Source organism: Magnolia sinica, chromosome 2 (assembly GCF_029962835.1).
Source record: "Magnolia sinica isolate HGM2019 chromosome 2, MsV1, whole genome shotgun sequence".
Classification (NCBI taxonomy): Eukaryota; Viridiplantae; Streptophyta; class Magnoliopsida; order Magnoliales; family Magnoliaceae; genus Magnolia; species Magnolia sinica.
In genome coordinates, this window is record NC_080574.1 from 7,814,159 (window position 1) to 7,958,337 (window position 144,179).

A 144,179-nucleotide genomic window follows, 5' to 3' on the forward strand; every position below is an offset into this window, starting at 1 on the left:
TGCATATTAGTTCTTATGGTTTGGGCCATCTTATCATCGGATTGTCAAAGTTGTGGTCCTTCTAGTAATCATGGCATGATGCATTTGTTGGACGGTTGGATATCAATACCCAGGCCTCATAATTCTCAATTCACCACTTTTTAAAGAAAAAACTAAAATGAGGTTGTTTAGGTGATTTAATCTCCTCAGCAAGCATTGTTAGGTTTTTTCGGATTATGGAGGAATTATTTAGTAAAATCCAACTTTTAAAGGAAATTTTCTGCAAAAGTTCCCCTGATCATTCAAAGGTTATAGTCTATCATTATGGGGGAAGTAAAATTGTTAAAGATTTAAACAGTTCAACCTAAGAGATGTCTCCAATCATCTCATCAATGGTTTGCAAAACGAATTATTCATGTTTATTATACCATTAAAATAAAGCTAGATGCCTATACCGTTGAAATGTAGTGTGTGTACGTATCACATTTGGGGCACTTGAAGGTGGACAATGGCATGTGGGGGTGCTCGAAGACGGATTATTGCACATGTGGGGGCAAGCAAAGGTGGATAATGTACATGCGTCATGTGTGAGGTGCCTGAAAATGGACAGTAGCACATTAGTACATGTGGAGCATGTAGAGAGCTAAAAGATAGACAATGACACAAGGCCACATATACGACACTTGAAGATGTATTGAGACATATCCTAACTTTTTTCAATTCCATAGCTCAAATGAGATTTAGATCTCCATTTTTTTGGCCGACATTCTAAGTATAAGCAAGCGCAACAGATGTACATAATGAATATTATACATTATCATTTATCACAGCAGTCCTATAAAGCCTTTGTTAGACGGGCTCGTATACATTGCATGCAAAGATGAGGAGATGTGAGTACAAGCTACCCCCTAAAAAAAAGTGAAAGGACAAATATGCCATAAGTTCAGTTGTCACGTGTTTCCGGGGACAAATAACGGTTAATTAATCTTTTTTTCCTTTTAAAATATCAATGCTACTAGTAGTTGCATGGACGTAGATGTTCAGAAAGTCCATAAAATGTTAGCCTGGTATATAGCATATGGATGATAAAATGGAAAGAACCAAAATGTACTTCTTTTCTCTTCTTTTTGTCTTAGCATCCCATAATTCCTTCTTGTCACGTGTTGCTCGCTATCTTGTTTGACACCTATATTGTGCATGTATTAATGCTAGTTAAACCATCTAAATTGTGGAATCCAATGATTCTAAGTTACTGTCTATAAATTAGATTGATTGAACAATCCTAACCACTGTTTCTGGGACGCTTGTATTTGGAAACAAAGTCATTGGATATTTGTCATCTTTAAAGGTCCAATAAATGTCCACCAATCTAATATCAGGCAACCAAATATTGTAAATTTTGGTTAATGATACATCTAAATCATTAACCGTAATTTGGACATTTTTATTCTAAACTAGTTGTATGACATGTATGCAAATTCTCAATAATTTCCAACTGCATGCGTATCATCAATCACATATTACTAGAGTATCAAACTATTTGTCTATCTTAAATTCCCACAACCTACTTCTCCTTCCCTAAACCAAGCCAACCCCATAGTTATCTTTGGTTGATACATTCAATCATGGCATGTCATGATCACAACCATCAACATCAACTCTCCCTGTACATACCGCTGCTGCTTCTCTGTACTCTACTTCGAGTTCTTGGAATTGGTCAAAACTAGATCGATGGCCAGCAAAGGGTTCACACTCGTCAGAGTTGTATCCAATTCTCATGTGGGCTCGGTTTCAATCGTGAACAGGTTGGGTCTGCACCATGAGTCACCTTCAACTAAGATGAGTGGCAACTGAACTGTAGCTGATCAAGGAGCTGGGACGAGTCATGGAATAATAATAATAATAAAACACATGTTCACCTCTCTATCACCTTAAAATGGGTGGGCTCTAAGCAGTTGTACACAAGTTGAACCGAGTCGAGCTTGGCATAGCTCGACTCAGCTCGGCCACTAGCTGACCCCATTTCGAATTCGGCTTAGCTCGGTCCTCGAGCTTGACTGGCTAGCTCGGCTCATTCAATCAGCAGCTCGGGCCAGTTCAAGCCTATGCGACATTTTCTCAAACACGTGGAGTGCACCTTCAATTTCTCACAGTATGCAAGACAGTAGCAACAGTTTACAGGTATTTCATCAAACACTCAGTAAACAGCATCAAAATCAAGATACAATAATAGTTTTATCATGTAATATTTTTTTTGTAGTGATTTGTTTCATATCCATACCTTCCTTGCCACCAGCCAATCCTGCGGAGAATGTATGCATCTTAAACAACGCTCCCGTTGAGTCATTTCATCAAACGCTTGGTGAGCAACATCGATATTAAAATAATCAAGTTATCAAACTAGTTCAATCCGTGTTTGATTCGAGTTGAGGTTTGATCCGAGTTGATTCAAGCTTGGATAAACTTGAACTTGGCTCAAAAAAAATTCGAGCTTTAAAAATTGGTTCAACTTGGCTTGAACTCAATTTCGAATCGAGTCAAATTGAGCTTTTCAAGTCGAGTTAACCGAGCTAACTCCATTCTTGTACAGCTCTCTCACTCATGGTCCAAACAAACCTGCTACTCAAAACAAGGGCTGGGTTCAGAAAACATGGACTGCTCACAACTAGGTGAGGATTTGCTTTGATTGGTAATGGTGCCTGAGAATAAAAAGAATTAATCGCTTGCATCCATTGTATGATGTGACCATTTTTTTTAGATTTTTTCACCTATAAAAGCTTGTTTGGAGTTGTTAAAATATAGATTGAGAAAATATCATTCCCAAAAAAATAATGGTCATGGTTGTTTTCTAAATTTATAAGAAGCATAGTTTCCGTTTCTCTCATATTTCTTGAAAAAAGAAAAAAGAAAAGCTCATCTTGTTTTCTTATTTGGACTTGAGAAATGGCATTTCCAATAAATTAAAAGGAAGAAAAAATAACTCACGAGGTAATTACATATGCCACATCTACCTTATGACTGCACCACATGTCAATCTGTCAATGTTGTAATGCCTCACCTATGCTAATGTGCCACGTGTAGTGTAAATCACCGTCCATCTTAAATGCGCCACGTGTACCATTATATCACATGTACAACATGTGATATTCCCACCCTTAGTGATTCACATTTCAACGTGCCATGTGCTAAATATCATCTTATACAGAACTTTTGTAGCCTTAGAAAGTTTTTAATGGTAGGCAATCAATCACCACCGTTGCTTATGGTGTGGTCCACTTGAAATTTGGATCTGCTTCAATTTTAAGTTTATGCTTAAAATGAAAAGGCAAAATGGGTTGACGGCACAGATGAAATATATACATTTTGGTGGCAACTACAGAGATTTTCTGGTAGCGATGCTTGGCCTCCCCTCAGCGGTTTGTGCTCCACAGCCTAATCCGAAACCCATCTTCAATGCCTTGATAGAAAATCTGAGATATTTTAGTGATTTCACACCTCCATAAATGTAGAGAGGAAATTGGCCGAAAAACTCCCTATACAATTTAAGCGGTTTTAACGGCGAGCATCTAATCACAGCCGATTCTTATTAATCAAGTAACCGTGAAAATTCAACACTTTTCGTAATGCTGTATCCCATCAATACCGTTGACGGGGCAATTCCAACCAAGGAGAGGCTGTACTAGAAAAATCTCTTGGATCAAACAGCTTCAACAATCTAACTGATGACTTGAACGAATGGACGACCCGGAGTGATTTAATCACGTAAATATACGTTGAAAAAGACATCCCCATTTAAGGAATGCTGCTAAATTCAGACGGTTGCTTGACAGTTGACACCGGTCTATTTATTGGCCACCTATTCTAACCAGTCCAGCATTAAAAATTCAAACGAACTTTCCGCCGCCCCCAACTGATCAACAAACGGAGACCAGGCAACGGCAAACATCACGGAGGAAAGAAAGTGCGGTATCCCTTATCCATGCATCAGAGGGAAAAAGGCACCACGTATGCTAATTCGCACACGTGTAACAGACAAAAGGGCACCTTTCAGGAGGGTCGCACCGTTAGCCAAAAAATCAGGCTGGGCCACTCATCTGGTGGACCAGTCGTAGACACGAAAATGGGACGGTCGGGAAAATGATAAGCAGTGGTCTACATTTGATATACACGTGTGGCCCGCAATATTAGTGGGCCGGTCTAGTTTTCGAAACAGGACACGCCGGAGGAGGACCGCACAGTACATGTCTCCAACCGTTCACACGTGTGCCAAGTCAGTTTGTGTGGGGGCAGCGCGTGCTGATTCACTGGTGCAAACCCGCAATACTGGCATGCACGCGAAAGTAGATTGCGCCCGGCCCCAACCCCCCTCTAGCAAGTAACGAGCAGATTTGTGCGGAGGCCCACTGTATCTGTTTATCCATGCGGTCCATCCCTTCTTTTAGATGGGGCCTGTTTGTTTGGATTTATTTAGGGCCTGTATAGTTGGATGTATTTCAGGAGATTTGGATTGTATTTTACAGTTTTTAGGTATTAATTAGCTGGTAGAGGAATTTGTGATACATTGACAGTAGCAAATGAAATGGATTTTGTGAGTCCCACCATGATGTATATGTTTTATCTACAAAAATGATTAGCATTCAATCTCCAATATTTCATGTAGTGTGGTCCACTGGATCTTTGAATCTACTTCATTTTTGGGACATGCCCTAAAATGATTTGTACGTGGATATAACACAAATATCATGGTGAGGCCCACCAAGCTTTGGCTTGGAATTATCATGAAATATGATAGTGGCAACTCCTAGTTTTCAAACCAACGTAGTGTTGTTTGATGTATGCATTTAATGTTAATTTGAGAGAAATTAGGTGAAAATATATGTAATTGTGTAAAATCAAACTGCCCTTAAATGCATTTTCATGTAATTTCTTTCCATTCAACATTTAATAAATACACTTGAGCAATGCAAAAGATGTTTGAAAGAGAGGAGTTGCACCTTGAAATTTGCACAGTAAACAAGCGAATCTAGGCCAAGACTAAATGCCCCCCTCCAAATATATATATATATATATATATATATATATATATATATATATATATATATATATGTTACATCCACACTATCCATTCAATAGTTCAGATCATTTTAGTGCATGGCCACAAAAATGAGGCATACTCAACGCTCAAGGTGGACCACATGGTAGAAAATAGGAGGAATTGAACGATAACCATCTAAATGTTCTTGTGGTGGGGCCCACTTAAACTTTGGATATGCCTTGGGATCATGCCTTGGAATGATCTAGAAAAATGAATGGCCCACATAGTCTGTCTCAATTTTCATACTCAAAAGGCGTTGATGCCAACATCATATAATCACCTTTTGAGCTAAAAATTCTTTTGAAAGTAATTAATGCTTAAAAAATGTATAAATATACTCGTAGACACCCCACTCAGGGTAGCATCTTGAAAGAATTAGAACAATCCGAAAACCCTGATCATATCCTGAACCAAACCCTAATTCCAACCTAAAACCCTAATCGCATCCTAAATCAAACCCTAATCCTAGTCTAAACCATAACCTCAGCCTAAACCCTAAACCCAGCCTAACCCTAGCTTAAATGCTAAACTAAGCCCTAAACCATCACCCAAGCCAAAGTGTATGTGCAAATCAATACAGACCTCGAAAGTACACTCGACCATTTAAGCTCAAAAGCTCAAAAGAAGACTTTAGGCCAAGTAAGAGTGTCAAAGAAAGCCCGTCGGCCAAAGCCCAGGGAAACCCAGCCCGGGCGGTAGCCGGACTACCTCGGCGGTAATCCGACTGCCGCTCCTTATCCAACAAGTGTACCCTCTGGGCACACAGTTGTCCTACATCTCAAAGTCAACTTTCATATGGAATTACCCTTGTAGCTAACCCTATTTACTCTTTTACCTACCCCCAAGAGCTTATAAGAGCATGCCACATGGCGTTTCTCTCTCCTCAACCAATCTCAAGCTGCCATATCAGCTTGTAACCTTCACAAACCTAGCAATTACCACAATGCTACCACAAAAGACTATAAATAGCCTTCTCCTCTTCACATTACACAATAACAACATCCCATTTCAAAATTTCCAAGTGATAGTAAGGGAGACAGAGGAAGAGAGTGAGGGTGAGAATGAGCTTTAAGCCTCCAATATCTAATTTTTTTAGCTATCCCATTAGCCTCTTCCCAGCCATCTCAACCCCACAGTCTAGCCCAGATTGATCATGTTATAGTCCATGTTCTAGCCAACTCGAGAGCAAGTCAATGATCATTTCATTTTCTATTCAAGCATTCATCATAACATTTCCTCTCTTCTCAACCCCTCCTGTTTCTCTAAATTGTTAATGAATGTAAGTTTTGTGACTTGTCGTACATCGGATCCTGTCATATCAGAAACTCCTAGTGTTCTAGTCCACTTTTCCTTACTTTTAAATCAGTATCATCACATCCGCCTCTCTAGACAGATCTCTAGATATATGCTTTGTAGCTTGCCGGAATCCTGGATCTTACTACATCAGAAACCCACGTGTGCCTAATCCAACTCCAACCATAACATACGTCCCTTGAGATTTCTTACCATGCCAAGTAGAGACCATACATTTGTACGGGCAAAGAGGGTGCCTAACACCTTCCATCTTTGTAACCATGTTCCCTTACTTGTAATCCCAGATTGCAGACCAGGAGTCATTCTAAGGCAAGAGAATCTTCGGATTTATCTAACCTTACATATTCTGCAGGTTCTAATCAATTGCGAGATTTTGAGATTAAGTGGCTAGTAGAGACTCCAAACTTACAATCAGAGTCACACCCCCACGCAAGAAAAAATAGATCGCCTAAAGCGTAGGCGTCGATCTCCCAATGTTCACAATACTCTAATTTATTGTGGGACCATAAAAACACACAAAGATGAATCAAACAAGATATTCCAATCGTACAACCAAGCCCAATCACAAAGACTCCAATTTTAATGCGGAAAAATCTTTACAAGAAAAAACACGGCATAAAGCGACATATATAAACTATGAAAGCAAAAAATTACAAGAGATAGAGATTATCCAATTCGAACAAGCCTCGGATAACCAAAGCTATATCCTTAAAACCTTAGGAACAAACTAAAAAGCTCTGAAATACCCCATATTCTCGATTACACTCATATACATAGCCTTTGGGCGAATCATAATCGAAATAGAAAACAAATTCCGCACTTACGCAATTCTACGTAATTTCTACACGATTGTTCGATGACACATTTGATAGGACTTCAATGGCATCAAACAAAATACCAAAACGTTTCAACGACTAAACATGAAATTTCTAAATTTTCTTGATGTCACTTCGATGGGACTTCGATGTTATAGATGGCTCGTTGATGGCATCAGACCTCCCTCGATGGCATCAAGCAAGACGCCAAAAGTGTCCAGCAACCAATTGTAAAATTTTTGAATTTTTCTGATGGCGTCGAGTAGCTATTGATGGAATCGAACATCTCTTGATGGCATCGAACAGACTGTCAATGACATCAACAAACCTTATTATCAAAAAGATTTGAGAAATTAATAACAATCTCTATCATGTCTTCAATCTTCATTCTTCGTAGCTGATTGTTTGCCTCCAAGTGCAGAGGTTCATAAGTAATATCTTGTGAATACAGAGTCAATCCCACAGGGAGATGATTTATGAGAATGAGAAAATCAAATGGAAAATTAACTAAGTAATGAAAACTAAACAAATGAAATGATTTAGAAGGTTTTGAATGTATGAAATTCAATTAATTTGAAAACAACACCAAAGCTTCAAAGTTCCACACATAGGTTAATGTTTCATAAGTCATGATGACTTCGATAACACAACTAGGATCTAAGCCTATGGTCAGTCTAATTAAAAAATAAAACAGTTTAAATATTTTAATAAATGATATAAAGAATTAGAGAATCATGAATTAACATCATTGATATATATTCTCAAGCACTAGCGATTGTAAGAATTCAATATCCACGAGATAATGAATCAAATAAATATAACAGGTTGAGAACATCTTCCATCTAGAAAATCTAACTAATCCAGGTTAAGCATATCCATCAATATGGATATCATATGATGAAAACATATGGATCTCACATAATAATCGAAAACTTAAACCTATATAATTGATAACATGCATACGCCATTCATCTCACCATTGAAAACAATCAATCATTATAATTTATAAAATCATTAAACTAATGTGCTTCCCTTCTAGCTTGGCCTAAAGAGAATTAGAAAAACATAACTAAATTGAAAAATAGAAAAGCAACAAGAAAAAAATAAATGCAAATAGAAAAAATCTAAAATAATTTTTTTTATAAAACTTTAATAAAATTATAAGCTCTTTAAAAACTCTAAATTTTGTTATTGAATGCTTTAAATGATGCCTATGAATGCCCTGAGAAGCCCTATTTATGAGTGGGAAACTCCTTCCTTTAAATTGATTTGAAAAATTCAGAAACCGTCCCAAATTTACGCGGTTTGTTAAAATAGACTTCACTCTGCGTAGTTTTCGAAACAAATTTGGACTCGAGACCATTAACACCTAATTAGTTTTTCTTTATAAATAGTGTTTGTGACGCCATTAAATTATTATTATTTTTATTCCATAACATGGGGCATAAAATAACCTATCCATGGGTAGCTGAAAATTTTTAGTGGGCCCCACATTTATGCATGAAATTAGTTGGCCCAAGTGTACGCCTAAGTCCCTTCTTAAGTAAAGATTAAATGAATCTAGTTGAGACCTTAATTGAACATTTGTGGGCCAATTTGGGAAGTGGTTAAGAAGGGGTTCTAAGCTAGATTTTTGTAATGGTGCAATCTATTTTATTAAGCATTATCGTGTTTATAAAACCAAGATATAAATGGGGGATAATATACAATATTTGACCCTCAACACACCCCCTAACCAACATTTTCCTTATCCTGAGCAAGATAAGCAAAGAAAAATAAAAATAAGAATAAAAAGTAATTCTAAAAAAATTAAAACAAAAATAAAAATTCTAACTACACAACTTTTGCATTTGCATTTAGCATTTAGCATATGCAACAAGCATTTAAACCCCTAGGTTTTCCCTAGTGGATGAGTTATAGTCTCGTGAGGGTTTTCAGAAATGTTACCCACAAACATTGAAAATATGAAAAATAGTTCAAAACTCAAAACTTTATACAATTATGCCTCCATCCATAATATGAATTCCAAAACAAAACAACACTTGTCCTAAATCTGAAGTTAGTTAGGGCCTGTTTGATTTTCCGGCTCAAATGTAATTACCATGTAAATAGGTAATAAATATTTACCTAGGTAATTACCACATCTTTCCCAATGCAAATGTGACAACTTACCTTTTCAAAACTTAAATTGAGAAATTTACAACATCAATATGGGCCCCATCGTGATGTATGTTACTTATCCACACCGCTCATTTGTTATGCCAGTCAAATTTATAGCATGAACAAAAAACATGACGTAGATCCAAAGGTCAAGTGGACCACACCATAAGAAATAACATGAATCGAACTCCTACCATTAAAAACTTTTTGGGGCCCTTAAAAGTTTTGGATTAAACTGATATTTGTGTTTTCCCTTTATCCATGCTTGTGTGACCCTATGAACGGCTTAGATGATGAAAAAACGTCAATGTAGGCCTAGTGAAGAAAATAACTTTCGATGGTGGACAAATTAAGGTTACTGTTTCCTTTCGTGTGGGCTATTTGAGTGTTGGACCTGCCTCATTTTTTGGTTAATGCTCCAAAATGTTATAATAAAATAGATAGACAATGTAGATATATTATATACATTACGGTGGGGTCCATATATTTAAGTCAACACTTTTGTTTTGATTTTCGAGATGGAATTACTCTCATATTTTCAAACAACGTGAAAAAGTAATAATTACTTATTTACCGTGATTTACATGTATCATGGAAAATCAAATAGGCCCTTAGAATCTCAATTTCTTAATCTATTACATCCTTGAGTTTAGAGATATAATCAAAATTTAAAATAGTTATGATCCAATATACCTATGTACTTAATAATACTAGTCTAATTTTGAGAAATATACATATTCCCTATCCTAAATCCTTTCAATCATCCCAAAAATATAAAATCTCTAGCTATCTCATTTCCTTCATGCTATTTATTCTTTTATCATTGTATTATCATTATTATAAACTACTATTAGATGAAGATTCTTACTGAATTTACTTCATAACCTAAGGTATCATAAAAAAAAAGTTTCTTAAAAAAAAAAAAAAAATCTCACATGAATGACTATCTATACCCCCAACCTAAAATCTACATTGTCTCCAATATAATGATATATATAATGCATAAAACACAAAAAAAAGAAAAAAAATGGGTTAGATACTACCTGCCATGAAGAAACGCACATGTTGTTCCCATGCAATGCCGCTACATCAGAAACGCACGTTTTATTCCCATGCAATGCCGCTACATCAGAACCTCTGTGCAGTTAGTGCCCTTCTCAAGTTGTAGGCTGCAAACATGGGGAGATCCGAACTATTCTTCCGTCGGGACGTTATGTGGGTAGGCTATATACCAAAATCAAGGAAATTGGACCATCTCGGCGACTAAATGGGTGACCGTCATCACGTGGAGCAATGGTCTAACAATTAAAACTCGTAATAAATGGATGGTCAGTATTCATGAAAAAATGATTTATGGCAACTATCAACCAGGTTAACAGTCTCGATGACAACGTGCCTGCCACCTGCACTTGAGGGAGTGGAAACGGATTGGCTACTCCACCTGCCACCAGCCCCGTGGCTGGTGGTTGGTGCTCTGTAGGCCCCACAATGATGTCTTTGCTTCATCCATGCTGTTCATCCATTTTTACATATAATTGTATGGCTTGATCCTAAAAATTAGAGGGATATAAATCTCAGGTGGATCACACCACAGGAAAACAATAGTGATTGGATATCTACCATTAAAATCCTCCTAAGGCCCACTGTACTGTTTATTTGACATCCAATATGTTGATTAGGCCATACAGACCTAGATGAAGGGAAAAAACAAAGATCAACTTGATCCAAAACTTTTATGGCCTCCAAAAAGTTTTTAATGGCAATGCTCATTCAACACTGTTTCCTGCAATGTGGTCCACTTGAGATTTGGATATACCTCATTTTTGGTCTCATAACCTAAAATGATCTAGAAAAATAAATGTACGGCGTGGATGAAACACATACATCATGGTGGGGCCCACATAGCACCGACCACCAGCCAGTGGCTGATGGCGGGGGAGTAGCCAATCCGTTTCCTGAGGGAGTGGACGGCGATTAGCCACCGACAGGTTGAGTAGCGAGACTCGCACTGGAAGTAACCTCACCGTATTCTGTGGTCCTCACTATAGTGTATGTATTGTATCCACACCGTCCATACATTTGGAGAGATCATTTTAGGGGATCATTCAAAGAATGAGGCAGATCTAAGGCTGGAGTGGACCACACTACAAAAAACAGTGGGGAGAGTAACGCCCACCATTGAAAACTTACAAAGGTCCACCATGAAGTTTATTTGACATCCAACCAATTCATGTGTTAAAGCATACATAAAAGAAGGGAAAACATAAATATCAGCTTGATCGAAAACTTTTGTAGCCCTTGGAACTTTTTAACGGTGGGAATCACTCTCCCCACTGTTTTCTGTGGTGGGATCCACTTGAGCTTTGGATCTTACTCATTATTTCGATCATTCCCTAATATGATCTCTCCAAATGGACGGTGTGGATACAAAGCATACATCATGGGGGGCTCACAGAACTTGGTGACGTCACTTCAATAGCAAGTCTCGCTACTCAACCCGTCTTTATCTAATCCGCGTCCTGAGGGAGGAGAGTTCATACAAATTTTATGCACGCGCAACAACATGCTAGCATTTTTTCAAACAGCAGATGGGGCCGCAACGTCGGTACAGTTGGTACGCAATCCACGTCCTCATGTAATGCGCAGCGATGCTATTATATTGTGTAATTTTTGCAGCGAGGATTGGGTACAGGCTCACGTGTGACTGGTAAGGTTGGGCTATCACATGGTAGTATTTTATTGGCCCGCATGCCAGTATCAGATGTAACCTCCAACTCAAATATTTCAAACATACTTCGCCTGCCCATGTCTTATACATGCTTACTGGCCAATCAAATTCTCCAAAGTCACCACGGAGAGGGAGCGCTTAACTCTCGAAGGCAAGAGAGGGAAATGGATTAAGTAGAGACCTATCTAATATAGCTATTCAAGAACCGAGTCAGTTAACTCACTTGACTTGACTTGAAAAAGCTCAACTTGTTCCGGCTTGGAGCTGGATTTGAGCAGAATTTAACTAAATACATTTTTTGAGCTTGAAAAATTTTTGAACCTGAGTCCAAGCTAAACCAAACTCAACTTGATTTGGCTGGATTTTGACTCAAACTTGAATTGGTTCGAATTGATTTGATTCAGATCAGGTTCACTTAATATAAATATTTTGTATATATTTATTTATTTAAATAAATTATATGTTATATATTATATACATTATAAGAGTAGTGGTCTCATGTGCACCGTACTACAAGGATGTTATATGTGAACCTTCGTATACGCCGGGATTCAGCTACATTAAGAGTGAGAGTCTTAAAAAAAAAATAACTCTCTCCTACACTCATGCAGAGGGAGGCAGATTAGTTGGTGTGAAGTTGAGTAGCGAGACTTGAAGTGACATCACCAAGTTATGTGGGCCCACCTTGATGTATTTGTTATATCCACACCGTCCATCCATTTTCAGAGATCATTTTAGGGCATGAGAAAAAGAATGAGCAGATCGAAAGTTGGAGTGGACCCCACCACAGAAAATAATAAGGAGAGAGACGCCAACCATTGAAACCTTCCTAAGGTCCACTGTGATGTTTACTTAAGATCCAACCTGTTCATAAGTTAACATACACATTAAAGAAGGGAAAACAGTAAAACACTAATATTAGCTTGATCAAAAACTTTTGTGGTCCTTGAAAGTATTTAATGGTGAGCGTCACTCTCTCTATTGTTTTCTGTGTTGGGGCCCACTCAAGCTTTGGATCTGATTCACTCCTTGGCTCATACCATAAAATGATCTCTACAAATGGATGGATGGCGTGGATATAATACATACATCATGGTCTCTCCATTCTTCTTTAGATCTAGGAATGTGCAGCAGCTTGCTATCATCCCCCTCTATCCTTAGTTGTGAGGATAGCAAGCTGTTGCCCATTCCAGTCCGTCATAAAAATATTGGTTAGTAATGGGTGTTCAACAACCACTCCGTGGTGTGGTCCACCTGAAATTTGCATCTTCTTCATTTTTAGGACCATGCTGTGAAATAAGCTGGTAAAATAGATGGGTGGCGTGGATATACAACACATACATCTAGATGGTCCCTACGGTCACAGTCCCACCCATATTTCTGGTTTTGGGATGGCAGCCAAGTAGCACCGTAGATTTCACACAAACATCACCTTGTGCAATCTGCAAACGGAGCGGCTACTCCCCTGCCACCAGCCCTGTGGCTGGTGGTCAGTGCTCTGTGGGCCCCACCATAATGTATGTGTTTCATCCATTCCATTCATCCATTTTCACATATCATTTTAGGCTTGCTCCCAAAAATTAGAGGATATAAATCTCAGGTGGACCACACAACAGGAAAACAACAGTGATTGGATATCCACCATTAAGATCCTCATAATGCCCACTGTACTGTTTATTTGACATCCAATCTGTTGATTAGGTCATACAGGCCCAGATGAAGGGAAAAAAACAAAAATCATCTTGATCCAAAACTTTTTTGGCCCCCAAAAGATTTTTAATGGTCGACGCTCATTCAACACTATTTCCTGTAATGTGGTCCATTTGAGATTGGGATATATGTCATTTTTGGTCTTATACATAAAACAATCTAAAAAAATAGATAGACGGCATGGATGAAACACATAAATCATGGTGGGGCCCACAGAGCACCGACCACCAGCCAATGGCTGGTGGCAGGGAAATCGGATTGCGTACTGAGTTACTCAGTATGATCTTATCATACTGAGTAAACTCAGTTGGGCCCACCTTGAATGCACATGTGCTATCCGTGCCATCCATCCATTTTTTCATCTAATTTAAGGGGTAGATCCCAAAATTGAAGCATATCCAAAGATCAAGTGGACCATGCCACAGGAAACAGTGGGTATAATGATTTCCACAATTGAAACCTTGCTAGGCCCTACACTAATGTTTATTTGGCATCCAACCTGTTCCTGAGATCATTAAGACATGGATGAACGAAAAACATAAATATAAGCTTGATCCAAGACTTCTTATGGCTCCTAAGAAATTTTTAACGGTAGACATTCAAATCAACTGTTTCCTATGGTGTGGTCCATTTGAACATTTTATGTGTTTGGTTTTTGAACTCAAGTGCTAAAATTATTTGGGAAAATGGATGGACAGAGCGGATAAAACAAATAAATCAAAGTGGACCTCAAAGAACTTACCCAGTACCCTAAGCCTAGAGGGCAGTGAGTTACGAACTACGCATTCCGGTGGAAGGGGAGGGGAAGCCGATTGCGTACTGAGTAAATTCTGTGGGGTCCACCATAATTTGTATATTTTATCTACTTTGTCCATCCATTTTAACAGATAACTGTATGACTTGATCCCAAAAATGAGATATATCCAAATCTCAAGTGGACCTCACCACATGAAATAGTTTGAATTGAAATTATACGGTTGAAATTTTCTTGGGGCCTACAGAAGTTTTGGATTAAGCTGATATTTGTTTTTTACCTTCATCCATCTCTGTCTAATCTTGTGAACAGGTTGGATGACAAATAAAAATCGCTATGGGCCCTAGCAAGGTTTCAACAGTAAAGCCATTATTCGCGTTGTTTCTTATAGCGTGATTCACTTGAGCTTTGGAAATACTTTTATTTTAGAATCAAGCAGTCAAATTATCTTGAAAAATGGATGGACAGCCTGGATAACTCGCATACATTCGTAGTAGGCCCAACTGAGTTTACTCAGTACGATCAAAGCATACTGAGTCAGTACGCAATCATATTTCCAAGGGAGTAGCCAATCCGTTTCCGGCGACTGACAATGCGGGTAAATATATGAAATCAATTGCGTACTGACTAACTCAGTACGCTCTTATTGTATTGAGTAAACTCAGCTGGGCCCACTGTGAATACATGTGGCTTATCCGGCCGTCAATTCATTTTTCCAGATCATTGTAGGGGTTCAAACCAAAATTGATGGGTATAAAAAACTCGAGTGTACCACACCAGAGGAAAAGTGGAAGTATTGATGTCCACCTTTGAAATCTTTCTGAGCCCCGGTGATGTTTATTTGTCATCCAACCTGTTCATAAGGTCAGATAGGCATGGGTAAAGGGAAAACACAAATATCAGCTTGATCTAAAACTTAGGTTGCCCCCAAGAATTTTTCAACGGTAGATGTTCAATTTACACTGTTTCTGGTGGTGTGGTCCACTTGAGGGTTGGATATGCTCCATTTTTGGGATAAAGCCCTAACATTATGTGGTAAAATACATGGATGGAGTGGATACAATGCACGAATGACAGTGGGCCTCACAGAGTTTACTCAATATGTAATCGGCTTCCGAAATATATGATGTGTAGGCGAGTTTTTCACATGCACAGGCGTTCGCGATCTGACAAGTGGGGTCTACGATTCAATCACCCCGACCATTGATCTGTTCTAGTCTATCTTTGATGGGGTGTGCATCGAAGATTTTCATTATTAAACAATCCTAACCCTCGTATTTCTGGCCTATGCATAGACGGTTGAGGAAAAAAATAGTGTTTTTCCTTCTTTAATGTCTACATTTACAGTAGACCTTAGGAAGGTTTCAACTGTGGGCGTCTCTCTATTATTTTCTGTGGTGGGGTCTACTCTGGCTTTCGAACTGCTCATTCTTTTTTTCGTGTCTTAAAATGATCTCTAAAAATGGATGGATGGTGTGGATACAACAAATACATTAAGGTGGGCTCATAGAACTTGGTAACATCACTTCAAGTCTCCTTGCTAGCTTCGCATAGGTAATGCGCCTCCCTCGGAGTGAGTGCAGGAGAAAGTCATTTTTAAAAAAAGACTCTCTCTCTTAACGTGGCTAAATCCCAACAATTCTCATCTCACGGCCTACATAAAGGCTGGCATAAAACTTCATTGTAATACAGTACACAGGACATCATATGTATAGTATATGTATTAAAAATCTTAAAACCTAAATTCGAACCCAGCTTGTAGGTTTGAACTCAAACTTGACTTGAAAAATTGAGCTTAAGCTCAGCTCAAATTGGCCTATGTTATTGATTGGGTTGAACCGAGCTAGAAAGCCAGGATGGAGGATGAAGCTGAGCCAGGTTTGAGATGAGGCGGCTGCTCTCGACTTATTTTAACTTGTGTACAGTGCTACTCGCGGCGTCAAAATCTTGGTACTGAATGATGCTGTAGGCCCACCATGATGTATATGTTTTATACCTCCCATCCATCCAAATCTCAAATAAACTACACTATGGGAAAGAGTGGCGGGTGGGCCACTATTAAAAATTTCTTAGTACCACTGTAATGTTTATTAGCCATTTAGCTTGTTAATTATATCACATAGACCCAAATTTAGGTAAAACACAGATATGATCTTGAGCCAAAACTTTTACCGCCCCAAGAAGTTTGACGTTTCGTACTGTGTGTTCCACTTGAGATGTGGATTTGCCTCATGTTTGGGTTAGTGCCGTGTAATTAGCTGCGAAAGTGGATGGACCGCATGGGTAACGGGGCGTTCGTCGGAGAGGCGTTACCTGATACGCAACCGCGTCCTCGCGAACGTGGAAGCGGATTGCGTACTGAGTAAAACCTGTGGGGCCCACCTGTGATTTATGTATTTTATCCACTCCGTCAATCTATTTTAAAAGATAAATTTATTGTATGATCTAAAAATGAAGCATATATGGAAGCTGAAGTGGACCACACAATAGGAAACACTACCGTTGAAAAATTCTTAGAGGCCACTGAAATTTTGGATCAAGCTGATATTTTTGTTTTCCCTTTGTCCATGTATTTTTGGTCTTATGAACAGGCTGGATGACAAATAACATCACAGTGGGCCATCAGAACGTTTCAACGGTGGAAATCATTATTCCTACTATTTCCTGTGGCGAAATCATTATTCCTACTATTTCCTGTGGCATGGTACACTTTAGCTCTGGATATGGTTCAATTTTGGGGTCAACCACTAAAATAATTTGACAAAACGGATGAACGGCGTTGATAAATCAAATACATTCATGGTCGGCCCTACTGAGTTTACTCAATACGATAAGGGCATACTAGGTAACTCAGAAATCAATCCGAATCCTACGAATGTGGCGTGCCGAAAAAGCATCCTTATCGGAAGATCTCAACTATCGATCCTAGATCTTCTTCAGTTGAATGTAGACCGTCATTTTACTTTCTTATTAACCCTTGGCTGTACGGCACATATTAGAAGTTTACAACGATTGTATTTTTTTGGTCTTAATTATGCAATCATGGGCCACTCATCAGAACTACTATAAGCTGCGTATACTGTGGAAAGATGACACCCTATGAAATCGCACCGGGGAGTTATTGATAATCTCGCAGAGTATGATGCTTGACATGCATGCACTCAGATTTGTACCCTGCTCATAAGTCACGGTCACAAAATAAATTAGTCTAGCAACTCTGAAAATCTGATTCGAGACACTTTCTTATTTAAGAGATCTTCATTTTCAACCGTCCAATAAATGTCTACCCATCCAATAATCAATTACTAAAAAAAAATAAAATCTTATTTTTGTTAGCTAATGATACAAATAAAGTGTAAACCATAAATTCATTATATTCCATGCAGTCAATTTTTAAGTAATTTCCAAGTTCCTGCGTATCATCCGTCATAGTCGGCCAGAGCATCCAAGTTTCTATCTATCCTATTACCGCTCCGGGGGCCAACGCCGACCACAGTCAAGCGCTTCCAAAACCATGTCATCATTCTAATAACAAACGCTTTTTCGACGTGTAATTTCTTCATTAGCCATCGTTTAATATAACAGTCTTTCTCTTTCCTTTTTAAACTTCCCACCATTTCTCATTGGAATACGCTTTAATTCCCACCATATCCCCTCTCCCGGCCATGTCGCCACCCTCCGAAGGATCCGAAGTGTCTGTCAGCCTCTGCCGGTGCTCCCCCGGCGACGATCCGCCTGATTCTGACTGTGGTTCATGTCCGTACTGCCGGAAACTGAATCTTTCCTCGTCTTCATCCTCTCCTTCTTCTGGATTCGATCCGAGATCGGAGAGGGATTGGGAGAAGCTCCGGAGATGCTTGGCTGCAGCTGGGAAGGGTTTCGTGATCGGAGCGGGTTTGAAAGGTGGCCTTGCCGTTTTCTCCATTTTGGCTCGGTTGAGAAGCCGCAGATTCCCGGCCTCTGCAAGGTGAGATGAATCCAAGACACGTGGCACAACGTTCCATGATCCGGGCAATACATCGAGTGGGCTAACGATGGATCGGCCACCGAAGAAGAATTTCGCTAATAGGCCGTTCTTATTAGCCGTCCGACCAATGGCCTTTCAATAGGGACGGTAGAAATGAGTGCTGGAAATCGCCTGTGTTGAACGGGAAATGTCGGCCGATTGGACGAGTAGGATCATCCAATCCCAGCTATTTGCGGAAGATTTCTCATCCACACCAGCACTCACCTGATGATTGGTCTGGATCATGGATCCTTATGTCATGTGCTGAACTTTGGGAGCAGGGAATTCGATTACCTCTTCAGTTTTTGGTTTTGTGGTGTTTTTAGTTTTTCAATTTTCTTTTCCTTTTAGGAAGGTAGGGATGCTAACGAATGGGGAGGCGGTGGTGTCAGCCGTGAAGGAGACGCTTCGATATGGTCTTTTTCTCGGCACTTTTGCGGGTACATTTGTTTCTGTAGATGAGTGTATTGCGGCCTTGGGAGGACATAACAGGCAAGTTGCTATTCTTCCTCTTCTTCTTGTTTTTCCATTTTCTGTGTTTGTTGTTAACTTTTTAAGAAATTGGGTAGTTGGTGAATTTTAATTATTTGCTGGTGCATTTTAACATGTTTATAAGGTTAGAAGAAATATATGATCTTTGGACCATAGATACGCGCAGTAGTCTTAGTTTGTGAGATTTTGCATTGGAGGCCCATGGTCTGGTGATCCAGATGCTCATTTTGACTTACGGGTGTTCATATTGGCCCACTGCTGATGGACCATTCTCCAAAATTCTCCCATATTGAATTATTGTAGCCATCCAAACTTGGCGTTTTCTCCAATGAATCTGTTCCATTACTTTATTATTTTCTTAACTGCCTATTTGCAGACCACGAATTGAAGTGTGTGCATCTTCCCATTGAAGAGATTTTCAGGCAACAATACATCAATGGTAGGACTCATTAGATTAAGAGTGCGAATCACAAAATGATGGGCCCCACTTATACAAACTATGGGCCTTATGATGCTATACATACCCTTGGGCCAAGGATCTTGTTGTTCCTTACTGATGCTGCTTGGATACTCCACTAAGTGGTTAGGTTTATAAAAAAAAAACCAGTGATTTTTTTAATCAAGTTTTGAAGTTTGGTTAAGCAATGAAAATTGGAAAAGCTTTTTTCCTTGGTTAAAATTTTAACCAAAAAAAAAAAAAAAGAAACCCTAAAAAATTGGCTAATTTTTTTTTGAAGTCCCCAAATAGTCCCTCTAAATACGCAATTAGGGGTGGCAATGGGTTAGGCCATGCATGTCAGGCCCAATCTAATAGGTCCAAGCCTAGTCCAAAGTCAGGCTTGTTGGGCCATCCTTACCCATAGACCACAACCACACATGAGAAATATGTAACTCGAAATTAAAGAATCCAAATTGTGGGGCCCACTTTAGATGGATCATGGATCATAAACCAAACACATGAGAAATATGTAACTTAAATTAAACCATCCAATTAGTGGACCCCACTTTTGATGGATTATAAACCGACATAAAATAGTGGAACTGTGGAATGGTATCTTAGATGTTAGATTAGTGGATGCATTATGGACAATACTTTGTATATTTAATTTCAATTTCAGTAGAGCACATTAGTTTTGAAACAAAGTTCAATGTTGATCTAGACTCGTTGTTTATATTGGACAGTTGGTCCATTCTTATTTGTTCCAGGTAGTTGTTTGGATTTATGATTATGTTGGGCAGTTGGTTCAGTCTTGGTTGAGCTGGATAGTTGATCCAAACTTGCTTTTGCTGGATGATTGTTCCAATGGCTCACATCATTGAAGTTGCAGAAGTGCTTGTCTGCCTGAAGGTATTGGTGGTCTCATCGCCTCCACTTTTCGCCCACTTGTTCGCCTCTCGTCACAACCAACGCTACTCATCTCCACAACCAACGCTACTCATCTCCACAACCAAACTACTTTTTTATTTTTTGCTTTTACGAATTTTTTATGTACCGTTCCAAACACAATTTCGTCTTTTCAAAGCACCTTGACTATAAGGGGGTGTGTTATTCTTTCGTTCTTAGGTTTGATTATGTTAGAAAAGAACTTTCTTTAGTATATTTGTCATAAAACATCTTCTTCTATGTATTTTTTTTAGTTGGTAACTACTATTTGTTTTGTACTGTCCATGTCCATGTTGGTGAATGTACAAGTCTAAGACTACTTAGAAAGCTTGTTTGCCATACAAGTGTTAGTTGAACTTGCCGTGCCTAGATATTAGCTTTTAGGTTTTGATACCCTATAAAATTTCCCCCATTCAATTTGATTGGCATGCGACTATCACATAAGACTCCAAAAGCACATCTCCACTTCTTCCACCAAGTTTGAATTTTGTGAGTGACATCCTTCTCAAACTCTTTGCTCTCATGAATTCTCGACCCAAGATATCAAAAATGGTCATGTTGGGTTACTTCTTGATGGCAATCTTAACTAATTGCTCATTTCTAGTCATATTATTGATAAAGTTGCATGTCATATACTCTATTTTAGTCAGTCTAATTTTAAAACCATTAGAATCTAAGGCATCCCTCCATAGTTCTAGCTTTGGGTTTACGCCTGCACTTGTGCTGTCAATCAAAACTATATCATCTGCACACAACATATACCACGAGAGCTCTTCTTGTAAAATCCTTTTTTAACTCATAATCAATGCAAAAGGATATGAGCTAAATGCCAATCCCTAGTGTATGCCGACAACAATTAGAAACTCAATCGTCTCTCCACCAGTGTTCCTCGTATTTGTTACTGCTCCCTTATACATATCCTTAGTCATGTCAACATATCCTCTTAGGACTCTTTTCTTTTCCAATACCAACTAGAGTAACTCTTTGGGACCTATTGTATGCTTTCCCTAGTGTATGCCGACAACAATTAGAAACTCAATCGTCTCTCCACTAGTGTTCCTCATATTTGTTACTGCTCCCTTATACATATCCTTAGTCATGTCAACATATCCTCTTAGGACTCTTTTCTTTTCCAATACCAACTAGAGTAACTCTTTGGGACCTATTGTATGCTTTCTCTAAGTCAATATAGATCATGTGTCTATCCTCCTCTCCCTATATATATACCCTGTCAACTGTCTAATTAGGAATATAGCTACAATACTTTACCTTTCTGGCATAAATGCAAACTGATTTTCTGATGCATTTATCTCATGCCTTCACTTTTCGTTGATCACTCTCTCCCAAAGTTTCATAGTATGACTCATAAGTTTAGTAACACGATCGTTTGTGCAACTTAATGTCTCCTTTATTTTAGCAAATAGGTTCCACGAGATTTTCTTCCATTCGTCTAGCATAGAGCTGTACACGAGCAGAGTAAGCTCGGTAGCTCGCTCGACTTGACTCGAAAAAGCTTGACTCAACTCGGAGTGAAGCTAAGTTCAAACTGAGTCGAGCTGTTTTTCGAGCTTGCCTTTGCTCGACTCGACTCGAACTCGACTAGACTTGGTTTGACTCCACTCGACTCGGTGTAGTGTGTGTGTGTGTGTTCCCTTAAAAAAAAAAACCTAATTTATTTTACCCCCTATAAAAAAAATACCCTACCCGCACGCCGCACGCCCCATTTCCCTTCCCCTTCAAAAAATACCCTAACCCTTCCCTATTTCCTTCCCTCTCTCTCTTAGTCCGGCGGTCCCTGCCCTGCCCGGTTGCCCTTTCCGTCTTCTTACCTCTCTCTCTCTCAGTCCGGCGGACACCTCGACCTGTCCGGCATGCTACATCAACTGTCTGGTCGCCCCTGCCCCTGTCGCAACTCGCCAGTCCGATTCCAACTGACGGTAAGCCGCAAGCCCGCAACTCGCCAATTCGAGTCCGACTCGAATACTTTGCTCAAACTCGGCTCAAAATCTGCTTGAACTCGGACGAGCCGAGCACGAGCTGCTATTCTGAGCTTGAAGGCCGAGCCGAGCCGAGCACGAGTTGGGACGCGAGTAGTCCGAGTCGAGCACGAGCTGGGCAAAGCTCGACTCCGCTCGACTCGTGTTCACCTCTAGACTAGCATTCTCTTCGATCTTATAATCTTGTCGAACAACTTCGTCAACCAAAATAAATCAATATCTCCAATGCACTTCCAAAACCTCTACCGGTGTACCATTTGATCCTAGGGCCTTTCCTTTCTTCATCGTTCTCAAAGCTTCTTTCACTTGATTTTTTAGGGTAGTCTCCCTTTGCAACAGAATGCTTCTTCCTAAACTGAAAAGTTTTATTTATTTATTTCAATTTTATTGCCACGTGGCATCTATATAAAAACTCAATTGTTCTAAATTAAGAAAAGAATCTTAAAATATCAGCCTATGTGCTTATCTCTTTCTTATTCCATCAAAGATCCCGAAGATATTAACACAGCTTATTAATTATTCCCTTGACGTATCTTATTAAAGATTTGTAACACATAGATCTCTTAAAATAGAAAACTATTAATATGTAAATATCCCTTTAAAATCACTCAAGAGACTCAAGACACAAACCTCAGAAAATGGGAAACTACATGTGACCTAATGACACATACGAACTATTACTAGAGACAGCCGAAGAAACCTCATTTAGACTCCTAATAAAATACCTCAAAATCGTTTATGAATAAAAAAATCCAAAACAAGCTAAAATCGACAAAGGATCCTCATCTCTTAAAAATCCCTAAGCACAACTCGACATGTGTGGCCCACCAGGTGGCTGTAGGACCCCGCAAATTGGGCTTTGGGCCCTCTAATCTTCATTACACGCTTCTTGCAACTGTTCTCGGTTGCATTATGACTTTCTATCAGTAGTCATCTATTAACAATCAGTTGTTCGTTGTGTTCCCCAGTGTACTTGTATGTTCATGAAAGTTGAAGGGCTCACCAGGTGGCTGTAGGACCCCGCAAATTGGGCTTTGGGCCTCTAATCTTCATTGCACACTTCTTGCAACTGTTCTCGGTTGCATTATGACTTTCTATCAGTAGTCATCTATTACAATCAGTTGTTGGTTCTGTTCCCCAATGTACTTGTTTGTTTATGAAAGTTGAGGAAGGAAACCCCTCAAACGAATGAAATTATTTCTCTCATGGTGCTTATTGATTTCATTCTATACATGCAAATAAGTTGGATGCTAGTCAATATTATTCGTTGTTCATGTTTTCTGTGGCCCTTTTCTATGGCATTTTAGGTTGAACCCTGCATAACGCAGGTAAATCCAATTTCTGTACAATACACATTTTAGATTAGTTGCTTTCCATTCCAAAGTGTATGTGCTAAAGATTTATATCTCATTTTGGTGTAGTACTGCAAGCTGGAGGGCGCTGTTAGCAGGGGCGATTGCTGGGCCTTCGATGCTTTTGACTGGACCAAACACACAACATACAAGCTGGGCTATATACATCCTTATGCGTGCTTCTGTCCTAGCATCTCGTTGTGGAATAAAAAGCAAAAGATTTGGCTATGTCTGCAAACCATTGACTTGGTCCCATGGTGATATTTTCCTAATGTGTCTCTCCTCTTCACAAATCCTGTATGCACTCTCTGCCACAACTTCATCTTATTTAAATGGGTTATAGCTAATGCTAGCTGAAAATTTTATTCCTTTTAAATGTGTCTTTGCAAACTAGTCATTATCATATATGTGTAATCCTAATTTATAAAATCAAATCATTGATCATATGTTGGGCAAAGCCAATGGAGTAGTTTTGGGATGAAGTGAAGGAGGCACCGAGTGAGAGGCATTCTCCGCTTCCTTCAAAAATTAAAATTTATAGATATTGGATTGTCCACCCATGGTAGTGGAGTTTTGAGAGAGTGGGGTCATAATGCTGGCCTATTCCGTTGAAATAGGTTTTAAAGAGTCCAAGGGAAGCTAAAGAAAAAGCTCTTCATCAAGGCTTTTCAATTCTTTTCTAGACCATCTCATGGTGAAGGGAGACTCAACATCAACTCTTGGGCTTGAAGGTGGAATTTGGGTCCATGGGGATTAGCAAGTATTAGTGATTAATATTCAAGATGTATGTGGTTCTTTGGACATGGGATTTTACTCATTTATTTCACAAGTCCAATGAAGTGGCTGATACCCCTGCTAGAGAAGGGTGCTAGGGGCGCTTTATGCAATTGGGTGATCTCTACCCCTTGTACTAGAAATGATTACTTATGAAGGTAACTTCCTCAAGTATTTATACCGCATACATGATCCTAAGTTTTGATAGTGAATCTTCCTCCTAATTTGAATGATATTATTATTTTAAATTTATAACCTGCCTAAGTTAGAATTATATGCATTCTATATTCTTAAACTAGGTTTACCTTATTCTCATTCTCACAATTGGTATCCCCTGCTCCCCCTAAAAATGTGCCCACATGTTTATGGCGGTCTTTTTATGATTTTCCCAACACTTAGGGCCTGTTTGGATACTACCAAATAAGTTACCTTTTTTATTTACAGCAGTAGATAAGTAACTTATTTGAGATAAGCTTGATTTAAGATCAATTATAAGTAACTTTTTTACTTAAAGTTACTTAGTCACTTCAGCTTAATAAGTAGAAACCAAGATAAGCTACTTGAGGCATAAGTAGCTTATCTTAAGTAACTTATAATCCAAATGCCCCCTTAACGATTTCATTTTTCCATGCTCCCTTTTCTTTGTCTGGTTGCACTTGTTTGCTTCAGGATCTAATACATTTGCCTCCAACTTATCACACTTGTATTATGTATTCCAAAAACTGTAAGTTATAGGCAAGGTTAAATGGATTCCTGATACATTGTTTTTATTAATATGTTTTAGTACTTTAAGAGCATCACTTTTACCTGTTTTATATTTTTTCTACTATAAATAACGCCAACTGTGGACATACATGCTAGCCATTAGTCCCTACAATGTCAGTATTCACTCAATCCCTATCTATTTTAAACATTTTAATATTTGGTTAAAAAGTATCTACATGAGATGTTTGACTACTGTCAGCTTGGGGAAAATTCCCGTCTCGGCTTCATATTTGGATTCACGAGCAGATGGTGTTCATTCTTTATGCAAAAACCTATTACATTGTTGAAATATTTTTGTGGGATCTTCATCATGTATTATTAATGCAGGGTATTTTAGATACTCTCTGAGAAAAGGCAAGTTGTTTTAGATTCAGAGTTTTCTTCTTTGGTTTATGGATTTTTGTTTACATGCATGCCCATTCTATCATGTCCCATCATTTGCTTGATCTTAAAGGAAGACTTAAGCCCTGTAATATTGCTCAATCGAAATTCTTTTTCAGGTCTGCCTACATTTTAAAGCAAGACAGTTTGCCTCCATCATACCGGTCCTTTCTCAACAAACATGGTGGGAAGGATTCTGTTATTCTGCAGGGCATCAAAGATCTTGCATGTGGTGTTCCTTTCACTAATTTGGAGGGGATAGAGAAAAATTATAATTCCATGGGAGTTGGCGTCAAACTAGATCCAAAAATGAAAGTGCCTTGCTCAGTATGTATTTGTCAAAATTTCTTTCATTTATTTCCTCTTGAGTGCTGATTTTTCTTTTTTCCATGTAGGCATGTAATTTTTGTTTCTTCTAGTTGTTTGCCCAGTTTTGTCAATTTTCTTTCAATTATTTTCTCTTGGGTGCTGACTTTTTCCCCCCATGTGCGCATGTAACTTTTATTTCTTCCAGTTGCTTGCCCATTTCTTCTCGTTCCTTCAATAAATGTGATGCTGACTCATCTTTAGAAAGAAATGTGATGCTGTTGTTTGAGACAACCAAATGTTGTTCTAACAAGAGAACTTCTATGGTTGTTTCTACCGTCTTGCATTTCTAATGAAGAAAGAGGGAGAGAGAAGATGCCAAAAGAAGTGTGGGAAGAAGTAAGCTTTACTTCATTGAAAACCACCCATTACAAGGGAGCAAAGCTCTACCAAAAGATGAAAATTTGCTTGTTCAAATGAGAATTGGATTGTTTCAAGTTTGTTTTCCCTTTCAGTAGTATATACACTAGCCCATAGATTCTCATTTACATCACTTCCCAATAATGCATGACCATTCATTAGTTACCTTGGGACCCACACGAAATTACTTCAAGACCACACAATTCAAGCAAAATGACTCATAACTACCCACAAAGTCAACATCTAACTTCTTTGATAAACACTCACTAATAGAGTTCCTAAACAACCACCCTTTACTCATGAAACATCATGAAAGTCCCCGAGCTACCAATCATTTCCCAAGTTACCATTATTTTCTAACGCATCCTTTTCCTACGTATCCTTTCCCCTATATGCTTGGGCAATGATATTTATTCTTAACAGTTTTTCAGCCACATGTTGTTGCCGAGTCACACTTATTGGGCACCAAATCCTACTTGTTGTAAAGGTGTAGGTGTACGGCATCATTACATCAATTTCCATTTGTTGGTGGTTTGTTTATTTTTTGTTTATTTTATTATTTGGGGGCGGGGGGCAGAGAGGATCGGGGCTTATCATAGATTATCGATGCAACAAGGAACTGGAATAGCAATAAATCTGGATGTGTATGTTCCATTTTCGCTCAAAACTCGTAGTTCTAACCGCACAGTTGAGTAATGAATTCTAATAGGGATGTGGGTTAATACCCAACTAACTACTAGATGGTTCTCGGGTGAGGTTCAAGTAAGATACATGGCTTGATGAGACATCACTTCAAATGGATTTTGTAGGCTCTTTCCTGTCTCCTCCAACCCAGGAGAATTTGTATCTCAGTGCTTTAGTTCGATGGTGATGTGGTGAATGCCCTACATCCCATAGAAACCTACCCGGTAAAGAGACAGAGACTTTGGCAGGCTTCAAGATCGGTGTGGAATTTTATCATCTCTCCTGGCGCCAACAATAGGTGAAAGATGGAAGGTGGAAAAATCATGCCTTCTTACCGTGAAATATTTCCACAAAAGCCCCAAATGTGGAGGGAGAACTAATCAAACTGCCTCTTTGGCTCATATATATTCTGTTTCCCTGGTCTCTGAAGTGTGGTTGCATTTGGATGGTTAGTTACCAAGGATAGAGCGTTGACCATTAATCACCTCCGGAGAAGGCAAATGATCATAAAGAATGTTTGTTCCCTTTTCCTGAAAGACGCGGAGTCAATGAACCACCTTTTCAATGGAGGCAATTTATAGGCCTTTTTTATATGCAGTGGATGATGCCTAGACCATTTGAAACTGTCGCATTAGCATGGAGGCTGTCATAATGGGTTGTTACAAGTATGGAAGCCTTCATATAGGCCTTTAACAACTAAAAGAAACCCTAATATACTAGGAAATGACCAAAATGACCTTGAATCCTGTCGCAACCATATACATATAGGCGTTTTGTAAATTGACCACAACTCACTCAGAAGGCATTTGAATTGCATGATCTCGAGCTCGTTTTGAGACCTAACTAAATAGGCTTTCAAAGGGGACCAATTTCTTGTTGTTCTAACATCGTTTGATGCCCAAGAAGTGGCCCACCAGAAAAGTGACCAAAATCCAGAGGGAAACTTATTGACTAGATTTATCATCACTCTGTATTCAGTCCAGATTATCAATCAAGGGGATATGGACAGTTTTATCGGTCAGCTTGTGTGACCTTTCGGTTGCATCAGAATGTAAGCCTCTCTAGAACCCATGTATATACTCTCATCTAACTAGAGCTTATATTCAATTCAAATTATCTCATTGCAGGAGAAATGTATTGGTCTAGATGCTCCTTAGAAGTTGTTGGATTTCTAGCATGGGAATTTTGGCCTTTTTAAAAAAAAAAAAAAAAAAAAAACTGATTGGCCTGTTATTTTTAATTACTCATTTGACATGTTTATGGTAATACCTTCCTGTATGATCCCCTTGTGTGCTAAAACATTTCTGATGGTACAAGTTGATGATCTCTTCCATCTATACCACCTCCCACCACTCAATGTTGTTATCATGAAACCATGAAGTATCAATGATACCTGTCTTCAAATCTTCTGTACAGATTGTGCATGGGAATCAATCTTGTGCAGGACATATTATTTCTTTTCTTCTAGGAGCTTATGGAAGAGCATTGCCAGTCTATCTTCCAGTGTATTTGATTCCTGCACTAATAGTTCACCGACAAGACCTCTTAAAACGGTAACGGGTTGTTTTTAACTATTGTCTCATTCTCCTTCATTCTTTTTCCTAAACAACCACTATGTTATGTTTTCTAATGTGATCATGATTGAGGTGGATATGCTATTTCAATGCATATATTGAAATTTCCAAACATACTTTATTACATGCAAGATTAATCATGCATCTAGGTTTTTTTATATGATGTTCCTAAAATTGTTTTAATATTCCTTGGTTTATATATATTTATAACTACCCAAGGACGGTGCGCCCATGTGTTTATGAAAGGTGGATCAGATGCATGGTTTTTGTATAGTGATTTGGATGAGATTCTAGATTTTGTACACATCAAGATTGAAGGGAGATAGAAAGTATTTGGCCTTCACACGGAGGATTCCATTTTCTATACAGGCATGCTTTATGCTGGTGGAAGAAAGACTGTTCACCATCCTTTTGTCCACTGCTCTGCTCTAGATTGGTGTGAAATTCCATCTAACACCATGCAACTATGTCCCCAACACTTTTCTGACACTTCAGCTTCAGCCTTTGCCATGTTGGTGATTGCCCCAAGTGCATAACATTGAGGTTCAGGGGTTCAAATTTCATTCTTATCTATCAAAAAAAAAAAAAAAGTCAAAAATTTCCTTACAGGCACCGGTGTATTAGATTTGTCAAATACACTTGGACTTTGGCTTTTGATTAGATCTCAGGATATTTTGAGCTTCCCTCTATTGGCTTCATGAAGGCATGGTTGCGATAGTGGGGTTGTAGGGCCGATTGGTTATGGCTATTTTATCTATCTGATGATGCTTCTATTTTGTAGCTATGTGGGCTCACTATGGCTGACTTACTCTTCTTGTTTAAAGACAGAGGTGTTAAGTGGAGCCTACACATTTATTTTCACTCGTCTCCATGTCCTCTAGCCATAACAGATGAATGCCCAGCATGATTACATTGGTGACTTGAGAGTCATCGTGCTCCTTGAATTATTATGAATTTGCAGACTGTTAATATCCTTCTTGCATGGACTCTTTCAGCAAGATATTCAGAGGGAAGCTAGTTGCATAGCTAATGATGGTTGCTATGCAAGTTCAATTATGAGATCGCATGGGGTTTGCTTGTTTGACAAATTCTCATTTTATTTCTCAAAAAAATAAATTGATATGTTATGTTGGAGGACATGCAATTTGTGTTTTGACTGTTTACTATGGAATATTTTTCTGCGATCTTTTTAATTTTTATTTTTTCCCTTGCTTTCTTTTCTTTTCTTTTCTTTTCTTTCTATCAGCTGTCATATTTATGTGCTGCTTTTTGTCATACCCAAGTGACTTGACTTTGTTCTGGCTCATGTGGGTCTGCCAAATTCTATGCAGGCCGAACACAATTTTGGGGAAGGGCTTTCTTGGTACTGCTAGATCAAGCTTGTTTCTCTCTGCATACTGTTCATCAGCCTGGTTAGCCTTACTGTTCTCTGATAATTCCCCTGTTTTGATTTTGTGCATCCATGTACTCTTCTAGCATTGGTGTCTCATTTATAATTAGTTCTATATTCTTTTCTCAATTGGTAATATTAATGTGGAAATTGCATGTCATTTATTGGTTTATAAGCAGTGGTTGGAGAACTCGGTAAGTCGATAGGGAATTGCATGAGTTTACTCGGATAGCTTCAAAATCTCGCTGACTTCTTTTTGCACTGGTCCATGCTAGAATAGCCAAGTTCATAGAAACAAGGCTGAGTTTTGTATTTACTCGTTCGTTGATCGAATCACCAAATTCAGCTGTTGTTTTAGCTAATAGTTTGATAGAAAAGAGTTCAACCACTACACCATCAATGATTGTGTTGACAAGTTACCTTGTGATGCATAAAAAGGCAATCCATCATCCACCTAGTTAATTTCTACTACAAGACAAACATACTGTCTTATTAGCTTGATCCCCATCCCTTGCATGTGCCTGATTTGGACTATTATCCCCAGTTCAAAAATCACAACTATCAAATGATCCTGACCATCCCACAGGTATGATTTTTTCCACTAAACATGAGTTGTTTCTCATGGCTGCACAATATTTTAACCATCCATTTGTGGTTCAATAATAAGACAACTAAGATTATCCTATCACCATGATTTTGGGCTATGGTTATCTATGTAGTTGGTGACTGAACGAGAATTTGATCATTGTACCCGCCTACCCGGGTTCAACATGTACAGTGGCAATGAGACAATGTCTAGCCAAACTCCGTTCAGAATACAATTTTAATTTGCATTGTGGAATGTTGTTAGCTTTAATGAGAGTACTTAAATCATTTCTCGTGTCAAGAATCAAGATGGTTGTTTGAATCACGTGCATTGTTCGGAGTATCCCCAATATTATTGAAATATCCCCTATATTATCCCTATCTTCAGCTCGGCGATACCGATGACACTGGTAGCGATACTGTTAACACCTATAGTCTCAGAAATTCCAGGTATCAGCAATGTATTGCTAAGTATCTCCAATGTATTGCCAATATTTTCGACTGTGTAAATTACAGGTGTTGCTTGTATCGCCAGTGTATTGGCGATATTTTGATAATATCGCGAATGTATTGATATCACCAAAAATCTATTTATTTTTCCCATTTCAAAATTTTTATGGGCACATGGTTATATACGGTGTTCAAATTGTCAACGATGATATCAATCATGTTGCAATATTATCGTTATCTCAATGTGGTCGATATTGAGACCACACTCTTCCGTTTCCTTTCTAGCTATTGACGATTTCTCAGCAAAATTGTCGATATTCTGAAATATCAATAGATATCTGGATGGAAGGTTGGATGGATAGATGGGATGGTTGGACTGGTTTCTTACGCTAGCACATGCTTTTAGGTCCCCATTAAATGGAAACTTATTACGTATGCATTCTTTTTGCAATTTTTTTAATTCATAAATATGCAAATGTGTATTTTAGCACCTCTTGAAGTTTCACTGAAAAAAATCCATTGTTTTCCCCATGTTTCCCTGCATTTCCAGTTATCGATAATATTATCGGCGATATCGATATTGTTTCCATATCCCCGGCCAGCGAAACTTGTAGCGATACTGATACTTCGAACATTGATCACATGTACAATAAGACATCTTTTTTTAATAACATTTTATTTTGCTTAATTACTATTTTTAAATGAGGTGCGCTCACATGGAACTTGTACCACCACAAGTTGTTGTCATATCGGCCTATTTTGGGGCCCATGTGATGTGTGCATCTGATCTGCTCTATCCATCATGTTAGCCCCCTCTTGTTCTTTGTAGAAAACAAATATGGCAGATCCAATACTTATGTGGGCCACACCATAGGGAAGAATGTCAAATCATCTCTAAAACCTCTAAATTCATGTGGTGTGGGTTTGGAATGGGTTGGTTTTTCTTGTCCCTTGTCTTGGTGGGGCATACTTGATGAATGGCTTGGATGACACATACACAATATGGTGGGCCCTACAAACCTCTGGTTTGGGGAGATTTTATTGGTTGGGCATGCCCCAACTGTTCCCCTGGTGTGGCCCACCTGAGTTGATCTTGCTGGTTTTTTGTCCCACAGCCTAACAACAAAGTGCATCCCAATGGACAGGTTGAATCCGATGAACACACCCAAGTGGACACTGCAAAAGCCTGGTACCGCCAGTAGAGAACCTCTTTTGAAATATGTAATGGTTTTTGCCTAGGATTTTCTAATTTTTATGATAGATACTCCTGCAAATCTATTATATGATGGTATATCGTATTTTCTTTATTTTCTAATTTGGCATTTTTTACATGGGACCAAAAATCTACAGAACTTACCTGACATACCAAGTCAGCCTGCCTGAGCTAAAATTTTTGTCCAACTGATCCATCTCTGACTGTGAAATTTTCCAATGTAATGAACCATGACTAGAGAGATATTGTTTCAATGTTCCCACCTTTCAAAATAATAAAAAATTGTTTCAGCGCATAAGTACTTACTATGTCTATCTCAATCTTGTGCATCATCATTTACCACACATGAATTCTTTAATCTGTAAATCCGACTGCTAATATTGACAGAGACAAATATAAGTTGAAGTTGAGACTTGCATTTCAGTATAATAATTACAGGGGGCAATTGTTGTGCCTTGGAATGGTCTCAGGCCCAAACTTTGGACTGCTCAGGCCAGGCCTACCTGAAATTTAGCTTTTGGTCAGCTCAGTCCCAATCAGTTGCTGGCCCTAACACTAATCCAACCAATCATTTTTTATGTAGAACTGAATACTAACATCTAGCCACTCAGCTAATATTCCGAACTCACCTGTTCAAACTTTTCACAAATAACTTCGATGCTCCGAGTATCTTTTCACTGATTAGACTTGTGTTTTGTTCTAGGATGTGGACATGCCTGGTTTTTAGGCTTTTCAACAGATGTAGCATTCCATTGGTTGCGCTGGGGACGGTAAAAAACTTGACTTAATTCCCTCTCTTGAATCATATCTTGGACACTGTTTTGTTCTGAAATTAGTTTCACCATGGCAGTTCCCTACCGGCCTCGCCTTATCCATTGAAAAGAAGAGCAGAAGGATGGAAATTTCTCTCTATTGCTTTTCACGTGCCATTGAGAGCTTCTTCATGTCCATGACTGATGCCGGTTATTTCCCTCGATCTAAGAAGTTAAAGAGAGCCGACGTAGCTATATTCAGTGTATCGACAGCCATCATCATGCATTGTTACGCCCAGGAAAGAGAGGTGTTCCGCTCAAAATACCTGAATGTGCTTGACTGGGTGTTTGGCGTGCCTCCCACGTGCAAGAAACATGATTAATGCTACGGGTGTGTGCTGCTTATTTCCTTAGTCGAAACCAAAGGGACCCAATCGAGTTGTTTTCAGTGCATCGAAGGCCACTCGATGGAGACTGTAAAACATGCCAGATTAGGTTGTTTGGTGTGGCCCCCATTCAGGAGAAACATAATGTTATTCATTTGGGTGTAAGAGATTATTTTTCTCTTTAACAAGAGATCATTTTTCTCTTTTCTTAGAAAGAGATGTATAGGATCTTTAGAAGGAAAGTGCATGTTAGAGAAATGAACCTCATAAGATATTGGCTATTATTACATGTCATGTATATTCTATTTATCAGAAAAATAAAAGATGACGGAAGTGCTGCTTTGTCTCTCTTTCCAGATTTACCATCTGATAACTAGGTTCAGTCCTTAAATTGAGCATGACTTCATTCAGCACAGCAATTACTGACGTCGGTGCAAGCATGAGGTATTGAACAATTCTTGGACTGAAGGTACGGTATGTTGTGATCTTTCAGTTTGTTCGAGTGGGGCCCATTTTCCCTGATCCAAACCAATGGTGTGAGGGGTGCATGCCCCATTCGCCAAAAGTCAGCCTGATTAGCACATCTTCCCCAGGGAATGTTTAGCTTTATCTTAAATGAATGTGGACTGCTGCTTTGTGTTATTGTTTACTTGTCTATTTCTTGCCCACTTACAGAAGGGTTAGGACTTCTTCCAATCTGGGGGAATGTTGGTGCCTGGGATATCCTTGATGATGGCCATCATATCAGTGATCTTAATGACTGTGGGAACCACCTGTGCAAACTGAAACCTGAAAAGCTACGGTACAAACATTCAGCTTAAGCGTTATGTAACATCTCAGGCATATATTATCTACCCCAATTAAAAGAAAGTTCGAGGGATCTAGCATCATTTCAAATGAATCCAAATGCTCTCGGTGCACACGTGCACACAATCTTCTCCCCTAGTCAAATGGCATTGACATTCTGTACCCAAGTGTTAAGAGAGGCCAATGTCTTAAAGGTTACCGTCATCACATAAATGAGTTTTTCAATGTGGCCCATGAAAAGTTGATGGGCATCTAATGCACAGCCCCAGATCAGTGATTTGGCTGTCCGCTTTTCTAAAGCACAAGGACACACTAAAGTGTCCGTGCACCCACAGCACAAGGTATCACTTTCATACCATTTTTTTTCCATTTCAAAAGGGAAACATTTTCTACATGTGCATTCATTTGCAAAATGACACTAATCGAACTACATGCCATTTTCCCATTCCAGATTGGTTTTCAAGTCACCAAGCAACCAAGCATTGAAAAGGTGTCGTATTTGGAAAAGCGTGGTAAAATGATTTCTGCATCGAGCTGTCCATCCTCTTCACATCAATCGAAATAATGGTTCCAGTGGGCAATCTACCGCTTGCTTCTTCTTAATTTTTTCTTTTTTGGTAGAAACTGTTCCATTCACTGCCACTTCAAAACATCCAAACACCCCAAAATTCCAAAGATATAAATAGAAATTTCAAAAGATCCAACTCTTCGGGTAAAATATCACGTGCCCAAGTCCTCAACTTGTTGCAATCACTGATCTATTATAAATGCCTCTATTTATTTGAGATTAGGATGAATCAATCACCTGTAAAGTGAGAGATAGATGTGGGCTGTGGGTAGCACAGCAAATATGAAGGAGATCTGGAATGTTTAGCTATGGCCCCATAGCCGATTGCCCATCCCAAAAATCATACAGATTGGTGTCTTTAAACCACCTGACCACACCCCTGGGGATTGATTACCAATGGATTGTTAAAAATAAGATCAGTAATTCTATAACGATGATGAGCAAATGTCCTATCACTGGGTGATGAGGATCATCTAGTAGATCTATGGTTTTGGCAGCACTCGAAATATCGGTATCACATTATGATTAGCATTCTTAGAATACAGATATGTATCAGTTATCGCACGAAATTGTATTGTTTGTAACGGGTAATTTATCGCACGTTAGGAAATTTGTTGAATTTTTCAATGAAACTTCAAGAATTGTTTTAAAATAATAATAATCTTAATACACACTTTTAAATCACGACATCTTGAAAAAAAAAAAGTGCATATAATAGGTTTCCTTTATATAGGATCTTAAGTTATGTGTGGGGGTGTACACGAGCCAAGCTAGCTCAATTAGCTCGCATGACTCGACTTGAAAAAGCTCAATTCGAAGCTAAGTTCGAGCCGAGTCAAGCTGATTTTTTAAGCTCGAAAATGAGTTCGAGCCGAGTTCGAGCAGGTCCCAGCTCGACTCGACTTGGATCGAATCTGGCTTGAATCAAACTTGAATTGAACCAGTTCAGTGACTTGGTTACTTTGGCATTGATGTTGCTCACCAAGTGTTTGATGAAACGACTCAACGAAGTGTGGCTAGTGGCAAGGAAGGTATGTACATGAAACAAATACCTTTTTTTCTTGGTTTTTATGTTGCTTAGGTGTTTGATAAAATACCTGTAAAACTCATTACTTCTGTTTCACATACAGAGAGATTTTGAAGGTGCAGTCTAGATGTTTGTGGAAATGCTGTAATGGTGAACTTGGCTCAAACTCGACTCGAACTGGCTCGAGCTGCTGATCGAACCGAGTTGAGCTGGCCAGAAAGGCTCAAGGACCGAGCCGAGCCAAGTTCAAGCTGAGGTCAGCTAGTGGCTGAGCCGAGTCGAGCTAAGGCTAGCTCAACTCGGTTTGACTCGATGTACACCCTTAATTATGAGTTGTCTGACTGAATGACTACATGACATTTAAAGCATATGTAATGATAATTTCATCAAATATTATTTCTCTTAGATGTTTTAGATCAAATCTAAGTGAGCCCACCACAAGATCATGTCTATTATACTAAATCATTTGCGTTTTCCATATCTTATATTGTGTTATAATCATGCAAGTGAAAAATACATTATAGACATTAGTGTGAAAGTGGGCCCCACATGAAATTAACTATATATTTTAAAATCTTATTCATCATATTCTTAAATACTTCGAAATTAGTCTCAATTGACAGCTAATTGAAAGGAAATTTCAAAAAAAATAAATTAATTAATATTTTGTTAAATTTTAATTAAAAACAATTTTTATTTTTCAAAATTTGACAAGGACTTGACAAATTAGTAGATCGGTCCTCAAACATGCTTAATTTCATGTTGGGAGTGCAACAGTGCAAGTAATTTAGAAGAAATTGAAATTTTTTTCAAAATTTCTCAAAATCAGACCACCTACACTCAAATTTCAAAATTAAAGTGCATGCTATAATCATTTCATGAAATACTCCTCAATACTTCAAAATTAGTCTCAATTGACGGCTAGTTGAAGGAAGATTTCCAAAAAATAAGAGAGAACATGAAAAAATAATGGATACCAAAATCAAAGCTTCAACTCCATGATTTTTCATGCAAAACATTAAGAACCAATAGATTTGTAACCATTTGACACCGATTTAACATAATTAATATATATATTGAAAATTGAAAATGCCAAATCGAAAATGTGGGATATATCGGCACTATCTGTGCGTTTCGGATTGCGCGGGTGGGATACAAGATATATATTATGGGATATATCGGCTGATATCATCAATATTTAAAACATTGGGTTTTAGGCAATACATTGATCCAAATGAAATGTTCAGATGTCGTATCTACCCCAAGATTGATGAAGTGTTTAGCATGGGAACCCCTCTCTACCAATAAATGCTTGAAGATATCACAAGAAACCAGGTAGAGGAGGGCAGTTGTTGGGTGCAATTGCATTTCTATTAGATATTTTCAGAGTGAAGAATACGAAGCTTTCTTACCACCATTTACACTTTCTTTTTTAATTGTGGAGCAACGCAAGGGCTATTCTTTTTCTCCACTATCCACTGTATGTACATGGCAGCCACCTCATGATCTTTCGCATCTCAATCTCAGACACTAATTACTGAGACCTCTTCCCACACCACATTTTTTTTAAAGATTTGGGGGGGGGGAGTGATACCCACCAACCTGAAAACCAACCCCCCTCAGCTCCTGCTCACAAGGCTCTCATAGAACAAGATGTACCCATGGTCTGTGTTGCTCGAGTATTCCTGTGTGGACCCAAAAAATGTCTGCACAGCGGACTCATCGATCATCTCCACATTCTCGTCATCAAAGAACAACCAATGGTTGTGGCTCTTCACAAGGCTGACGTAGTGGCCATGGTTGGGTCCGCTGCCCACATGGACGACCACTGCAAACAGGGAGTATTCGTTGTCCTCGTCATCCATGGTGTTGCTCAGCTTCAGCTCCAGGGGGAATACCACCCGGTAGGAGAGCTTCTTGTACCGGCTGAGCTGCTCTATGTATTTGAAGCGCTTGAGATGGATGACTAGGATATGGGGTGGCTTCTTTATCTTCATCCTTTTCTGGGCTTCCTGCAAACTGCATTGGAGAAATTAGACCCCAAATTGTAAATATTCCTTGTCATTATTAGTAAAAGAAAAGAAAAAAGAAAAAAGAAAAAAAGATGCTGCTAGTCAAATACATTGGAAAATCAAGGACATGCAAAATGCAGGTGTTGCACAATGGATTGAAATTTTGAACAAATTCAAGCTCCACAATTGCAACTCAGGGCAGAGTTTAACGCGGCCACAACTCATCCATAGTACACATAGCAATCATGCAAGCCAATCCAGGCCGTCTAAGTTGTAGGTCCCTCTGCAGATTGATCATACCCAGAGATTCATAATGATTGCGGGTCCTAAATTAAATTATTGTTGGGCATCAAATGGGCAGGTAGAAAATGGTAAGGGTCCAAACTCAATGCCTGAAATCGGATAGTTAAGATCATTTAATCAGTGTCATTTCAGTATATGTTCCATCCACAAGAGGGCCCCAAGTTTTGGATGGACTTAATTAAATCATGTATTCCAAGTATCCTACATTTACTATTAGTTTTTTTTTTTTTTTCCTGGAAGATGATAAATTTTATTAGGAGCAAAAGCCAAAGAGAAACTCTTAAAGCAAAATACAACTATGAGGGCTAAACAAAAGACGAGAAAGAGAACTCATGAAGGGACTTTACCCAATGCATCACATCAAACTTAGCCCTTCTAAAGATTTCCACCACAGTCCCAGTCCTATTTTGGAAACAATGACCATTCCTCTCTCCCTACAAAACGCAATTTCATGCCAAAAGGGTAAGCCTCCAAAGCATCCCTCCCTTTTTCCTGGCCCCACTCCCATGCCATGCTAGGAGACTCTGGCATCACCATGAAGTTTGGAAACCTTCAAAGAAGTTCACCCACATCCCTCTAGCAAAAGAGCGGTGGATAAAAAGATGGTCAATCGATTCCGCATTTTGCATACACACTGCACAAATGTTGGAGAGCACCCTCTCCCTCTTTTGAAGATTATCCACAGTGAGCACCTTTCCCACCCACCAACCAAGCGAAGGCCACCTTAGAGGAGGGCAACATAATGCCATAACTAAGCCAGATAAAAATATGGCTCAAGATACACTTGCATTCAGGGGGGTAAAAAGAACTGAACTTTTACAGCTATGTAGAAAATTCAATAGCAACAAGGTCAAAAGTCGAAACTAAGAAAGACAAAGAAGAAGAAAAACAATGAGGTGAAAGAGACCTGCAGCACTTGTCACAGAAGAATTTATCCTCAGCGTTCAAAGTCTCAGTGGAACTGAAGTTTTTGAGACAGCTTGTGATCGAACTGTTCTGTTCAATGTCAAGACTCAAGTCCAAAAATGTTTCATCCCTTGCTGTTACTGTTTCACACCGTAGGCATCTTGTTTCATTGGTTAGTATGCCCTGCATTTAAATAGATAGAGACAGTCAGATTCTAGAAATGGTTATAGAAAATGAATGTTTGGGAAGGAAATGGCTCACAGTTCACTGACATTATTCATTTACTACTGTGAGAAATGAATTCTGCTAAATGTGGCCAAATGTGCCCACCAGGCATGTGTGCGGAACATACAAGCAGTATATCAAGTGCGCCCACCATGTAGGTGACTTTGGCATAGAAATGTGCCAGTCAAGTCATCAAGTGGGCATGTGCATGTTGAATGTAGACTTTGGGCTGAACTATGTCTGTAGTTTTTGGGCCACATCACCTGATGCATGCCCAGATGTCCAACACATTCACGTTGTCATCCATTGGTCCTGTGTAGAGTTGTGCATGGCTGAGTAGAGCAATGCAAAAATTACAGAAAAAACCACCACCCCATGCATGTTGACTACTAATGAGAGCAGCTAGGAATGGGTCAAGTTGATTAACCTGAAAATTTTTGTGGACCCATGTAACCAGTGGTTCCTTTTGTCCACCATTCGCTTGAGCAGTGTGCAGCCCATTTGGAACCTTTTCAGGCGGTGATGAAGTCTCAGGAGAACTTTTAGCAGCATTGTGCTCTTTCTCCAGGATGTCAACGAGCTCGTTAAGCAGGAAAATCAGAAATTCATGAGCATCCTACATAAGAAAACCATGGAAACGGTTCATCTCTGGGATACAATGAGAATATTGCATTGAAGGATCATAGAAGAGTTAGCAAAAACATCGCACATATCAGGTCACACTTGTTGGCATGGAAATAAGGGAAGTAAGAACTTGTATTGCCTTTTATTCCAGTAATCTCACATATAAATTTGAAAATGCAAGTACTTCTTTATATTTCTGGAGCCTTATATCTCTCGGTAGATACATACACACACATCAATGCATATGAATATTTATATATAAAAAAATCTTTTGTGGTTTTGTAATAACAATACTGAGATTCAACTAAGCTCATCGGGGTTTCCCATTGCCAATCTGCCACCATTTCTCTGCATCTGACATCAAATATATATTTGTGTCCCTGCTGTCCACATACCTGGTGCATGTAACTACGGAAAATCTCATTTTGTTTCTTCACTCTCTGCACGAAACGCTTTGGAGCGATAACACCTGTTTTCTTCTTCTGAGAACTTATCTGCAAATAGCAACACCAAATAAGTGATTCAGCAAAAACACACTACTGATAACGTTAATCAGTATCCGCCTTTAGATATATAAGAAATGATATAAGTAGACACCTCTCGCAGAATGAAGAAAACATGGAATCAGACAATCATATTTACATCAGATGCAAAGTAGCATGAAAGATTTGGTCTGGTTTTGTTTCCTTGGAATCAAATGGGTTCTAATAGAATCTGCAGTTAGATTATGGAAGGGTGGAGCAATGGCCCTTTACGTCTGGAGGTAAAGCTCTCTCGAAGATGTTACACGATTCAAAAATGTGGGGAATCTGGAAAGAAAGAATAGAAGTTCTGTTTTTCTTTTTCCTTTTGGGTTCCTCATTGGAGGGGTATTCTGCACAGTTTATTGGTCTGATCTTCAATGAGAATGGAAAGGGACTGTGATGATTGCCGGAGGCACTCAGCTAGGGATTCGGGTATTGGTCCTGGTCAATGGAAACTCGATGTCGACGGTAGTTTGTTGGGCAATCCAGGGGAATTGGCTATGGTGGCGTCATTAGAAAAGAAGACAGCTCCATTGTTCTATCCAGTCGAAATATCAGTATCGTGTTAGGTATCACATTCTTGGGATATGAATACATATCGGTTATCGCATGGGATATATTGGTTGTATCGTGTAATGTATCACTGTTGTTGGAAACATGGGGAAACAATGAGAAACTGGTTGAATTTTTCTATGAAACTTCTGTGATTATTAAAAAAGACATCAATACACAGTTATAAATCAAAACATTACAAAAAACAAGTACACATAATAGGTTTTCTTTGTATGGGATCCTAATCTATGCGTTGTCTAACTAAATTGATGCAAGTATATTCAACGTCTGTTCATATAACTTATAAATGTAAGAAGACGTGTGGAAACACAAGCAACACATTCAAAAGCAAAAGAAGAATCACTAGAATAGGTTACAGACATGTTTGATGTGATGTTTGAATACAAAGATTGCAAATGATTTGCAAGAAATTCAGAAATTTTGATTTATTTTTTTTTATTTTTTCAATTTTTCGCAACTCGGCCCATCTCCAAATCTCGAAATCGAAACTCCCAATCCATGATTTTTCATACAAAACATGAAAAATCATGAATTTGAAACAAATTGACACTAATTTAACATGATTTACAGAAAATAAGAGCATTGAAATTCGAAAATGCTGACTAGATCGAACATGTGGGATATATCGCACTACTTGTGCATTTCATATCGCACTGGTGGGATACAAGATATATCGTGGGATATATCGGCCAATATCGTCGATATTTAAAACAGTGGTTCTATCTTTCTCGGGACCATAGGAGTTGGTAACTCCAATAGAACTGAATTCATGGACCATTAAAGTTGGAATAGAATTATTTTTTGATTGACCCAAAGGCCCACTCATTGTGGAAGGTGACTTTGCATCAGCTATAGGGTGGGCCTCGAGGAAGGCATCACCTCCTTCAGTTTTATTTTTCATTTTTAACAACATTATGGCGTGTCTGTTATTTATGTTTTAGCTTTAGTCATGTTCCAAGAGAAGCAAGTTGCATTGCCAACTCCCTAGTTAAGGAGTGCATAGAACCAAATCTTTGTGTAGGTTACCTGTTCGATTTGTTTTCCTATTTTTCTATGCACTAATCATCATCATCTAAGACTTATCCCAATTAATTAGGGTCAGCCACATGAATCCTATTCTGCCGTTCCACTCTATGAAGGACTATACCTTCAATTAGACCATAGGTCATCAAGTCTTTTCTTACTACCTCCATCCACATCCTTTTGGGCCTTCCCCTTGCCGTTTTAGAGTCTTCAATTTGTACCAACTCATTCCTAACTGGTGTGGTTCATAGTCTCAGTTGCGTATGAACAAACCATCTATCATGGGTGTGGGATTGTCAAGGGAAGAGCTCCATTTTATGCAAGCACATTTGGGTGTCAAGAAGGTTCATTTCTGCCAACATAGCTGGGCCACCGTCATGTATAGGAAAGGCACCGAAGTACCTATGGGATAAAGTCATTTAAAGATTTGTTAGTATGCTATCTAGGTGGAAGAATAGACATTTGTCGTTGGGTGGAAGGTTAATACTAATTAAACCGGTAATGTCCAATTTATTAGATTATTATCTAATGCCCCATTCAATTCCACCTCAGTTAAGTTATAAGAAAAGCTCCAACTTTGGTCAGCATCCAACCAATTAACTAATATATTTACACTGGACACTCCGCAGCCATCATGCTTAAAGAACCAATCCACCAAGTGGTGGAGTGGACACTCCCCGGCCATAGTATTCATTTTTTACAACAACAACAACAAAAAGAAGAAGAAGAAGAAGAAGAAGAAGAAGAAGAGGAAAAGAAAAAAAGAGCCTGAGCATAGACCACGCCATTGACTTCTGAAATATAAACCAACAAACAATTGTCAAGTGCCGTCAATTTAAGAGTAACTTGGAAAAAGTACAGGAACACAAATCCCAGCAATAATGCAGCTAACATTTCCCAATAGAACTCTTACCTGGGTGAATAGATCTGCCAAGCATGTCAAAAGATTCTCTTCTGCATCTCCCGGATTCTTGTTATTTGCATAATATTCCAGTAATTGTTCATGGAAAGGAACACAGAAGTAAAGGGCCTACGGACAAATAACAATGTGCAGAGTTATGCTTAAGCCAAATAAAATTTGGAATGCTACATGCAGAATTATCTCATACCACCAACAATTCCGTGATATGTGAGAGCCAGCACATGAAGGTTCACCATTAGGTACCGTACTATTACATGACAAAATGCGGTTCAAATTCCCCAATCTTTAATTAAAACAAACTATATGACATAAGACTTATCAATTTGCACATTCAAAACCCCATTCTTTAATTTAAACAAATCATATGACATAATTGGTGATTTAAAATTTTTCTATGTAAACTGCATTAATTTGCACATTCAAAACCCCAATATTTATTTTAAACAACGTATACGACATAATTGGTGACTTGATGTTTTTTAATGTAAATTGCATCAAGCAGCACATTCAAGACAACCACACACCTCATAATATTTCCTCTGCAGGTGCTACGTGCTATATCTTGTAATGAGAAACTCGGATCAGGGCAAGTGCTCCCTACCTTCCTCCAAATTTGAGTTATGGTCTGCTCTTGATTTTGATTTTTATTTTTTAAGAGGTAATGGTAAATTTTATTAGATTAAGGGCGAAGATGAGAAATCTACACTTGTATATCTACAAAGGAATCAAAATTATCAAAAGAAACATCTACAAATGACTTGAGTGTCAAAGCCCATAAAGCCACATCCGACTTGGCCTTCTTGAAGGCCTCAATGGGAATGTGTTACTTTTTTTTTTAATGATGACAGGATGTCCCTGCCCCTTTAAGGCGAGACTATTCCATGCGGATGCGTGCAATCACCCACCAACCACATACATCAGGTAATCCATGGGGAGGGGACTCGAACAGTTGTGTTACTGATTGACAAGAATCTATTTTTATGCCCAAACAGAGGCACGCCAAGAGCGGGGAATTCTCCTTTTGGGCCCTTCTCCTCCCCCAGGCCACACCAAAAGAAAAGACCAAATTGACTCTCAATCACAATGAACAAGACAGAGGCTCCCCCAAACTGCCATAGGAAAAGGAGCAATGCATGAATAAATAAAGACTTGGCATCCCAAAGGCATAAAGGCAAACCGTATGTGACCAACATTTGCCTGTTCCAAAGGTTGTTGATTGTAAGCACTCCCCCCTTGTCCACGAGGCTTAATTTGAGGACCAAGGTACAACCAAATAAATTTTGCCGGCTCGCAAGATTCCAACAAACAGGGAGAAAAATTGCCAAATAGGATTATCTGACCGAGAATATGCCTGATCTTTCCAATCTCCAAACCCAACCATCCCTCCTAAACACGGATGGGGAGCAATGTTACAGATGGTTCAATGACCCACCATCTCCTCCAACTCCACATCACCAAGGTTACCGTAGAATTGAGGGGGGACCACTTGCCCACCAAGCGAATCAAAGCCATGGTGTTCCGCAACGGCTGTTATGGAGTCGTAAAGGTTGTTATGTAAAGGCAAAAGGTGGCAACCATTACACGTTACAAGGCCGTAGCGGCTGTAGTGGTTGTTACGGAAAAAGTGACCTGTAACATCTGTTACAACCATCGTAACGGCCCATTACGTCCCCCATAAAGGCCGTAACGGCTCCATAACAGTCCATTATGAGGTCGATATAGGTTTTTCGGGCCTTTTTCAATAAAAGAAAAAATGGACCATAACAGCCATTACGGTCGTATCATAAAGATAATGGCGGTAGCCGTTACAGCCACCATTACTGTTACGGAATACCTTGATCAAAGCAACAAGATTCTCCTTGTCAAATGCAACTGAGGCAAGCATGAGGAAGATCAAGCGAAGAGGCCTATCAACGCATGAAACATTCTACCATAAGTTAATGTGGGTTCCACCACCCACCACATGAGACTTCCTTCTTGAACAAATTCACAGTTCTCAATATGGCCTTCTAGATGCTCGACAGTCTATAGATAGAAGAGATTTTAGTGAACCAAGCTCCCTCATCTACCCCATACTTGCATGTGATAACCTGCTTGCATAAGCTGTTTTCTTCCACTCCAAACCTCCACAACAACTTCCAGACAAGGCTACATGCATAGATTTCAAATTCCTAATATAAGTTGCACCTTCACATATTGGCCTGCATACATCACATCAATTCATCATATGGAACATATGCTTCTCTTCTCTTCTATTCCTTTCAAAAGTATGTCTCTTCAAAGTCTTTACAATCAGCTAAGAACAAAAGTCAGACATTGGAATAACGACATGAAATATAGCGGCATATTGGACATGACTGGCTTGGTGAGAGTGATTCTTTCTTTCTTTTTTTTCTTTTTTTTCTTTTTTTTTTTCTTTTTTTTTTAAGAGGACATGAGCCCACATTGAACTCAACACTAAAGCTTTCTTTTGATTAACTCTACAAAACATGCCTTCCAACACCAAAGCATTCTTTTGATTATCCCCATAACTTTATCCCACAAGTGCTTTGCTAGTTTGCTAACACTAATAGAAAACCCAAAGAAGAAGGAAGGTTAGCTACCTTACAACCAACTACCCAGCAAATCTCTCCACCTTTAAGGCCTAAAACCACATCAAAACAACAAACAACTTTCCTTAAATCATCCACCTGAGTATCCGCATCACAAAATAGCTTGGGCATGGTTGCCTTGATGAGAGTGATTCTTTTTTTTTTTCTTTTTCTTTTTCTTTTCTTCTTTTCTTTTATTTAATTTATTTTTATTACATGGCCACCTTGATGAGAGTGATTCTACAACACAATGAACGCTACTTGCCCTTCCAACTCAAGAGCTTTTTTAATTATTAACTCTATAATGCCTTCCAACACCAAAGTTTTCTTTTTATTATCTCTATAACCTTATCCCACAAGTGCTTTGCTAGTTTGCCGATGCATAACAGAAAACCCAAAGAAGAAAAAGGAAGGCTAGCTGCCTTACAACCAAATTCCCAACAAATCTTTCCACCTCCCCAAGGTTTGGCCTAACCCTCCAGATCTATCTCTTGGTTATTACTTTTAAGGCCTAAAACCACATCAAAACAACAAACAACTTTCTTTAAGTCATCCACCGAAGTCTCCTTGGCATCACAAAATAGCAATGCATCCTATGCAAAGTGAAGTGGGAAATGTGGAAGCTAGCATTTTCCACCTTAAAACCATGAATCAAAAAAATAAATAAATAAATAAATAATAATAATAATAATAATTCTTTAAAAAAAAAGAAAAAAAGAAAAAAGAACTCATTGTTCCCACTTTCTCCAACATCTTGCTAAGAGCCTCAGCAATGACAATGAAGAGGAAAAAAGACAACGGGTCACCCTAATGCAAGCCTCTCGAGCCCCTAAGAAGCCTTTACTTGAACTGTTCACCAAAATTGAGTACCAACTTGAGCTAACACATTCACAAATCCATTTTCTCCAAATAACACCACATCCCAATCTTCCCAACATTTTTTTTAAAGATCCAATCTTCCCAACATATAGTCAAGAAACTTCCAGTAACATGATTGAGGGCCTTCTCCATATCGAGCTTGCAAATTACACCCTTTTTTCCAACCCTATACCTTGAGTCAACACATTTTTGTGCTATTGAAGCACCCCATCCAGAATTTGTTTGTCATGGACAAAAACCCCTTGCACTTTAGATGTAACATTTCCAAGAACCTTACAGAACCTATAAGTACGAACTTTTGCCCAAAATTTGCATGGTCTCCCGATCAAGCTAATATAGGTTTCAAATCCTCTAAACACTCCACCTCTTCTTTTTAGGAATGAGGACAATAAAAGAAAAAGAAGCATCAACCTCTTTCTAAAGAAAGCCCCTACTGAAGAACTCTGAAATAAATGCCAAAAGATCATCTTTCACTAGCAAAAAATTTAAATGAAAGCTACAGGGAAGCTATCTGGCCCAGGGATCCTTACTCAATTATGACAGAATTGCCTTCACTTCATCTAGCTCAACTGGCTTCTCCGAATTAGTTGCATCCACAACCGACAGCCTATTTAACTCCAAATTATCAAGGCTAGGCCGAATCCAAACCCCCTCCTTGAGAAGACCCCCATAGAAATTGATAGTCACTGTAGAACACGTCAACACGTCATCATGGACTCTCTCCCCATTCACCATTCCACCTCTTCTTTTTAGGGAGGAGGACAATAAAAGAAAAAGAAGCCTCGACCTCTTTCTAAAGAAAGCCCCTATTGAAGAACTCAGAAATAAATGCTAAAAGATCATCTTTCACTTCCACAAAATTTAAATGAAAGCAACGGGGAAACTATTCGGTACAAGGGTCCTTACCCAATTATGAGAGAATTGCCTTCACTTCATGTAGCTCAACTGGCTTCTCCGGATTATTTGCATCTGCAACCAATAGCCTATCTAACTCCAAATTATCAAGGCTAGGCCGAATCCAAAACAACACCACAACACCACCCCCACCCCCCCCCCCCTAAAAAAAATAAAAAATTTGACAATCGCTGCAGAACACGCCAACACCTCATCATGGACTCTCCCCCCATTCACCATAAGGATATGAATGAGATTGCACTTTTCTCTTCTGCCAGCAATCCAATGAAAGAACTTTGTACTCTTATCCCTCTCTCTAGCCATGTAGCTCTAGAATGTTGTCAAGACTTAATCTCTTCTTAGTTGAACTTGTTTCATGTTCTAATTTTAATCTTGACAGCAAATTCTTCTCTCTTCATATAGAGGCTCAGATTCCTCCCTTAACAAAAGCGCCTGAATTTCTTTTAAGGATTCTATCTTTCACCTCCTCACCTCAACGAAGTGATCTTTCTTCCATGGCTTTTATCTTCCCTTGCAGGAGTTTTTGTTTCGCTAGGAGCTTGCAGTCCGCCAATTTTCTACCTCAAAAGACCACAACCATTGGTTAACTTTCAAGGGGAATCCCTCTTCCTCATGCCACATAAGTTCAAACTGAAATGGAATCGAGCCCCAATCCTCATTGGATTCCAAGATGATGGGACAATTATCCAACACTGGTCTAGGAAGACCATGCTGCCCTGTCAATGGCAATGACTCCAACCAATCCATCAAGACCGACAGTCTATTGAGCTTCGACATGGCTAAACAATCTTGACTGTTAGACCAGGCGAACTTCACACCACTCATACGGAGATCAACCAATTAAATTCTGTCTATCATGCTCAAGAAGTCTCTCATGCTCCTAGAAATGCAACCGCCATATATTTTTCATAAGAAAATCTGATCACGTTAAAACTGCCTCCCACACACCATGGCTCTTGCCACCTATTTCTCACCGAGTCCGACTTCAACCAAAATGCTTCATGCTGATTAGTGCCTGCAAATCAAGCTCTTTTCTAGCTTTGATTGAAATGCTTCATCACCTACACCTTATGATGCCTGCAAATCTATTGATTTACGCTCTTTTATAGGGGGGCTAAACCCTCTAGCATTCGAAGATAGGATCTTCATGAGGAACAAACAACACTGCCTTTGCCGTTTTTATCCCATCTAAATAGTCCTCCTCTCTTATCATAGTTAACTGACAATGCTAGCCTGGAAAGTTGTTGTTTTCCTTCAGAGATTTTGGTGTGCCTATGCTAGTTTCTGCACTTTCCTTTTCTTTACCAGCTGGAAAGGAGCCACAAAATCTTCTTCATGGTCTCTGAAGAACAGCCCTGAACTATTAAAGGAGAAGGAATTGACGAGGAAGGAGAAACATAGTTGCTCCTACATGGTCAAGTTAAGAAAATGAGAAGGCCTATAGTTTGGTTCCATGTGGAAGAGCAGAGACAAATAACACTGGTGCTGAGCCTATCACACCGGCGCTCCCCAGAATAAATTTGTAAGTCTTTTCAAACACTGCCACATTCTGCTATTTATTAATTAATTTATTTTTTCTTTTGAAACTGACGGATAATTTATTGAAAAGTGGAAAGACTTTAAAAATGAAAGCACAAAGGCAACAACCCAGGGAGTGGATGGTGAGAGTTCATCTGTCTCAAGAAGGCATGGATTCTGCTCCCCAATTCCCTTTGAAAAGATCTGAAGGACAACTAGCAAAGGCTCAAAGGGATGACGCCCAAGCTGCCACCTTAATCTTGGCCTTTAGAAAAACCTCTCCTTGTGAACCTGCTTTATTGTGAAACGCTACGGCATTGCATTTGGACCAAATCATCCAAAGATCAGCAAGCAACGTTACTTTCTATAGAATCTTCGTTTTTGGACCTGTACAGCCTTCGTGACATGCATCAAACAGATAAGGGTCACCATCTCCTTTTTTTTCTTTCTTTCTTCTTTATTTTAATTTTAATTTTAATTTTAATTTTTCTTTGTTTTTTGTTTTTTTTGGAAAACCATGGCAACTGATTTCGTTGCCCAGCATGTATGGTTGACTTCAAATGGCAGGCAACAAGAACAAAAGATCGTATCTGAAATAAGCCATAAGCTGGCAAAGGAGACTGTCAATATTTGAACTGTAAAAGGAATTGAACTTCATTCAACAAGGGATGTGCGTGCCAACCATCTCCAATGTTCTAATTGTTGTTGATCTCAATTCAAAGTTGAAAATATCATCCACTAATATTGCCATAAATGATATAACCAACAGAGTGTAAAATTCAACCGCACACCTGACACAAACCTCCCCTCTATATAATGCCATCTTCAAATATCTCATGCAGCAGCTATTGAACTCCAAACACATAAAACATAAGACCGCCGAGCAAGACATTCATGTCTGAACATATCATATGCTTTGGACCTAATTCAAGGGCATAAGACCAAAGTCTACAAAAATCAATCTCACCCGTCTACAAAACTTTCCAACAATTTATATAATTTGATACAAATCTCACATCAAATTCTCCCGATTAAGCACCGATCCTTCCCGAAATTGAAATCTTAGCCTATGAGCCAGCAACGGAAGCAAAATCAAATTTGATTATTTAGAAATACGAACCAAAAATCAGATTCCTAATATTACACGAACATTCGGACATCCATCGCTCCAAACTATTATAGAATAAATTGCTTGATGCTCGAAAAATCGGTCAATTAAGATGAACTGACGATAGGAAATGAATCGAATGCTTTGAAACAATCAGATTAAAGAAAATGGCAGAGACAGAGAGAGAAAATAAAAGCGAGAGAGAAGACGGAGGGATTGGAATCGGAAGGAGACCTGCAAGACGCTGTTGCAATAACAGGTGTTGCCGAAGTTCTCGAGGCCGAAATATCTCTCGCCTTCGGGGAATTGCTCGCCAAGAGCCTTCTCCAGTTTCGAACCAGCGGCTCCCATGGCTATTCACCGTCTCTCTCTCTCTCTCTCTCTCTCAAGCAGCCGAGGCAGGAAAATCCACATACACGAAGAGGTTTTTCTTTTTCTTTTTCTTTTTTAATTCGTTGCCCGTTTCTCATCTCTGGTGGCCCTGTACGTCACCGCTTGCATACCTCGCGCATGGTGAAACGACTTTTCGTGGATGAAATCCACGCCGTCCATCAAGTGCATCACCCCTTTCTACCCTATCTAATTTGGGACCCGCTTTGGCTAGTGACCCAGCAGTCCAGCACTAACCAGCCAGCTGATGTCCAAGCTCTCTGGATCTCACCGTGATGTACGTGTTTTATCCAACGTCCATCCATTTTGGCAGCTTATTTTAGAGGGCGAGCCCAAAATGGAGGCAGATCCAAACCTTAGGTGAGCCTTTCCATTGGACCGCATGTTACCGCTTTCTTAAGATTTCTCATTTCCAGTGGCAACGTGCATTTATGTAACCGGAGTCGCTTGGCTGCCTCACTTAGATACCTACCCGGGTCACATTCTCTAAAGTGGGGAAACAACTTTTTCTGCATGAAATCCATGCCGTCCATCAGGTGCATAATCCCTTTCTACCCTTTATCCCAAAGTTCAGGAGTGGTGTACAATTCATGTGGCCCACCCCAACAATATTGTAACTAAGAGTCTTTGAATTCATAATTTTGTCACTGGTACCATATTTTTTAGCATTCCTAGAATAACCAAGACGTGTCATTACACGAGAACTATATAGCACATAAGATTTGTGGAGATATTTTGAGCGCAAGGATATTTTGAGTACTGTTGCAGAAATAATAGCCAGCGTTGGTTGAATAACACAAGTTAACATATTTGAAAGAGATATGGTGCTGAAAGGGTTATTAAGCCAGGTATTAAAGAAAAGTCTGGAAGGATAAAGTAATGCTGAAGCAATTGTTATACTCACCTAATGGGGAGAAAAGCATCTAAATGATTATCTTAATGAAACTTATAAATAGCAAATGAATTTAACAAAACAAAGGGTCTCATACTAACCTAGTCAAATCTATTAATTATCCTTTTTGTTCCTTAGCATAATTGATTTTTTTATATTACTTAGTTTAATTAGTAGCTTAATCCTACATTAAGAGTAGACATAATCTTTAACAGTAATCCAAATCTACACTTATAGATTAGATGATTTTCATTGAAATATAAGCAATTCTTCTTTCAAAAATGTGTTATCCAATTACTCCCTGCAATCAATTGTAAGTATTCCCTTTTTTGTCAGTTTTTTTTTTAATCTGAAAGTCATTTCGTATGTAAGGCAGGGTATAACCCATTTTCAAAGGACAAACCCTATCATTTGATAATCGCTTTATCATTTTAAACAATATATCGGAAGCGGCTAAATAGACAACCCATTTTCTCATATCTCAGTCATATATGATCAATTTCGACGTATTTGCTTATCTCAACGCTTGGGGTCAAAGTTATTTGGTTGGAATCGAGTTGCACAATCAATTCAAGCACGCCCACGCACATCACACATGACCGAATTTTAAAATTGAGAGGTAGCATTATCATTTTTGGATAATTCTTCTATCTTGATGAGGAATATGAGGAGTAGCCAATGAACACGGATTGGATGGCACAAAAACACTACAGTTGTGGGCCGTGCATAAAATTAATGATGGGCATTCCATCTTAATTTTTCCAAGAGTGTAGTCTACCTAAGTTCTAGATGGTCATGAAATTTGGGTTTGGTTGTGAAAACGAGCAACCTACCTAATGAACATGAGTTGAATTTCATGAAAGTTACACTCACGTGGCTCTTTGTGTGCTGAGATACCTGCTACCAGGTAAGCTGGTGCGTGGTGAATGATATATTTCGATTTTAAGCTCATGCCCTAAAATTGCAAAATAAAGGTACCGCATGGATAAAACACATACACCACAATGGACCCCTAGAGAGTCCCATCACCAGGGATATCATGACTTGACTCCATGGGGCCCACCATGATGTATGTGCTTTATTCACACAATCCATCTGGTTTATCAACTCATTTTAAGGAATGAACCTAAAATTGACGCATATTCAAAGCTCCAGTAGACCCACCCTAAAGAGAATTGTTGGAACAATGATGTCCGCCTAGTGAAACTTTTTAAGGGCCAACGTGACTGTGTTGTTTATTTGCCATCCAACATGTTCATAAGGCCACAAAAGACCTAAATTAAAGCAAAATACACATCTCGACCTGATATAAACTTTTGTGGCTAATCATTTGGTTTCCTCAAATTCCTATTGTAGGCTACTTAAACTTTGGATGTACTTCATTTTTGGGGTCATGCTTTAAAATTAGGTAGAAAAACAGGGTGTATAAAAAACACACATGTGAGAATGCATTTCTAGCAGAATTGAATATGTGGCTCAATTCAAATCGAACAACTATGACTCATAGCGTCAAGATAGGCAAGTACATAGTATATGATCAAAATCGAATGAGATCGGTAGCTTATTCAATCACTCCAACCACTCGCACGGTGTGTTAAAAGGATTAGGTGATATTCAAATAATAGGGTTTATCTTTTAATTATGAGTTAAACTTTTGTCTTCTATATGAAAAGGACTTTTCAATACATATAAAAAAAAAACATGAAATGAGACATTAGAGTTGGTCGCAATGAATAATGGCAAACACACTTTCTTACATGCTCATACTGAATCTATTGTATGAGTGTAAATCTAAGTTACGGCTAAAGTTAATAGTTATTTGATTACTGCTAATGATTATACTAAGGGATGTAAACAATAAGCAAAAAGAAAAAGATTACACTAAGAAATGTAATTGACTAGCAGAAAAATATAGTGATTACACTAAATAATGTAAATGATAAGTAATTGGAAGTTAGTTGAAAGAAAAATTAAGTTTGATTGAGTTAGTATGAGATATTTTCTCTTACTGAATTCATTTGCTATTTATAGCATTAACCCAGCCATCTAGATGATTCCTACATCATGACGGTTATTATAATAATTCAACACAACTTTTGCCTTTTAGATGCTTCATACATTTTGACAGTTATTTTAACTATTTAAGCACTACATGGCCTTCTGAAAAATTTCTTTTAAGCTTGCCATATGCCTTAATAATTGTTTGAAGCCTTCTTGTTGACTTGACTGCATTTCACTTAGTCGAACTCATAGATAATTATCAACCGTTTTATTGACTTCCTAAATTACTATCAGTTGCTTGGTTTGCCTCCACTTGATTTGTATTTGGATTCATTTCAACTGCTTTCTACCTAGTTATATTGTCGGTTGTGATTTCGTAAAAGTTACTCTAAATATCTTTGATGATTTTTAAATGTTATATATATTTCCCATACCATAACGCATGTTATTTCCATTTAGATTTTCCAAGAATGATCATTAGTATGGTAGGACAAAAGCTTGATGTAATGTACAAATGTGGCCCAATTGATGGTGTTTGGATTAAGGATTGACGAGGTAACAAGTTAGTGGGTGTTATCCTTACCATAGGGCCGCATTGATGATATTTTGCATGTAGACTACGTCCATTTATTTTAGTAGCCTATTTTAGGATGCCGTCCCAAACATTAGGTGTATTCAAATCTCAGGTGGACTACACCGTAAGCAATCACCGTAAGCAAGGATGATGATTAAATGCTTATCATTGGAAACTTCCTCAGGCTCGCCATAAGCATATCGTTAATGTTTATTTTCCATCCAACCCATTGATAACGTCAAGCAAAACTGGATGAAGGTAAAATACAAAGATTATCATTTATCACTTTTTCCAATGGTGTGGTCCACCGGAGATTTGATCTGCTTGAGTTTTAATATAACATCCTCAAATGAGCTGGAAAAGCAGATGCGCGGAGTGGATATGAAACAAATTCATCAAGGTGGGCCCCACACGGTAAGAGTAACAACCACTGAGCTGTCACTCCATAACAACTAATCCGCTCCCCAATTGACGAGTGGATCGGCCTGATTTCTGTGGCAGGCGGTCTGAAAACCTCTTGAATGGACCAAATGCCTTTCATTCGTAATACGTTTGTGCATTGGGTGGATGGTAACAGTGGGGGTGACGTGATCAGTACTGTTCCATCCGAGCACAGGGGAATGATGACGTGTAACCAGTTGTCAATGTGAAAGCAGGCGGTCAAAGACATGGTAATTACCATACATTCAAGCTGGTGGAGCACTCTGATGCGTTGGTGCCATCCAAACCGGCCATTACATGATGCCTTTCCAGATACAAAATTCAGTACGATCCACAAAATCAAGCCAGCCACACCAAATAGGGGACATCGGGGTGGGTGATACACGCCATAGAAACTTTCAGATCAAATGTGGGGCCCACCATGTTTTTTTTTTTTTTTTTTTAATTATATGCGGTCCAATCCATTCATCAGGTGCACCTACCCGGGTGAAGGTATGCATTAAAACGGAGATCGAGTTGAAAATATGTATAATTCTTATCTTTGAGTTTACCTGCACGAGTGTGAACATTTCATGATAATGGATGCACATGAATATTTAGACTAGCTTCTGTGGTGAGGTGTGGCTAACATTTGTAAGTTAAATGATTTGTTTACTTTTGACACTTTGGAAATCATTTTACAAGCATCCATGATATGAAGGATGATTATTGAGATGTGCCTCTACGCTAATTTTTTATGTAATTATAATTGGATCTTATATAAATTAATATAGTTGATTCCTTATTTATTTAGGTTGTGTTAGGTTATATATTGTAGTAATGATGGATGACTGGATGGATCCCACTATAATTTGAATAAAAGAATAAATGAATTGTTTATAAATTACTAATAGAGATTATAATTATAATCTTAAATGCACGTGTACTTTGGCGGGAAGACATTTCTGATGTCGTGAAGTCCTTGATAATGAATTTTGATCTTCTGTAACTTATACCTATATAAAACTTCTCAATAGAATTAATATTTCTCTATCCATGTTGGTGAGATGACTAAGATATGTATTTATAAAAAAAATGATAATAAAATATTACCCATCACACCTTTTCCCTTTGAAGTCTTCGCAGCATCGGTTTTTATATCTATGTTAATAATCATATATAGGTACTAGGGTTCAAGCATCCCACTCCCACCTGTTTTTATATCGATCACAATGATAGTAGGGCTGAGGATTATTCAATTTGAATAATCCATTGGTTAAATAAACAACAATGACCATGTTTGGCCCACTTAACACAAGTCTTATAGCTGCATGGTGAATGTGTAGATATTGGTTGACCAGTTTGATTCGAGTCACATTAGGCTATAATACACATGGCATATACATGCTGGCACAAATGTGGGATCCTATCTTGACCAACCAGCAAGCATGCCTACTATAACTAAGAGTGGAAATTATAACTTAAACATCTAAATTTACACAGTGCCGTCTGCTTAACTTTTCAACATCATGATTAGAGTTGTACATGAACCGAGTTAGCTTGATCTTGCTCGACTCAACTCATAAAAGCTCAATTTAACTCTATCCGAAACTAAGTTCAAGCCGAGTCAAGCTGATTTTTTGAGCTCGAAAAAAATTTTGAGCCGAGTTTGAGCTTGTTCTAGTTCGAATCAACTCATATCGAACCTCAACTTGAATCGAGCTCGGACCAAATCAGTTCGATGACACAGTTATTTTGATATTGACATTGCTCACCAAGTGTGTAATGAAATGACTCAACGAAATATTGTTTCAGGTGCATACATTCTCCGCAAGATCAGCTGGTGGCGAGGAAGGTATGGATACGAAACTCGACTCTATCTGGCCTGAGCTGCTGCAAACTGAGTTGAGTTGGTCAGCCAGTCTCGAGGTCTGAGCCGATTTAAGCTGGGGTTCTAATCATGATTTACCGGGCTTTCTGCCTACTGTTAAAGTTAGTCAGATGAATGAGGCCCGGCTCTGGTTTAGTGGTAGATAAGACTCCTTTTCGATACATATGAGGATCCGTCCAGTGCCCGTACGGTGTGAGTGAGTGTGTAGGGTCCAACGACAGTGCGGTGGATGATAAGCAGCACTTGAAAACTACTTACAAGTTGCATGTTTGGAGTACAACTAATTCAAATTAAACTGTACATATCATGCATCCCAGTTTATTTATACCATGATCCAAAACTCACATTTAATTTATTATCTTACTGTTGGATTGGTGGGCATCTACTGGACGGTTAAAAATGAAAAATATCGAATGGTCTTATTTCCACAAAAAAAGTGTCCACGAATCTGAGGTTTGGATGGTTCAAACAATACCATCTTGGTAATGTAGCTTACCCGACGGTGGGTTCTACATCGTAGTCGGTTTAACCCTGTTAATACACGCCGCATGTACAATTTCTGAGTGCCCGCGTATCAAGCGTCACACGCAGCCGAGTATGACAGAATTCAGATCCATCCAATGCAGGGCAGTTCCGTAATTTTTGCCAGAAACCAAACGAAAGGATGATAGCGTTATCCATATCAGTTCGACCGCGCGCGGGAGCTAGAGAGAGAGAGGGACGACGACGACGATGTTGTCGACCGCGATTGTACCATCACCGCCTTCGCGCATTCCTCTCTCATTTTCAAATCCTAAGTCGTCTTTCCATGGAATCCGAATCGCGAATCTTCGACCCGTCCAAACGCCGCCTCCTCTCCGCAGAAACCCCTCTTCTGTGGTAATGATGGCGAAGAGAGAGGAAGAACTCAAGGAAATCCGATCCAAGACGACCGAAGAGATCAACGAAGAGATCGTTGATCTCAAAGGAGAGCTCTTCATGCTCCGCCTCCAGAAATCAGCCCGCAGCGAGTTCAAGTCCAGTGAGTTCGGTCGCATGCGAAAGAGGGTATGGATTCAAGTATCTCATTTCAAGCGCGTTTGGTATTCGAATCCTTTTCACTGTTTTTTTTTTTTTTTGGCGTGCATGTTTACTTTTATGCAGTTTTACAATAATATAAAACCAATAGGATCTCGACTTGATGCATTCAACGAAAAATAATGCAGGGGCATTTTCACACTGGGCTCGAGTGGGGTTGCTTGTGGGATGCAGCGGCACACTCGGGGTGGGTGCGGCCCACGGAGGAGGTCTCTTGTTCGAGACTCCTTACCAGGGGTGATTAATGCGCGTTTTACACCAGGCTCGAGTGGAGTAGCCCGTGGGATGCGAGGACACACTTGGGGTGGGCGGCCCATGTGATTTGGGGCCCACGAAGGGGGTTCGGCCGAGGTCCTAACCCATGCGATGTGGGGCCCGGGCTATGAGATAAAGGGATTAATTCGCCATAATCTAACAGTTTAAGCTTTTAGAGCAAGTGGTTAATTGTCATGCATCAAATTGGTATCAGAGCAGGAGGTCTAGTGTTCGAGACTCCTCACTGGGGGTGATTAATGCAGGGGCATTTTCACACTGGGCTTGAGTGGGGTCGCTTGTGGGATGTAGGGGCACACTCGGGGTGGGTGTGGCCCACGGAGGAGGTCTCGTGTTCGAGACTCCTTACCTGCGGTGATTAATGCGCATTTCACACCAGGCTCGAGTGGGGTAGCCCGTGGGATGCGGGGACACACTTGGGGTGGGCGGCCCATGTGATTTGGGGCCCACGAAGGGAGTTCGGCTGAGGTCCTAACTCATGCGATGTGGGGCCTGGGCTATGAGATAAAGGGATTAATTCGCCATACTCTAACAGTTCGAGCTTTTAGAGCAAGTGGTTAATTGTCCAGCATCAAAAAACCAAAGAGTTGTACAAATTAGAGGGCACACCTTGCACCAATAAATAAGACAATGAAGAGGCTTGATGTTGATGAGCCATTGCTTTCAACAATCCTAATCTTCTCTACACGGCACCTCTAGCCTTGCACAACAACTAAGATCAACTAGCTTTGATCTTCTCCCTCCTCAACTCTCTATGATGCGTGAATGAAGATGGGATATCAACTACAATGTTTAGTTGGAGAGAGGGACCAGGAGCCTTGAATTTATAGATGATTTGGTTCCAACCCATCGAAGGAACCAATTGATTACGTGACTCTTCATCTCCTCCAATTAATTACAATATTTAATGGTACTACGAAACTCCATTGTAGAATGTGAAATGGGAAAAGTCACCTCTATAGAATGTGAAAACACATTCTCGGAATGTGAAGAGACATCCATCGGAATACGAAAAGACATGGAATATGAGATGTACCTTTGGAATATGAAGGGTGTGGTCATTGATGGGCCACTCTCTATATATTCCAACATTCTCCCACTTGGCCTATATGACCACATCATGAGGACTTTTCCCTAGATTCAAATTTAAAGTTTCGAAAACATTGATTTTGTAAAACAATCGTCTCTTGGATTCAAACATTAAAAAATGATACTTACTATGGTGCCACACTAGAAAACAATTTATCTATTGAACTTTTCTAATCGGACATTTTACCCTGATTAAATGGAATTTCTAATGTGGATTATGGTGGTCATACATCATTTGGTGACATACTCCCTTCCATGCGTTACCACATTAGCAATTCCATCTAATCCGGTGCTTAATGAGGAGACTAACAGGCTAGGCATGAGGCCTGTTAAGCATAATGGTCTAACGATTATATCTTACTTACATCTATTGTAAATGTATATACACAAGGATAAGTGAGAATGCATAATGAAAATGTGATTTCATATAGATAGTGTCTATCACATCAAGTTAATGACCAAAGTACATCATATTCTAACTAGGCCCATTTCAGCCATAACCTTTATAGGTATTTGGCGGTAAGCCTTTTGTCATTGGATCTGCAATCATCTGGTTTTTCCTTAAATGTTCAATAGACACTAGATGATTCTGATCATTTTCTTTGACAAAATTGTATTTAACTCCAATATGCTTTGCTCGACTAGAATGCTTGTCATTTTTGGAGTAACATACTGCTGTGGCATTATCGCAATAAATTCTCAACGGCTTCAAAATTGTGTCGACAAGCCGAAGCGCTTAGATGAAGTTCCGCAACCATATTGCCTGAGTAGTCGCCTCAAAGCACGCCATAACTTCCAACTAATCAAATTCGCATATATGTGAGTATGTAATCTATGGTTCCCTGTAGGTAGCTCATGACTTTCTTTGCAACTTTCTAGAGATCCAATCTAGGATCACTATGATATTTGCTCAACATTCAAACAACAAAGCTGATATCGGGCCGAGTGCAAGTTTGCACATACATAAGACTCCCCACCACCAAAGTATAGGGTTTATCTTTCATCTGTGCTCTCTCTACATCATTCTTTGGGCATTAGTCTTGGATGAATTTGTCTCCTTTAACAATAGGTGCATCATTAACCCTATAGTTCTTCATATTGTATCTTTTGAGAATTCTATCAATGTAGACTCTCTGAGATGGTCCAAGCAGTCGGTGCGATTTATCTTGATATATCTCAACGCCGATCACGAAAGTGGCTGCACCCATATATTTCATTTTGAAATTCTTAGGGAGAAAATCTTTAGTTTCATGCAACATGCCTAGATAATTAGTAGCAAGCAAAATATCATCCACATATAGGACTAGAAAGATAAACTTACTCCCACTTACCTTTAGATATATATGCTGATCTGCAGTGTTTTCTTGAAAATCAAAGGCAACTATTATGTGGTTAAACTTGAGATACCATTGTCTGGAAACTTGTTTGAGTCCATATATGGATTTTTTAAACTTGCATACTAGTTGTTCATTACCTTGTTCAATAAAGCCTTCTGGCTGGTTTATTTAGACTTCTCATCTAAGTTCCTATTTAAGAATGCCATTTTCACATCCATTTGATGTAGCTCGAGATCATAATGAGTTACAAGTGCCAAAATGATTCTGAGTGAATTCTTTTTAGATACATGAGAGAAGGTTTCGTGATAATCGATACCTTCTCTCTGAGTGAATCCCTTGGCAACTAATCTGGCTTTATATCATTCGACCTTACCCTTTGAGTCGCGCTTGGTTTTATATACCCATTTACAACCAATTTCCTTAATACCTGTGGGTAATTGAACGAGATCCCAGACTTTATTGTCGTTCATGGATTTCAACTTATCTTTCATTGCATCAAGCCACTTATCATAATTCTCATTATTCATGGCTTGTGAAAATGTTAGTAGATCTTCTGTGACTCCTATATCAAACTTTGATTCCTGGAAGTAAACAATATAATCATTCGGAATTACAGATCTCCTCACTTAATGAGATCTTCTTCATACTTTCGGCTGAGGCATTTCATCTACCAGTTCTATGGCGATATTTTCTTCATGGAGTGGTTCATTTTCGAGTTGTTGTTCCACATTGTTATGGACAATGTCCTGCGGAATAACAATATTGTCATAAAGTATGAGTAACGGGATTGATACCTGTTTTTCTTCTAATACCACATTGTGTGATTTTTCACTCCTACTATCGTCACCATCTTTTAAGAATCTAGCTGCTCGAGTCTCAATGATCCTTGTGCTGTGGTTGGGACAATAAAGCCTATAACCCTTTGATCTCTCACAATATCTGATGAAAAAACAACTCACAGTTTTGAGATCAAGTTTCTTTTCTCGTGGATTGTACAATTTAGCCTCTGCAGGACATTCTCAGATGTGTAAGTGTCTCAAATTAGGTTTCCTTCCTGTCCATAACTCGAAAGGAGTTTTAGGGACAACCTTACTAAGAACTCAGTTTAAGATATACATTGTTGTCTTCAGGGCTCCACTCTACATGGATTCAGGCAATGAAAAATTACTAATCATACTACGCACCATATCCATAAGTGTCCAGTTACGCCTCTCAGCAACACCATTTTGTTAAGGTGTACGGTGTTCCCGGTCTCGTATATTGGGGAACTATTCCTTTAAATTTGAGGAAATTGGCAAATGGAACTTCACTTTGGCCCAAGTCAGTGTGTCTACTATACTATTCACCACCTTTATTTAACCTCACAACCTTAATGTTTCTATCTAGTTGATTTGTCACTTTGGCCCAGAACTCTGCGAAAGCATTCACGGCCTTTGACTTTTCCTTTAGTAAATAGACATAACTGTATCATGAGTAGTCGTCGATAAAGGTGATGAAGTACTTTTCGCCAGTAATACAAGGTGGAAATTGTCCACAAATATCAGTATGTATCGATTTCAGGAGTTCTTTACTACGTGTGGCACCTTTTTTGTTAATTTTAGGTTGCTTTCCTTTTATATAATCTACATAGATACCAAAGTCCGTGAAGTCAAGAGTGGCCAACACGCATTCCCTCTCTAACCTCATAATTCTATCTTTAAATATGTGGCCTAAACGTCGGTGCCACAACTTCGGGGAATTATCATTAGGTGGGCCACGTTTCAATCCAACATTCACATGCAGAGTAATGAGAGATTGCTCAAATATGGAATCCAAGTTTAAGCGATAAAGACCATCATTTAAAAATCCAGTACCAACTAAAACATTATCCTTATATAAACTAAGATGATCATTTGCAAAATGAAAGCTAAAGCCTTTTTTATCCAATCTAGACAAGGAGATAAGATTTTTTAGTATAGATGGTACAAATAAAGTATTTTTCAGGTCCAATTGAAAGCCAGTTTTCAAAATGAGTTTGCGGGTGCTGATTGCTCGTACTTCAAACTCTAACCGGTCTCCCATATAAACTTTCTTCTCTCCATCACTCGGATTCCAGCTTGAAGGGAATCCTTGCATTGAGTTTGAAACATGGACAGATGCACCTGAGTCAATCCACCAACTATTTAAAGGAACTTCAACAAGATTGGTTTGAAAGCATTCGGAGGTTAGATTATTACCTATTGATTCAAACCAATTCTTTCGTTTTGACACTATTTCTAGAGGCGTCCCTTCTTTTTATAAAAGAGACATCTCATTGTGTCAGGGTCATTGTTGTCTTTGCCTCCATCAGGTGTGGGTTATTCTTCTTTTTTGGTGGACCCCTCTTGCTTTTTCAAAATTTTCCCTTTTTTACTTTATTTTTTTGTGATACTAAGTGGACGATATGTCCTCCCTCTTATCTAAGTCGCAATTCCTCTTACACACACATGCTTTGCAATTCATTAAGATTCCATTTATCTTTATTGGTATTATAATGGATTTTAAACGGTCCAAATTGTTGAGGAAGCAAGCTTAGAATAAACTGTACGGGGAAAGGCTTGTTAACTTTCATATATAGGGTTTTAAGTTGTGTTGCTATGTGCGCTGTTATGGGAAGATCCGAGTCTACTCGACTCTGAGGTCCGACACCATTCAGATCTGACCGGAAACGCAAGAGTAAGTCTAGAATTGCGAAAACAACCAAAGGGAAAGACTCCCGGCTCGGCCCTAGTTACGCCTTTACTCCAAGGCTATCGGTTCGGAGTAATCCAAGGCCGAGGCAGTCGGTGTGAAGCTCAGACCGCTTAGACCGGGATCTACTTGTGGGATCTCAAGTTGCCCCACTACTGCACAACTAGAGACGGTTATTCAACCACCCACGTCCGCATGACCACACGACGGTTGGGCAGCCGGGTCTCCTGTGGGAGGCGGTAAGTGCCTCGAAGTGCGCCGAGTTATACGGACATGCCCTTTCCTGGTGAGAGGGTATAAATAGTATCTCATAATGAGGAAACAGGTAGGCAATATCTCGCACTCTCCCTCTACAAATGAACTTAGACCCAGATTCTCTTGACCTGACTTGGGCATCGGAGGGTCCCCTGTCTAGACCAGGGTCTCCTTTGCTCACGGTAATTGTGCAGGTTCAAGACGTCGAAGCGGCTCGGAGTTCAGTGGTCCAAGCGGAGAGTCATCCAGATTTGGTCAGCAATATTTGCTATTTCAAGAATGTGCTTTTGCACACCACTCACCCATCATATTTCATAGTTGTTAGCTTTTCCATGAGAGTTCCAGCTAACAATTTGTCTGTCAACACAAAACGTTTTTCCAAAGATGTAAGATATTCTTTTGCCTTCATGGACGATGGTATAGATCCACATATATGTTTAGCGATCGACATCTTATGTACATCAGACTCAAATAGGTTTCATCGCTCCCACTTTTATATAAAATTTTAGCTTCAGGAGAACTCTCATTTGTGGGTTGAGTTGGCTCATCAATGTGCATGGCCAAGTCCAAATCCATAGAGCCCAATGCAAACAAAATTTGCTTATGCCAATCCGAGTAATTAGGTCCAATTAACATAGGAACGATATAAGGAATTGTAGTTGAGGTGAGACTTGCTGAAAAGATTTCATGCTCACTAATTATTTAAAATGCTTTGAGATCACGCTAATTTAATAATTCAGAGTAATTCTAAAAAAAAGTTTGTAGACTTACTCTGGAGAGCGACCCATTGCATCATTATAATCCCTCCTTTGGGTCAAAACTACAACTTGCTATTGGTCCACTCAATGGATGAGTAACATCACCCATATGGCTGCCTAATCGATCATGCCACAATTAAGAAGGGTTTATACCTTTGGATATTCCAACCCAAACTCAATCAGGATGCTCTTTCATGTTACCCTATTCCGGTTTTGCAATACTTAAAGGTGATTGTACCTTTGGGCCATCGATCCATGATATCCAAATAGTAAAACCGCGATTGCGATGCTATTATTCTTGAAATTCTATTATGATTCCAAAGATCAATAATTCCGATTGGATATCCATATATCTTTCTAGTGGGTCACTTTGGTGACTACCAAACTATTCTAAACTATAAATTTCTAATCAGAGTTAATAGCATCTACACAAATGGCCAACGAGAAGACTTAAGTGATTGTTTGATCATTGTGCCATTAGTGGCCCACTCAATTTTATTTGGCCAAATTTCAATGATTTGAGTAAGCTTATATATTTAACTCGTGGGCCAAAACACACATATTGGGCCTAATATGTTTACAATCATAATTCAACCAAGACACTTGTACATAAATAAGGTCAAAAACATAATTCCATGTGAGAACATGATGACCATCATATACATGCATATGTATATCAAGAGTGCAAAAAAAATAAGTCATTGAATGTGAGCCCATCAATTCTAAGTGACTGGTGAACCATCGTATATGAGCCCAACACATGTAATGTGTTGTCGATTGGTGTACCTAACAGCATGATTCTACCAATAGACCACACAATTGTATTTAACTACAAAATAGGCTATCTATCATTATGGTTCAAGAAAATATACACTTGATATGCGAATAGGCGATCATATGTTGGTATGACAATCAAATCATCACATGGAGATATCACATAAATGTTTTGTCAAATACATTAGTCAGAACCTAATCTCTGATACCACATGTTTACTTTTATGCGGTTTTACAATCACATAAAATCAATAGGATCTTAACTTGATGCATTTAATGAAAAACCAAAGATTTGTACAGATTAGAGGGCATACCTTGCACCAATAAATTAGACAATGTAAAGGCTTGATGTTGATGAGCCATTGCTTTCAACGGTCTAAATTTTCTCTGCATGGCACCTCTAGCCTTGCACAACAATTAAGATCAACCAGCTCTGATCTTCTCTCTCCTCAACTCTCTATGATGTATGAATGGAGATGGGGAATCAATTGCAATGTCAATGCAGGGGCATTTTCACACCGGGCTCGAGTGGGGTTGCTTGTGGGATGCAGGGGCACACTTGGGGTGGGCGGGGCCCATGGGGGAGGTCTCGTGTTCGAGACTCCTCATCGGGGGTGATTAATGCGCATTTCACACTGGGCTCGAGTGGGGTAGCCTGTGGGCTGCAGGGACACGCTCGAGGTGGGCGGCCCATGTGAGGCGGTACCCATGTGATTTGGGGCCCGCGAGGGGGTTTCGGCCAAGGTCCTAACCAATGAGATGTGGGGCCTGGGCTATGAGATTAAGGGATTAATTCGCTATGCTCTAACAGTTCGAGCTTTTAGAGCAAGTGGTTAATTGTCCTGCATCAAATGTTCAGTTGGAGAGAGGGACCATGCGCCCTGAATTTATAGATGATTTGGTTCAAACCCATTGAAGGAACCAATTAATTACGTGTCTCTTTATCTCCTCCAATTAATTAGAATATTCAATGGTACTATAGAATTCCAAGAGTTTTTCAGACAAAAAAGATGAATATTCTGAAATGGGAGAAGTCACCTCTATAGAATGTGAAAAGACATTCTCGGAATGTGAAGCGACATCCATCGGAATATGAAAAGACATGGAATATGAGATGTATCTTTGGAATACGAATGGTGTGGTCATTGATGGGCCACTCTCTCTATATTCCAACAGTGCAATCTTCTGTTTATGTTTGGAATTCATTTTTCTGTTTTGAAATTCACTCTATTTGGATTGCATTTGGTTCTTTATAAGTAAATTTGGAGTTCGTGATTAAAGATTAGGGTTTAAGAATTTAGAAGCTCCTTTTAGATGTGCATTGCAAACGGGCAGTCAGGACGCTTTTCTGCACAAAGTAAATACACTTGATATTGATTTGGGGCGGAAAGAGTGGAAAAACTGAACGTCTTTTAGTGGGGTTTCTGTTTTCTGCACTGTGCCGCCAAATGCACAGCCAATGGATGTTTATTGGTCCCTTTGACATATCGAAGCTGCTTGCAATTGGAGAAATATACAATCTTGGCCTGAACTAGCAGCATCTTTTATTAGGTCCGTCATTTGGTTCATGTGGACCCTCAATTTTGTGATCATTCATCTGGTAGGATGCACTATAGATGGGAAATGCTGTAAAGCACCCATCGGGCAATTCTAGCAATCTGATTGTTTGGTCTCAAATGGATGGTTAGGATGAAAATATAACCAACTGTCAATATGGATTGGGAGAGAAGTCCATGAATTGGACGGTTGGAATCTTTCGATGGAGGAGGTTTCCGGTCCATAACCCATTCATGTGGAGACTTGCTAAACAACCCTGATTTCGATTACTGAAAGGTGGGCTTACAAGTACAAAATGTTGCGCTTAACAGAAACAATGATAGTATCAGCTAAACATTGTATCCTCTCAAGTATTTGGAAGGTTTTGTACAGTCCAAAACTGGTACGTATCGCCTGATACGAACTGGTATTGTCCATGGGCGCTGTATCATCCTGATACGGATCCGAAATGGCTGGATACGGGGCGATATGTCACGGTATTGGTAGTGACAAATGTGGTACACCGAAAACTATTTGTGAACCTTGAGTGTTATGAAATCGAAGTTTGTTCCATAATTCGATCGAAATTGTTGGGAACATTGAGCCTTTCAATCAATTTCAATATTGAAGGAACAAACATTGGTGTTCCAACTGTTCCATGTGATAATGATCTAAAGAGCCCTTATGTTTAGCGATTTTTAGCAGGGAGCTCTACATGAAAAGATGAAAGCTGATTGCATTTTGGGATCCGGTGAACTAAAACCAACAGAAGCATCTATGTAGGTGTTTCGTAGGACCATTCTGTTCTGTTGGAAAAGTGCCATTCATATTGTTGAGCTTCTAGTGCTGTGCCATGGGATAAGGTTGATTTCTGTTCTATGTTTTGTGTGAAATTGGTAAATATGCACAGAAAATTTCAATTTCATAGATATGATTGAGGGTGTCATAGTCAATTGCCGACTCTGTGGTCGATGGGTTCTTGCACTTCCTGAGGGAACACAACATTACTATTGGCATCCCTCCGAGTAAATTAACAGAAACATCAGCCCCTTAACAGAAACAATGGTAGTATCAGCTAAGCATTGTATCCTCTCAATTATTTAGAAGGTTTTGTACAGTCCGAAATTGGTGTGTATCATCCGATACGAACTGGTATCGTCCATAGGTGCTGTATCATCCTTATAGAGATCTGAAATGGCTGGATACAGGGCGATATGTCATGGTATCGGTGGGGATGGATGTGGTACACTGAAACCTATTTGTGAACCTTGAGTGTTATGAAGTCGAAGTTTGTTCCATAAGTTGATCCATAATTTGATCAAAATTGTTGGGAACATTGAGCCTTTCAATCAATGTGAATATTGAAAGAACAAATGTGGTGTTCCAATTTCCAACTGTTCTAAGTGATAATGATCCAAAGAGCCCTCATTTTTGGCGAATTTTAGCAGGGAGCTCTACATGAAAAGATGAAAGCTGATGCCATTTTGGGATCCAGTGAACTAAAACCAACAGAAGCATCTATGCAGGTGTTTTGTAGGACCGTTCCATTCTGTTGGAAAAGTTCCATTCATATTGTTGAGTTTCTAGTGCTGTACCATGGGATAAGGTTGATTTCTATTCTATGTTTTGTGCAAAATTGGTAAATAGGCACAGCAATTTTCAAATTTCATAGATATGATTGAGGGTGTCATAGTTAATTGCCGACTCTGTGGTCAATGGGTTCACGGGGTCTTGCACTTCCTGAGGGAACACAACATTACTATTGGCATCCCTCCGATGACACCTCCCATTTGGATTCATGTTCTTGACTTACAACGCACTCAGGGTAACTCCAGGGAACTGTATGCATGTAGAAGGATGGGCAACTACTTCTTGGAGGACTACCAGTGCATTGGATGGTTGCTACATTAGGGGGCTTGCACCATCTTTGTTGATGGAGGGACATCACATCCTCGAAAAGTGAATGACATTGGTGTTGGTTGTAGAGAGATGCCTGTTCCAGATGTCGCTAGCACTGGAGGATAAGGATAAGTGGCCTCAAAATACTTGACATGGAAGGTGGTGCCCCTACTTGGAGGACTGCCGGCTTGCGAACTTCTTGAACGTACATGACAGCTTGACTGATTGAACCTTCTAGGACGACAGGCCCAGATGATGTTGGGGTTGTGTATGATGACATTGTGTTTACTGATGGGACAGACAAAAGATCTCCTCTTCCTTGAGGCTTGAAACCTAGATGGATTGGAACTTACACCGATCAACTCAATGAGATTAGCAACCTGATTTCCTTGGGCCGTCCGACCAGGCTGGTGCTGCAAGAGAGTTTTTCTGTATGTTTTCTGGGGCTATCACAACCTTCTTTTGATCTGTCAGATCCTGCACAACATGCTTCAAGTTGAAGCCCTGATTTGTACTGTGTCCCGGCCCCTGATGGTACACACAAATGTGTTTGCCTCATGACAACAAATTCGGAGATTGCCTTTGCTGCAATGGGACAAGCATATTTTGCTTCATCAGAATTGTCAAGATCTCGCTGTATGACTGTGCGAGTAATCCAATCCTGCAAAACATGATTCAAGTTGAAGCTCTGATTTGTAGCATTAACTGGCCCCTGATGGTAGGCACAGATGCGTTTGCCTCATGATACTTAGACAACAGATTTGAAGATGATCTTAGCTGCAATGGGACAAGCATATTTTGCTTAATCAGAATTGTCAAGATCTCACTGTATGACTGTGCGAGTAATCTGAACGTCCTTGGCGTTTTAGAGGCTTAGCCCCTCTTGATGCCAAACTCGGATCTTCCCCTTTTGGCGAAGTCACCTGCTATGGCTGATATGATAATTAATAAAAGGCAAACATAGATGGGCCTTGAGCCTTGAAAGCAGTTGAGGCAATGGCATTAACCTTTGTTGAGCGTTGGACTGTGCCATTCCTTTCCCCCCTAACATTCCCCTCACTTTTCCCCTTCTTGAAGTGATTTTTTTACATTTTGATTTATAGGGAATGGCCATTAAGTCCTCAAGTCTTTGCATACATTGAGTTCGAGGCACAAGGGAAGAGGCCAAAGAAGGATTTTCAGATGGATGGGGGGGGAGGAGGATTGTTTGGTGAGCTGGCTGCCCCAAATTTGGAGAGTTTCTTGGTTTGTCCTTCCAACCTTAGATCATTTAAGATCTGAGCTTCAAATTGTGGCCGGAGTCCCATGGAATTGCTAGACTGTGCTAATTGCTATTCTTAGGTAATGGATCCCGAACTTCTCAAGCCAAATGTCTACCCCCAAGTGCTCTTACGGTGACAACTCCTGTAAAATAGCAACATAATTTACAATTTCCAAGTGCGGAGGACGTGGTGGGCAGATGATTGATTCTCCTAGGGATTACCTTCAATTGAATTAAAGTTTCTCTGTCTTTAAAGGTCCTCTAAGCAATATTCTTCCTTGACCTAATCAAATAGATGTCTGATACACTCTCAAGAGGTGTGTCATTTAGGAGCCTTTACTCAATGGCAAGATTGAAGCAGTTCTCCATATTAGTGCACTAGGATCCTAAATCACTCTTCCAACTTTCCAAAGGCAAAAATATGAAATGCTTTTCATTAATTTGGCCCTTGGTTTACACAGTTAATCGAATTACAGTGGGGGAAAATATAAAATCCCAATAGAGGAGTAAAAGAGGGATAAACTCACCTACAAAACAACACAACCACCACAAATGGCTGACTCAGGTACAAATGAAATGTTAAATCATTCTAGGTTGCCTTTGGATACACAAATTGCATTGCAATTATTAGTCTGAAAAAGTAGAAATAACACAGTTGTATTCCTTAGCATACATATTGAGGGTCTGGAGTCTGGATTCTGACTTGCATGCAAATTGCTTTTATATTGGACTTGAAAGGATGCAACTGCAATTTGAGGGATACTTATTCATTATCAATATTTGGAAATATGATAATTTTTGCTGTTTCTTCTTCGTTAGACAGCGTTTGCTATTCAACTTTTGCTTGTTCACTCAAATGCGGTCCTGGTATTTTCCAGTGGGTACCTGGTGGTGTTAGACAAGTTTGAAACTGAAGATATGAACATACTTTTCCTTGTGACTTGAAACACTGTCTGAATTTTCAGACTTCGATTGTGATCTTTTGTTATGAACACAGATTGGGAGGCTATTATACAGTGCTAGGCCGAGACTCGAGAACATACAATGAGAGTTCACAGATTGGGAGCTATCATACAGTGCTTAGGCTGAGACTCGAGAACATATAATGACAGGTCAAGACTTGGGAATTTGTGCAACATGCTGAAGCTGCTTGTTTACACAAGTGGGGCCCATGGTTTAGTGATCTAAATCACTGATATAATGGTCTCCACCCTGGATGCTCCACACTCTGAAGTCCAGCAGATTGGAAGATCCTAGGAATCGAATATTTGGCCTTTCTTTGGTTGAATGTATATCATTTCTTAACCATTGGTTTGCTGCCCACCAGTTAAAGGGTTTTAAAGATTTTTGGTTCATGGGCCATTGTAAGGCCCATCATATCATTAGTGTGGATAATTGAACCATGGCCTTGCACTTAAAAACTGAAAGCCAGAACATATGGTACAGATTCCTGGGGTGAGCATTATATAATACCTCTTAGATCGATTGATAGCAAGCCTAATGTTTCATTATTCATTAACTGCTGATGATGGAAATAGTTGCCCATCCCCTTTTTTTGAAAGGTGAGATAGCTGCCTCCTCACTCCTTAGTCCCTTCTTTGTCATCTTATGCCTATAATTGGAGGCACACCTACAATCAGTGCCATTGTTTGGTCTAATACTTCACTCTTGGGGTTCCCTAAATTATTAGATGGTTTTTTTTTTTTTTTTTCGTTTAATGGTATCAGGAGGGGGGGTTGTACTAAGCAACTGTAGCTTACATAATAACTTCTGCTCATTTGCAAAGATTATTGCGGACACCTTCATGATCAGCGCTGTGGTCTGTTTAAATAGTGAATATCATGTAGCATAGTGTTCACCCCTTTGAAGCGTGGGGCATAAGTTATACAACATGTAGCATAGTGTAAGCTATGCATTACTTATATATTTTAAAATTAAGTCAATAGGAAAAATAGGGGATGAGTGGATGAGTGTGGCTGAAATGTGGATGCTGAGAATCTAAGATGGATGAGTGGCAAGGCAAGGGAATGATAATATTAGAAATGAAAGCATTCAAGTGACTTAGGAGTAGCACTGATAGGTAATAAGATGATGGAAAGTAGGCTTACATGGTTTGGTCGTGTGCAACGTAGACTACTGTTTTAAATAGCTATACTATGTAGCGTGTAGCTCACACTTAACGCTTTGTAGCTCATGAAAATAGCTTAAGTCGCATGTAGCCTACGCTACATAATTAATTTGCATATGCTACACACCACATAGACTAGGCTACATGCTATGTAGCTCTTAAAAATTAGTTTATCTTTTCAATGCTTTTAGTAAAATAATACAAGTAATAATATTAAACCAGTTTCATTGCTCTTCTTCACCTTTATCCTTAATCATTGCCCTTTCCTATTACTTTAGGTTGTTTTTGGTTGCATTAAATATCGTGAAATTTTGTTAAATTTCATTATTAAGCAGTCTAATTTGGTGCAAAATATCATGAAATTGGTGCAACCAAACGCAACCTTGATTAAAAATCTAGAAGTAGCGTGTAGCTTACGCCGCATGCTATGTAGTTTAAGCCTCATGCTTCAGAGCAGTGAATGCTACGCTACACGCTATTCACTATTTAAAATGACATTGGAGACCAAGAAATGTGCGAATTAGGAGTGAGTTGGTCCAAGTTGAAGGTTCTAAAAGGGTAAGGGGAAGGCCCAAAGGGACATGGTCGAGGTAGTGAGAAAAGACTCTATGACCTCCTTTGGTCTAACTAAAGTAATGGTACTTGATAGAGTGGAATGACATAACAAGAATTGTGTAGCCAACCCAATTTGTTGAGATAAGGCTTAGATGATGATGGAGATGAATAGGAAAAATAGGGCAAAGAGTAAATATAAAGATAAATATAGCAATGGAAGTTTTATTTATTTATTTATTTATTTAATTTAAAGCATGAGCAATGGAATTGATCTAATACTGTTCCTCATTTTATTTCACTAAAATCATTGAAAACATTAAGGCCTTGTTTGGTAGATGCCTTAAAATGAGTTCATCTCATTTTGGTTAACACTAATTATGTATTAGAGACCAAGACCTCTAATATGTAATTACTATTAACATGAACTCATTATGTATTATAGATTAAGATCTCTAATACAAAGTGGACAACCTCAGGAAGAACATATGCTGTTTTGAAGTGATCTCGGGCTTAAAGGTGAATACTCCTAAATGCAAAATGTTGGGTATAGGTTTACCCAAGGAGGCAGTCAAGAATCTAGCAGGGATGTTTGGATGCAAGGTTGGAGCGTTTCCATCTATGTACTTGGAGAATTGGGGTTCCCTTATGCATTGGGAAACCCACTAAGTACCTTTGGAATCAAGTAATTGAAAACTTCGAAAAGAAATTGTTGTCCTGGAAGCGTTGGCATCTGTCTTTGGGTGGAAGGATAACCCTAATTAAGGCAACCATTTCAATCTCTTGCTATATTTCTTATCCATTTTTAAATGGCCTCTAGGAGTGATGGAGAAACTAAAAGATTGAGGAGGGAATTTCTCATGGCACAGAGCAGAGGAAAAAAGTAAATTCCATCTTATGAAATGGGAAGACGTGTGCAAATTGATGAAGGAAGGGGGAGCGGGTAGAAGGAAGTTGGAAATTATGAACAAGGTGCTTTTGGGTAAATGGCTTTGGAGATTTGGGTTGGAAGAGGATAGTTTGTGGAAGGAAATAATAGTTAGAAAATATGGAGTCAAGGAAATGATATGGTGGTCGAAAAAGTCATCCACATATAAAGTTCTGAGGATGTGGAAAGTGATTGTGGGCATGGAGGGGAGTTTTAAGGAAGGGGTAGGGTTTTCAGTGGGAGATGGAAGAAGGGTAAGATTTTGGGAGGACGTATAGTTGGGAAGTAGAAGATTGCGAGATGACTACCCAAGGCTGGCATCAATGACCTTGAATTTGGAAATATCTATAGCCCAGTGCTTTTCGTGGCAAGGCTTTGGCAGAGTTTGGATGCCGCCATGTAGAAGGAATTTTGCAAGAGGAGTTGGCATCTTTAAACTTATCGAAGTGGCTCTCAGGTGTTGTGCTTTGTTCGGAACTGGATTCAATGAAGTGCCTTGAGGACTAGTTGCAGCGCTTTTCTATGAAATCCTTTTACAGGAAGCTTAGTGCCCCCCGTCAGAAGTGGGTAGAACGCACGCATCATTCATTTGGTCCTATGTGTCCCCCTTAAGATAGCAGCATTTGTGTGGCTAGTGGGATGGAACAAGGTGCTCACTATCAACAACCTTTAAAAGAGGGGTTTGATCATTATCAATGCTTGTCTGCTCTATTGGTAGAGAGATGAGTTGGTAGATCATTTCTCGTCCATTGCATGTTTGCAAGGGAGGTGTGGGATAATTCTTGGCAATGTTCGGGGTGGCTTGGGTGATGCCGAAGTCATTCTTAGATCTATTTTGGTTGTGGGATCAGGGAGGGGTAGGCAAGAAAGGTAGGAGAATCTGGAGAATGGCTTTGCTTGTGGTCCTGTGGGCGATATGGCAGAAAGGAACAATAGTTGTTTTAACAACTTATCAGGTAATATCATGGGGTTTGCAATAGGGCAAAAGTTGATGTAATTGAATGGGTGTCGCTGTCTCCTCCTCTAAGTGGATGCATCCTCTTGTTTAGTGATTGGGGTGATTTGTAATTCTTTGACCTTTTGGTCGTTTAATCAATAACACAGTAAACTTTCAAAAAAAAAAAAAAAAAAACTCTAATACAAAATTATTGTTAATTAAAATGTGATGAACTCATTTTTAGGTGCCTACCAAGCATGGCCTAGCTATTTTCTAGTGAAAAATGACAAATTGTAACAAGTCATTAAAACATTAATTGAGTTTATTATTTTAGTGAAATGAGGACTATTTTTATGCACTATGTAGCATGAAGGCTATGCTACGCTACATAGCATAAGCTATTAGAACACCACTGTGGACATTATCTATTTTCTGTTTTCCTGAACATCAATCTTTTCTCTAGGTTGCTCGCATGCTGACTGTGAGAAGAGAAAGGGAGATTGTGGAAGGAATTAACAAGAGGCTGTCAAGGAAGCTTGACCGGAAATGGAAGAAAAGCATAGTAGTTAGGCCTCCGCCATCCTTGAAGAAACTGCAAGAGGAACAGAAAGCGGCAGAGGCAGAAAAGTCGGCGTGAGTCCATTGTTACTTATGAATTCATTATCTGTATCATTGGAAATTCTTGTTGCTTTTGGTACAGGAATAGATAAAATAGTTTCCTTTTCAAATTCCAGCACATCCCTCTAACAAATCTCCATTTTGTTCAGAAAGTTAATTGTCAGTATCAAGAGTCTGCTCTTCATTGAAAAAAGAAGTTCAGTATCAAGAGTCTAGCATACAGAATAGTGAGACTCTGCTGAAGTAGCATGTAATGAGATTTTCCAGCTTTCATTCGGAGACCTTCAGACAACAGAGGTTGGATTATCTGGTATAGAAATAATTTTGAGTCAGGCTCCTATGGGGATTTGCCTGAAAGCAGGGGCATTAATGGGCTGTAGAGCTGTCGATTGGCTGGGCTGGTCCGTTGTGCTTTTGGCCTGGCCTGCGCCTAAAATTTAAGTTCATTTATGAACCAGGCCGGGCATGGGTTGGGTTCACCCCGGCCTGTTTAGGCTTTCAAGGGCATTTTTTTTTCCCTCCATATATCATGCAACGGCCTAGATCTTATGAGTGGGTGGCCGGGCTCGGGTCAGGTTCGGGCTGTGCATAATCATTACACACTGGGCTTGGTCCTGTTTGTTGTGGTCCATGGGCCCATGCTGAGCTCGGACCTGGGCAACTGGCATTTACCCTGCAGAGCGGCCTTAAACAGACATCGGCCCAGCCTTTGACTTTCCTAATGGTCTGTGGGCCTGTAAATTGGGCCTTTTTCAACCATTATGGGCCTGAAACTGGAATGGGTGGGGTGTCGACAGACAATGTTCTCAAAAAGGTCTGGCTGAGCCTGTTTATTTATTAGGTTTGAAAATCAGGAAATCAGACAGAGGGCCCATGTCTAAAAATGAGGCCCGAGCCAGCTCCCTTAACAATCTTACTGAAAAGGCAATTGAAGAAAATTGATATAATCTAATTGGGCTCATTGGACCTTAACAAGTACATTGAATTTATTTAGTTGTTTAGCATGCAAGTATTGATTGATTGGGAAGAAGGGATAAACAATGGCTGCTGTGTTTTGCATGACAGGGTTCTTAAATCCTTCTTGTCCTACATATCTCATCATCATCATCATCTAAGCTTTATCCCAACTAATTGGTATCTGTTATGCACATTCTTTTCCGCCATTTCCACTCTATGAAGGACCATATCCTCAGTGAACCATTGGCTATCCAATCTTTTCTTATTACCTTCACCGACATCTTTTTGGGCCTTTTGATTGCCTCTTTAGAGCCTTCAATTTCAACAAACTCATTCCTAACTGGCACAGTTCCTAATCACTGTTGCACATGGCCAAACCATCTAAGTCTACTTTCCCTTACCTTATTACCTATTGGTGCTACTCCTAAGTTCTTTCGAATGCATTCATTTCTAATCCCATCCTTCCTTGTCTTGTCACTCATCCTTCTCAACATCCTTGACTCTGCTATGCTTATCCTATGAATATGTTTTTTCTTGACTGCCCAAGATATTCTGTGCCATAAAGCATGGTTGGTCTTATGTCTATCCTATAAATTGTCAGATTCATGAGAAAAATTTGTGACTGTCTTATCTTACAATTCTAAATTCTCCGAAACTCTATACATTAAACCATACGATTTCTAAATCCACCAAAACTCTGTACATTAACTATGTGATTAAAAGATGAAATACCTTAGATGCCTTTACATTGAATACCTCGGATGCAAAGCTGTTTATCTGTTCCAATTTTAAATGAATGTTTGAAGAACTAGACCAGCCATTGAACTGATGATGGCTGGTTAGCATGTATGTACCAGTAAGTGCTTTTTTTTTATTTTTTTTATAGGAATTGCATATCTGTTCAGGAAGGACCAATACCAGTTTTGAAATGAAAAAAAAAAAAGAGAAGAAAAAAAGCTACAGACACTTAGTGGTCAGAACCATTCTTCAGGTGATAGCTCAATGTGCACAAAACCCACTAATTGGATGATCTTGTGCAAGTACAATTTCAGGTTGTACCACAGCTATTAATCTGGTTTTCATAGCCCAATTCAAATGGTTTTATTTACTTTCCCCCCCCATTTTCATATCTTTATTAGTATATTATCGAGGACCCAAAAGGCATCGATATGTGGAAACACTAGTTTGAAATATCATCCCATGTGGTAGTAGATACCTTGCTTGTCCCATCTGGCATAAACAAATGCCTTCTAATTTTTAGTTTCTTAGTCCTTGGTAAAATGCTTCTGGAAGCTTCATTAATTAAAAAAAAAAACCCATCTCAGATTGACTATTTTCTTTTTCCTTCTTTCATGGGCAATAGAAATATTTTATTTAATGAGAGGTAAATGGTACAATATTCAACAAGATAATGTATAACAAGTAGAATAGATACCCAGTATAATTAAATCCCCATGGGAGATGCATAACAAGTAGAGCTGTACATGAGTAGCCTAAGCTCGGTAACTCGCTCGACTCGGCTCGAAAAAGCTCGACTCAACTCGGATTGAAACGCTGTTCGAACCGAGTCGAGCCATATTTTTGGCGCTCGGAACATTTTGAGTCGAGTTCGAGCTGGACATAGCTTGACTCGGTATTAAGCTTGACTCGACTTTAAGTTATATATAAAGTTTATTTTTTTAGAAACCCTACCCAGTCGCTTGACTCTACCCGTACGCCCAAACCAGCAAGCCCTACCCGTTCTCCCTCCCTTTTGCCTGAATCGCTCCAAATCGCCCAATTGGCTGTCTGTATGACTTCATTTTATTCGTCTAGCGTCTGTCCGACGGCATTTCGTTCGTCTAGCGTCTGTCCGGCAGCATTTCTTTCTAAAGTGAGTCCTATCCTCCGACCTCTATTCTCTCCATTTTTTCTAGCTGTTCGAGTAACGGAACCCATCTGACCAGCAACCACTGGCCAGACGAACCCATTCGACTAACGACCATTGGTCGGATGAACCCATTTGACCAGCGACCACTGGTCGGACGGACCTGTTGAATGAGTCCGACCAGTTCCGACCAGCAACCACTGGTCGGATGACCGTCTGGTACAGGCCGAACTTGGCTCAATGTTCGAACTCGGAACTCGAAACTCGGCTCAAAAACTCGAACTCGAAACAGGCTCGAAGACTCGAACTTGAAACATGCTCGAAAACTCGAACTCGAAACAGGCTCAAACTCGGTCGAGCCGAGCATGAGCTGCTGTTCTGAGCTCGAAGGCTGAGCTGAGCTGAGCCGAGCACGAGTTGAAACTCGACCTGTCCGAGTCGAGCACGAGCTCGACTCGTGTACACCTCTAATAACAAGGTAGAAATTTGATCTCAAAGTAATTTATTTAAATCCTCCACCCCAGAAGACCCGAAAATTCCTCAGCCAAACAACCCTTCTCTAGCAAGTCAGTAGTTTAAATTTTCCGTTCACCGTTTTCTATGGGATCCTTTATCATTGACCCTTCTGTTTCTTTCCTTCCATAAGGACGATGTTATAGCTGCTGCAAGAGGTTTTCATACAATTATTGGCTCTCTAGCGTGGAAGGTCAAACAGCCTAGGGTTGACTTTTGCGAAGACTATAGTAGAGTTAGAAAAGATGAAAACTGATCACCTACAACCGGTTGTATGCTACAAACTCACTTTTCTTTTTTATGCCTCTGTCATTTTTGTTTCCACCTTTTCCCTTGAAAATATCATATATTCACTAGGAAAAAAATGGTTGTAGGTGATCTGTCCTCCATAAAGTTCTCTTAAGAAGCTTGCACACTCCAAGATTTCAGAAGTCTAAAGAAGCATTAACGTAGAAACAACCACAACTTTGTAGCAATTGTCTGGCTCTGCGCATGCATGCTCAAAGATTTCGGATATCTAAAGAACATCTATGGCATAACAAAGCAAGAATTACAACTCAGTTGCAATTCAAACCCATGTATGAACCATAGTTTTAAAAACTCGAAAATTCTTAACTGGACTCGGTATCCAGCTGGGCCGGGTTGAACAGTGGACTTGATTTGACTCAACTTCTCTAATACTAGATACTTGTAGTAGCATGACTACAATCTATTTTGAGTTATTTATTTATTTTTTATTCTTGTTTTTTTGTTTTTTGTTTTTTTGTTTTTTTGTTTTTTTTTTGTTTTTTTTTCCTGTTTACAAACTGGCTTAACTTAAGCGAGCAACTTAGATCGAGTTGACTCAGACGAGTTTCTAGTTGAGTCACCAAGTTTTAGGACTATGATATGAACAAGCTTGCCTGGGATATCTGTCAATCATAAGACTGCGCCAATATGCTGTTTAAACATTGCACTAGGCCATGCCAAGATACAAAATCTCGCTACCCCCCCTCTATTCTCATCGACTGAAATTGGGCGTACCATAAGAAGCTGAAGCTGATTGGCACTTAGGGCCTGTTTGGATACCACCAAATAAGTTACTTTTTCTACTTACAGCAGTAGATAAGTAACTTATTTGAGATAAGTAAGTTTGGTTTATGATCAATTATAAGTAGTTTATATTTATTTATTTATTTTAAGTTACTTAATCACTTTAGTTTAATAAGTAGAAATCAAGATAAGTTACTTAAGGCATATGTAGCTTATCTTAAGTAACTTATGATCCAAACGCCCCCTTAAAGCAAGAGTTTCTACTGGTATATCTTTAAGGTTACATATAGGTGTGTTCCGAAGTGGTAATAACATTTAAAAAGATTCTGAACCATCTATGATACAAAAATCACATTGATTTGGCTTCAATCCTAAGCCATCAAATGGACGATTATAATATATGTTCAAAGGCCCGAATACACAGGCAATATATGGTTCAGATGGTCTGATCAGTGTGATTTCTGATCTATGATCCGTTCAAAATGAGGCTCAAAGCTGTGTTGCCGATATACCGTGGAGGACTCACAGTGGGGTAGTTCCACATTAGACTCTGGTCCAAAAGCTTACATGAAATCATTTGTGATGCATGAAGATCCTGAGCAGGCCTACCAAACCCCTCTCTCTCTTACTCTCAATGTTGAATCGATTTTTGCTAAGTCAGTTGTATTAAACAATGGTTCTATTCTGAACAGTCATCTCACTAACAAAGAAAATGGTGCACTTAGAACTTAAGAAAAATAGCAAGTTGATCATGTTCTGACTCTGTTATATATATAAATATATATATTTTTAAATTTTTATAGGAGAACACATGTGCATCCACTTAAAAATTGAGATGCCCCCTGAAAAGAAAATATTACAATGTCAACTGCAAATGTTATGATTTGGTAAGTGACGAAGTTGCGAATCGGAATCTCATCATGAACAATTTCAATTATCTCTCTTGACCCTGATCATTGAAACATATAGACTCTCCCTTCAAAATGACAAAATTCAGTTCAGCGTCTATATATTCTAATAGATGGCTGTGTTTTATTAAGAGGAATCTGTAACTTTGAAAGCCTGCTGGTGTCTTTTATAAGCTAGATTTGCGGGATTTTGATTACGTGATTGTCCCAACTAATCTATTTTCTGCTGTATTATTGTTTGGTAGAAACGATTACTGATAGGTGTAATATACATTACATTGGTATGTTGTATGTAGATATTATTCTAAGATATTTCGAATGTCTATATATAGTAAACAGCAATCCATCATGCATGAAAAGATGAAGAGGAATGATCTTATGCAACCTCCTAATTGTATCAGACGCCTGGGCGGCACCATCACTCATCAGGACCATCCATCCAATTAGGTATGTCAATGGGTTAGGCTTGGGCTGGTCAGGGTCAGCCCGAGCCTGAAAGGAACAGAAGGCATGAGCTCCGTCCAACCTGACCCAGTTACCACATGGGCCTCAACGAGCCCACATAAGGGCCTAGGAGTGTAGGGGCCTGAGCCTGGCACATGGTAGCGAAGCCCAGAGATGTGTTGGGCTGGCCTAGCTTGTGGAAGCCCAGTTCAATCCACCTTTCTCTGGTCACAGTCAGAATCAAACTGCATGGATGGTTCTGATTCCCAACCATTTAATCCTTGAAAAATGGACGGTCCAGACAAGTCATTACCTAAAAGGTTAAATAATAAATCTTGACAGTGGGACTCCATGGATTGCTTTGATCTATCATCCTAATAATCCGATTGGTAGCATAGAAAATGGATGGTTATAACAAAAGAACTTCCCCATCTTGGACGATTAGGATCATCCGATTAGTGTGATTTTAGCACGGTGGTACATCTTAGTTGCATGAGATTATTCATCATAGATGAAATAAAAAGCGATTTTTGTTGTGATAAAACAATATTTGTTACACCTTGTACGAGCAATTAGCTTCGTTGGTATTTTATTACGAGTTATGATTCAAGAAATATGCGTTTGGTTGCAAATCATAAAGTGTTTGGATGCTATTGCTACCCATTTTTTATTTTTCATTTTGTAAGTGGGGGTCAACGAGGCTTTGTTTGACCGCCTCTGACGCGCGTGCTAAGATAAACGAGGTTTTTGAAAATCCGAACCGTTCTTCAGACGCGCAATCATAGAAAATTCACATGTGTAAAATTTCAGGATCGTCAGATAATTGATTGGACCAGAAAATCATATTTAATTTCAGTCGTTGGTATTTGCCCCTGTCGAGGAAAAGAAGTGATAAAACACATTTTTTAGTGGTATCCAAATTCACGTATCAAATTCGTAACGCAATCAGAATCTGATAAGGAGATGGTGGTCGTCCCATCACACGTGGCACTCGTGTGCGGATATCCAGACCATTAAAATTGTTGGACACGTTGTGGATGGCCATGATAGCTGCCATGTGGGGCCCAGATTTCATTGTCCGATGGCACACGCGTGTCAGAGATCCGGGACGTTCATGTAGTATTGAACGATGTGAAGTGCCCTTGACCAAGAATAATAGGTTTTCTCATCAGCCACATGACACTTGTAAGAGAAAAAATAGACGGTTAGAAAAAAAATCCAACCGTCTACATTCATCCTACATTCTGGGCAGGCCACTTTAATACATGGACAGTTGATCTGAACCATTCATATCCCGGGTGCTACCATGATGGGCCACGTCATACTGGTTGGTGACCATCCGTTGATGGCATTCCAGCCAGTGGTTGTAAACAATTCAATCGGAAAAAGCAGCCCAATGGATGGTCAGAGTCATCTCATAATCGTGGTCTTTTTTTCCGCTGCTACTTTTTTAAAGCAACGTGGCCCTACGAGGAAAATTCCAAGCATCTTATGACGGTTGCAGATGGACCCGATCAACGACTACCATGTAGACATGCGGTTTCTGTTAAGGAAGAAAACATCGGTGGCGTGTATACCATCTGGACCTTTGATCCAGTGGGCCCAAATGGAGTACTATAGTTCAATAATAGCACTTCCAAGATGGTCCTAATTTCTTGATCTATGGCTTAAATGAATAGCCAAAAAAAGAAAAGAAAAATAGCAACGGTCCACGTCCGATACAACATACAAAACCCTCATATTGGGTGGTTAGGACTTCCATCTCTCTCTCTCAATTTATGATGATAATGATTTCTTTTGTTGTACGCTGTCTCAGATCATCTACGGTAGGACCGGTCTGATGGATGACCTGGATTGACCGAACATAAAGACTTAGTGCAAACCTCGTTCTCGGCAATTTCTCGGCTCGAGAATTGCTCCCGGGATTTTCAGATACGTTATACTGCTCATAGCTGCATCAGTTTACATGGACAGAAAATCGATTGATCTAAACTGTCAATTAAGTAATGAACACATTCCATTGTCTATGATGCAAAAATTACGTACACTGATCGGTGATGCAATCTACTATGATTTGGCCTTATTTTAATAGCCATCCATTTGCCAACCGGGGGATGGGATGGTTACAATTGCCTTTCTACCATGATTTGGCCTTATTTTAATAGCCATCCATTTTCCAACCGATGGATGGGATGGTTACAATTGCCTTTCTACCATGATTTGGCCTTATTTTAATAGCCATCCATTTTCCAACCGATGGATGGAATGGTTACAATTGCCTTTCTACCATGATTTGGCCTTATTTTAATAGCCACCCATTTTCCAATCGATGGGTGGGATGGTTACAATTGCCCAATGAAAGTCCTTCTTTAGAATCATAAACACTGCATGATGGGTCCTAGCAAATAGATGAATCAAATTGGCTAGTGGACCTATTTTTGCATGAATGATCCTGGCTGTCCATATTAAAGGATATTCATCAAATGTTTATATTTGTCGGATCACTATGGCCTTCACATGGTAACCAATGAAATGTGGGCTGGACATAGTGAACAATCTGGATCAATGGATTGGATTGTCTTATATATATATATATATATATATATATATATATATATATATATATCATGCTAGAGATAAGAATATTGTATGTTCGGTTGGTTGATATAGGCAATAGCATGTAAAGGCCCAGATTTGAAGTCTACTCAAGTCCAATGAAACTTATAGCTAAGACTTTCATATTTGAACCTCGCAGGGATTAAGAAGAGAAGGTTGGTAATTTTAAATGCTTGGTTGATACGGGCAATAGCATATGAGGGCCCAGATCCGAAGTTTATCGAGATCCAATGAAACCCATATCTAAGATCTGCATACCTGAACTCGTATAAAGGCTGATAAGAGAAGTTAATAATTATACTTATACCATTCGTAATACCTCATGTAATCTTCTCATGTCCATGTATTGATCAAACTCGCTATTAGCCAAAATGAAGGCTATACAATCTACAGTCAACTAGAATTCGTGGAATCGCCTAGAGGTCAGGAAAACCAAAGAATTCTTGATTCGAGTGACTCTTGGATAGGTTTGCTTTATGGATATTCTGGGTAAGAGTCTTGGTTACGAAAAAGGAAGAGGTTAGACACCATTTTACCACTCGTATGAAACATGGTCTCTACTTTGCCCGGCCGTATGCTTTCAAAGGAAATTCAAAGAATTTCTAGTAAAATATTAAGATTTAGATGTCTAAACTATATGAGATAAACTAAAAATGAAATGAAAATGGTAGAAAAAAGATTTTTCGATAAAAGTACATAAAATAAAAGGAATATAGAGTTTTCGATTACTCATTTAAGTCACATTTTCTAATATAGAGGATCCTCAAGAGAGACAGCTGTAGATCATACTTTATGTGATGCTAGAGTATGACCTACTATCTTAGGGCCTGTTTGGCCGGGCAGAGTGGATGGGATTAGATGGTATTAAAGTGGATTGCCCGGATTTCAAAGTAATGATAGCTGTGTCAGTGGATTGGTGCAAGATCTATGGGACTGCTATATCCCGGGATTGCAATATCCGGTCTGTTTGGCACGCCGGGCCAATCCCGGGATTAAACCTTCCAATCCCTTTTAATCCCTCAAACCAAACATGTCCCAGGAAATTTTGAAGGGATTAGGGTGGATTGGATGGGATTTGAAGGGAATGATGGTGATGTTAGTGGATTGTCTTAAGATCCATGGGATTGCTATATCCTGGGATCAGGATCTCGTGTCTGTTTGGCACGCCAGGCCAATCCTGGGATCTGTCTTCCAATCCCTTCCAATCCCATCCAACCTGCCCGGCCAAACAGGCCCTTAGGGGTTTAAAGTAGGGGGGGTTGAAACATACAAACTAGAAAATGATAAATTAAAAATACACTTGGCTTTGAAATTGAAATGGGATAAAGGGATTGAAAGATTAGAAGAGGTCGAAAGAACAGAGACTTAGAGTCTCTATTTCTGTCTCTACCCTTGCCAGACGCTCCTTGGATTTTGGCCTCTCTCTAGCTTTGAAGGCTCTTTGGATGGCTCTCTGGTGGACACCCAGACTCACCCCTTGGGTTGACTTCCTCCCCTCTCTTTTATATGTGTTTGGAGAGGGCTGGTTCGGATCGTACGATCCATAGGCTTAGTTTCAATGTTAAGCTCGTGTGAACAATACTATCACATGGGTCATAGAGGGACCATGGATGATGGCATGTGTCATGGCATGGATGATGGCATGGGTGAGGGCATATGTGAGGCTCATGTGAGCCAAGCCATGTGTTAGGGAGCGAGTGGACAACTAGAACTCGCGAAAAAACTACAAAAATTAGATTTTTCATGCAAATACTACAATGGCGCTATCGTCTTTGCGTAAAGACGACGATGACGCTATCGTCTTTCAGCAAAGACGACACTAACACCACTGTCTTGAGGCAAAAAATCGGCACTTAGCATGGTGTTGGGCCATACCTTGGCTTAATCCAGCCCATTTATTACCTTTCTGTGATGATTTTAGTCATTCAAATCAATGGCCCACCTAAGTTACAAGGTTAAGTGGTTATGTTTTGATTATGGAGTGTCTATAATTTAGAATTCTAAAATTTTAAAAGGAATTTTATTACAAAATTTCTCTAAGATAAAATTTTATCAAATAATACATTGACAAACCAATAAGCCAAGTAGTGCTTTTTAAGAAAAGAAATTACATTACTATTATTTTTTCTTTAAAATCACATGGATAATGAAGCGTGATAGGGCCCATGTGTTATGTGTCTTACATCCAATCAATTAAACATTACACACCAACATTATTATTAGATGAATAAAAAAATAGTGGATCTAATCATAAGGTGAGTCAATCTAGAAAAGATAATGTGGATGTTAAGATTCTTGGTTAAAATCGACTCGAGGCAACTTTTCCATGGGTTCCTCCTAAGATCCCTGTGTTCATGTGGAAGGTGTTGATGAATGCGCTCCCCACTGATGTTAATGTCCAGAAAAAGGGGATTTACCTCACGTCGAAGTGCGAATGCTGCGAGTCAGGGGCCAATCTCCATTCCTCCCGTGAATCCCTGTCCCATCTCTTCTTGCTCGGGTCCTTGGTGCAGGGGATTTAGCACTTCACTGCCAACATGCTGGATGTGGTGCCTGCCCCTCACTCCTCCATTCGTGACCTCCTTCTGTGGTGGTGGGGCCTTCCTCGCCCGCGAACTTGTCGCTCTTCTGCCTTCCGTCTCGCTCCGGTGTTCCTTTTATGGGAAATTTGGAAGGCTCGAAACGAGTCCCGATTTGATGGCCATAAGATCTCCATCTAGAGAGTGTTCCGCAGAGCATCTTGGTGGTTAATGAGGAATGAAGCTTGGCCTAGACCTCCTCAGCCTTTTTCCTTCATCCTAGCTGATCCCAGCTCCAGGTTTGCCTCCCTTTCCACTGGTTTTGAGGTTGTAAGGTGGCAGAAACCGCCTGCTGGGTGGTGCAAGCTCAATGTTGATGGTTCGGCCATTGGGAATCCGGGGCCTGCCGGGGGTGGCGGTATTTGCAGAGATCATAGTGGCAACATGCTCTTCGCCTTTTCCAACGGCTACGGAGTAGCATCCAACAACAGAGCCAAGATCAGGGCTCTCCACGATGGGTTGGATCTGTGCGTCTGTCACGGGCCGAGGTTTGTTCAAATTGAATCTGATTCTCCATGGGTGATTGACTGCATTCTTTGGAAGTCCACTGTCGAGTGGAAATGGATATACTGGATTGGAAGAATCAGGGAGCTCCTCACCATGGGGTCTTTTTCCCTCGCCCTCATCTTTAGAGAGGCCAATGGCCGAGCGGACTGCTAAGCCAAGCTGGGTAGCTCGTCCCAAGATTCCAAGCAATTCTCTGCCCCCTTTGATCTCCCTCCTCTGGCCAGAGGCTCCTTCGTTTTGGATAATACAAGGCTGGGTGCCATCAGGAAGAAAAAGACTAGAATGTATAGGATATGATAGGCGGGTAGGCATTTTTGTCGCTGGTCCTCGCCCGAATTCCCTCCTGTATATTTTGCTTCATCAATGAATTTCCCCCTTTAAAAAAAAAAGATTGATTATATTTGACCGGAGTCACTACTAGCCAATTTTTTCGTCTCTACAATTGGCTAGACCCTATAGAAACACTAGGTTGGGAATCTAAACTCTCATGTTGGCGTACATTATATTATGTATGTATATAGGATATATATATATATATCATGCTAGATATGAAAATATTGTATGTTCAATTGATATGGGCAATAGCATGCGAAAGGCTCAGATCTGAAGTCTACTCAAGCCTGGTATTGCTATCCTGACCAGGTGCATGATGTGCTGCAAGAACGAAGAGATGGTTAATAATTTATTATTAACATGTCTTGTTTTGGAAAAGGCATGGACTCATGTGGTTGCCAAATTTGATATTAACTAGGTCATGCCAAAGACAGTGGATTGCCTAGGATAAGAGAATTTAATAATTATACTTATACCATTCATAATACTTCATGTAATCTTCTCATGTCCATGTATTGATTAGATTCGTCATTAGCCAAAATGAAAGCTATAGAATCTACGGTCGACTAGAATCCGTGGAATTACCTAGAGGTCAGGAAAATCAAAGAATTCTTAATTCGAGTGACTCTTGGATAGGTTTGCGTCATGGATTCTGGATAAGGGTCTCGGTTACGAAAAATGAAGAAGTTAGGCACCATTTTACGGCTCGTATGAAACACGTTTTCTACTTTGCCTGGCCGTATGCTTTCAAAGGAAATTCAAAGAACTTCTAGTAAAATATTAAGATTTAGATGTCTAAACTACATGAGATAAACTAAAAATGAAATGAAAAAGGTAGAAAAAAGGATTTTTTGATAAAAGTACGAAAAATAAAAGGAATATTGAGTTTTCGGTTATTCCTTTAAGTCACGTTTTTTAATATAGAAGATCCTTAAGAGAGGCAGTTGTGGAGCATACTTTACGTGATGTCAGAATATGACCTACCATCTTAGGGGTTTAAAGTAGGGGGGTTAGAACGTACAAACTGAAAAATGACAAATTAAAAAAACGCTTCGCTTTGAAATTAAAATGGGATAAAGGGATTGAAAGATTAGAAGAGGTCCAAAGAACAGAGACTTAGAGTCTCTGTTTTTGTTTCGATCCTTGCCAGACGCTCCTTGGATTCTGGCCTCTCTATCTCCAAAGGCTCTTTGGATGGCCCTTTGGCGGACACCCAGACTCACCTCTTGGGTTGACTCCCTCCCCCCTCTTTTATATGTGTTTGGAGAGGGCTAGTTCGGATCGTACAAGCCATAGGCTTAGTTTCAATGTTAAGCTCGTGTGAATTGTACTATCACATAGGTCATAGAGGGACCATGGATGATGGCATGTGTCATAGCATGGATGATGGCATTGATGAGGGCATATGTGAGGCTCATGTCAGCCAAGTCATGTGTTAAGGAGCGAGTGGACAACTAGAACTCGGGGAGAAACTACCAAAATTAGATTTTTCGTGCAAATACTATAGTGGCGCCACCGTCTTTGCATAAAGATGGCGATGATGCCACCGTCTTCAAGCAAAGACGGCACTAACGCCACTGTCTTTGGACAAAAAATGGACATTTAGCACGGTGCTAGGCCATACCTTAGCTTAATCCAACCCATTCATTACCTTTCTATGATGATTTTAGTCGTTCAAATTAATGGCCCACTTAAGTTACAAGGTCAAGTGGTTATGTTTTGATTATGGGGTGTCTATAATTTAGAATTCTAAAATTCTAAAAGGAATTTTATTACAAAATTTCTCTAGGATTAGAATTTTATCAAATAATACATTGACAAACCAATAAACTTAGTAGTGTTTTTTAAGAAAAGAAATTATATTACTATTATTTTTTCTTTACAATCACATGGATAATGAAGCATGATAGGGCCCATGTGTTACGTGTCTTACATCCAATCAATTAAACATTACACACCAAAATTATTATTAGATGAATAGAAAAATGGTGGATCTAATCATAAGGTGAGTCAATTTAGAAAAGATAATGTGGATGCTAAGATTCTGGGTTAAAATCGACTCGAAGCAACTTTTCCATGGGTTGCTTCTTTCGAGAGCTTTGCGCTATGATTGATTGATTATGTTTGACCAGAGTCACTACTAGCTAATTTTTTCGTCTCTACAATTGGTTAGACCCTATAGAAACATTGGGTTCGGGATCCAAAGATTTTCTACCACAAGACACTACCAAAAATTCGAGTAATGGCTATGGAGGTTGAAAGCTTTTAGCTACAGATTTAATCCGTAGCAAAATAGCTACGGATTTAATCCGTAGCTATAGCCTAAGTGCTCTGTAGTGAAAGCGTAACTCTCTACCTAAAACATATTAAATATAGATGGTGCTTAGGGGGATCCATGAGGTCCATTGGAATATATGTGTTTGATCTAAGCCGTCCAAAAATTCGGATATATAATTTTAGTGCATGAGCCCAAAAAAGTAGATTAAATGTCTAAGCGGACCACACTATAAGAAATAATATAAATTAAATTTTTACTGTTAATTTGTTGTGTGGTCACCTTACAGATTTGATTTAACTCATTTTTTTTATCACACTTAAAATAATAATTTAAAATTATTGGATGGAGTGGATATCTGAAATACATCACAGTGGGCCCCACGGTCTTAAAATCATAAAACCTCTCAGGGGCTGTCCGTCACGCGCCCCTCCAAAACCCCAAATCCCTCCAAAACCGAAACCTCATACCCATTTTCTCCCGCCCACTGACGAACCCGTCTCTCTCTCTCTCTCTCTCTCTCTCTCTCTCTCTCTCTGCTCTCTTCACTTCTTGATCTCCCGATCTCCCTCACCCTCTTTCCTGTCTCAAGGCCGCATTCCCCACTCTGTTTTCATATGCTACCATGAAAGAAGGAGAAGAAGAAGAAGCACGTATGGTTTATTTCTTTCTCCCTCTTTATCTCTTTCCAAATCTTTCAATCCTTCAATCCGCATTCCCTTCTCTCTCTTGAATTTCCGTTTGGCCGGTCGGCTTGGAAGGGATTGGATGTTATTGGAAGGGATTGGAAGTTAAATCCTGGATTGGCCGGGCGTGCCAAATGGATTTGTCCGGGGCGTGTTTGGCTCGAGGGATTGAAGGGATGGGAAGGTTTAATCCCAATGTGGTCAAACAAATGATATATCAATCCAGTATAGCAATCCCATGTATTCAAGACAAATCCACGACACACCATCAATACCTACAATCCAGGCATCCACCATAATACCATTCAATCCCTTTAAATCCACGGCCAAACGGGCCCTAAAATGCTTGTGGGCTCCACCATAATATGTGTATGCCGGAATTCATTTTTTCAACTTCATTTTAGGGCCAAATTCACACCATAAGAAACAATGGGTGATTGAATGCCCACCATTGGGCCAGACAGATTTGATGGATTTGGATGGTATTAGAGTAGATTGTACAGATTTCAAGGTAATGATAGTTGCGTCAATGGATTGGTGCAAGATCTATGGGATTGCTATATCCCGGGATTGCTATTTCTGGTCTGTTTGGGACGCCTGGCCAATCCCGGGATTAAACCTTCCAATCCCTTTTAATCCCTTGAACCAAACACGTCCCAAGCAATTTTAAAGGGATTAGGGTGGATTGGATGGGATTTAAAGGTAATGATGGTGATGTCAGTGGATTGTTTTAAGATCCTGAAAGGAATTCCAGAATTTTTTTTTTTTTTTTGGGTTTGTCAGATTGTCTAGATGAACTTTTGTTCTGCGATAAGAGATTCCGATTAAGGGAGCGTGGATACAAAGAGGGAAGGTGTTAGGTACCTATTGTGCTTGTATAGATGTATGATCTCCACTTCACATGATTTGACTATTATTGAGGTTATGATTCAGTTCTCATAAATGAATGTGTGTAATGCTTATGACAAAATGTGAAGTAATTGACAGATTTTTCGTTGGGCAGGGTCCGATTAAATCGACAAGCCTCAGAGCATACTTTCAGGCCAATTTGGTGTAAAGTGTGTTGAACGATGAGATGAATGTTGCTATATGAAAATGCTATAGCTAGATGAAGCTTGATTGAAAATAGTTGGGTGGACAGTAGTATTGCAAGGATCGTATCGAGTGGCTTCGAATGAACTTAGGTCGACTCGAGAGGCTAGTGTTAGGGTTGGACCTAGGATAGACTCTCTTCCTCACTCTTACTCTCCTTAGTGGGGTGGATGGCTAATGGGGTTTAGGATGCTTGAAAGAGCCCTGTAGATGAGAGGGATGGTTGGTGAAGGATAAAAGAACAATAAGGGATGCTTGATTGAGGATGCCTGAAATGTGAAGGGAAGGAGGGTATTTATAGCCCTTCAACCCGATCGATTTTCTAGTAATTCATACCAATCTAGATTAAAAAGGGTTTCGATGGTTGGGAATTGAGATTGCCATGAGTTAAAATCTCATATGTTGATTTGGATGACATAAGGCATAATTTTAGCTTAAGAGTGGGGCATAAAAGTAATTTCAAAGTTTTAAGTATGCATGAAATAAGCATGGATGACAGCTACACACGATTGGGCAGCTAGCCAAAGTACAGCTAGTGTTACATGGTGAGCGGTACCCTGGGTGCCACTGGCCCTCCACTTTTGCTTAGGGTTCAGGGTATGTATTAAGATTTAGGGATTGGACTTAGGGTTTAGGGTTTGTATTCAAGGTTAAGGGTCTTGATTAAGGTTTCTATTCAAATTTTATCAAGCTTATCATCTCAAGATAGGGTGTTTGCAGATAATATGCAAGTCAATCTATAAAAGATAATATACACTATTCGAAATAGAGCAATTCAAGTTCAAGTGTAGCTCATCTTATGATTTGATTGACTTGATGTTTTGTTTATATCATCACTGCATTGGGTGGGTTGGATGTTATACATATACCACGTGCTTTTCAAAGAAAAATAAATAAAAGCAGTTCTATAATTTCATCTCTTAAAAAGTTGAAATGTAAAAAATAAATTGTTTGGAAATTTTGCGGTTAAAAGGCTCCATTAGTTGTGCCAAATTTCATGAATATCTCTAAAATTTGCATCAAAATTGAATGATTAATTATGAAATTTTATAATATTTAGAGCAACCAAACGTGCCCTAAACTTGTGTTAATATGGCCAAGATTTTACAATAAACTCATAGAAAATTTAAAACCACTGAAAATTTTAAGATGGAAAATGGTAACTTAGTGTGGCCCCTCATTCAAGTGGGACACGCCCGATGGATGAGCCGAATGTCCGAACCACATCTCAGTGGGTCTTACAAACGATCATGAAGATTTCAATGATTGGATATCTACTCTCAATTGTTCTCTATGGTGTGGCCCACCTAAGTCATTTATTAGCCCTATATTTTCAATCCGCGGCCCACCATGAAATGTGCATCTAATTGATGGGGTGGATGTATGGCACACATCACGGTGGGGTTCACAGAGCTCGACCTCTGAAAGTTCCTCACGAGGTCGATCTTGTTGTCCCTTTCCCATCAGAAAACATTGTGATGGTATCATTTGATTAGCATTTCACGAAAATATCGCTACTTTTTCAGGCGTTACTTATTACAGCACAACCGTGTCGAGACGGTGCTGAGTCGGCAGAGTGATGAGGTAGAATCGGTTCGACCGTAACACGGTTCATTCATCTCTCCACAGGACACGTGGCGAGGTTAGTATCAATCGGTTCCACGTGTACACTGACACCAGAGCAGATGGCCCACTTTTATAAAAAAAATCGATGAGACGATCCTATCCCTTACCTTTTCTGCTACACATCCCATTGGATGTATATTCGATGGTGATTTTTTTTTTTTTTTTTGGTTGTCCACCGTTATTTTAATGATCACATATCAGATGGACAGGATTATGTAATACGTACGATTTCTGTATCTCCTGCATACGAGCGGACCCTGATTTGCACATCACCTTGGTACGTGTAATGACACGCTTGGAGTTGAATAGGCGTATTCGTGCCATGCTTGCCAACGGCGCAAGCAAGTGGAAGATCGGGGCCATTGATCAAATGGTGCAGACCATTAGCCGTCCATGGACCAAAATATGATGTTGGTCTATTCATCAAGGGGGCACAAGTGCATAGGAAGAAAACTGGGTCCCACAGGCAATGTGGGCCCATCCGTGCTGGATATCACTTTTTAGAAAAATAAAAATGATTGCATGGCATTCCGGTAATCTCACCTCCCCCAAAAGCACCGAATACAGAGAGTCCGCGGTTCTCGTGTATCAACCTAACACGCCACAGTGAAAGTTCGCTTTCAAGCGTTGGGATCATCCATCCATCGTTAAACTACGTGCCTGCTTCGAGGTGGACCACCTCATCAACCTTCTCTCCGTAACGGTGAATTAACGAACGAGATAAACGCGGGAAAATATTATACATTATCATAACCGTGTTCTGTCTTTGTGCGTGTGTGTGTCTGTATATATATATATAGTTCATGGCTATTAATATATCAGATCTTACTAACTTTTCAGTGTTGTGTACTGAGAGGGTCACATGCAATGGCAGTTGAGCGAGCCAACGGAGAAGTTGTAGCGTGCAAGTGTTCACAACATATAATAAGAATTCAATCCGTGTGGGACCCACTTCTCTCTATAGTACATGTGGGTTTTCAGTTCTGACAAGTGGGACCCATTGTTTTGCAATCTAAACCGTTTATCTGTTTCGTCCCACAATGGATGGACCACACTCTCCGAATCTCGTAGGTAAGATAATTGTAGCCTTTCAATTTGTGGCTTATGAGTAGACGGTAAAGAAGCGAACCACAGCAACGGTCTGCATTCAACTGGAGAAAGTATCGATATCAGGCGCTAGGCTCTTCTAGTTTGGGAGATTTCAGTGACATGGTCCATCCACAGTGGGACACAACATACCAACGGTTTGGATGATATGATACATGGGGATCCACCGATATGATAGAATAATAACCTCGGAGGATTTTATCTTTGTCCTTGATGTTGGGCATAACGGTTGAGAAAATTCGGACCCTCGAGAAAAAAATATTCTATAAACATCGTAGAGAAGGATGTCTAAGATTTTATGTGATTGGACACCTTTGTTTATATGATATTAAACTCAAATGAGAAGACTCCCAGTCAGAAACCCAAGTATAAGGTTTCTTGTGTTTTTGGAGGAGAGAAATTAAAATCTGGAATTAGATACTTAAAAGACTAGCTAGCTTAAAAAAGAAGCTATGTTCTCGTTAAGTTACCATTAATTTTATTTTTTCAAGTTTCTTCTACTATTTCCTGTCGGCATGAAACATTTATAGAATATACAACGTGTACAGGTGGGACACCAGAAAAAACTTGATACTCTGGAAGAGTGATGGATGATACTCTGGGCACCTACAAATTACTTAATAACAATTAATGCCTCACAATTTTTATAGTTATTCGCGTGTTGCACATGCATAATTTCTGAGGGCCTGTATATCAAGAGTCAGATGTAGCCTAAGTATCATAGAACTCATCGACTCAGTACAAGCAATTATCAGTAGCTGCCCGGACTTGGTTGGAAGGATGTTATATGTGGGGACCACCATCTTATGGTAATCTCGTGTCGGGCTGCCGGTACCTAGAGAGCTTTTTCTCCCAACGTTTGTCTAAAATGTGCTGAAATGTCAGGCAAAATGGAGAATCATTCCGCCAATGATCACGGTGTGGATATAACACGTGCAACATAGTGGGGCCTACAAAGTTTTTGCTTGGAAATGATTTTTTTTTTTCAAATATTTATTATTATTATGCTTTTATCATTGTTTATCAGAAATTACTGGCAACCAAAATGATTCTCTTGCATTTGGTTGCGCCACATATCATAAAATTTCATAATTTTTTTTTATGTATCAAATTAGATTAATTGATTATTAACTATCACCGTATTGGGTGCAAATGTGTCAGTAGTCACTGTCTAATCGGACTTGAAATTAACTAGCTAAATTGTGATTTTTGGAGCTCAGTCTCTTTTTTTGTTTGGTTAGCTTGTTAGTACGTACACCCTGCTGTAAGTTCACACTTCACTTGTTAGCCACCCCTACTAGGGAATCAATATCAAGACCTTAACGTTGAAACGAGATATCTTTTACCCAGTCTACCACTCAGCTATGGATTCAGTCTCTTAATATGATGTATGAACGCTTAAGCAATGAAATTGTATTTCCTTCTACTTTGTTAGACTAATTATTGTAATTTGATTGGATAGTGCATCCAAACACGCCCTGCTATGGTCGTATTATGATTTGTTGTAATTGCTCACAATCACGTCTCCCAGTTCGAGTGATTATAATAAACCATCGATCTTGATCAGACAGTTGAACATGTCGCGGTCACCTGCCAAAAGAGGTCAGGAGTGGGACCCACCTTGTGGGATATGGTCCCTACATGTAACAACCGCTTACAGCTCTCAGTTATGGATACGATTAAAAATTGAGGCAAAGACAGACAAGCAATGATCCAGTGCTCTGTGAGCGATATAAATTATAGTGCACCTAGTTGTATCGGATCACATACACAGTCCAAGATATCAATCTGGACGGACCATTAATTCATGAACGAATTCTATAGGATACCATGAAAAAATCCTACTGATTGGATGATGCAATCTATCCTTGATGTGGTTTTCTTTTTTTCAGCCGTCCTTTTCCCAAGCCGTGGATGGGATGGTTTCAATCGTATTAAAAAAGTGATTCCTTATAATCGCAAATAATCTATGATGGAACCCAATAGTTAGATGGATCAAATTGTTGATCGGAGCTATTTTGTGTAAATGATCTTGACCGACCATATTAAATACCATTGATTGAACGGTTAATATGTTTTAGATCGCTGTGATATTTGCATAATAGGCCATGAAATGTACACTGGATCTAATGAACTGTCGAGATCAATGGATTGGACGGTCTACCTTTCCAATAACAACCATGACACTGCGATTTATAGTACCCTGAGAGCACTGGATCATTTCTCTTGCTTAATTATTGTGGATTTGTCTTAAACACTTATTAATATTGGTTAACGTCGCTGTGTTGTTTTGTTGGTGGATGTTCCGATGTAATCACTTACGCCTTAGGTTATTAAAATCGTGGAATCTTGATCGGATGGTTGTCATGATCGGGGCCCACCAACTGAAACCGATGATGTATGGGCCCACCTGTGACAACAGTTTGATCACGACAAAAAGGTTTATTCAGAGCACCTACACCAGAAATTTACTCCTCCAGCTCCTATTACGTTGTTTATATGTGCGCGATCTGGGCTGTTCATCTGTTTGGGCCCCATGGTAAGTTTTAAATTAAACGGTTAGGATATCCTAGCTGCCGATTGGAGGACTTTTCCCGTTGGTTGGGTTCTTTTCTAGGTGTCAAAATGCAATCCTTAAAAATTCATTTAATCAGTGGGTAGGATTACCTAGGCATACTGATTTTGGAGGCACTCTCCATCTATAGAAGGCCATCAGTAATGAACGGTCCAGATCTAGTACTTATGCCACATGTACGGAGATTGAGGGAGCGATGAGCACCGGGTCCATTTAAGGTTTCGATGCATCATAACCGAGTGCCGTCCTAATGCGCGGTTTTGTACATATGGGCCATGCTTTAAGAGATCGTGACTGTTGATATGAAAGAACGCACGATGAGTAATGTGCTAACAAATCAACAGTTCTAAATAATATCTGTATATGGGATAGAATTGATATTCCAATCTTGAAATATTTTCTGGTAATACCTATCCATGGTTGGCCCCATCGTATCAACGGTCTGGATAAGTTAAAACTGGTTCCTTGTATGAAACAGATGCTCACGGGCACGATTCATGTTCGTAGGCGTGAGGACTTACTTTACGTACGTAGCGATTTTTCGGACGTAGTCTCGTAAGCTGGGACCGAACCCGTCACGTGATTCTGGGATAGAAAACGAACCCTCACGTGACGATGTGACACTTGGATCCCAGCCATTGGGAGCCATGACTCAACCAAATAGAAAAGAGAACTGATCGCATACAAGCGATTTACCTCAAACTGTGGTACTGAATCATCTGTCCCGCCATCATGCCACGTTTATAGAAAATCAGTAACATAAAAACGGTAGACCCCACTATGGAAATCACCATTCTAAAAATCAGGATGAAAATGTCGCTGAGTAGCCCACAGATCTATGTTGAGTCAGATCGTCGTTCATCTATAGGTTCCAAATGTGTGGTCTACGCAATAAGAATAACGACCTGATTTTCTCTCCATGCGATCCTAATGGTGGGGCCTAATGTTTTCATGGTACCGATTTCCTAAAAGCAGTATGTTGGCAGAGAAAGGTCGTACGGTACTGCAACTTCTGGTACGTGGCCTGTGAGCGACCAGTTATGGAAAATAAAAAGGGCCAAACCTCTAATTTACTCAATCATTATCGTTGAAAATGGGAAGATACGATGAAATTAGCATAGATTTGAAGACCCTACACGTATTTTAAAATCCGTTTACATTAGGTAAGGCTTTTAATATCGCACGGTGAAAGGGCCACTGGACTTTTAATATGGACCATCTGATACGATTCACGTGTACAGGATATGTTAATTCACGTATTATGGGAATGTTATTTCGTATGGCTAATGATCCTTTAAAGCCTCAAGCATCATGCAGTTGACTCTGACGGTGGGCGCACTTCATCCGCGATCATGAAATCCAATCCGTTCAATAATATTGCCTCATCGTACAAATGGGATGTCCTGAAAATCGTGAAATCCAATCACCATGTCATACGCACACCATGGTGGGCCGTGCATGAGCTAGGATCATTCATCAGTGCTTTTAACAATCTTTGTGTTGGAGCCAATAATATTCAGGGCGATACCGATTTTCTATCAATAGTTTTTATTAAAATATTATTATTATGAGTAACTGATTAGGGTTATTTAATATTTATACTATAGACGAGACTAAGGTAATCCTTCAAAGTCTATTGTCCAATGACGGCCATACATCCGCTGTACACATGACATTCATCTACACTGATCCAACCGTCCAATATATTTACTCCATTCTGGATGTGGAGAGTGGGCAGAAAATGACACGTAGAGAATAATTATGAACATCTTATTTCATGGGTTGAATTTGAGTTCCTCTAGAAGCATGGATTCATGGCTACAAATTTTAACGGTTAGGATTGTCGAACCGATTTTGAAGCAATGCTCTGTCAATAATGGCTGCCAAACAGTTGGACGGTCTGGATTGATATACTTGTATACCAAGTGGACACTGTACATTACACGATAACCACCGCTAAAATGATGCCGCATCTCACCATTATCTTTGGGCGCGGCTTCGTAGATACCCCAATCCACCGAGGTGTGACTGTGGTGCCCACCTTAATGTATGTGACTTCTGTACATTAGGTTTATCTATTTAAAAAACTTATTTTAGGATATCATCCAAAAATAAAATAAAATGAGGCACATCTAAATCTAAAGTGGACTATAAGTCTATAATATAAAAAAGTGTTAATAAATCATTAAAAACTTTTGGATCATACACGTTTTGGATCAAGTTTATATTTGTGTGTTATTTCCATCCGGGTCTTTGTGACTTTATCAACAGGTTGGATGACAAATAAGAACCCTAATGGCCTCATGAAGCTTTTAACGGTTGGTATTCAATCACAACTGTTTCCTATGACATGGTGTATCTAAGATTTGATCTGCTTCATTTTGGGAATCATGGCCTAAAGTGAGCTATCACACTAGATGTATATGTTAAATGTAAGACACATACTAGCATCTGTCAAAACTCCGTCAGCCCCACTATAATACATGTGATTTTATCCATGTTGTTCCAATTTATTTTGCCAACTCATTTTAAGACATGATCCTAAACCAGAGGCAAATCCAAAATCGGATGATGGGATCGCCATCCTACTAAAGTTTATTTCCCATCAAAATTTATGTTTTCCCATTGTCTAGGTTTGTATGACCTTTTAACAAGATGTTGGACTGCAAATAAACAATACAATAGGCCTTAACGGGGCATTCTGGTGCATGGTATTAGATGAGATTAGGTGGGATGGAATTACATTTGGTCTGTGCCAATTCCATTCAATGATTGGGAAGAATGGAAAAGCTTGGAATTAAATTAAATGGAATTGCATTGGTCCGGTGCTAATTCCACTCAATGTTAGCAAGTTGTGTAGGTCTCACCATAATGTGTGGGTTATATCCACACCATCTACCCATTTTTCGAAATCATTTTAGAGCATGGCCAAAAAATTAAGTAGATCTAAAGCTCAAGTGGACCCCACCATAGAAAGAAGCAGGGATTGAATGCCTACCATTGAAAACTTCTTTGGAGCCACATAAGTTTTGGATCTGCCTCACTTTTATGCCCATGCCATAAAATGAGGTTACAAAACAGATGAACGGTTTTGCTATAACACATATGTGCTATTCTCAATAATTTCAAAAGATGGTGGGTATATCCATTCAATGTACCACCGTGTTACAAACATAACATGAAATTAAGCTTATCCGGGGACAATCGCTGCCGCATGTAATAATAACATTTTTTTTATCCCATCCCACCTAATCCTTCCCAATACCCTGCGCCAAACACCCCCTAAAATGACCTGGTAAGATAAATTGACCGCATGGATCAAACAAATACATCATTAGCTTTGACAACCGCGAGCTGGTGTTGCCGTCAATAGCCAAACCGCGTCCAAGGTCCACCATACGCAAACACGCACAGTTTCCTACGTCATTGTTCTTTGCCATTTTGATTCCTCACCGGGAGGCGAGAGCCGCAATACGATTTGTATTTTAGAGCAATTGTAAAGAACTCCTAATTTTTTATAATTATAAACACCCCCTCTATGATCCACCAATATCTTATCCTTAAGAAAATGATCATTTTACCCATATCTCAGTTGTAGACGCGTGAGCTTATGATAACGCGTGGAACCGTGATAGCGTGTGGATATCATCCAACCATTCAGCCCGGTCACTCCAGCATAAAAGTAAGAAACCCCAAAAGTGCTGGTGATCAGACCATCAAGTGGCCCACACTATAATTTTGGAGGTTTTTAAGAGCGTGTGGCAAACCCAATGACTACATTAGCTTGATTTTTGGAGTCCAATGTGGTGGGGACCCTTCCACACGGGTTGATCCCATTTATATACAATGGTGGGTCCTACATATCATTTTAAGGCATGTACACAGAAATAAGTCAGATCCAACGCTAAAGTGGACCACACCTGATAATAAGCTTGGTTGCATTAAATGCTAGTTGCATTAAATGCAAGAGTGGACCACACCTGATAATAAGCTTGATCCCATTTTTATACAACGGTGGGTCCTACATATCATTTTAAGGCATGTACACAGAAATAAGTCAGATCCAACGCTAAAGTGGACCACACCTGATAATAAGCTTGGTTGCATTAAATGCTAGTTGCATTAAATGCAAGAGTCATATGTGGTGTGGTCCATTTGAGCGTTGGATCTTCGTCATTTTTGTGCTCATGAGTTAAAATAATCCAAGAAAAGTGATGGACGGCTTGGATAAACAGATACATTACGGTGGGCCCACCCACAGAACTGCCCGTTCGGGGCTAGGGACGGGCGGGGTAGGACTCAGTCCGCGTCCCTCCACCACGGGGGTATTTAAAATAATCTGAAATAGAGGGGATGTGCTTAAAATTGTCCATTGTACTTTGGGATGAGACTCAGGTGGTAGTTTACCACCATTTCAGAAATGACTGTGAAACGTCTCCCTCACCTGTCAGAAATCCAAGCCACCGAAACTTTGGGACACGTTCTGGATGGATCCTGGCTCGAAAATGACAGTGATAGAGCATTACTAGCAGTCCAGTTGGTGGATATCAAATGAACGGTTAAAACTAGTCAATGGTCCCATGTAATCAGCAAAATCAGATGTTTACTGTCATCTGGTAAGAGTGATCTTTTTAGTTATACTCTCATAAACCATGGGGTCGGAAATTTGGACGACCTGGGCTGCAACAATGTATGCCGTTTGTATGGTGGAAGAGTCACTAACATTTTTAAAATGGTGGTGAACTCCATAAGGAAAAGAGGAAAAAAAACCTTCAATGCTCTGATGTTATGGTTCATACTCAGGCGCTCAAAAATTGCTCAATTGGCAATATATTACTTACATTCACCGTTCAAATTGTGGGCCTTAACTAATATCAATTACAAGCTAAAATCTACATTGAAAAGAGGTCATAACTGACAAAGTATCTAATTCATGATTAATTTCGAATTCAAACAAAAATTTCCACCAATCGAAGGTTATAATCATGCAAGCAATATGATTTTGAATATCTGACCTACCTACAGTGGATCCCTAGATTTGAACGGTTTGATTTTGAGATGCTTACATTCCACATTAGTAAATTCTGTGCGCACGTGTATGGATTTCTTAATCCAGCATCGTATCAAATAACTCTCCCAACTCCCCTAACACCGAACCATTTTAGTTTCATTATCCGAATTGTCGCTCTTCGATGTGAGTTCGTTTTGTGTCTGTCGCGACTGAGAATCAAGTATGTGTCGCAACCGATAAGATGATCTGATGTGTTTATGAAACGTCCATGTATTCTATTTATTACATCAATAAGCTATTATCCCATTTTACTCTTCATTGGTGATCATAACCTTTGATTTGTGTAGTTGAATGCAGGCCGTTGAAAATTTTATTTTCCTCGTTATAAATTAATCTACGGATAGTGATTATGGTCACAACCATCTTCAAATGAAAATGAACGGTTCCTATCATTGTGCAACTCAGCATGTGGGCCCAGTGGGAGGCGACACACGCATGATTTCGAATCGCCGCTGAGGCAAATGCCTCGCCCGGTGCAGCCATTCTCGATTTTCTAGTCGTTGCAGCTGAAAGCTGAGGACATATTACATACACGACAATAAAAAAAAAATTGAAAAACTTAGATAGTCTGGCAGAGTGTGATGGGTGATACGCGGGAAGTTAGAAGTTACTGAGAAATTGCATAAGTCGCATAGTAATTCAAACTAAACCGTCAAAAATATAATTAACAGTATAGATGTATAGCAAACCAAAAGATTATTATTTTTCTAATGATTAGACTATTACATTTATAGATAGTCATTGGACGGTTAATAATGAAAAAATCCAATGGTCTCCACCAATCAGAGGCTAGGATTGTTCAACCAATCTGAATTTTAGAATGTAAATTAGCTACAGCAGATTTCAAATTTTAGTCGGTTTAATTTAAGTTAGTTAACGCCACGTGTACCATTTTTAAGTGCTTGTGTATCATGCGTCAGGAGTATCAAATAACTTCCAAAAAAGAAAAGAGGCAAGCTCACAAGGGACAAGGGTTGTTGTAGGGCCATGATCATTACATCGTGAATAGTATTCTCATGTGAAAAAATTCTACTGGGGAAGGGATATTGTGGGGTGATCCACACTATTCATCTGTTGGTCCTCGCCGTGGATCTGATGATCCTAGCCATCCTCTTTATCGACCTTCCAGACCGTTCGTACATTCTTTTCTCTAGCTAACGGTATATATATGATCTTTAATTAAATCCAGAAAATTTACGAGGCATCCAACATGCATGGTCTGTACATCAAATGAACGGCCTGGATTACAACCATGATATGCACATCAAATCCACAGTCCCGATTACCAAATCACGGCCCTACTTGTACGGACCAATGTGGCAAGTTTCACCGAGATTTGGAAAAGTACGCCATATTTTTACAGTTGAGTGGACAATATAACGCGATATTTTTAAAATATCGATAGTTTTACTTCATTGAGATTTTATTTGGCAAAATTAGATACTTTCTCTAAAAATTATTTAGAGGCTCAATATCTCATCTTGTACCCCGTATTTATAATTTTATGTGTTTATTAAATTATATTAAATATTATACAAATCCTGATACTAAGAAATTGTTGAAAATGAGATTTTTCATCATGGTATGAATAGGGGTGTGCACAAACCGAGTTAGCTCGGTTAGCTCCCTCAACTTGGCTCGAAAAAGCTTGATTTGACTCGGTTCGAAGTTGAGCTCGAGCCGAGTCAAGCTGATTTTTTAAGTTTGAAAAAAATTTTGAACTGAGTTTTCACTTGCTCGAGCTCGACTCGACTCCGATCGAACCCTAACTCGAGTTGAACTTGGATCAAACTAGTTCGATGACTTTATTACTTTGATATTGATGTTGCTCACCAAGTATTTGATGAAATGACTCAACGAAGTGTCGGCTAGTGGCAACGAAGGTATGTACATGAAACAAATACCATTTTTCCTTGATTTTGATGTTACTTATAAGGTGTTTGATGGAATACTTGTAAATAGCTACTGTTGGTTTACATACGGGGAGAAATTAAAAGTGCATTGCATGTGTTTGTGAAAATGCCGTAGAGGCTTGATTTTGGCTCAAACTCGGCTCAAATTGGCCCGAGCTGCTGACCGAACCAAGCCGAGCTGGCTAGTCAGGCTCGACAACCTAGCCGAGCTGAGTTCAAGCTGGGGTCAGCTAGTGGTTGAGCTGAGTCGAGCTAAGGCCAGCTTGACTCGGTTCGACTCGGTGTACACCCCTAGGTATGGACTGTTGCGATATGTCTTAAATCTGAGTCCTTTCGTAACTGGGATGCGAAAGGGAAGTTGCCTAAACTAAAAATAGGTGTTCCTAGGGCTTTTCTAGGTGGAGAAATAATTCTAAGGCTTTCTAAAGGGGTTATAGGGAAACCAAAGAGTGTAGCAAGGGTGAGATTCGAAGTTGTTCGAATCGGGTAAGTTCTTTCTCTTTGTAATTTCTATTTTCATAGTGGAGATCTGTCACTTTGTGCCGTGGTTTTTTTCCGTAAGGGTTTTTCACATTAAATCTGTATTCTCTTGTGTGTGCTTGGTGTCATTGTATTACTATCATAGATCTAGATCTGTGTGATTCCGCAGCACAAATCCCAACAAGTGGTATCAGAGCAATCGTTGGGGCACAGATCTGAATTTGAGGGATTAGTAATAATGGGAAGTACTAGGTATGAGATTGAGAAGTACTCAGGGAAAAATAATTTTGAGTTATGGAAGATCAAGATGATGAGTTCCTTAATCAAACAAGGCGAAGATGGTGCTCTTGAGGAGCGAAAGTCTACTATGATTGATGATGATTGGAATACTCTTGATAAGAAAACTTTATCATCGATCCGTTTATGTCTCACAGATGAGGTTCTCTACAATGTCATGAGGGAAAAACTGCGGCTAAGTTATGGGTGAAGTTAGAGGATGTTTATGCGAAAGAGTCCTCTGAAAATCGCCTACACTTGAAGCGGCAGTGGTATAACTTCAAGATGATAGAGGGTGGAGATCTGGAGGCTCACATCAGCAATTTTAATAAATTAGTTTACAAATTGCTGGATATGGAGGAAGTAATGAAAGATGAAGAACAAGCATGTATATTGCTGAATTCTCTTCCGGCATCGTATGAGTCATTCAAGGACACCATGTGCAGCACGAATAAAACCCTGAGTGTCGATACCGTTATCTCAACTCTTCAAGGGAAGGCTATGAGAAAGCTAAACGGTGACATGGGGACATCTTCTGATGCACTATTTACAATGGGTAGGAATTCTGAACAAGGTAAGGGTTCTTCAGGTTATAGATCCAAATCCAAGGGTAAGGGCAAAGGAAAGGTAAAGTGCTGGAATTATGGGAAGGAAGGACATGTGAAGAAGGATTGTGAAAATCCTAAATCGAAGAGAGAAGATTCTGAGGCTTCGTACAAGGAGGCCAATGTTGCTAAGTCAGATGGATCGAGTGGATATGATGGTGATGTTTTGTCTGTGTCTATCATCAGGCGGTCATACGGTGATCATAAGGACGAGTGGATGCTAGACACAGGGGCATCTTTTCACAGGACTCCTCATCGGAGTTGGTTCGCCAGCTATAAGGAGTGCGATGGTGGACAGGTGTTTATGGGTAATGGCTTTGCCTGTAATGTTGTGGCTGCTGGTACGGTGCGCATCAGGATGTTTGATGGGGTGGAGCACACCCTGACTGATGTCAGGCACGTTCCTGATTTGAAGCAGAATCTGATTTCTCTTGGTATACTTGAGGCAAAAGGATACAAGTACACAGGAATTGATAGTGCTCTTAAGGTATCTAAGGGGGTACAGGTAATCGGGAGCATTTCAAAAGGTGGAGCTGCAGTGGATGTAGCGGATTCCACCTCTGCAAGTATGTGGCATATTGGGCATGACCACATGAGCGGGTAGGGTAGGAAGGCTGAGATGTGCTGACAGGGATACAGAGCAAGTGGAGCAGCCACCTGTGAGAAGAATCACACGGCATGATCACAGGATATTGGCGTGATACATGGACGACTCCAATATCGCAGGGGATTCATCCTCTAGTCTGATGGCTCTAAGTGAGCCTGGTGCTGAGAAGTAGAAGGTGATTATGGGCGATGTGATAGATTCGTTATACCAGACCGACATATGGGAGCTAGTGGAGCTTCCAGTGGGCCAAAGAGCGATTGGATGCAGGTGGATCTTCAGGAGGATACAACATAGATACAGAGCGAGGTTGGTAGCGAAGGATTATGGTCGGAGAGAAGGGATCGGCTTCTCAGAGATATTCGCGTCGACGGTATAGCAGGTGTCTATTAGATTCGTGATTGGCGTTGGTTGGCCAATGTGATCTTGAGCTGGAAGGATGGATGTGAAGTCTGCACTTCTATAAGGGAAAGTGAAGAGCAGATCTACATGAAGCAACCAGAGCAGTTCGAAGTTAAAGGGGCTTAGAAAAGACTTTGCAGGAGGTCGTGGTTCGACCTGTCGCCTAGGCGGTGGTTTGATTCCTTAATGGTGAGTCAGGAATTGATGACATGTAGATCGCCAATTATGACATGTCTGAAATTAATGTACTGAAGACTTGGTTAAGTGAGACATTCAGGATGAAGGATCGGAGGGCTGCAAAGATGGTTCTCAGCATTGAGACTGAAGGAGTAGTAGGCTTTGGTAATCACAAGAGGAATACCTTATGTGTAGGTATTGATCAAGGATGTGATGGGTCAGGCAAAGCCGGAGAGCGTTCCCTACGCGTCTCTCCTCAAGTTTTCCTCAGGACATGTCCCAAAACAGATGAGGAAAAGCAAGATATCTCATGAGCCTTATTCGAATGCTGTTGGCAGTGTCTGCCATAGTTTGGATTAGACCGATTATTTCACAGGCTGTCAGTATTGTGAGCAAGTACCCCGGCAAGCAATATTGGGTAGCGGTGAGATGGTAAGAAGACTACATCTTTCCTTTTGAGAAGATAGGAGCAAAGATGGTTGGGCATGTGGATTCTGATTCAATGGACATGCTCTCCTAGATCGTTCCTATAGAGAAGTTCAAGGTCTATAAAACTTCTCTGGGCTTGGCGATGGTATAAAAGGAAGACGGAGTGTGCAAGAAAAACTATGATGTGATGCAGAAATAAGAGAAGAGATCAAGAAGCTACACGGTTGAAGATTAAAGACATGGTGGAGATTGTTGTGATATGTCTTAAATCTGAGTCCTATCGCAACTTAGATGCGAAAGGGTCCCTTCGCAACTGGGATGCTAAAGGGAAGTTACCTAAACTATAAATAGGTGTTCCTAGGGCTTTTGTAGGTGATGGGAAATAATTTTAAGGCTTTTTAAAGGGGTTCTAGGGAAACCAAAGGGTGTAGCAAGGGTGAGATTCGAGGTTGTTCGAATCGGGTAAGTCCTTTCTCTTTGTAATTTCTATTTTCATAGTGGAGATCTGTTGCTTTGTGCCGTGGTTTTTTCCCATAAGGATTTTTCACATTAAATCTGTGTTCTCTTGTGTGTGCTTGGTGTCATTGTATTGCTACCCTAGATCTAGATCTGTGTGATTCCGCAGCACAAATCCCAACATGGACTACCCCATCATTCTTCACTCTACTGGGGCCACATGGTTTGATGGTTGGATGGATTGAAACATTCAATATTTTATACATGCTAGGTTACAAGCTCATTAGAATATTTATAGTGAATGAATGACTTAATTCTAAATTAGAATATTTTCTCTCCTAAGAAGGATAAACAATAAGATAAGGATAGAACAAAAAATGAATGAATTGGAGGGAACTCGGAAGTAGTCTCAATAGGTAATATGACGAGGAAAAATAAATTTAGATGGTTTAGTAATGTATAACGAAGACTATGAACCGTGCTGATTAAATTAAGTGAGTTGGTACAAGTTGAAGGTTCTAATTAGAAAGTGATAGAATTAATGTTCGAAAGATGTGGATCGAGATAGTAAGAAAAGACTTGATGACTTATAGTCTAATTGAAGGTAATAACCATTGATAATATAGAGTGGAATGACAAAATTCATTTCCTATAATCGACCTTAGTTAATTCGGATAAAGCTTAGATAATGATGATGATCATTTAATTATATTTATTTAAATATTAAGCTTCTCCTATCATTTTAGTTGGGTCATTTGTTGAAAACTATGGACCTTTTGTTTTTATATAATTTTTAAGGCAACCATCAATAACTATATATCTCATTAGATTAATAATTTAGATTTTAAGAAATGATAACAAATTCAATGACTATAGTCTTCATATTGTCTAAGAACTTTTGATGATTTGGTATTTGAAGAGAATGTTGTGACATTTTCGTTAGCTATTAGGGCATTAGGCGCATCTTGTAATCAAGCTTAACGCCATAGATTTAATCATGAGAGCTAATAATGACAGATAGTCAATTAGTTCGTGAGGTGTCAGGAAATCAATGTTCATGAATTGGAATGAGTTTAACATTCTTTAATTAAATTAGGGGATTTCTATTATTATTGAGGAGTTGTTGAGCATTTATTTCTTCTTTATGAGGCGTGCAATGCATACATGATGTGCATCAAAGAAAGTCACACCAAGTGGTTTTCATTAATGTCCGGGAGTAGTTACATTTTAGATTGTGATCTAGCACAAGCTCTTAATTGCATTCATGAGAAAAGTCATTGATTAATTAGAAGATAAAATCAGAGTGATTGTTTTACTGCGTGGTATAAAATGTTTATTAGTTCTAGTTTTTTTTTTTTCCTTTTCTTTTTGTCTTCAGAGTATTTGGAACTTTGATATGAATATGAGACTCATGATTGTTGTGACATACATGAGTGGTCATCTCAATAATGCCGTGGGGGCTCACATGTCAAGGATGTACAGGAGGTGGTTCTCTAGTTCTCATCATCGGGTGATGAGACCCTTTGCATTGAGCATTTACTATGGGAAGGTTTGACCCTTGTTTGGAGACTTGGATGTAAAAGAGGTCACTTTTGAGCTATATACATGCATAGCCCTTTAGTGGGCTAAAGGTGAGCTCCATAACTTGGTGTAAATGTTGTGATAAGTTTGAGTTTAGGCATAGAGCTCCATCCTATGTCACTTAGCACATGACATTAAAGCTTGTATTGGGAAGAATGTAGCAGTTGTGCAGGACTCTCTACTATGTCGGAGTTCTTAGCGCATGACGCGAGGTTGTCTTAGTGATGAAAAAAATGTTCGGGTAAGTAACGTTCACATTAAGAGTAACCTGAAGTTTCTCATCTTCTTCAAAAAGTTTATAGTATAATAACTCCAAATTTTGTATGTAGGTAGGACACACAAATATCCTCCACATAAATAATTAAGTCGGTTTAAAACTATAATTCCATCTTTAAGAAATAAAACTAGTCAACTAGCCAAGTGATAAAAACTTTCCTGCTTGTAGAATAGGTTAAAGGATGGATACCATTTATTATATTAAAGTTACTTTTATATTTTATTTGTTTTTTGTTACTTACTATTTACAATCGAGACTTCTATAATGGACAATTCGATGTATGATGGAGAACCATACACATGAAAACCCAAACCTCTATGTAGATGGGTTTTTTTTTTTGGCTTTTAGTATGAGAAACTGCGTTGAGCCCATGCTGATGTGTGGGGTATAATTCACATGGTCCATCTAATTGTTAAGGTCAAAATATGCTGAAACTTCAAAGATTAAGTCGATCTAACCATCAAGTGGATCGTACTAATTTTGAGGGCAATTGTTAAAGAAAAACGATATTAAAAATTATTTGGGCCATTAAGAGTTGGCCATCTTCTTTAACTATCTTTTGGTAGGCCATTAATTAGTTTGATCTAACCTGTGTACCTCAAGTGCATCCTAGATCTAGATTAAGAAAAATATGAAAACCTTGATTCAATTTGCCAAATCGAAGTGAGTTTCGGAGTCTGTTAGTTTGATCCATAAGATCATCGGTCAAACCGACAGAGTAATTTTTTCCAAAAATTTGACGGAGTAAAGACTTTGTTGCTCAAATCGATAGACAATCGGTTCGATCGACATAGGGTAAAATGGTAGAATTGATACTTGTAACTCTTTGTCGGTACGATTGACAGAGCGTAAATCGAACTATTTACATTCCAAATTTTAAGAATTTGATTAATCAAATCATATAATATGTGGCTCATAATTAATTTATAATTGAGGGATTAGTTAAATATCAATGGAATGGTAAAGATCACTCCGATTAATTAAGTGAGTTCCACGTGAGATGGTGATGATTACAAACCCTATGTTAAGAGTTGGATTTGAAAGGATCCAACTTGATCATGTTGTGATCTCGATTAATCAGAGGTGGGCCCTACCATATGAATTAATATTAATTTATCAGAAGAATGATTGTTATTGCATATTGTATTTTAGGAATTCCTAAATTCTTCTAGTTTAAGTATTCTAAAAATCAACCACACTAAATCCACAGGTGAGGGATTCCAACTTGTTTCCTTCCCATTTGAATCAAGAAAATGTTTATTTGATATATGATTAATCTGGTTTAATATTACTTTTTTTAAATAATTATTTTGATTATCTTAAATTAGAACTATCTATTCTTTTTAACAGTTGTTCACATGTATAGATGTTTGAAAAACTGTGGTATTTGTAAGATGAATGTCATAAATCTATATTTAGATAACTCCGTTATAATTATAAATCTACAAATGAATGGTGGAACCTAAACATCAACCATGCATGGTATGTGCATAGTCATTCTTAAGAGATCTTCTTGGATGAATTGTTGATCATATTAGCTACACTTTCAGATGCGGGTTTTACCCATGCATACCTATTTGGTGGATGCGGGTTAACGAATTTTCAACTTATGTAGGTAGATACTGTCACACCCCGAAATTTGAGTACAGAGTGTGCACCCTCATACTCGAGTTTCGAGTCGTAACTCGTACATAAAGTGTATTACCTTAATTCCATTATACGATTATTAAGAGGCAAAGGTAATTATTTATTTATTTATATTCCAACTAGATCCATTCACAATCATTCACATAAATGATTTAATCACCAACATTCGTCCATTCTCATTATACGTAAATATTTAATTAGTATAAATTAGGCATCATTCACTAGTCAATACTGCTTACAATGAATACTTGCTATGGACCTAGAACAATTTAATTAAATGAAACCAATCAAATATTTAAAAATCCTACAAATAATACCATCATTCATTATATATAAATTAGATCATCATAACAAAGTAAATTCTAATTAATTAATTAAGTAGGAACAATCCAAATGCGGTCAATTCCTCTCCTGACAGATATGGTCACGTCTCATGCATGTCGTGCACCAGTTAAGTCACGACTTTTTATTTTTGTTCCTGCGCTAACTCATCAGCTAATTGTTTATCGGCATAGTTTTTTCATTAATAAAAAGATAAGCTGGTCAGGCTTAATGAAATAACCCAACATTGTTCATGCTTATTGAAATTAAAATATAATAGAAATATAGTATGTACAATGATATGGATGCATCAGATGGGATGATCGACCATCTGCTTGGGTTGAAGGTCGTCAACATACATCCACTCGTTGGGTAGGCTTCTGATGTAGAGTGGGTCGCGGACAGTTACATGGCCAAGATGGATCAGAAAAGGCCCGGTCGACGACAGAAGTGATCAAGACCATCAAACCTTAAATCGGGAGTAACTTGCAATCCGGAATGAGTTATTTGACGTAAAATATATGATTTTCGGGTAGAACGAGCTACTGAAGCCAACCAACCCCACTATGCCGGGTTACGCACCCCGGAATTACGAAAAAGCCCTGGATCGACGGTCATTTCCCTGTTTTAATTTCGTTTTTACTATAAATAAAAAGTTTTAGTTTGATTATAACTCTTCATCCGTCGGGCTTTAGGAGTTATGCCCAACGTGAAAAGAGCTTAGAATAATTAGGAGAATGGTTTGGTGAAGCCAACTAGGACACTTACTATTTTTGGCCGAAAACCTTGCACACTAGTAGACATCACGACCGTCAATAAATAGTAAGTTTACTATTTATAGTAAGTCGCGGATTCTAAGAGTTTGAGTTGTAGTTTGATTCTAATTTCTTTCCCATTGCTTGGTACCCCTATTTAAAGGGTTGTGAACTCGTTTTTATTCATCAATTAATCAATTTCAAATTTATTAGAATTTATTTCTATTTTCTGTTTTCTTTCCTCGTGGATTCGAGAAGTCTTTGTGAGGAGTCCAGATAAACTCCGTGGATTCGGAGTAGTTATCCTCATCACGTTCATCCCTGCGTCAATTGGTATCAGAGCGAGGATTCCCCTCAGGCTGATGACAAACAACGAAGGTATGAATCAAAATCCTGTGGACGGTGATCCAGGGATTCGTTATCTTTCGGAAAGAATGGAAGCTTTCCACCGAGAGAGTCAGTTGACCATGCAAGGGCTGCAGGCAACTCTCGACCGTCTTGCGGATGCACTACTTCCGCCCCGAGCCTTAGGCGGTTCTCCACCACCCATGGTGGCTCCATTACCCATGGTTGCTGTACGACACAACCCCGATTTTCATAGAGCACTATCAGTGGCAAACCGTAGGGCTACGCCAGATGATTCAAGTTCTAACGATGAGGACCTTAATGAGGGTTTTGCTCGATGACCAATACATAGAGGTGATCATCTAGATCATGCTGAAAGAGACTATCGAGGTAAGGTTGAACTTCCTAGTTTTAACGGTTTATTACGTATAGAAGATTTTCTCGATTGACTAGCCGAAGTAGAGAGATATTTTGATTACATGAACGTGCCAGATCATAAAAGGGTAAAATTGGTCGTATTTAAATTAAAATCTGGTGCTTCTGCATGGTGGGAACAATTACAACTCTCACGAGCCCTCCAGAACAAGGCGCCCATCTCATCATGGCCACGAATGAGACGTCTTCTTCGATCACGATTTCTCCCCAGTGATTATGAGCAGATATTATTCTAGCAATATCAAAATTGCAGACAAGAAAATTGAACTGTCACAGATTACATTGAAGAATTCCAACGGTTGGCTACACGAAATGATCTGTCAGAATCTGAGTCACAGAAGGTGACACGATTTATAGGTGGGTTGCGATCGATAATTCAAGACCGAGTTCAGATGTACCCAGTCGGGACTATGGATGAAGTAGTTCAATTGGTGGGTAGGGCAGAAACACAACTTGCAAGAACTCCTGCTCGTCCATATTCTTTAAATCGACCTCCATGACGGGTCCCACGCAGGATCCAGTGCTGCCACGAGGAAAAGATCTAGTACCTCAACTTCCTACAATCGAAAACCGTGATACAGGGAGCGGCTCATCTAGACCTCAACGTGCAGCACCTACAACAGCAAGTCCGAGTAGGATTCCAAATCCTTATACTCGGCAAAGGTTGAACAATTGTTACTGCTGTAGCCAACCAGGCTACTTATCAAACACTTATCCTCAATGTCCCGCAGCGCACTTGACTATAAACGAAGGGGGCACTGAAGATGAGGCCGCAGAAGAAGACCATCACTTTGATGAACATGAACAAACCACTGAAGAAATAGCAGGTAGCGATGAAGTGACGGGCGAGGATCGTGGCGAATTTCTATTTGTGAGGTGATTACTGTATGCCCCACGAAAGGAATTACATCCACAACGACACAATATATTTTGTACTCGGTGCACCGTCAACGGAAAGGTCTGTGATGTGATCATAGACAGTGGTAGTAGCAAAAACATCGTCTCGAGAGTAATGGTGGACAAGTTGCGGCTACCAACAATGAAACATCCTTCCCCATACTTAATTGGCTGGATAAAAAAGGTGAATGAGACCAAGGTAACTGAACAATGCACTATCTCGTTTTCAATTGGTAAAAATTATAAGGATCAAATACTTTGTGACGTGGTCGATATGGAAGCTTGTCATATGTTACTCAGTCGACCCTGGCAGTCAGACCGTGATGCGACCCATCAGGGACAAGATAATGTCTACGTATTTGTCAAGGATAGTTGAAAAATAATCCTTACCCCTATGGTACCAGAGAATCACCCTTAAGCCTCTAAAGTGGAGGAGAGTTCCCTCTTGACCATTTGGGATTTCATGGAGGAATCCAAAGAAACTGGCGAGGTATACGCCGTAGTAGTGAAGGGCGAGGAAGAGGAACCCTCAAACATCCTTCCAAGTTTAAGACTGTTACTAAATGAATTCAAAGAAGTCTAGCCTGAGAATTTACCTGATGGATTGCCCCCCATGAGGGACATCCAACATCACATAGACCTCGTCCCTGGGGCTAGCCTGCCCAATCGCCTTCATTATCGGATGAGTCCGAAGGAGTGTGAGATACTTCAGGGGCAAGTGAAGGAATTGATCCGTAAGGGTCTCTTGAGAGAGAGCATGAACCCATATGCCGTACCAGCATTATTAACGATAAAAAAAGATGGAAGTTGGCGCATGTGTGTCGACAACCGAGCAATTAACAAAATTACCATCAAATATCGATTCCCAATACCACGGTTGGACGACATGCTCGATATGTTGGAAGGGGCCAAGGTATTCTCTAAGCTAGATCTAAGGAGCGGGTACCATCAGATTCGTATTTGACCTGGTGATGAGTGAAAAACGACATTTAAAACCAAGGAAGGATTGTATGAGTGGCTAGCCATGCTCTTTGGCCTATTGAATGCACCAAGTACTTTTATGCGTTTGATGAATCAAGTTCTAAAACCGTTCACTGGCCGATTTGTGGTAGTATATTTTGATGACATATTGATATATAGCCAGGATGAGGTGGAGCACAGGAAACATCTCAGGTAGGTGCTACAGGTCCTACAACTTAACAAGTTGTACCTCAACTTAAAGAAGTGTAGTTTTTTAACTGACAGCCTATTGTTTCTAGGATTTGTTGTAACGTCCACAGGCATTCGTGTGGACGATAAAAAGGTGCGAGCTATTAGGGAATGACCGATCTCGACAAACATTCATGAGGTGAGGAGCTTTCACGGGTTGGCGACTTTCTATCGTCGATTTGTACGAGATTTTAGCACCATAGTCGCGCCTATAACAGATTGCATGAAAAAAGGACCGTTCCAGTGGACTGATAAAGCTGATAAGAGCTTTCATGAGATCAAGCATCGTTTGTCTACAACACCAGTTTTAGTGCTTCCTAATTTCGACAAATTGTTTGAGGTTGAGTGTGACGCTTCATACGTCGGAATTGGAGGAGTATTATCACAGGAAGGCAGGCCGGTAGCCTTCTACAACGAGAAGCTCAGCGAAGCCTGAAAGAAGTGGTCAACTTATGAGCTTGAGTTGTACGCAGTTGTTCAGGCGCTGCAACATTGCATCATTATCTGATTCAAAGAGAGTTTTTTTTTGTACACTGACCATTAAGCATTAAAGTTTATTAATAGTCAGACTAACATGAATCGTGTGCATGCTAGATGGGTTGCGTTTTTATAGGAATTCACGTTCGTTCTAAAGCACAAGTCAGGGCAGCAGAACAAGGTGGCTGATGCACTTAGCCGTCTTGCATTACTACTAGTTACAATGAGCAACGAGGTAGTCGGCTTTGACTGTCTCAAGGAGCTGTATGCCAAGGATGAAGACTTCAAAGATTCTTAGATGAAGTGTCAAGAAGGTCACCCCAGTGACCTTCATATACAGAACAATTTTCTCTTCAAAGGGAATCGATTGTGCATCTCCCAAAGTTCTCTGAGGGAGGAGATTATTTAGGAGCTATATGGAGGTAGCCTTGGTGGACACCTGGGGAGAGATAAGACGCGAGCTCTTGTGGAAGAACGGTATTACTGGCCGCAGTTAGTACGCGATGTGGGAAAAGCCGTACAACGTTGTCATGTTTGTCAGACCTCCAAGGGGCAATCTCAGAATACGGGCCTCTACACCCCGTTACCTGTGCCTGACGGTCCTTGGGAGGATTTATCAATGGATTTCGTGCTTGGTCTCCCACGAATACAACGCGGCATGGATTCGGTGTTCGTGGTGGTAGATCGTTTCTCAAAGATGGCGTACTTTATCCCATGCAAAAAGACCCTCGATGCAACACACGTGGCGAATTTATTTTTAAGGGAGGTCGTTCGGCTACACGCGTTCCCCAAGACCATTACTTCCGATGGTGACACGAAGTTCATTAGCCACTTTTGGCAGACTTTATGGAATCGATTCGATACACGACTTCAATTCAGCAGTGCTTACCACCTACAAACTGATGGGCAGACCGAAGTTGTGAATCGCACATTGGAAAACCTCCTTCGCTGTATTTCAGGAGAAAAATCGAAGCAGTGAGATTTGTCCTTGTCCCAAGCAGAGTTTGCATTCAACAACATGGTGAACCGCTCGACAGGGAGATCACCATTCCAGATTATCTATGGACGAGTGCCTCGCCACACACTTGACTTGGTCCCTCTACCCAATGTTGAGCCTCAAATATTGCATAATTTTTCCCATTTATATCTTGGTTTTATGAACATAAATCATCTTAATATTCTATTTTACTCATATATGTATTGCAAGGTGAATTTAAGAGCTTGGATTGAAAAATGTGTTAAAAAGTAAGAATTTGATGCTCAAAAATCACCAAGGCAAGAGATGGATCTTAGGAGATCAAGATTGAAGAATTCACATGCCAAAGATCCAAGAAAACCAAGCGAGGAATGAAGAGAATCGAAGATTTGAAGTGAAGAATCCTGAAATTGTCCTAAAAAAGTGTATTCTAAAGCTGTGAAGTTTATTTTGGAAAACTGCGCAGCAGGAAGTCTGTTTTAAACGAACTATGCAGCGAGAAGTCTATTTTTGAAAAATACGTATATTTGAGGCGTTTTCTAGGGTTTTCAACTTTGTACGAAAATTGGAGTTCCCTACTTATAAATAGGGCCTCCTAGGACATTCTAAAATATCATTCAAAGCATTCAAGAGCAATATTTAGGGTTTTTTTAAGTTTTATTAAAGCTTTATAAGTTGTTTCTTTCCTTTTAGATCTTTTCTATTTGCAATTTTTCTTCTTTCTTTCTTGTTACTTTTTACTTCTGCAATTTAATTATGTTTTTCTAAGTTTCCTCTAGCTCAAGCTAGAAGGGAAGCACATGGGTTTAATATTTCTTTAAGTTATGATGATTAATTGTTTTAATGATGAGAAGAATGGTGTATGCATGTTATCTGTTATTTAGGTTTTGTTTTTTATCCTTTTGTAAGATCCATATGTTTCTATCATATGAGATCCACATTGATGGATAGGCTTACCCTAGATTAATCAGATTTCCTAGATAGGAGATGTTCTCAACCTGTTATATTTCTTTGATATTCATTATCCTATAGATATTGAATACTTAAAATCACTGGTGCTTGAGAATATATGTCAATGGTGCAAATCCATTATTTTCTAATCTTTTATATCATTTATTAAAATATTTAAAGTGTTTTATTTTCCGATTAGGCTGACCATAGTGCTCAGATCCTAGTTGTGTTATCCAAGTCATCATGATTTTGGAACATTAACCTATGTGTGGAACTTTGAAGCTTGAGTGTTTTTTATTCAATTGAATTACATCCATTCAAAAATCCAAAAATCAAATCATCAGTTTAGTTTTTATTACTTAGTTTGTTTTGCATTTGATTTTTTCCTTCTCACGATTCATCTCCCTATGGGATCGACCCTGTATTCACAGGATATTACTTATGAACCTCTGCACTTGGAGACAAGAAATCAAGTTTTTGGCGCCGTTGCCGGGGAGAGACTGAGATAGATCAGATCTGTGCAAGATAGCTAAGGTAAGTTTTCTTCTAAACCCTCCAAATTTTCTGTAGATTTTATTTTATTATTTTATTATTATTATTATTTTTTCTTTTCTTTTTCTTTGAAAATAAATTCAGTTGGGTCTTTCAAGCACTAACTATGACATAAGGTTGCCCTGCTTGGGATTTTATCACCCAAGTGCTATGGTTGTCCTATAGTTGCTGTTTGATCCCAAAGATCATCCGTTGAATCTATTTTCCAGATTAGCATAATTTAATTTCTGCATTAGTTTTACTTTTATTTATTTATTTATTTATTTATTTATTATTATTATTATTATTTTTTTTTGTGGACTGAACCCTCATGGTCGGCCCTGCCACCTGGGTTGTTGATTTATTTTTCTTTGTGGACTGAAGCCTCATGGTCGGCTCTGCCACCTGGGTTGTTGATTTATTTTGCTTTGTGGATTGAACCCTCATGGTCGGCCCTGCCACCTGGGTTGTTGATTTAAGTTTTTATTTTTATTTTAAGTATCATACTTGCGATTTGAATTAGTGGTATTTGTTGTGTGGTGTGGATGGTTTATGTCCCGTTGGAGTAGGGATCAAAACAATCGACTCTCCTCTAAAAGGGGACTAGTTCCAGGCCTTGATCATTCACTTAGAAGAGGCACTCAATATCACTTGGATTCCATGGCAGACCCAGTTGATAATCCAAATCCAAATCTGCCAGATCCAACTATAAATCAAAATAATCCTCCTCTTGAGGATGAAAATGAAGTTCATAGGAATGTGTTAAATCAACCACGGACTTTACGTGAACATTTACACCCTGAGAGATCAACTTTACCATCTTGTATAGTATTCCCTGCTCACACAGGGAACATTGATTTTAAACTAGGTGTGATTCAATTAATTCCTAAATTTCATGGCTTAGATTCTGAAAGCCCCTACTTGCACCTCAAGGACTTTGAGGAAGTAATTGCAACGTTACAAGTAAACAATGGCAATAGGGATGTACTTAAGCTTAGGTTATTCTCATTCTCTCTAAAGGATCGGGCCAAAGCATGACTTAACTCTCTAAGACCTAATATCATCACTTCATGGCAAGCCTTAAGTAGAGAGTTTTTGAAAAAGTTCTTTCCCGAGCACAAAACAAATGCACTAAAACAAGAAATCATGTCATTCTCTCAAAAGGGGAATGAACTATTTTTTCAAGCTTGGGAGCGCTTCAAAGACATTCTAATTACTTGTCCACATCATGGTTATGAACCATGGCACGTGATTGATGCTTTCCGAAAGGGGCTCACCATGGATACTCGTCAGTTCATAGAGATGATGTGTGGTGGAACCTTTCTTGACAAAGATCATAATGAGGCTTGGGATTTTCTAGATATGTTAGCAGAGAATACTTAGACATGGGATGTCTCAGCTAAATCAGATCAAACTAGACCCATTCCTAGAGAGAAAGCGGGAATGTATGTCCTAAGAGAAGAAGACGACCTTAATGCAAAATTCGCTGCATTGGCTAGAAAGGTCGAAGCCTTGGAAATTAGGAAGGTTGATATGGTTAAAGCAAACACTTCCTTGGGTAATTTTTGTAGCATTTGTGGTGGTACAGACCATGACACAAAGGATTGTCCAATAATCTCAGTTGTACAAAATATCACGCATGAGCATGATCAAGCAAATGCTATAAATAATTACCAAAAGTCAGTTATGCAACCATTGGGAAACACGTACAATCCAAATTGGCGTAACCATCCTAATCTTAGTTAGAGGAATGAACCACAAATTAATGTGCCCAATGTACCTCAAATGCCTCCACAAAATAACTTCTTTGGGGCACCTAACAATGCATCATATGTGCCCCCGCCAAAGCGATCATCTGTGGAGGATGCATTGACCACATTCATGAACTCTCAAGCTCAAATGAATCAGTCTCTGATCCAATCAAATCAGGAATTAAAAACAGCTGTGACTAGGATTGAGACTCAACTAAATGCTAGGGAAAAAGGCACCCTTCCTTCTCAACCTATGACAAACCCTCGAAGCACATTTTATTGGAGACTCAAATCCAAGTGAGCTACATCATGAACAAGCTAAGGCCATCATTACCTTGAGAAGTGGAAAAGAGGTCGATAACAAGATAATGCAACCGGTAGAAATACCGGAGGATGAGCCACTATCTCAAGAAAATGATGAACCGGCTATGGTTCAAGAGCCGCAACAGCAAAAGGATAAAGAGGCTAAGTCATATGAGCCTCCAGTTTCGTTCCCATCTAGACTTCGGAATCCAATTGTCCCCATGAAATATCAAGAGGTGTTGGATGTGCTCCAAAAGGTTACTGTCAATATTCCTCTGCTTGATGCCATTAGACAAATTCCATCATATGCTAAATATCTCAAGGACTTGTGCACTATAAAGAGAAAATTAAATGTGCACAAAAAGGCCTTCCTTACTGAGAAAGTGAGCGCTATTATTCAACAAAGGGTTGTACCCAAATACAAAGATCCGGGAAGTCCCACCATTCTTTGTATTATTGGAAATTTTCAAATTGATCATGCTTTGCTAGATTTGGGTGCAAGTGTTAACTTAGTACCTTATTCGGTTTACAAACAAATGGGGTTAGGCGAGCTTAAACCAACCACGATTACACTCCAACTCACTGACCGCTTTATTAAGGTACCAAAGAGAATTTTAGAGGACGTGCTAGTCCAAGTGGAGAAATTCTACTTCCCTGTGGATTTTATTGTACTAGACACTGAACCATGTGTAAATGCTAGCGCTCAAGTTCCCATCATTTTAGGCCGCCCATTCCTAGCAACTTCAAATGCAATCATAAATTGTAGGAATGGAATGATGAACTTGTCTTTTGGTAACATGACTCTAGAGCTAAATATTTTCAATCTATGTAAGCAGCCCATTGATAATAATGAGATCCATGAGTTGAATTTCATGGACTGCTTGATAGAAGAAGAGGAATTAGAACCTAGTCTGATTGAGGAATTGATTCAAGTCATTGGAGACTTGAAAAATTCTGATTTAGAAAAAGTGCTTGCTGAAATTTCTGATGACAATGAGAGCATTACCCCCCCGGACATTGGTATGTACCAATGGAGACCGCGCACTCAAATCCTATCTATCGAGGACTTGCGACCTTTACCATCACCAACCAATGTTCCAAAGCTTGATTTAAAACCACTGCCAAATGAGCTTAAGTATGTATACTTAGGTAAAAATAAAACTTATCCTGTGGTGATCTCTTCATTTTTAGAGAAGGATCAAGAGATTAAATTGTTGAAAGTTCTAAGGGACCACAAAGGAGCCTTGGGCTGGACCATTTCTGACATCAAGGGTATAAGCCCTTCCATTTGCACCCATCGGATCCACCTCGATGATGACGCCAAATCAATTAGACAACCTCAAAGGCGTCTCAATCCAAACATGATGGAAGTTGTAAAAAATGAAGTGATCAAATTATTGGATGTGGGAATCATCTACCCAATATCCGATAGTGTTTGGGTGAGTCTAACTCAAGTAGTCCCAAAGAAATCTGGAATAACTATTGTGCAGAATTCTAATAATGAACTCATACCAACACGTGTCACCACTGGATGTCGTGTTTGCATTGACTATAGAAAATTGAACCAAGTCACAAAGAAGGACCATTTCCCTCTACCATTCATTGATCAAGTTTTAGAGAGGGTAGCAGGTCACTCCTTTTATAGTTTCCTTGATGGATATTCTGGATATAACCAAATAGATCCAGGCCTTGATCATTCACTTAGAAGAGGCACTCAACATTACTTGAATTCCATGGCAGACCCAGTTGATAATGGTTGGGAACTTTCCAACGGTGTATGTTAAGTATTTTTTCAAATATGGTTGGGAAGTTTCTTGAGGTTTTTATGGACGAGTTCTCTGTATTTGGGAGTAGTTTTGAAGAATGCCTTAACAATTTATCTCTTGTCTTGTCTAGGTGTGAAGAGAAACACCTTATCTTAAATTGGGAGAAATGTCATTTCATGGTTCAAAAGGGAATTGTTTTGGGCCATGTTATCTCCAAAAATGGAATTGAGGTAGATCGCTCAAAACTTGACATTATAGCTAATCTACCTATCCTCCGAACTGTTAGAGATATTAGATCACTTATAGGGCATGCTGGTTTTTATAGAAGATTCATCAAGGACTTTAGTGTTATTACTAGACCTTTGACTAATCTTCTTTAAAAGGATATTCCATTTAAGTGGACAGATGAGTGTGCAAGTGCTTTTAATAAAATTAAATTATCCCTTACCACTGCACTTATCATGCGTCCACCAGATTGGGTACTTCCTTTTGAACTAATGTGCGATGCAAGTGATTATGCCATAGGGGCTGTTTTGGGCCAAAGGAAAGATAAACGGCCCTACGTTATTCACTATGCGAGTAGAACTCTAAACTCGGCCCAAGTGAACTACTCAACAACTGAAAAAGAGTTACTTGCAGTAGTTTTTGCTTTGGATAAGTTTAGGTCCTACTTGCTGGGATCCAAAGTGGTCATTTTCACGGATCACTCGGCTTTGAAATATTTGTTATCTAAGAAGGATGCAAAGCCGAGACTTTTGAGATGGATCCTCCTACTCCAAGAATTTGACTTAGAAATAAAAGATAAGAAAGGAGTAGAAAACGTATGGGCCGATCACCTTTCTAGATTGATGTTAGATGATTCCACTGAGGAGATACATATCCAGGACACTTTCCCTGATGAACAATTATTTACGATCTTCAAATTGCCTTGGTATGCAGATATAGTAAACTATCTTGTAACGAGAAAAATGCCATATCATTGGAAGTCACAAGATAGAAAGCGTTTTGAAACCGAGGTTAGGAACTTCTTCTGGGATGATCCGTATTTATATAAATATGGGACTGATCAAATTTTTAGACGCTGTGTCCCAGAGGATGAAGTTCGAAGTGTTATTTCTTTTTGTCACATGGAAGCATGTGGTGGCCATTTTTCTACTAAGAAAACCACTGCAAAAATCCTTCAGTGTGGTTTTTACTGGCCCACCATGTTTAAAGACACCCATGCTTTCTGTGTTGCTTATGATAGATGTCAAAGGTTGGGAAGAGTGTCTCGGCGCAACATGATGCCTTTATCCCCAATTTTACCATTGGAGATTTTTGATTGTTGGGGTATTGATTTTATGGGTCCATTTCCATCTTCTTTTGGATTTCTTTATATATTGGTTGGTGTGGACTATGTTTCAAAGTGGATTGAGGCAGTTCCAAGTAGGACCAATGACAACAAAGTGGTCATACGATTCCTCAAGGAAAATATTTTTGCTAGATTTGGAACTCCAAAGGCCATCATTAGTGATGGCGGGTCTCACTTTTGCAATAGAACATTTGAGGCTTTGATGAAGAAATATGGCATCAAGCATAAAGTGAGCACCCCATACCACCCACAAACGAGTGGGCAAGCTGAGATTTCTAATCGAAAAATCAAACACATTTTAGAGAAAACTATAAGGCCAGATAGGAAGGATTGGTCCCTCAGACTATCCGACGCTTTATGGGCTTATAGGACTGCTTATAAGACCCCGATTGGAATGTCTCCATACAGATTGGTGTATGGGAAGGCTTGCCACTTGCCTGTGAAATTGGAACATAGAGCCTACTGGGCAATAAAGAAATTAAACTTTGATATGGATCAAGCAAGTAGACAAAGGAAATTAGAGTTAAATGAATTAGAGGAGTTGAGGAGAGACTCCTATGAAAATTCTAAAATCTACAAAGAGAGGACCAAAGCTTTTCATGACAAAAATATCCTGAGGAAGAATTTTGAACCTCAGCAAAAGGTCCTATTGTACAATTCCCGTCTCCAGTTCTTTCCGGAAAAGTTAAGATCAAGATGGACAGGCCCCTTCATGGTGAAGAATGTTTATACTCATGGGGCTGTTGAAATTGAGAATCCACGTAATGGCAATATGTATAAAGTTAATGGTCAGAGATTGAAGCCTTATGTGGAAAACTTTCATTTGGGAGAGGAGTCCGTCCCTCTTCATGAGCCAGAATATTCAGAATGATGCTCCTGGTCTGACGGAGCATTTGTGTATGATTTATATCATATTCAATTTTTTTTAGTGTCACATAACAGGTGAGTTTTTCATGGCAGGTACTATCCACCCTTTCTTTTATTTTTATTGTTCTCTGCATTACATTATCATTACATTGGGGACAATGTAGATTTTAGGTTGGGGGGTGTGGATAGTCATCCATGTGAAAGTTTTTTTTTTGGGGGGTTTCAGTTTATTTTATTATTATTTTTATTATTTTTAGGTTTTAGTTAGGTTTAAGTTTATTTTATTTTTTATTTTTTTTTAGGTTTATGAAAAAAATAAAAATAAATAAAATTCAACATTTTCAAAATAATATTTTTATACAAGAATGTGAACATGATATTATGCGAATTCCAAAGGCAAAGTTAATATTTAGTCTAGGTTGATATATAGTAGTCCGAATTCTGACAATTGAAAATTATAAACTTGAGTTCAATTATCTAATCACTGGTTTAAAGTGAGTTGTAATTTGATGTACTGAATTCACAATATACCCTAGCTAACTAAGTGAGGAATATGATATATGAACTAAAATAACAACTTTTGATTCAAACAAGGTTGAATGAACTAGTACCATTGATATATGTTTAAAAGAGAGAATATTAAAGGAAAAAAAGAGTGATGGAAAAAAGAAATTTTTATTATAGAGCATGAATGCAATGACCATAACAATCGTGTTAGTAATCCGGAGTAAGAATACCTAAGTATCCATTACTGTTACCATTACAAGTACGATACCTTAAGTTATGAAGCAAACTCGATGGGAATCTTCATCTAAGAGTGGTCTATAATAATGAGGATATGATGATAAAAGAAGAAATGTCATAAAAAAATGAGATAACTAGAGATTTCATATTCTTGGGATGATTGAAAGGAGTTAGGATAGGGAACATGCATATTTCTCAAACTTAGACTAGTGTCACGAAGCACCTAAGGATATTGGGTTATAACTATTCTAAATTTTGATTAGGTCTCTGAACTCAAGGATGTAATGGATTAAAAAATTAAGATTCTAGCTAACTTCATATCTAGGGTAAGTATTGTTTTGTTTTGGAATTCATATGATGAATGGAGGCATAATTGTATAAATTTTATAGTTTTGAAATATTTTTCTTATTTTCAATGTTTGTGGGTAACATTTCTGGAAACCCTCATGAGACTATAACTCGTCCACTACGGGAAACCTAGGGGTTTAAAGGCTTGTAGCATATGCTAAATGCAATCGAGATTACTTGCGAAAGTGGTGTAGTTAGAATTTGGTTTTCATTTTAATTTTGTTTCTAGAATTATTTTTATTCTTATTTTTATTTTTCTTCGCTTATTTTGCTTGGGACTAGCAAACTGCTGGTTGGGGGGTGTGTTGAGCCTCAAATATTGCATAATTTTTTTCATTTATATCTTGGTTTTATGAACATAAATCATCTTAATATTCTATTTTACTCATATATGTATTACAAGGTGAATTTAAGAGCTTGGATTGAAAAATGTGTTAAAAAGTAAGAATTTGATGCTCAAAAATCACCAAGGCAAGAGATGGATCTTAGGAGATCAAGATTGAAGAATTCATATGCCAAAGATCCAAGAAAACCAAGCGAGGAATGAAGAGAATCAAAGATTTGAAGTGAAGAATCCTGAAATTGTCCTAAAAAAGTGTATTCTAAAGCTGTGAAGTTTATTTTGGAAAACTGCGCAGCAGGAAGTCTGTTTTAAACGAACTATGCAGCGAGAAGTTTATTTTTGAAAAATACGTATATTTGAGGCGTTTTCTAGGGTTTTCAACTTTGTACGAAAATTGGAGTTCCCTACTTATAAATAGGGCCTCCTAGGACATTCTAAAATATCATTCAAAGCATTTAAGAGCAATATTTAGAGTTTTTTTAAGTTTTATTAAAGCTTTATAAGTTGTTTCTTTCCTTTTAGATCTTTTCTATTTACAATTTTTCTTCTTTCTTTCTTGTTACTTTTTATTTCTGCAATTTAATTATGTTTTTCTAAGTTCCCTCTAGCCCAAGCTAGAAGGGAAGCACATGGGTTTAATATTTCTTTAAGTTATGATGATTAATTGTTTTAATGATGAGAAGAATGGTGTATGCATGTTATCTGTTATTTAGGTTCTATTTTTTATCCTTTTGTAAGATCCATATGTTTCTATCATATGAGATCCACATTGATGGATAAGCTTACCCTAGATTAATCAGATTTCCTAGATAGGAGATGTTCTCAACCTGTTATATTTCTTTGATATTCATTATCCTATAGATATTGAATACTTAAAATCACTGGCGCTTGAGAATATATGTCAATGGTGCAAATCCATTATTTTCTAATCTTTTATATCATTTATTAAAATATTTAAAGTGTTTTATTTTCCGATTAGGCTGACCATAGTGCTCAGATCCTAGTTGTGTTATCCAAGTCATCATGATTTTGGAACATTAACCTATGTGTGGAACTTTGAAGCTTGGGTGTTTTTTATTCAATTGAATTACATCCATTCAAAAATTCAAAAATCAAATCATCAGTTTAGTTTTTATTACTTAGTTTGTTTTGCATTTGATTTTTTCCTTCTCGCGATTCATCTGCCTGTGGGATCGACCCTGTATTCACAGGATATTACTTATGAACCTCTGCACTTGGAGACAAGCAATCACCCAAGCACGAGGATTGCAGCAGAACATATGGCAGACAAGATCATGGGCATCCATGCAGAAGTGCAGACCAAGCTACATGTCTCGAACGAGAAGTATAAGGAACAAGTGGACAAGCATCGGCGATAAAAAGTGTTCGAGGTGGGCGACTGCGTAATGGTCCATCTGCGCAAAGAGAGATTTCCGACCGGGATGTACAACAAGTTGAAAAATAAGAAGATTGGACCCGTCCCAATCATCCGAAAGATCAATGACAACGCTTGTATTGTTGATCTTCCAGATGACATGGCAATCTCATATACTTTCAATGTCGCGGACCTGACCGAATATCATGAACCAGAGCATGATGAGAACTCAAGGACGAGTTCTTTTGAAGTGGAGGAGACTGATGTAGAGCGGGTCGCGGACAGTTACATGGCCAAGATGGATCAGAAAAGGCCCGGTCAACGATAGAAGTGATCCAGACCATCGAACCTTAAATCGGGCGTATCTTACAATTCAGAATGAGTTATCTCACGTAAAATATATGATTTTGGGGTAGAATGAGCTATTGAAGCCAACCAACCTGCTACGCCGGGTTGTGCACCCCGGAATTGCGAAAAACCCCTGGATCGACGATCGTTTCCCTGTTTTAATTTCGTTTTTATTATAAATAGTAAGTTTTAGTTTGATTATAACTCTTCATCCGTCGGGCTTTAGGAGTTGCGCCCAACGTGAAAAGAGCTTAGAATAATTAAGAGAATGGTTTGGTGAAGCCAAATAGGATACTTACTATTTTTGACCGAAAACCTTGCGCACTAGTAGACATTACGACCGTCTATAAATAGTAAGTTTACTGTTTATAGTAAGTCACGGATTCTAAGAGTTTGAGTTGTAGTTTGATTCTAATTTCTTTCCCATTGCTTGGTACCCCTATTTAAAGGGTTGTGAACTCATTTTTATTCATCAATTAATCAATTTCGAATTTATTAGAATTTATTCCTATTTTCTGCTTTCTGTCCTCGTGGATTCGAGAAGTCTCTGTGAGGAGTTCAGAGAAGCTCCATGGATTTGGAGTAGTTATCTTCATCACGTTCATCCCTGCGTCAGCTTCCGCTTTTCGGTAGGCTTGGGCATAGCCCACATCTGGTAACGCTCTACCAAGATCGACATTTCTTCTAAGGAGGACCCTTAGGATTGACAATACAAATGTAATAAATGATGGATAATGTATGAATGTATCATTTTCATAACTATAATAGATATTTGTCTTGATAAGAACATTCATATGTGAATTTAATATATAATTATCATAGTCATGTAATTTGACACAAATTAACAAGTGATTTACCGTAGCATATAATATTGTAACAAAACATTCAAATCAGTATATCAATTAATCAAATAATCACAAATAATTTATTTTAATTCTAATGAATCATGAGATACGTTGCGTAACTCAATTAGGTCTGGTAGTGTAGAATCCACAAGGTAATTAAGTTGGTTTAAATTTAGAGATCCTATCAATTAATCAACTACATTATTATTCATCTGGTTATATTACACAGTGGGGCCCACCTTTGATATACATCGTAGGTGGCTAAACCCTAAATGATTAAATAATTAAAATTATATGTTTATTAAATTTAATTATCAAAATTTAGATTTTTTTTTAAGATTTTGAAATTGAATGTCAAATTATTAATTGGGGTGGCCCACCGGATGGTTGGATTATCCAGATTCTTGAGGTCTTGGCAAATTTTGCCTCTATACATTGAATGAATGGTGTGGATCTAACCATATATACACTAATGACCCATCTCAACTTTCTATATTAAGTGATACCAATTAGTTGTGCATAAATTTAAGCTTTTCTTATTAAACATTTGTAGATTGGACTAGTGTGGCCCATCCAATGGTTAGATTGATTTGAAATTTAAAGCACTGTTATCTTTTGGTGCTTAGGATCAAATGACTCGTTCAGATCTATTTTAACACAATCAGATTCCATCCATTAACTTTATTCCTAAAATATTGCTGACTAGATCTGAAATCATAAAGCATCAATTTTTTAAAATTTTCTTTGCACACATATACAATGGTCATGTGGATGATCCATACCATCTATTGTATAGATCGGAAAGAAATTAACATCATAATAAAAATTAAAAAGATCTAAGGGTTGAAACTTACCTGATTAAGCCCTCTTAGAATTTTCTCTCCCTATTTCTTTAGGGCAGAATCTCCTCTCCCTATTTCTTTAGGGCTTTCTATGCGGGAAACCTCTCTATATCCATTTTTAAAGAAACTTCTTTTGATAAGATAGGATGAGCACATCCTCTCTTATCCTGAATTTTAAAATTTTTATGACATTTGATAAAAAAAATTATTATTATATTACTCTAAGAATCAATTCCTAGACCTCTTTCTCAACTGAGAGTGTGTCTACCAACTCAACTATTGACTTATTTTTATTTTTTATTTAAAAATAAAATATTTAAATATTTATTTTAGTTTTTTTTAAGAACAAAATTTAGGATTGTTATAGATACATCTCCTACTCAGTGTAAATAAGCATTTCATGTAATCATATAAAATTAATGGCTATTAAATGTGCTTTATGTTTCTTTTACTATTTTTGGTTTTAATGTGAATGAACCTTGGTGAGAACTTTCATCGACCTGGCACTCACTATTTTATTGATGAAAAATAAACAAATATAATTGAGGCGTTGGCGCAAGAGTATGAAGAAGCGTTTGAGCTAGTGAACGATTCACGGGACACGTGTCCTACCTTATTGAAGAAGAACTTGCTGCACTGGATTAATTATTATTTTATTCATTTTAATTACTTCGAACATGATGGTTTTGGTTTGATAAAGGTGAACATGAACTTTTAATTTTTTTAGTTAAATATTGGATTATTACGTTATGAATAAGACTCCAAATGGATGGGTCATTAGACGATTTATAGATGAAGAGTAATGTGTGGAACTTAGATTTGATATAAGATTATTGCTTACAATTATATACATATTTTATTGGTTTAATTATACTTGGTGTACGAGTTGCTCCACAAAACTCGGGACTAGGATGCACACTTGGTCTCCGAATTTTGAGTTGTGACAAAAAGCCATTCTCTTTTCTTTTTGTATATATATTTGTATCTTTATCGAAATGAGTGCACATATTTATAAGTCGACGGGCCTGATTTTCATGACACCTTGAGGTTGGAACCTCTATACCCACCTTAGCAGTCTATTTGATGTATGGATCTCTGTATATGGAGAAGAGGCCCTTATTAGTTTTCTGCTTCCTCGCTATGATGTGATGGTGTCATCTTTTGAAACAAAGTAACTAGAGCTGAGTTGAGGTAGTGTAAAGATGCATTGGATGTGTAGGGATTCATTTTAGCTTAGTACCAAAACATAGGTGTCAATATATGTATCATGTAAAACAAGTAGGATTTACTGCGTTAATCCTCTTCATATGATACACTAAGACAAGGCGTCACCTACGTTATATAAATACCACTTTAATTGCTTCAAAACCCATTCACAGAGCCCTAACTTGACTTAGTAGACTCGGCCCTAAATTGATTGTATCCTCTGAGTCACAATAATTTGCTTAATGGGATCTTGTACCTTAAAGTTGAGGGCAGTTGTGTGAAGCCCACCCATGGTGTTTTTTGATGATTTGGTTTTGTTCATCAGGTGCACACATTTATTATTAGTATTTTGACCAAGTTTTACTCTTAAATGAGACTTATGTGGGCCATAACAATGGAAACAATTGGCAAGAACAATCACCATAGAACAACATCAGGATATCTTAGGGCTAATCTTTATATTTATATGTGCACTCATTATTGTTAGTATTTAGACCAAGTTTTACTCTTAAATGAAACTTATGTGGGCTATAACAACGGAAACATTATATAAGAATGATCACCATAGAACAACATCCTAATATCTTAGGGCCAATCTTTATATCTATATTCAAACATCCAACTCGTGTATAAAGTGTTCCCTATCAAGATCAATGAACTCCTAAATATTAAGATGATCGAAAGTTCAAGTGGGCCATTCTACTTGAATTTAGAGGTTTGGGGCATTTTTTACATTGCTTCCTTTGCTTTGACCCACATGTGTTTTGTATTAGCTCGATTTCTATTTATGTTACATTTATTGTGGGCCATGGCACAATGCATGGTTTGGATGGTTCATATACATCAAGATGACCCACTAAACAATTGACATGATGGTTAGAAGTGATTAAACTGACTAAATTATGGAACCAACTTCTTTTAACTTATGGTCTTAAATCCAAATTTATTGTTGATATAACTTTTTAATGATGGTGATGACTTATCCTTCTGTAGACACCCCACCCAAGGATAATAAGCTGATTGAGTTTGAGTTGATTGATGGTTAATCGAATCCCAATCTTAAACCATAAACCATAAACCTTAGAACCTTAAACCTTAAGAACCCCAATCCTAAACCCTAAACTCAACCTAGTCAGCCAATTCAACCTAGTAAACCCAGTCAACCTAGTCAGCTTAATCTTAAACCCTAGGAACCTAAAATCTTAAAGCCTTGAGTTAGCTCGACAAGTCAACTCACCTTGTCAACTCGCTAAGTCAACTCACTTGGTCAGTCTACCCAATCTAACAACTTAGTCAACTCACCTAGTTAAGCCCAGAACTAAGCCCGAACCAAAGCCCAAAAGCTAGCCTAAACATATCGAAATATGAAAAACCTTAAAGCAGCAACCTTCACAGCAAAGCCTACACATGCTTACCTATTAAAGTAAGGAGTCTAAGCAGGGACCGGTGGCAACCAGCTTTTCATGGGCTACGTGGCACTCCTCTTCTTTGGGGTGGCATTCCTCAATCGTGTGGAAACTCTATTTTTCAAATCCTAAATGTGCGGTTGGGGTGTATTTACTCCGATGCCTATCTCTTTACCTAAAATTACCATTTTACCACCTCATCTAACCCATGAGATGATGCCATATGATAATCTCCAATCTTATTCCTTCAACCACCTTATGCCCATAGGATCACTAGCAATTACTAAAAAACTAGGTTTAAATGCTATAAATAGCTCCATCCCCTTCTCATTTCAAACATCCAATAGGTACAGAAGATCCAGCCATCTAGCCATCCTTCCACTAAGGAGAGTGAGAGAGAGAGAGAGAGAGTTCAGCCCTGGCCTAGCCTAGCTTAGTCAGAGTCTGAGCCTCCAGAGCCATCTAAGTTCAAATATGAGTTTCTCGATCTAGCTTTGCAACACTACTGTTCATCCAACCGTTTAAGCTTTAATAAGCTTCATTAAACCAGAGCATTAACATCATGCAACATTAATTCTCTTCTCAATCACCTTAGTCCATATATACATTAGTATTACATTGCATTTCATCATTTTCTCACATCTAACTGGCTGGAGTATGCTCTATGGCTTGTCGATATAATCGGAGCAGGTCCACCAGAAACCTTAGCCAGTTAGCCATCGTTTTATCAAAAGAATCAACACATCATCAAGCATCCCATACATCCTATTTCTATATATTTTGTACCTTGCATTCAATCGTTTTGAACGTATGATCTGCGGCTTGTTAATATAATCAGATTTTGCCCATCAAAAATTCGTATCGATCAATCACTATTCCCATCACATCACATTATATTTTCTGTATGCGAGAATTAGTTCCATTCCTCATAAATCAATAAGATCTTGTTTGGGCGGTGGGATTAGAAGGGATTCGGTACGATGGGATTCAAAAAACATAATTATTATCCGTGGCCGGGACTGTGCCCTTTTGCCGTGGATGAGATTAATGCCATGCTATGTTGGTAATACGGTGGTACATTGAATGGATATACCCACCATCATTTGAAATTATTGAGAATAACACACATGTGTTATATCTAAACCGTTCATTTGTTTTGTAACCTCATTTTATGGCATGGGCCTAAAAATGAGGTAGATCCAAAACTTATGTGGCCCTAAAGAAGTTTTCAACGGTAAGTATTCAATCCCCGTTGCTTTCTATGGTGGGGTCCACTTGAGCTTTAGATTTACCTGATTTTTTGGTCCATGCTCTAAAATAATCTCAAAAAATGGGTGGACGGTGTGGATATAGCCCACACATCATGGTGGGACCTACACAACTTGCTAACATTGAGTGAAATTGGCACGGGACCCAATGCAATTCCATCTAATCTAATTCCAAGCTTTTCCATTCTTCCCAAACATGGAGTGGAATTGGCACAGATGAATCCCATCCCACCTAATCCCTATTAGTTCCATTCCTCATAAATCAATAAGATCTTGTGAAGTAAAGACTGTACATCGGTACAAACAGAGTGGGTGCCTAACACCTTCCCTCCCTATAATTGCGATCCCTTACTCGAAATCTTCGAAACGCAAACTCACGAGTCATCTTCGGATTAATAATTTTTAGGTTTTCAATCCTAAGTATTTATATAGGATCTAATCAACTGTAGGATCGTAATAAATGGTTAGTGGCGATTCTAGTCAAATATAATACTTTTTTACCTCCAAACGAAAGCCCTCGATTAAGGCAACTAGTGGAAAAAGAGAGTCGATCTCCTGTCCCCTAGGAAATTCACCCTCTGACGTCCACACTTCACATGTGATATGTAACACAGTAATCTAAAAAGTTTAAAATATGTAACATATTGTGAATGTACCATATATATGAGATCGCACAAATAAAAAAATCCACACCATCAAACATGGAAGCATCGAGTCGGTCAATACAGACAATAGAAATCAGGTTTAGTAGTGGATGATATGCCCCACCACATAAAAACTGATTCTTAAACCTTGGTCTTGAATGACTAAATGTTGTATGGTTTTAGCTCTTGACTCAAAAGTGTTAGATGCAACTTATATGAGCAAACTTGAAGTTGGTGCAATTTGATCTTGTTCCAGGTTGACACTATGAGTCACCCCGACTAAGCCACATTAGCCGATTCACCCAAGGAGATGTCGAGTTTTAAGTCCTCGTATAATTGAGATAAGACAAATTGTGGATTTAAAATGTCCAATCAATTCAAATGGCCATAAATCTACTCCCTTCAATTGATGGGCCACCTTTTGAATGGTCACACACTAACATCTGTGGGATTGGATGTTCTTATACATTTGAATAGTTTCTAATAAAAGTCATCCATTAATATTTGGCCTTTTTCAATTGAAAGTGGCCATTGTTGAGTTCTCCAATATGTCTATTGTTGGATATAATCCAACGGCTAGGATTGCCTCATTGAAAATTGAGTCACTCACAATCTACGATTGGGTCTATTTATATTGGGCTTGATGCAATCCACATTAGCCAATGAGAAGCTGCCATATATCGATACACTCATACGAAAGATGGGAGAAAAATGTACTCACGTCAAGAGAGACTACTAGTGCTTATCAGCTGAAGACACATAGCTTGCTAAAAGATTTGATGCTAAGAATCGTACACATGATTAGGACCCAAAAGGCGATCATCTCTCGTGTGGCATGTAGCCAATGTACACAGGACATGCACGACTTTTAGCATGTCAAGGAAGTTTCTAAAAGACTTGCCGTGTTGGATTCTCCATAACCAACATATACATGGCATGACCATCTCGGATCAACTTAAAGGAAAATTTTCTATGAGGAATGCTCAATATATTCTCAAAAGTTGCAAAAAATTGCAAATAGCGAAAAAGTTCAGAGTAGGATATGACTGCTGTGTAATTGAAAGATTCATGCGCAAGTTATGGAATTTTATGTACAACCACCACAACTTAGAATTTTATAAAAGCAACACTCAAATAAGAGTTCGATGCCCTCGCCAACACAAATGAATTAATTCTTTTAGCTCTACATTGTCATCCCTTTTTGTCCTTTATAAAAAGTTATTAATTTTAACTTCTTAACTTAGTTATTCTATTTTAGTCCAGCCATGCTGCAACAAGTTTGAAGTCGGTAGTTATTAACTTAGTTTTTTTTACTATCCAACACATCGCTGTAGTACGCATATAAGAGTAGATTAAATATCCACGATCTAGTCGTCGCGTCCTCAAATTATCGAGTTCTTACTTGATACATCTTTAGTCACATCCTTCCGACTTTACGCTACAAATGTCTCATAACTGTTTTGATTTTCCACATCGGTTTTGCCAGCACAAGCCACCATATGGTTATTCTTTTCTCTGCTTAATTTTTTTCACTGATTGTACTGTTCTAGTATTCAAATTAATAAAATGGGTAATCTAATCTTATTTTAATTTTGTTCCATCCTTTATTGTTTCATTGGAAAACTTGATTTGCTATAACAATTAGTGACTGAAGATGGCATGATCTGCTCCTAATTCAACTTATTCAATACCTGGGGTCATAAGCATCCAATCGATTCAAGTTGAATATGACTCGCTTCCGGATTTAACAGCAACATGTACCACCAGATCAACGATCGGGATGACAAGACCACGAGCCGCAGTGGTACAAACTCATGGTACATGGACACTATACATATCCTCGGGTTATATCCTGTGCGCGGATGATTATATAATTCCCTTCATTACCGCAGTCGAATGATAGATTCCAGTGCGCCAGGACGCGACAACATGGTTAGGTGGTCCAGACGTTTTTATGTTGAATCCAACGGTTTCGGAGATCCTGGCCATCCAATCTGTGGCGTATTTTAGGGAGTGTGGCTTTCATTTTAGGTTCGTAAAATGAGTGAGTCAAACCGTTGGTATTATGGGTCTTACCTTGGATGACCTATAAATCTCTAAGATTAGAAGATCCAAGCTATTATGGATATTTGGCCTTTCTTCGGTTGCTGTGAATCGTTGATGCATTTGTTAACCGTCTATTAGTTGGGCCACCTGACGAAGGGTTATAGTTTTCCCATCTGGGATATTTTTGGTGTACCAGTCACTGATAGTGGGGCCCATGATATCAATGGATTGTTTCACGAAACCATGTCTTCACTTTGTACACAACGGTGCTGTACCGGCTGAGCATGAAGTTCTAGGCCTGTGGTACCATATTACAACTTGTAGGTACTGGCATATCATGACACCATACACGAGGCGATGAATCAGGACCGTCCAATAAATATCCTTACGGTGTTTGTCTGATATGCCTGGGAATGGAGAGACACGGTTGGTGTCCATATGGTGGGAAGGTTTGTTCGTGAGTTACGTAAACCAGGTGGACCCACGTCTGCGTAAATCGGTTGCATGGCAGACACTAAAAAAAGCATGGAAGTTCTGTAGGCGATTCACGTGAGGATAGATTGAAAACCACACGCATGTGTGCTCTATCTAGGCCATCCATCAAGTGGGTTTCTCCTAACACGCCCTGGCCCAAGAGTCAATCTAGGACGCTCATCAAAAGGGCCAGACATCGCAGAGAAAAACGAACAGCTAGAAAAAGTTGACCTGTTGTTGATATCGATCGCACGTGTATTCCGCCTGATCAGCCAACCAGCCTGATTTTTGTACAAGAGCATGTTACCAGTGGGCCCCACCTGATGAATGGCCTAGATTATCTGCACCAGGTTGGCAAGTGTGCTGCTAGATTATATCTCTTGTTCTATTAATCACGCGTGTGGTCCACTTGATGATCAAACCAGCCTAATTTTTTTGCAAGAGATTTTTAACAGTGGGCCCCGCATGATGAATGGCTCGGATCATCTATGCCAGGTTCGAAAGTATGTGAACACGATCAAATCTTTTGGATCTGTCAGATGCCCTAAGCATTTCTCGGTAAAAGTGTACCATGAGATGCGTGACATCAGGTATCTAAAATCCAAGGATTAAAATTTCATTTTATGGTGTGGTCCACCCGACAAGGAGGCTTGTTGGAGGAAGCAAGCTTCAAATGTCCACGTCACTGGTAGAAAAAAATGCGACCTTTCTTGTGGGAGCTGTGAATTTGGGTTTCTCTTGTGTCCTTAGTCCATAAAACGTGTGCCGACAGCAAATGAGGTAAGTTTGTTGTGGTGAAAAAAACGGTTCTGAAAGTAACAGGAAAACCCAAAGAAGTGCAACTCGCAGTGGCCCACTCACCACACAAAGATGCCTACGTGTGCCAACATGGAATTCTTATGCGAGATCCGTACCGTTCATCTGCTTAAACCCACCCTTCATTTTCCCTTTATCAACGAGTAGATTGGTTGATTCATCGGATGGGCCACTCATTTATGAAATAGTAGATGGTTAGAAAAGGATATAACCATCTGTACTGCGGGACCACTTGATGAAGGGTACTGGTGGTCTTTTCGAGTGGAATATGTTGGGCCCACCTGGCGACTGGCACTGATCCCATTCACATGTGTCAGTTTGGCACGTGTTAAGCGTTGGGTGTGGGGAGTGCATGCAGCAGTACTCAAAGAAATCTCTATTTTAACCCTTTTCTGGTCATTTTTATTGACTCAGTGCAGCCAGGTGACGTGACACTTTATCAATTCCTGTTGCCTCTGTCGCGACTCAATGATCAGCGTGTTTCGCGGTCCACTAAGGCCCACATGATGATTGATCTCAGGATCTGGACCATCCATTTTCTGGTATATATTAAATTGTGACAAGTAATATCTGTAGAAATTTAAGGCAAAGAAACGACAAATTTCAACTTGGTGACACGCAGCTGGAAGCAAACTACAGACGGAGGGAAATCTTGGGATATAAGATAATGGTTGCACTATAGACAAAATGGCACTGGTCTTAAGTAAAACTACAAAGCTGCCATCGATATTATACAGCTGGTTTTCGTACAGTGCGCAGCGATGTTAGTGTACGTACGATGCATGGATAGAGACGACGCGTTGCGCTGCAGTTGGGTGAACCGACGAAAGATTGCGTCCGACCTCCGCTCGGACGATAGGCCGTCCGACCAGCAATCATTTGGCTCCTACCGTGATGTATCTGTATATCACGCTGTCCATCTATTTTCTGATATCAGTTTAAGTCATGAACCCAAAAATTATGCAGATCCAACGCTTAAGTGTAACACACCAAATAAGACTCTCGCATTTAATGCAACTTGCATTTAGTTCTTTGTGCGTTAATGCAACCAAGCTCACTATTTTTGTGGTCTATTTGAGAGTTGTATCTGCCTCATGTTTAGTGTCGTGCATTAAAATGATCCGTGAAAATGAATAGACGGCGTGGATATATAGATACGTTAAGGTGGGACCTAGATGAGCGCTGATCGGACCAATACCTCTACGAGCGGAGGTCGGACGCAATCCGCTTCCGTGAACCGAAGGTGGGACCGAAGCTACAGACAGATTGCACGACTAGTGCTAAGGTCATTCGAGCGCATGGAAACTTTTTTTTTCTCGCCAGCTTTCACATGTTCAGTACATGTGAGCCATGAAAAACGTCGGCAATAATCAAGAGTCTAACGCGGCGTGAAATCCGTCCAATACGGTTATCACCTAGGCAAAAAAAACCATACGTTAGTTTAGATATCCGGTGATACATCGATTTCTAATTGGCCCTCTTAATGAGTGAATCCAACCCGGTTTTTTACTTTATGTGATCTTTGTGATGAAGCCGACCATTTCAATGGATCAGATTTTGTCTCATTATGATACATTAGCTGGAAAAAAGATGGCCAAGAGTAGATAAACATGAAAGCTGAATTCGTCCAAAAGTAAAATATTTGCAATACACACGCGAAGTGCAGCTTACAAAAGTAAGCTTTTGTATACTCTCAATTAATGAAGGAATTCTAGGATGGCTTAAATACTCCATGAAAGACCTCCAACGTACTAATTGTATGGAAACCTTCCCATGCACCTACGTGGGCTGACCATCTCTACGTCCACACGAATTTTAAAACGTAAAAAATGAATTTTAATTTCCCATATTCAACTTCATTAATAAACAGTCATGATCATCATTGAAACATGGTTATGGGTTAATGGCTAGTGGGATTTTTATTTAATGTTAACATAAACCAGGACATGGACTGTTCTGATTACAAGACCAACCCAACATGTGGGCCCCACTGGGCAACTCCGCCAGTGATCTGCAGTTGCTACAGAGGCAAGAGAAACTCTTTTGAGCTGGGGGGATGGTATGAATTTCTGTGTCATGACATATGGATAATCTTAATTTTTTAAAAAAGGGCAAGAGGACAGCAGTAATGAGTTATCTATATCTAGTCATGTGCATTCGAATGCAGGGTATAACCAACTGAGTGTGGGGCCCATAGTGATGTGTATAAGAAATCCAACCCATGTATCAAATGCACCCCATTATGAAAATATGATGCCTGGGAAATCAGCTAAATCCAAGACTCAGGTATCACACACTAGAGGGAAGAATGGAAAATCACACATCGAACAACACAGTGATATTGTGTCCACCTGAGTTTTGAAATGGCCAGATTCTTGGAATGTCCCTTCATCTAAGTGGGTGCACCTGATGAATAGGTTGGATGTCACATAAAAAATACGGCGGCCCCTAACAAAAAATATACAATGGACATCCCCACACAACTGTTTCCTGTGCTTTGGCCCAACTTAGTTTTCGATAAGCCTAATTTTTAAACTCTGCACCAGATGGCTCATGTATTGGTGCCTATGAATGTCATGCATGCATCATGATGGGCTCCATAAAACTCAAACTTACCGTAACTTATGGCAGTGTCGACGGCATTTATCATCGATCGTTTTTCATGTACACATCATGGAAGGCATTTATCATCGATCATTTTTCATGTACGCATCATGGAAGGTAGATTTATTTATTTTTTGAAAACTAATATTTATATGTACTTGTATGTGTGTGTACTAATACTACAAAATATTATGAGAATTTGAAAAATACAAGGATATACAGGAATATATATTTAAGCAATTTCTAGTAGAAGGAGCTCTTTACTTGTTTAGCAATGCAATAATTTTGAAACGAATTGCTTCACCATTTAAGGACAAGATGGAAGAAGACAATTAGACACCAACGAATGCCATTGACGCATTCCATAATATCTCAGCTGAAAGCTCTAATAAAATCCATGAGATATTACCATGTGAGGGAGCGTTTGGTTAAAGAAAGCACGTCAGCTATGAAAAGATTAAAAAAAGGAAAAAGAAAAAGGAAAAAATAAAGATGAATGTCCTAAGCATAGAAGGGTGGTGGAGACTTAGGGCGTTGGCTGCACCAACTTCACCTCTAACCAGCCCAATGGTCAAAAGGGTCACATCCGCCCATGTATATATCATCTCTCCGGCAAACGTACGTTCCCGTCCGACCAAAGCCGATATCCATGTTCATGATCCAAGATTTTCATTAGATGGCCCTCCACAGTATAGTGTTAGGACAGTAGATAAATACAAGCAGACAGTACATGTCTCTATCTACGATCATAACATATAAATGGCCTGGGAAATCAGGTGGACCGTTCATCTGATGGCCACATATGTACATTGAATGTGGATAGTTGGTTAGTATTTTTCTCTTTACATTTTAATAGCACCCATGATTGGGACAGACTTTCGTGATCGTTCACCACCATTTTAAAAATAATGGCTAGACTCCAAATGGCTAATCCAATTGTGGATGTAAAAGATGGTAATAGCTAGACTCCAAATTGCTAATCCAATTGTGATTGTTCACCACCATTGGTGCCTTTGGAAATTAAACTCTCCTCCGTCTGTTTTAATGGCCTGTTTGTCTTACTATTTACTGCAACAATTACAGAGAATGAGTAATAATTACTTTTGGCATGAGTTTGGATGGGAAATGAAAATACTCAGTCAAAATACACTAACATGATGTTAGTGTGGTTGGTATTGATTGATGTCTTAACTTTGTAAATCAACATGTGTTGATGACAGTTCGATGCCATTGAGCAGACTTTGATGCCATTGAAGTATTGCTCGATGCCATCGCAAAAATTTGAAATTTCTCATATTGGTTGTTGGATACTTTGGTGTCTTGTTTGATGCCATCAAAGTTTTATCAAAGTACCATCGAAAAAATTCAAAAAATTTATGATTTATCGTTGGAATGTTTTAGTGTTTAGTTCGATGCCATCGAAGTGTCATCGAATAATCATGCAAAGTTATATAGAATTGCATAAATGCAGAAATTTTGTGGGATTTCCTTCCTATTTCGATTGTGATTCTCCCAGAGGTTATAAATATAGTATAATTGGGATTAGGGTTCACATCTAAGAGCTTTATCATTCGTTCCTATGGTTTTTCAAGGTCTTGTAAGGAGAGATTTCGAGGCTTGTTCGAATTGGGTATTCTCTCCATCTCTTGTAATTTCTAATTTCATAATGATATCTATCACTTTGAGCCGTAATTTTTTTTTTCCTGTAAAAGTTTTTCCATGTTAAATTTGGTGTCTTTGTGATTGAGCTTGATTGTGCGATTGTAATACTTTGCTTGATTAATCTCTGTGTGCTTCCGTGGTCACCCAACAGTTGGTAGGTCCCACTGGAATAATTCTTGCTATCCAATGGATGATTCATAGAAAATTGGTCAATGCAGTTAGTATTATCAAGTTGATATGATACTTGGATCATGGGCCACCAAAATTTGAAAATTGGAGCAAATAGGCCCTTGGTCAAACTTTACCATAAATGCATGTAATTTTTTTAAAAAAAGTGTAATTATTATATTTTTTTTCCTGCATTTATTGTAGTAAATAGTAACAAACAAGCACTTTCTTTAGCTTTTCAATTACAAAGGTTAATGGCTGTAAACATTTAATGATCATTGACTCTTGTGATTGAGTAATAACATCACTTACATTTGATGTAATGATTGTTTTGCAACATTTCTTGTATCATCTAGAAATTCCGATAAAAATAATAATTTTGTAATTTAAAATTATAATGATTAGAATTTATTTTATAATTTTCTTTTATAATGGTATTCGACTCTTGATTTGTAGGTTATAATAATTTCTATGATGAAGATGATAACTTATTTAATTGGTATTTTATAGAAAATTTAGAAACCAAACAAGCCATTTTTCACATTTACATGCTCTGGTGGTCTTGGGTGAATGTTACATACGGGGAGAATTGGGTCATCCTCTTTTTCAAAACGGTGGTTAACCATTAATAGCCCTAACTTGACAATGTAAGACCTTCTGAGCCAATGGGAGCTGTCAGGTGATTGATACCACACATGACTGCCGCTCTGACCACGTCTCACTAACTCAGTGGCGTTTCCCACGAGAAATTTTATCATTGAATTTAAGTACTCCCCATGTAATAATTAAAAAAGGTCTGAAGTCCAACCAGTTGGACGGCAAGTTACAGTCCATCCCCCAGATAATTTCCTACATAAACGTGCTGGCAACAGTTAACCCGTCCAATAGTTTGGCCCCACAATGAAGATTACTTTGTGCAAATATCATCTCCGTTCATTCATTTGATGGAAAGTCTTATACTTGGTTATTTATCAGTGGCTGTCATTGTGCTTTACTGTGTGGCCCACTTTACATGTTGATCATACTGATTTAAGTATAAGATAATTCTCATGATTGTGTTAACCAATTGGACGGTTTGGATATTTCACTTACATGATAGGTTGGAAGTTGTTTGCCAGATGTACTATAAAATATATCTAACTAGTTGGACTTGAGATCTTCTCATAAAAAAATGCAAATTTTCATTTAAAATTCCAGCGAACGTTCCAAAAAAGCCATTTTTTTAAAGTGTCACACATAACATAGGTCCTGAACTAATTATTAAACAATGATTGGGCCGAGAGATTATGAGCTATGTTTGGGTTTCAGATTGGACAAGTGGGTCCCGACGTGGATGGTCCATGCATCGGCAAATTTCCTAGATTTGAAGATCCTAGCCGTAGAATACCTGTTCTTTTATTGCTTGGATGGGAATTCAATATTTAATTTGTTTTTTGTTTTTGATGATTTCTTTATTGGCCACATATATATTGAAAGGTCCAGGATTTTTTTCATCTGGCAGTGGAACGTTTATAATTGGGGCCATATAACAAGTGGGCCCCAGTTGAAAAATCTGAACCGTTGTATGAAGGTGCAAGGGCCGAGTATCAGTTGTTGCAGAAAACATCGTCGTGAACGCCTGAGGCGGCTGGGCCTATGAGGGAAGGAGTTGGTGAGGGTGGGAAACCGGTCACACCCACGTGGAAAGAGACTGGTTACACAAGCGGATATCCAAGCAAGATCTTTGTTACCGCCACCTTCAACTACTTTATTATTACCCGAGGAATGTTATTTCCACGCCCTCCATCTTCAGCCACCGACTGAATTTACACCGGATGTTATATGACTCGGTGAGTTGGATTCGTTCTCAGTTTGAGTCTTGACTCTCCTGAGTCAAGGGTGAAACTGCCCGAGACGAGTGACGTTCGGGGTGAGGGTTTGATTCGAGCCTGAGTCGACTCAGACGGTTGCACCAGAGTGACTGGCTGGCCGATCCGGGTCTTATTAGATTCGGACATGAGTAACATAATGAGGCACTGCATCTGACTACAATTGGATTTGAGTCATGGTTTAAATGCTCGCAGGAGGTCCATTCCACCACCTCATCTGAGTCGAGTCGTATATGGTACCAAAATCGCCCACCTGAGTTGGGCGGGTGCACCCCTGACTCAGGTGAGTCAGGGCTCAACTCAACAACGAATCCGTCGAATTACCATATAAGTAATAATGATTGTAGGAGAGATTACTTGTCTTCCTAATCTTCCATCCATGGGTCCCACCAATTCATTTGTTAGTAGCACATGTGCACTCAATGTAGAATCCTGTCTGTCCTTTTCTCAGTACGTACATGTGGCCCAGCTGATAAATGGGATGGTCCAAAATCCCCACTTCTTATCAACAGGAAGGGTGTAAAAACATGAATTTACATATTTTTACTACACACGCACATGGAAATGGTACTATGAGGTCCACCTCATGGGAACTTCCATGAGGTCGAGCTGTGTGGGCCTACCATGATGTGTGACGAACCTCTGCCCTATCAGTTAGATGAACCATTCCATGGTGGCCACGGGCTTAACAATCACTTCAATCCATGAATTAGGTGGGCCACACCACACACAACAGTTGAGAGAGATTACCTGCCCATTAAAACTTTTATGATCATTTATTAGGCCCACCGAGCTGTGGTTTATAAATCCAGCCCATCCACTGTACGTGTTCCACTTGGATAAATAGTCAGACTAAGTTTCAGCCGCATCCAAAACTCAGGTGGGCCCACAAAATGCTTTTATATGATTTAGGAATGTATTCATTTGGTTTTAGATGGTACGGCCCACCTGAGTTCCCGCTGATTTTTGGGCCCACACAGCTCGACCTCATGGGAAGTTCGACCTCAGGGGAAGTTCCCATGAGGTCGACCTTCTCGTACCATTTCCCACACACACACACACATATATAAAAGATTAAAAAAAATGGCATTTACGTCTTTCTCAAATGGTGCTCACAACCCTAGCATAGATTTCAACTCGGGGAATGCTTCTATGGTGGTCGGGAGTGCGTAGTGCGCACCATTCGTGTAGCATTGGGTCGAATACGTAAGTGGCTGATGGCCATGCAATCCAACGTTAACGTGGAAATTTCAAGGGTGACGAATGTGAGTACTGTTGCGTGAATGGAATAGTTTTTTCTCCCTCATCAGAGGCATCGTGTGACACGCGCATAGGTATGCTGACGTGGTCAATTAGCTTGAGGATTGTTTAAATCAAGGCCTTATGACTGGTTAGACTGTTTAGGGATAATTACTTATTTACCCCTCCCTCCCTGCAATTATAAGCGATATTAGCAATGTGGAGGATATTTTCGAACTTGTCACACTGTCCATCTTTCCTGCTTCATGATGATTGTGTAGGACATCCTTACAATGAAAATGGTAGGCCCCACTATGATAATCACATATCTTGAAAATCAAGCTGATATATTCGTTGGGTGGGTTAGACCACGGTTGTCCTTTGATTTTAACGGTGTAGTCCACATGATGAGCGGATTGGCTCTGATTTTTGTGTTGGGTAATCTTCGTGGTGGGTCATACTGCTTGAATGGTATGGATTTCCTACACGAGTGTTACGTTGACAGAATAGATGTGTCGGCATGACAAGTTATCATGCATGCACCTGTAGCTATTTAGTTTTCTAATCTAATCCATACGTTGTTTTTATTTTCTTCATATCTAACTCAATGTTATAATTATGAGTTGAGATGAAAGGTCCCAAATATGTGGGCCTTACCTTGATAGATCTGGACTGTCCACTCTTTCAAAACTTTCCCAGGTTGGACGGTCCTAACAGTCAGATTAAGCCAAGATGAGCATTCAATCTATATATTGTTAGATAGTTTATGGGAGAAATTTCAAAGCAAGGGAAATACAAGGAATTGATGGGCCCCACCGACGATTGGGCTATTTACTTACATGTCAATTCAACAAACGCACACGTACACATATGAAGCAGGTGAGTGATTGTTGTTTTGAAGAGAAAAGGGTATTATTGGAAATGAAGGGAGAAGAGAAGGTGCATCAGTCGTTTTCAAGAAAGAATAAAAAAAGAAGAAGAAGAGCAGCAGCCAAGAGGGTATAAAAATATAAGAAGGGAGTTAGTGTAGGAAGGCGAGGAGTGAGATTGGAAATCAGAAAAGAGAATGGGAAGATCACCTTGTTGTGATGAGAATGGGCTGAAGAAAGGGCCATGGACACCGGAAGAAGATCAAAAGCTCGTTGAATACATTCATAAGCATGGCCATGGCAGTTGGAGAGCTCTACCTAAGCTCGCAGGTAGATGACATCTGTGCATTTCTCTCTCTCTACATACGCGTGTATACATGTAATTGAGGTTGGTTTGTTGCTTGTGTATGGGAATCTCTCTCTATACTTTATGTACGTACGTATGCATGTATATATGTAAATGAGGTTGTTTTGTTGCTTGTGTTTGGGAAGATCTCTCTCTCTCTCTCTCTCTCTCTCTCTCTCTCTCTCTCACTCTCTCTCTCTCTCTCTCTACACTCTATATATGTATGTATATATGTAGATGAGGTTCTTTTGTTGCTTGTGTATGGGAAGATCTCTCTCTCTCTCTCTCTCTCTCTCTCTCTCTCTACACTCTATATACGTATGCATATATGTAGATGAGGTTCTTCCAAGTTATGCATTTCAGGTGGTGTGTGCCCACGTTTCTTTCTATTTTTTATTTTTAAGAAAGAAAAAAAGAGTGTGTATGTAACTGATAGTATAGTCTTTCTTTGTACAGGT

At 39.1% G+C, this 144,179-nt stretch overlaps 4 protein-coding genes and 1 non-coding gene across 9 annotated transcripts in view; 3 read left to right on the forward strand and 2 right to left on the reverse strand.

Annotated features, from left to right (window-relative positions):
* Nucleotides 1–17,982: 17,982 nt before the first annotated feature.
* LOC131233576 (uncharacterized) lies at nt 17,983–33,814 on the forward strand. 4 transcript variants are annotated; one of them, XM_058230366.1, is made up of 9 exons: nt 17,983–18,522; nt 18,913–19,053; nt 23,856–24,083; nt 25,826–26,033; nt 28,533–28,669; nt 30,022–30,102; nt 32,231–32,336; nt 33,032–33,098; nt 33,179–33,319. In XM_058230366.1, exons 1-8 carry the CDS (start codon nt 18,221–18,223, stop codon nt 33,053–33,055), a joined length of 1,227 nt encoding a protein of 408 aa, XP_058086349.1. In that variant the 5' UTR covers nt 17,983–18,220; the 3' UTR covers nt 33,056–33,098; nt 33,179–33,319. The 4 variants fall into 4 exon arrangements, with proteins under 4 accessions (XP_058086349.1, XP_058086342.1, XP_058086334.1 ...); XM_058230359.1 differs by having other exon boundaries at nt 17,991–18,522; nt 32,231–32,304; nt 33,179–33,418; XM_058230351.1 differs by lacking the exon at nt 32,231–32,336 and having other exon boundaries at nt 18,003–18,522; nt 18,917–19,053; nt 33,179–33,814.
* Nucleotides 33,815–36,981: 3,167 nt separating this feature from the next.
* Nucleotides 36,982–50,444, reverse strand: LOC131233595 (ubiquitin carboxyl-terminal hydrolase 4). 2 transcript variants are annotated; one of them, XM_058230377.1, is made up of 6 exons: nt 50,226–50,442; nt 42,972–43,088; nt 40,334–40,432; nt 39,742–39,930; nt 39,091–39,272; nt 36,982–37,887 (listed from the first exon to the last, which is right to left on the reverse strand). In XM_058230377.1, exons 1-6 carry the CDS (start codon nt 50,340–50,342, stop codon nt 37,488–37,490), a joined length of 1,104 nt encoding a protein of 367 aa, XP_058086360.1. In that variant the 5' UTR covers nt 50,343–50,442; the 3' UTR covers nt 36,982–37,487. The 2 variants fall into 2 exon arrangements, with proteins under 2 accessions (XP_058086360.1, XP_058086367.1); XM_058230384.1 differs by lacking the exon at nt 42,972–43,088 and having other exon boundaries at nt 50,226–50,444.
* A 6,388-nt stretch (nt 50,445–56,832) lies between these two features.
* Nucleotides 56,833–74,408, forward strand: LOC131233612 (large ribosomal subunit protein uL29c). The gene is made up of 2 exons (XM_058230394.1): nt 56,833–57,206; nt 74,136–74,408. The coding sequence occupies exons 1-2, from the start codon at nt 56,892–56,894 to the stop codon at nt 74,307–74,309; spliced, it is 489 nt and encodes a 162-aa protein (XP_058086377.1). The 5' UTR covers nt 56,833–56,891; the 3' UTR covers nt 74,310–74,408.
* Nucleotides 74,409–117,350: 42,942 nt separating this feature from the next.
* On the reverse strand, nt 117,351–117,457 carry LOC131238278 (small nucleolar RNA R71). The gene has a single exon (XR_009167683.1). It is a non-coding gene; the product is annotated as a small nucleolar RNA R71 (small nucleolar RNA).
* Nucleotides 117,458–143,545: 26,088 nt separating this feature from the next.
* Nucleotides 143,546–144,179, forward strand: part of LOC131233621 (transcription factor MYB93-like) — a 1,788-nt gene continuing 1,154 nt past the window's right edge. Inside the window, exons 1-2 of the mRNA XM_058230405.1 lie at nt 143,546–143,705; nt 144,178–144,179. The exon at nt 144,178–144,179 is cut by the window's right edge and continues 128 nt beyond it. Of these exons, the coding sequence (XP_058086388.1) occupies nt 143,573–143,705; nt 144,178–144,179 (135 nt within the window). The 5' untranslated portion in view covers nt 143,546–143,572. The remainder of the gene's footprint in view (nt 143,706–144,177) is intronic.

Coding starts and splice junctions, on each gene's coding strand:
- LOC131233576 (XM_058230346.1), top strand. CDS start 18,221: ATGTCGCCACCCTCCGAAGGATCCGAAGTGTCTGTCAGCCTCTGCCGG. Junction 24,084..25,825: donor CTCTCCTCTTCACAAATCCT/GTATGCACTCTC, acceptor ATTCTTTTTCAG/GTCTGCCTACATTTTAAAGC. Junction 30,103..33,031: donor GCATACTGTTCATCAGCCTG/GTTAGCCTTACT, acceptor GTTTTGTTCTAG/GATGTGGACATGCCTGGTTT.
- LOC131233612 (XM_058230394.1), top strand. CDS start 56,892: ATGTTGTCGACCGCGATTGTACCATCACCGCCTTCGCGCATTCCTCTC. Junction 57,207..74,135: donor TCGGTCGCATGCGAAAGAGG/GTATGGATTCAA, acceptor TCTTTTCTCTAG/GTTGCTCGCATGCTGACTGT.
- LOC131233595 (XM_058230377.1), bottom strand. CDS start 50,342: ATGGGAGCCGCTGGTTCGAAACTGGAGAAGGCTCTTGGCGAGCAATTC. Junction 39,273..39,741: donor GGGTCCACAAAAATTTTCAG/GTTAATCAACTT, acceptor ATTTAAATGCAG/GGCATACTAACCAATGAAAC. Junction 37,888..39,090: donor TTCTGTGACAAGTGCTGCAG/GTCTCTTTCACC, acceptor TCTCCAATGCAG/TTTGCAGGAAGCCCAGAAAA.